General features: G+C 41.4%; 4 protein-coding genes across 4 annotated transcripts; 1 reads left to right on the forward strand and 3 right to left on the reverse strand.

Moving 5' to 3' along the window:
* The first annotated feature begins 849 nt into the window (after nucleotides 1-849).
* UBAC2 (UBA domain containing 2) lies at nucleotides 850-90,619 on the forward strand. The gene is made up of 9 exons (XM_082278188.1): nucleotides 850-979; nucleotides 10,056-10,183; nucleotides 13,339-13,458; nucleotides 13,896-14,002; nucleotides 59,787-59,910; nucleotides 61,807-61,854; nucleotides 72,513-72,758; nucleotides 85,685-85,807; nucleotides 89,115-90,619. Exons 1-9 carry the CDS (start codon nucleotides 949-951, stop codon nucleotides 89,220-89,222), a joined length of 1,035 nt encoding a protein of 344 aa, XP_082134314.1. The 5' UTR covers nucleotides 850-948; the 3' UTR covers nucleotides 89,223-90,619.
* GPR18 (G protein-coupled receptor 18) lies at nucleotides 15,624-20,047 on the reverse strand (the record flags this gene model as incomplete). Its single annotated transcript, XM_082278497.1, has 2 exons — nucleotides 20,003-20,047; nucleotides 15,624-16,633 (listed from the first exon to the last, which is right to left on the reverse strand). The coding sequence occupies exon 2, from the start codon at nucleotides 16,587-16,589 to the stop codon at nucleotides 15,624-15,626; it is 966 nt and encodes a 321-aa protein (XP_082134623.1). The 5' UTR covers nucleotides 16,590-16,633; nucleotides 20,003-20,047.
* Nucleotides 43,172-51,866, reverse strand: GPR183 (G protein-coupled receptor 183; the record flags this gene model as incomplete). Its single annotated transcript, XM_082278215.1, has 2 exons — nucleotides 43,172-44,276; nucleotides 51,826-51,866. The coding sequence occupies 2 exons, from the start codon at nucleotides 51,864-51,866 to the stop codon at nucleotides 43,172-43,174; spliced, it is 1,146 nt and encodes a 381-aa protein (XP_082134341.1).
* A 7,817-nt stretch (nucleotides 90,620-98,436) lies between the features above and the next one.
* LOC309571740 (G-protein coupled receptor 183-like) lies at nucleotides 98,437-99,495 on the reverse strand (the record flags this gene model as incomplete). Its single annotated transcript, XM_082279511.1, has 1 exon — nucleotides 98,437-99,495. The coding sequence occupies one exon, from the start codon at nucleotides 99,493-99,495 to the stop codon at nucleotides 98,437-98,439; it is 1,059 nt and encodes a 352-aa protein (XP_082135637.1).
* Between the last annotated feature and the right edge of the window lie 35,496 nt (nucleotides 99,496-134,991).

The following is a 134,991-nucleotide window of genomic DNA, read 5'->3' on the forward strand; positions in this document are numbered from 1 at the left end:
GCTGCAGAGCACGGTCACCTTTTTGAATGCCTAGCATGACTTATTCCAGTAAAGTCTGATTTCTACAAGGACTTTAAAATGTCAGTGAAATTTGGTGCCCTAATAATTTCAGCCTTATCATACCATATCTCTTCGGAAATCAGGAATTTGGCTCACTTCACATGGGGCGCCGATCATACTGGTAGAGAGCTGGTGTCTGATGTGCCATTAGAGCTCGAGGTGATCTGTTCAATGCGGTCCCTAGGTGGAGCCTAAGGAGCAATTAATTTGATTCCAAAGCAGGCACCTTCATTTGGCCACCTGAAAAGCTCTCCAGACTCCGCTGTCTCTATTGACTTTGTCTCCGTTAGCCGTAATGACGGCTTACCCACGGCTCCTAATGAGACAATTACCTCCTGGACTCCCAAATTACGGTGAGCCTCTAGGGCCAGAGTTTTCCAAAGTGTGAGGAGCCAGGCTTCGTCGAGGCACTTACAAATATAAAACTGAAATCGTGTTGAATCACGAAATCACAGAACAGTTAGGGCTGGAAGAGGTTTCTGGAGATTATTTGGTCCAATCCCCCTGCCAAGGCAAGGTCACCCGGAGCAGGTGACACAGGAATGTGCCCAGGTGGGCTTTGAATGTATACAGAGAAAGAGACCCCACTCCCTCCCTGGGCAGCCTGTTCCAGCGCTCTGCCATAGCCAGTGGAAAGAAGCTCTTTCCATTTATAAAGATCCCAGTAATTACAGATAACACACGCAGACTGAAGCGCCGCCCGCGCCCCGCCGCCCGCCCGGCGGGCCCGGCAGGGGGCGCCGCCCGGTCTCCTGGCGGCGGCGTTTGGCCCATCGCGGCCGCCTTAGCCCTCCCCAGCCCCGGCCCCGGCCCGCCGCGGCTCCTCGGGGGCTGCCCGACCTCGGGGGCTCCGCCAGCCGCGCCCGCCGCCCGGGCCGGGCCGCTGCCATGTTCACCAGCACCGGCTCCAACGGCTTCTGTGAGTACCGGCCGCGCCGCGGTCCGGGGAGGGCGGCGGCCAGGGGTGGGAGCCCGGGCGGCGCTGCCGCCGCCAGCTCCGGGGGGAGCCGCTGGCTTCGGTCCCCTCTTGGCTGGACTTTTAAAGTACGTGACGGCGGGAGGAGCCGCGGGTGTGTCTGTGTATGTGTCTGCGTGTATGTATCTGCCGTGTGTATGTGTCTGTATGTCCGTGTGTGTCTCTGTGTGTATGTATGTATGTATGTATGTATCTGCATACATCGATATAGACCTCCATGCCAAGATACGTATCAGAAAGAGCAAAACCCCTCTTTTCTTAATGTGAAATCAAACTTATTTTTTATAACCAGTTTATTGATAAGGCAAACGTAAGGACTAACGTGCTTCCAGCTCTGTTTAGCTTTATTTTTTTTTTTACACGCAGCATATGTAAATAATTTCATGTCCTGGTGCTACCTGAACTGACTTCACAGGTATCGAGGGTTGGCTCTGAGCTTGTTTACAGGACACAGAATCTGCAGCGTCTGGAAGCAGCAGTGGGGAACTGACCTGGCTGCGGTGTGGACTTGGGCGCTACAGTCCTAAGAGCAGGCGAGGACAAATGATAAGTCAAAGCTTTGCTGACTAATTGCGTGCTCCATACAAGATGGGTGGGAGTGTCCGTCTGCTGGACGGCAGGAAGGCTCTGCAGAGGTACTGAACAGGCTGGATCAACGGTCCAAGACCCAACAGTATGAGATTCAAAAAGGGCAGGTGCCGGGTGCTGCACTTGGGTCACAACTGCCCCAGGCAGCACTACAGATCTGGAGAAGAGTGGCTGGAAGACTGCCCGGAGGAAAACGACCTGGTGCTGGTTGACAGCCAGCTGAACATGAGTCAATAGTGAGCCCAGGTGGCCAAGAAGGTCAGTGTCATCCTGGCCTGTATCAACAGTAGTGTGGCCAGCAGGACCAGGGCAGTGATTGTCCCCCTGTACTCAGCACTGATGAGGCTGCACCTCGGGTACTGTGTTCAGTTCTGTGACCCTCAATTTAGGAAGGACATTGGGGTGCTATAGCATGTCCAGGGAAGGGCAGTGGAGCTGATGAAACATCTAAATGCATGTCCTATGAGGAGCGGCTGAGGGAGCTGGGGTTGTTTAGTCTGGAGAAAAGGAGGTTGAGGAGTGATCTGATCAGTCTTTACAAGTACCTGAAAGGAAGCAAAGTCAGGGTCAGCCTCCTCTCCCAGGTAACCAGCGACAGGACAAGACGAGAGGACTTGGCCTCAAGCTGCACCAGGGGAGGTTCAGGTTGGACATTGGGAGGAATTTCTTCACAGAAAGGGTGATTAGATACTGGAGTGGGCTGCCCAGGAAGGTGGTGGAATCACCATCCCTGGAGGTGTTTAAGAAAAGACTGGATGTGGCACTCAGAGCCATGGTCTAGTTGACAAGATGGTGTTTGGTCACAGGTTGGACTTGATGATCTCAGAAGTCTTTTCCAGCTTAGTTGATTCTATGTTTCTGTGAAATCCAAGTTTTGGGTGATAGCACCCTCTGACTAGGGGGGAATAATTCTGGCATTTAAGAAGGAGTGTTAGTTGTAGTTGTATTTTGTATGAGGAATCCAAAGAAGGGAAGAGTGTTTCTTCAGATGGATCTGATAATACTGTACCTTGATTCACAGCTCCTGATTTTTTTATCCCTCCCCATACCCCCCAATAGATATTGTAAAGGGACTTTTCAATGGCACGTATCTGGGTATAATTCTATGAGAAAGAATGTAGGGGGAAAAGTATCCTTGTTTGACTGAATGGGTGGAAAGTGACAGTCAGTATTTACAAGTTTTTCCAGGATAGGTCCATCAGAAGGATGAGTGGGAAATGGTTGTCATAAGAAACATATTTGTGGTAGGGAAAAAACCTAGACACTATGTCAATCTGCAAAAAGAATATCATGGAATCATAGAATATCCTGATCTGGAAAAGACCCAAAAGGATTATCAAGTCCAAATTCTGGCCCTGCACAGGACAGCCCAAGAATCACACCATGTTCCTGAGAACATTGTCCAAATGCTTCTTGAAGTCTGGCAGGCTGGTGCTGTGACCACTTCCCTGGGGAGCCTGTTCCAGTGCCTGATCACTCTCTGGGTAAAGAACCTTTCTAACCTAAACCTTCCCTGACACAGCTTCATACCAAATGTACTTTTTTTTCTTCTCAAAAACGGATACAACATCCGTTCTTACTGAACTCACCAGCTGACCTAAAATGGATTTTTACAATAAGACTTGGCTGGTACAGGTACACTGACAAACTCCAGTAGAGGCGTGGATTTAGGTGGCAGTGACATATGCTCACCTAGGGCACAGCTGTAGCAGTTTAAGGTGTCCCTGTGCCCTCAGACTTTCGTTTCTGTCTGTGTAGCAGAAGTTGCTGCAGTAGCAGCAGGTGTGTGGGATTGGATTCCATCGCTGCTGCACAGAATCTGATGGTTCAGGTAGTTAGTGAATCAGTGCCTGATGTGGCACCAGGGAACTATACGTGTGTGTTCTGCCCCTGGGCTTGGGAGCAGTAACCTCTAGCAGAAGGCAGTGTCGGTGGATAATGGGATCTGTATCAGTGACCCTGGATAAAATAAGTGGACACCTGATTCAGCAGCAATAAGAATGATCATGCCAGGTCACACTGAAGGCTCCTGCAGCCTGCTGTGCCATCTCCGACAGACTGATTAACATCTATAATGCTTGGATGAGGAGATGTAAATAAAAATAAACATACCTGGTACATGGTACAACTATGAGATAGGGAAGCCAGGAAACAAAGAACACCACCTTTTAAAAGGACATAGACAGTTTGCCCTTGCTGTGGAAACTGTTTCTGTTATCTGAAATACTGGAGGAGCTGGTGTGCTCTGGAAAAAAGAGCTGGGGACTCTGGGTACTAGTAGGAGACCCAGCACAAACACATGCAGTGGCTTAGCAGAACACTAACCGAGTTGAGCTGACTTGTCAAAGAGCATTGCAGTGTGTTCAAGGGCATCCTGCCAGCACCTGGCTTTAGGGATGCTTGAGAGGTGGGCTGTGCTGCCAGACCTAGGCTGGTTGCTTGTGTTGCAGTTTGCTGGCAGCTTTGGTCCCATGGACAATGCTGCTGAAACACTTCAGCAGTTCTGCAAAGGCTCACATGAGTGTGTGAATGGCCTGGCTGTTTGCTTTACTGTAGTGCTGCTTAGTTTGCCAAGAGGCTGCATCCCAGGAGTGAAGTATGGTACACAGGAAGGCTTTCCATTGTAAGACACAAAGGCCTTACCAACACTTTAAACCAGTTAGACCAACACCAAACCTTTCTGCATACATTGTAATATCCCCTCCCAATACTCTACATTGCTGTTCATGTACTGCACAGGAGTGAAGTAGGAAAGCCTGTTAAGAGTTAGTCTTTATTAAGGTAAAATTTGAGTCCATGTTTTAAAGCATATACACTTGTTACATCTGGAAAATCTTTGACTACTGCACACAAGCTACTTCTTGTAGTAGTAGGGAGTAGAATCCTTTGAACTTGCTCATGCAGCTTAGGCTTTTACCTCTCTGTGAACCTTGTAGTGCAGTGCTAGCAATTTGTTAAAAGTCCCCAAGGCAAGAAGGGATCTCTATGCTCCTCTGCTTGCATAACTGGCAGGACTGAATTATGTTGTGCAGAGGAAAATAATAAATCTATGTAAATTGATGCTTTGTGGTATGACTGAAGGAAAAATGAAGCATGTATTGAATACATAAGACTTCTGTGCATAACAATATTATGCAGTACAGTACTATATGGGAAAGCAAATTAGCTTGTACATCAGCATGCCACAGTGCAGCCTGGTTAGCTTGAGTCCTGGGACAGCATAGCATTGAAGGCCAGAAAACTGTGGCTATTCTGCTTCTGCAGAGCTAGCTCATTTCGTTTCAAGCTTGTGTGGGGATCTCCACATGGTCTTGCAGTGTAGCCATACCTCGTATTTCTGACAGTGTATACTAAAAGTAGTGTGGTAACATGGGTCTGGTTGGAAGGAAGAAAAGTCTGCTCAGTGGGGTGAATATTTTTGTTACTTTCAACCTGATTCAGTTTCTATTTCAAGTGTTGCTTTTAGAAACAGAGGCTTTATTTTTTTTTTCTTTTTGTATCTCCTTTGTTTTTTTAATAGTTTGTGACCTAGGCTATATCTAGCAGCTTTCTAAACAGTAAATGTGTAGGTAAGTGGTTTGATTACAGTCTTACCTGTGCCTTTAAAAATAGATTTAAAGCATGATCACAGGTTACTTTATCGACTTACTTAATTTTAAATTTAGAAGCATTTGGTGAAAAACTGTTCCTGCAGTGATACTCTTACTGTTTTCACTTGCAATCAAACATCACTGCTGATTGGTGAGCCTGCTGCAGCATCTTGGACAGGTCTTGGAATACAACAGATTAATATCTGCATGATGGTTTAATGCAGGAAAAACAACCACCCAAAATGCAGATTCCGTAAGTACATTTGCGAAGTACTGTGCATTCAGATGTGTATCAGTTATGATCTAAAAGATTCACAGATCTTGTGTATCAACATTTAAAAAATGGTTTATGGGTAGTTCGTGCCATTATAGTAGTCCCCAGCAGTTAACTGTGTTTGAAAGTGATGTGCCTGCCTTATAGCAGCTGGGTTTGGGAAAGTTGTGGATGATAGTGGAAAAAAAGAGCTGTTACACAGCATATTTTGTCTGCAGCTGTGGTGTAAGCTCAGTGGGGATCCCCACAGAAATTGCCCTGAGCTAATTTGAGCTTTTGCAGCCACTGCTCATCAGCTGGCTCATCACTTCACATCAACTGGCAATGAGAGCCTCTCCCAAGTCAACACTTGAGTCTGGAGCCTGGAATAGCAGTCCTGGGGTGAAGTCTTCCCGCAAGAGCTCTTCTGCAACAGTAGCTTGGTCTGGCTGCCTGTTTTGGCATGCCCATCTGCTGTCTCTTCACCTGTGAGTAGTGAACAGGCAGAGACAGGAAATCCTTTTGAAAACTGTAGCTGTTGCTGTAGCTTTCTCATTCTTGTCATTAGTGCAGCAGTGGCTTCTGAAGCTGCAATTCAAGCAGTTGTGCCATAAACCTCCCCCTCTGTTTGTTACAGAGGGACACTTGTATCCTTCATTCTCTGTACTTTAAAAGTGGTACTGGCCAGAAGAATAGTAAGTTGTGGAAGAAGAGGATCTGTAGGCTTTGTAATAAGTGCAGGTGTGGAATGTTCAGACTTAGAAGTGGTTTTCTCATTTATGTCATTTTAGGATCAGCTTCACATTGCACAGTTGGTAGCATGATGGTTGGGACACTTGCACATGAGATTATGAGGGCAGTTTTGGGGGGAAACTTCTTCATTGCACCAGGAAGAAGCAAAGGTCTGTAGTGGAAGCTAATTCCTTGCTCTTCATCATAGCATGGGCATATTCTGCTCATTATTAAAGAAATTTCTCTGTGTACTGAGGTGGATGCTCAGTAGATGTGTTGCAGCACCAGTACTATTACTGCCTGTTGTTTGAAAGAAATGCCACTCAAGGAGTAGTTTGGGATTGCAAATTTATTTCAAGACCTTTGAAGACAGTATTTGATATTTAACTTTCAGGGTCAAAATTAACGTGTATCCTCTTATTCTTCTTTCTGTGTGGTATAAAAACACTGCGTTTTCTCCTTCTTGTGCACATTTGCATTGGTGCTGCCAGCAGACTGGTAGGTTGGTGGTACATGTTTCCATTTCACACATGGTTGCACATTCATTGGATTAGAACTTTGCTTTCTAAATTTTACCTTTGCATTGTAAGTAAGGAACTTGACTTGAATGTCAGAATGCCCGAGTGCGAAATCTGGGATTGTTAGTCATTTTTGGTCTGACATGGTTGAGACATTCCACAACAGTGGGAAGGTTGCTCCTTCCCTGCAGCCTCGCAGCAGTCCTTGAGAAGGATCTATATCCTGTTGAGGGATAAAGCAAACTGCTACACTGTGCAGTGAAACACTTAGAAAAAGATTTTCAGAGGATGCATTATTATATTTTTCAAGTTCAGCGGACAAGAATAAATTTCTCAACTATGATGACATTATGAGAAGCTGGAGAGTGGAAGTTTCCGTTACTCACGTGATGTTCCCTGTGGGTGACTGTCAGATTCATGGGTTAGTTGCTTCTGTGGTTTTTCACTTGATCACATGTCTAGTAATAAGTACTTTTCCTCTATATCAAGGTTTAAAGTGTCTAGGCTAAAAGCAGGTCTTAATAAAAATGTGTGTTCACACTTTTGGAGAACACAGATAAGGTTCTGTTGGTTATTTTTGAATGCATTCAGATTAGGAATTAACTTGATAGGATAAAGTATTTCGAGTGTATATTACCTGTAATGTAAAAATGATCTAATAATAAAAAATGCAGTAAAATCTACATTTAAACCTGTATAGAAAAACATAGAGTGGGATATCTGGAGATTTTATTGTCATGGTTTTTTGTGGTAATGTGAACCTTATGTAAAAAGTATTATAGGATTAATGAATTCTTAAGAAAATTTCTTAAAATTAATGAAATAAAGTAAATGCATTCGATAGTAAAATAACAATTTTATCAGACTTTGTTTCAGAAATGTTTACTGTTGTGGCTACTACAATTCTGCTGAATTAGGCTGTACTTTCAAATCAAAAATCTGTATCCTGATTATAAAATTGACCTTTTCACATTAAGAAATGTTAATTTAACTAAGTTAACTGAGGGAGTATTGCTTGAGGTTTCAAATGAACGTGTGTGCACATTGTCTGCATAGTAGCTTTCAGGAAGCTCCAGCTTCTTTTTTCCCCCAGTGTTCTACAGTACTCTGATGGCTTCAGATTCTTTTGAAAAGCCCAACTGAATCAGAAGAATGAATAATTTAAAAAATGGATGTCTAAAGAATATAGACTTTATTTTTGGAGAGCAAAAAAAAAACCCAAAGAAAGATATTAGATTGAAAGGTGGACAGTTTTCTTGGATTAAAAAAGAGAATCAGCCAGACTTCTGCCTGGGTGTCTCATACAATCATTAAAGTAGAGCTTATATTCAGCAGCGTAACATCAACCTGTGTCAATCCAAGTCACTGCCTAATTTCTCTAAAAGGGTAGTTCTTTAAGGCCATACTTGCTTAAATGGAAACTGCCTGTTTAAATAATGAACTCAAAAAGTATGGGTGTGGACTGAATTAGGAGTTTTAAGTACAAGTTTTCATTATAGTCCACAAAGAAGATGTTTTCTTCACGTGGGAGCATCAGAAGACTGCAGACTTCAAGGTGGTGAACAGCTAACAGTGCCCATCAAAGTCTTTCTTGATGTCATCAGTTAATACTTGGATGAGGATCATGCCTAAACTATGTAGCAAGAACCATATTTTTGATGGCAGTGGGATTGTGCCATAATTAAAATCTTGTCTTTCATGCCTATTACCATCTGTTTTTTCTAGCAGTTTAATACTGTCCCTGCCCGGCTCTGTGGGGTCCCGCGTGCCCCCACAGCCGCACGGGTGGGTTCAGTGTTACAGTCGGTAGCAAAGAGTCCAGAAGGGCCTTTGTGCGCGTTCCAGCAGGAGCATTTATTGCTGCCACACTGGCGAAGGGTACAGAGGCAAATACGAACATGAGCCCAAAACTCACAGTTTTATGTGGGGGTGGGGAAAAGGCAGGACCAGGGAACGGGGGCCAGTGGGGAGCTCTGGGGGAGTGACGAGGGGTAGAGGCTGACAGGCAACCGGGGAATTCAAACTGAATTGACAGAACAGAACAAGCATCCTGGGAGAAGCCTTTTTGGTCACCCTGACATAAAGTGGTTCTTGTGGTACTAGGGACTTGTCTTACTGAAAACTCTCTGTCCCTTGTAATGTGTGTTCACCGGCCACCACAGCAGTTCACTGTTCTAGTGTGCTGCAGATGTTGAAAAAATCATTCATGGTAGTCACTTTAATCTGGACAGGTAGTAAATGTTTATTTTATTATGCTGTTTCATGCAGTTTTCTTCCTGCTGTGTTCCTGCTCTTTACTTCCATTAATACTTTTAAGGTAATCTCGTTGCTCCTTTTATTATATTAAGAATGACAACAGAGCTACAGATTTTGTAATACCCTGCAAAAATAGTTGGCTGAAAATGAATGGATTCTGTGCCATAGCTGAGGTGTTTGGAAAGGAAGTATATGTGATTCAGGTTGCATGTCTGAAAAGGAGAAAAGTCATAGAATAAATAATATTTCAGAGTCTCTGTATTGGCTTGAATTGCGCAAGAGTTTGTGTTTTATTGCATCAACTGCGCCGACAGGTTAGGGTGAGTTGCTGGGTACACTCCTGCTGGATGTTCTACTTGGCAATTTTTAGTAAATGTAAGATGTGTATTGCAGATTTCTCTGTTCTTTGCTTGCTTTCTTCCGAGTGTCCTTTCTGAAAGTCATGCCCCTAGAAGGAAAGAAGTTCTGATTTCACAAACATCCTGATTCTAGTAATTTCTTTATGAATAATTGTAATGATTGAATGGAAGGAAGATGAGTATCATGTAATTCTCCCTTGAATGGTGGATCTAAGTGTAGTGGAAAGATAGTCAATTTATTCAGGACATTTATTCAGCTGGTTCCTGCTTCATAGCCCCTAAGAAAAAGCTAATCTTAATCCCTAATGCAAAGGAAACAGAAGTATTTGTTTTAACTAGATGTACATGTATATTTTGCTAGAAAAAAGAGTGCTGATTTTATTTCCTGAAATGTGATTGAGACTTAGCAGGGCAGCATAGGAGGACCTGACCTCTATAGGTGCAGAGAACTTAGGTTTAATTGTAGCCAAACAATTTCATGAAACAATGTTGGAAACAAAATGTCTGGTTAATATTTAACTGTCATTAATATCTCTAAACATTTCATTTGGTTAGTGTGTTCTTCCTATCTATATGCAAGTTTTTGAAAACTTGGGAAGTTGTTGAGCTAAAAAGTCAAGATGGTGTCACTGCTATTATGTCTTCCAGTCACCTGTTTAAATATGTCACTTCTTGAATGTGAAAGACTTTTCTCTAAAATGGTTTGTTTGTTTTGTCTTTAAGATAAAGCGCCTTTGTCAAAGAGTTTGTTACTAGTCCCAAGTGCCATCTCGGTTCTATTGACTCTGCTCTTCCAGCATTATCAGAAGTTCTTTGCGTATAACCTACAAGCTGTAAAAGAGGATTTTCAGGTAAGAGTCTGTTCACTTTGTGTGAAAAGAGACTGCAAACTGTGATCTTCTATGCAATTTTCCCCCACAGTCTGTTGGTCCTCTGGTTCTTTCCCTTTGTTCTGTAAGAACAGGTAAAGAACTGCTGTAGACCAGCTTATTCTTACCCTTTTTTATGCCACCCCAGTATGCTACTTTTTGGAAAATGTGAGAAAAACTGATCTGAAACAATCAACATATCTTTCCACTTCTTTGTCTTGTCTGGGAACTTACTTGGTTTTTGTAATTTTTTTCTTTCAGGCACTGGCATTTGGAAACTTGCTATGAATGAAGTGTGATTTAACCCATTTAATAATACAAGTATTTTGATATGACTGTCAGTATCTTATTGTGCTTAACTTTCGAGGCTGAAGAGGGCTATTTTGATTAGGCACACTAATGATAAATGATTTATTTTAACAATGGAGGCTGTAACTTTCATTCTGTAACTTCTGTTGTAGTTAGTTGTGGAAAACTAAACTTTGCCTGTTGAATAGAACTGCTGCTTCTAATTTAAAAATTTCAGTTGATGGGGGAGTTTGTCATGCTCTTCAGCAATCGGCTGAATTGGTTAATTTCTTATTCATTCCTGTTTCAAACTAAGATACTCTATCTTTTAGGTATTGTATCTTGTAAGGTTTTATTTTAAGTTTAATTAACGATCCTGTAGTATCAGCTTTAAATGTTGAAATAATGCACTTAAAAGTGATTAGATAAGTTCTGTGGGTATTTGTTTTGGGATGTTTTTAATTTTTGGAAGTGGCAAACTACTGCTCAATAGAGAAGGGTCAGCAAATGCCTCTGTGTTTATCATACACCTCAGATTTTACAATTGCATCAAACAGAAGGTATGTAGTCAAATTAATGTCTTTGAGGATGTCAGTTGTAGCCTATAAGCTTTAAAAGATTATTAGACCTAACTAGTGATACTCTGTGCTATTGCACTTTCTCTAATCTTTCTTGTCAAGAACAAGAGCTTTATTGTAATAATAAATTACAACTCTGCAAGAGCACTACTCATATTTTTCAAGTGTCTTGCTGATGCTGTGCAGTGAAAATACATAAATTATGTCTGCATTTTAAAAATGTTATAGCCGTGTGTCTGGAGAGGGGAATGAAAAAGTCTGAGAAACTATTCCAGTTTTAAATGGGAATTGTGAGGGTTTGGGATTTGTTTGTTTGTTTTGCAATTTGTCTTTAGAAAAATCCTCCCTTTCCATATGCTTGATCTGCTGAAAAACAGTAGTGGCTGTGTTTTATTCAAAGAAATCATCTCTACTGTATCTTAACCATAAACACTTGCAAGTGTCAGTAAAAGCTACAACACTTTTATTGTGGTGCTTTGGAGAATTTGTGAGTTTGGATTTTTTATTTCATGAGATTGTTTCACTTACTGCCATAGCCTTTGGAGTAAGCTATATACTATATCACTGAGTACCTCTGAGATCAGAGAAAGCAGATTGTTTAACTCCTGTCTGGTGCTAATATCCAAATGAGAACTCTTAAAAGAAAATTTGTTTAGAATAATTTCACCTGCAAGGATGTGTTTAATGGAAAGAATTTTTTCAAGGGCTGAACAAACATTTTGGATGTTGGATTTTAACGCTTCTTAAAGCTGGTAGAGAGCACAGGAGTTAAAGTGAACAGTTGAAGAAGAGTACATTTGATTTGGAAGGCAAAATATGTGCTGTCCAAAACTAAAAGGTCGTTCTCCCCATACAGAGAACCCTCAAGAGCAGTGAAGATGCTGTGTGTGAAAGATCTTCATTATATCATATCTATGTATTTTTTAAGCTGGCTAAAGCAAAGAGCAGTAAGGCTAGAAGCCTTTCATAGTCTGAGGGCTGTTCAGTTAGTGTGTGTCTGGAAATACTCAGCTGCAAGGTCATAGCCCTGCCAGTCTCAACTTCAGGAGGGGTGGTACTCAGGCTAGGATTTAAAATTGGGCATGTTGAAATGGGATAGTGAGAATGGTGAGTGAAATGGATTGGGGCCAGTACTGTTTAGTGTGTTCATTCATAACTTGGACAGCAGGACATGGCATTCTCTCAGCAAGCCTGTAGGTGATGTAAAACTTGGATTTGTAGTTGTTATACCTGTTAGTTCTGCAGCCATTTAGAGGGGGAGAAAAGGGTCAATAGGAACCTTAGTTCAGCAAAGGCAAATGCAAACTCCTGCATCAGAGAGGGATAACATCATGCAGCAGTACAAGCTGTGGGCTGAGAGCTGGAAATCACTTTTACAGAAAAGGCCCTGAGGGCCCTCATGAAGGGTTAAGTCGAACATGAACCAGCAATGCAGCATTGTGACTAAGATGCCCAACAGCATCCTGGGCTGCATTAGGAAGAGCCTCACAAGGTCTGGATGGTGACCATCTTTACTCAGTCTCAGTGAGACTACATCTGTCCCTTGTGCTGGGCTCCTGAGTACAAAATTAACCTTGACATGTTGCAGAGAGTCCAGTGGAGGGCCACCAGGCTGATCAGGGGCTGGAGGATTTGGTGTATGAGGAGAGGCTGGGAGAGCTGGGGTTGTTTAGCCTGGAGAAGAGAAGATGGAGGATAGATCTTACCAGTGTGTGTAAATACCTAATGTGAGGGAGCAAAAAAGACGGAGCCAGGCGCAGTGAAAGGATAAGAGGCAATGGGCATGAATTGAAATACTAGAAATTCCATTTAAAGAAAAAGGTTTCACTGTGAGACTGATGGAACAGAGGAGCAGTTTCCATCCTTAGAGGTGTTCAAGACTTACCTTGACATGGCCCTGAGCAAGCTGGTCAGATTAGACTTTCTTAGAACAGTTACACTGTACTAGTTTGTATCTAGAGGTTGCTTCAAAAATATTTTTTATAATTCTAAATTCACTAGGGTTGTGATTTACATTTTTATTTGTAAATGTAAAAGAACATGAAAGTGCATTTGAGTTTATTTTAACAGTTAGACATCTGCCTTGAAAATATTTTAGTTTTAAAGAGACTTCTTGAACGCTCCATAACATTCTACTCTCTGTATTTCCTTCCTTAACTATGCTGCATTTCTGTTATCTGACTCCAGTATTGCATTCCCTCTGAGCACAAATTCTGTAAAGAGTTTCCTTGAAGGAAGATAGGCTTAACATGATGATCATTAACCTTCCAGATTTGGAGACTTGTATGTGGAAGAACAATATGTCTTGATTTGAAAGACACATTCTGCAGCAGTCTGCTCATTTACAACTTTAGAATATTTGAAAGAAGATATGGCAGCAGAAAATTTTCAGTAAGTTCCAGTTTCAAGGGGTTTTTTTAATAGAAACTTTTCTGTACAGTTTAGTCCTGTACTCTTAGATGAATACTGCAGTTTTATTTCTAGCATGTTGCATAGATATGTATGTTAAAGGGTTTTAAAGATAATTTGGTTTTCATAAATCTAAATTTATATTGATAATATCTTGCAGTCAGTGGATTATTCTAATTATTGTTTGCAGCTATATCAGTTGTAAGGTATCAGACCCAGGGAATTTAATTTTGGAAACAATCTTACACTTCATTCTTCAGTATTTAGACAAGTAGACCTAGAATTACATTGTGTTAAAGATTCAATTAGTCTTAATTGAACTAGTGTAGAGGTTTTCTTATTTTTTCTTATATTTAGGGGTTTATTAAAACCTTCTTTTCAAACTGTTGAATTGATTCAAATTAACCTTTTTTTTCCAGTCTTTTTTATTGGGCGCTTGGATGCTCTCAGCTTTGTTTGATCTTCTCCTTGTAGAAATCACTCAGTATATGTTTGGCATCACCATCAACAGCTTGCCTTCTGGTTTGTAAGTAGCTTCTAATGAATTGGTCATTTTAGATATAGTTTCAAGGGATTGTTTTCTGAAAATTTTATTTTAGAAAACCTTTCTTCATGTAACACTTCAAATTAAATTTAATCCTCTTTTGAACCAAAGTGTAAAGGTTCTTGGCACAACTATTATAATTTAAAACATTTATTTCTTAGCTATGACTTGTGTTTAATTTAGAATTTATCCATATAATGATTAGTTTCCAATATGTTAGTCCCATTTGCTCTATTAACATGATTGCAACATGCCCTGCAGTGCACAAATTATTGCTATATTTGTTCAGTCTAAATTCTTTGGATCCGTTCAATTTGTAAAAGCTAGAATCAGGTTGTGCTGATTTCTGTCCTAAATCAGAAAGGCAACAGAACTGCCAGTCCTATGCTTTATGTTCACTTTTAAAATGCATATGCATTTCATACTGGTATTTTGTATGTTTTTCAAAAATTGAGTGCTAGAGCTTGTTACTCCATTTTGTGCTTGCAGCTGCAGTTCTTACAGCTTTAAAGGTGTTCAGTGGTTCACTTTTGCATAACCTATGTTTGAAATTTCTGCACTTCATGAAAGATGTGCATGCTACAGTAGAACCATAGAGCTTGCAACCCTTGTGGTTAAGCTTCTGGCAGGTGAGATCATAGAGACTTGAGTTTCCATGTGTTGCGCACTCTGAGGTAATAATAAAAGCTCTTGGAGTAACATTTTTAATATTAAACACCATATTAGACATTTTTGTGTTTCTACTGTTGCAGAGCGTCTGTTGAAAGTATCTAGAGACTGATTTACAGTGGACAAAAAACATGTGTTTGATACTATAAAGATACATTTTTTTGTAGTGTGTGAGTATTCAAAAGGAGTTGAAAGCTTGAATAGCTACTGCAGTTACTCATCATGTTTGTTACCTGGAGTTTGTTGCTAGGACATAGGCTGCCAATGTGTCTGGAGAAATTAATATCTTCATATGTTTAAAAAGATACTTTGTGCAAAAGTTAGGTGTAATAAATGTGCACATCATACCCACAGGTAAGGTAATGAACTCTTTGACCATTGTACCCTTTGATGGTATTTTTTTGACTGCAGAATGTAGTCAGTTACAAAGAAATCTGCATCAAAGAAGTTTTTAATTAAGTGCAGTATGAATTTTCCCTACATATGCCTTCTCATTAAGTCATGATGACATTGATCTTGAGAGAATGAAGTTAATTTTAGAAGTGTGGGATATACAGTAGTTTCAGGAGCATTTGATTATGCAAATATAAAAAATTAATATATACGTTGCATCATAATTCTTCGGTGTTGTCTACTTTATTATATTAATAGTCACTTTCACGTCTAACAACATTCACAGTCTTTTGAGGTGATAAAAGCATTGGAAAGTTTAACACTGATGCTAGGTTTTAGTTCATTTCAGGTGAAACAATAAAAGATGTTGAGCAAGTAAAAAAGAGGTGCAATTATTATTCTGCTTCTGTCATAATTACAGTGGAACAAATACATCTGTTACTTTTGGTTATAGAAAATTCTTCTGTGTAACCAAGTGCTAGAATTTGGAAAAGAAATCACTTGTTTACGTTGTAGAAGTCCCCTGACATTTTTTCTCTTTTTATATCATTTCACTGTTCATATTATTGAGTGATCTTACACTTCCAGTTCGAAAACTTTTCCTGCGCACACTTCGAAGGTAATTGCGATAAAGGATTACACTGATGACTCTTGCCTGGAATTGTTTGGAAACAATGTAGTACAGTATAACATCCAAGCAGGTACTGAGATTCATGAGAAAGGTGGTAAAGGCTGCCCAGGGATTGTAAATTGTATTTTCATCTTGCAACATCAGGAAGGCAAAGCAAATGTGGAAGGGTACAAAGCAGATGAGTACCTGAGCAATCAAAGTAACTATAATTCTTATGGATCTCTCCTTGGCCTTAGGTTTCAATTTGGAAGTCTTGCCGTGAATAAAATTGTAAATAATGACTAGGTAACACCCCATCATGATAAACAAGGGGATCAAAAAGAAAAAAATCAAGCGACAAAAGTTCAATGCATTTACTTCCTTTAAATGGATGATATCAAGCATTTTCACGCAGGTGGTAAAATTTGAGGCTTGGTCTGGATCAGATCGTAAAAACAGCAGTGGGGACGTTGTTGAGAGGGTCATTATCCAGATTCCAGTGCAAGCCAGCACAGCTTTTTTTGTATTTTTTAGTTCTTTGACATGTTTGGGCTGGACAATAGCCATAAATCTGTCTACGCTGATAAAAGTGAGCAGCCACAGAGCAATGGCTGGATAAAATACAGTGAAAGCACTGATGATCCGACAGAATGTATCTCCAAAAGACCATGTTTCTGTCCCATGGTAGATTATCCGAAAAGGCAAGGAAAACATAAAAAATAGGTCAAGTAATGCGACATTCATCATATATACAGTTATGGTGGTTCTCTTCTTGGTAGTGCAGCTGAACACCCATAGTGCAGTGGCATTCACCAACAATCCCACTGTGAACACAAAACTGTAGAAGACCAGTGATGCAATCCTGTATTCTTCTGGGTGGGGATTTTCAGGCATCATAATTTAATTGAATTTAGGAATAGTATTTGCACTCCATAAATACCCTAAAATTAGATAAAATATGGGAAGTTATTCTCAGTCAAATAAAATTTATCTTTAAAAACAAACAAGAAGATTGTTTTACGATGGTGTTTAGTGATGAGACTGTATTGTTTAGCTCTGAAATGTGCTAGCTTTGTTGCTTTTTCTGACTGCAGATACATTATCATCCTCTGAGGGAAATATATATTGTCAGACTTGTGAAAATAGTATTCATAAGCATGTTTTAATAAAATATTGTGATTACTTAAGGCGCTTTTTTATATAAGGAATCAAAAAGTCAAGATTGACACTTCAATTGTGTGTCAGTCACTGATTATTAGATTGAAACAGTTCTATTTGAGCTGTGAGAGCTACTTTCTAAAGAAAATATTTCTTCCAAGTTGTTCCTGTTAAAAAATTCTTTACTAAAGCTAGTTATGAATAGAAACAAGTGAGCATGGCATGGAGTGATATTTGGATATGCAAAGAGTATTGATTTTGCATTTTATTTGTGTAGGAGCTACTTAATTCCCAAAAGAACAGGTGCTTACTCGTAAGACACTAAAAAACTGGTTTACTAGCTACATAGCTTCTAATACAGTGTTTAATCCCAGTGCATTAGAACCACCCACTCAACATATGAATGAAATGAATAGATTAATAGACTTCCTGTTTAAAAAAGTAAAAAGATGGGAAGCAGCACAGTCTCCAGCCAGGCCATATGGGAACAGTATTTGTTCAGGGGAGAAGTTCCTGGCTGCTAGGCAGCTGCCCCAGAGCACAGTTGTGTTCCTTCTTCCAGCTTCTTGGTCATAGGAGCTGGACATCTGAAACATCACTGTGCAGGCTGAGGTGATGAGAGCTGAAGGAGAGGATCCCTGGAGCCTGTGAGGATGGCAGACCTTACCTTGTGTTTGCATGAGTGCTTTGTTTAACCCTGACCCCTAGCACTTTCCTGGCTCTGGCTGTGGTCACAGTTTCATGACTTTATGTGGGAGGGTTCCTCTTGTCTGGCCTTTTACCCAGTCCTGGGGCAGCTTTGTGAAGAGGAGGAGGAACAAGTTAGTTGTTTGTCTGATCTTCCCACTTGTGACAAACAGCCAAGGAACTTCTGCAGTATCGGATTAGCCACCAGAACTGTTCTCAAGAGCAGAAGGGTGCATAGTTTCTGTGAGTTTTTATCTCCAGAAGTGAAGAATGCATTAAAAAAAGGTTTATTGTTACTGCCCATCTGGTTAATGCTTTCTCTGTAATGTTACCCTGTAATGTTATAGCACTTTCTCAGTGCTATAGGAATGCATAGGGGTATGAACCAGTGTTTATTAATCTGGCATCCTGGTTTGGCACTGGCAAATACCAGCTGCTTTTGAGAAGAGTGCCCATAGAATAACTAACTTAAATATGACCTGTTAAATCTTTATATACGTTAGTATCTGCCTTGAAATATGAAATTTGGGCTTCTAATTTTCTTACAATTCTCCAGTTTACAAATATATAAAAAAGTTGTGCATAGAAATATCTAACCCTTAACTTCAAGGTCGTTTTTTCAGCTGTACAAGACAAAAAAAGGTGTTTTCTGCTCAGATGAGGACATTAGAACATACAATAGAATTTATGTTTTGTATGGGAAAAGCAATGCATGTAATGCAAAAAAGAGGTTTGGAGGGCATCTGTATAAATGCCTCTAAAATTCCTCATTGTGTGAAGAACTCTAAAAATAAGAAGAACGAAAGAATTAAAGAATGCTAGCAAACCTTATTGAAAGTTAGATGGCATATGCTTAAAAATTTTGAGCACATGCTAGCAGCATAGTTCAAATGTTATCTGGCACACTGTTCCACTTTCACTACTGTTGCACAAAATTGTCCAAATGTTGCTTAATACACACCTCCCCCCTGCCCTTGCCCTTGCACATTGTAAGTGGGTTTTTTTCTCTTTAGTTCTGTTTTCTTTTTCTCTCTTGCTAGTGATTGTGTATGACATCGTACAGGACTACCAAGCTCCATATCCTGAGTGATTTAGCAGGTGAATTGAGTAGTGATGTATAAAAGAGGTAGGAGAATTCACTTGAATATTAAGAAACATCACGGATTTTAGTTTTGATTTTGCATTTCTCTCCTTTGGACTTGCAGTGACTGTAATTGTTTCTGGTCAGGTCATGTTTTCGAAATAACCAGTAGGCTGATGTTGATGGGAAGAGAGGAAGCTGAATCTGGTGTGATCTTCTTTCAGGAAAACCAGGGGTTCCATGCCTTATTTGCTGGTTATTTCAAGTTTGTGACAGTTTTGAGATATATCAGAGAATGGACCTGCTGTAACAAAAAGGCTTTGTTGGGTTTGTTTGGGTTTTTTTTCTGGTTGGTTGTTGGAGACTCTTATTTGTGTCAAAGCAACAGTGGGTTGTTTCCCAACTTTGTGAGCTTAAATGCATGCCAGTTAATTTTTAAGAACCTAAAATGTAACATTTATGTAGGTAAGAAATACTGAGATTTTAAAAAAGCATGAGTTACCTGTATGCATTTATACACAATTGGAGATATTTTGCTTTTTCATCTGTACTTGTCTGCATAGAGCTCAGGTTGGAACCTCCCAGGTCAGTCCAAGCAGATCTTTGGGTGTCTCTGGGTGGATGGTTTTTGCCCTAGTTGCCATTTTTCATAATGATAACGTTTACTTACTGGTATTGATTAAAGCACTTGCTGAAGAGCCCCTAGAGTCACTGGTTTCTGGAAGGCTTGTCTGTGTTAATTCTGAATGATTCCTCTGTGTTTGTATGTTATATCAATCTTTTAATTTTGTAATGATAACTGACATTCTGAATGTCTGATGTGAATTGGGACGGCCAGCTAGGTGTCGTGTACAAGAACAAGACTTTCACAGCAAAATCACAATTAAATCTTTTCCTCCAGATTCTTACTGCAAGTTAGGTAACAGTGGTTCCATTTAAAGGACCATGCGTGTAGCTCTGTTCCCAATCCCCCTTTTTACTTTGCCTGTCCCTTGTGTTTGCTTGCATTTCCCCAAGGAGAACATGACTTTCAGTGAAGCAGAGAGAGACCAAGCAACACTCTTCTCCTGGTTTTAGTTTCATGAAAACAAACATTTTTCTTTTAGTATTAAATGTACTTACCAATGTTTTCATTTATTGCATATTTTTAAAATCCTAAACAACAGTATTTATGGTACTATGCTTTTACAAATGCAATCATTTTTCTTTAAATGTTATGTATAGAATGATGCTGATGTTTTGAAAGTGCACTAAAGAATTAAATATCTTTTCATTAGTTCTAGAGTTAATTCCCATGTTTAGCTTCTGAACAACAAAGTCTCTTAACAACATGTATAAACATCCAAGTTACTTTGTTAGCACAACATAAGGGATTGTTACTCACCTTCTGTACACTACAGAGTTTCTTCAGAGATGCTTCTTTCATGGCCCCAAATCTGTAGAAGATTTAGACTTCCTCTTCTTTGCTCAGCTTCACTTAACTAAAATAGCTCCTCTTCACAGGCAGGAAACAATGACGTAATCTCGCTAGTTCTGAGCTATTTTATTGGTCATACTTAAAAGTTAAGGTTTCACATAGGTGCAGTGTCTGTGAACTGGTATTTCTATTACCTTCCAACAGTCAAACTTTTTAAATATTTCCAGTGTGGTCAGGCTGGGCTGTTGTACTACATATCTTTTTAAAACACACTTTTAAGTGTTTGCGGTATAATGAAAGCATGTTTTAGGTTAAGGTTTCCATAAAAAGATATCTGCAAGAATACACATCTTGGTTGTGCATAAGTTTCTAATAAGCACAATGTAAATGTATTTTCAGTAGAGCATAGTCTGGTGGACTTTTTGTGGAAATCCCCATTTTATTTATATTGCCTTGGATAGTAGTCAGTCTGAAAGTGACAGAAATTCACTGCATTTGAAATGAGAAGTTTGATTCACTTGAATACACAACTTTGTTTATGCCTGTACTTACAACATTTTATTAACACAGGAGCAATATTTCTATATATTATTTGCTGTCTAAAAAAATAACATGCTTATTCAAGAGCTTTGCTGAAAAATGCTGTATGAAGAGAGGTTTTAGCCTGTATAAAAATGGAGTAAAATCTCTCAGCTGTGTCACTGCAACAGATATCTTAGGTGGGATGGGAGCATTCACAAAGGAATATAGGTGAAGAAGACTAACTTCCTATGTTTCCTCTTTGTCGACTTGAAAAAAGATCCACCCTTTAGAAAAGCCATTCAGAGAAGGAGCTCATTCCATATTCTCTGTAGAGTACTTGCTGCTTCAGGTCTCTGACTGGCAGTCTTTGGGACGTGGAAGCAGAGAGCTCTATGTTGAGCAGGGGAGCAGTTACATTTCAGTCTCCACCTGACATGTCATCAAGAATTTGCCAGGATGTGCACTTGGTGCCAGAAGCAACAAAGTCCTGCAGTCCAGAAATAGCCAGAATGAGGTTTGTTTGTGGGAACATCTTTCTTCACTGACTGTAAAACTAATGTAGGTAGGTGATCCTCATTTAGTGCTCAAGATAACTTCGGTGAAAAAAAGCCCCTCTCTCCTGGAGTCATGTAGTTTAGCTCAGCTAAATGTGTTTGTGTTAGCGTGTAGGTGTCTGCATAGGTCAGTGTGATAGGTAAAGTAATCACAGGGAAGGACCTGGCTATGATTTTTGGTGTGTAGATTACCTTTAAATATTTGGTTTTTTCCTGTTTAGGTGAACTAATACGAAACTTGTTTTTTTGTGATCATTCCAAAGGCCTCTTAAATGCAATGAGCTGCAAATCTTACCCTGACCACCCTGTAGAAATATAAATCTATTTAAAAGTGCTTAATATTTTAGGATTAAGGATTATCTTGAAAGGACTAAGCAGTGTTGAAAACTCTTCAGTGGCTTTATCATTAGTAAAGCAACTCTAGAGCATGCTACAGCAGAACAAAGCACTGTTTTCAGCTGTTCAGTGAAATTCAGTGCCATATGTATATCTTTTGGAAGAGAAGAACTGGACTTTTGAACTCTCCTAGGCAAGAGTACTTTGTTTTGGGAAAAAATACAGAAGTGTCAGGCACCTTCCAGGCTGAACTGCACTGTGAATATACCAAAACAGGCAAGTGGATGGTCAATGCCTCCCTTAGCTAAAGAGGAAGTACAAAAGTGATTCTGGGTTTAAATGGAAAGCAGGCAGATGTTGAGCTTGGGCTCAGAGAAGCCATATGCTGTGAGTTGTCTCTTGGCTTGTTGTGTTCTTCAGGGAGGGTGGGAAGTGTGACCTTTTATAGCTGTGTCTCATTTTGTCTGGTGGGTGGCTGGTGTTCTGACCCTGCAGGGGAGGTCATGCCTTGTGAGGGCAGCTGCAATCAAGTCCCGCTGTTTAGACAGGTGGATAACAGCGGCCCAGTTGAGTATGCTGGCAGGTTAGCCACTCATCTGGTTTGCTGCAGCATAGACATGTTGGTCTGTGTTCTGCTTTCACTCAGGCTTTTCACAGCCTTCCTGGTGGAGAAGAGGCAGCCAAACCTCTCTGCTGCTTGTAGGCTGGCAGGCCTTCCCCCTAGGTGTGGAGGGATAGCTCTGTCTGGCAGCAGTAGGCTGAAAAGAGATGTTTGCTCTACCAGCAATTGCATACTCCTTGTCTAGGTGCTCAGGCTGGCTGCCGCTGCAGGGTGATAAGCATATGGAGGTGAACACCCAAATCAAAAGTTGCACTGCCTGTGGTTTGCAAGAGGCAGTGGGCTGCTCTGCTGTGTTGCATTGCCCTGTTGCTTTGGTTTCTGCTGTAGGAAGCACCTGGCTGTATTTTTCTTTCCTTTGCTATTTTATCAGCTAGAAATGAGTGCCTTGCACTGGTTTCCCTCAGATGGGTGAGTACTTCCTCTGCTCCATCTTTTACTGAATTAAATACCCACTTCCGTCCGGGGTCCTCTTTTGGTATTCTAAAGTTCGAGCAGTAGACAAGGTAATTTTAGTTGCATTCTGTTGTGCTAAAGCTGGTTTTAAGTAGTTTAAAGCTAAGCCAATGTATTTCCTGTCTGAGGATAAGGCAGAGTGCAAGTGGTCTATTATGGTGCCTTCACTAACTGGCAGTAAGCCTCAGAAGAAATGGGTTTGATCACTTGCAACAACCTCAAAGTGCAGCACTGAAGAGATTGCCTTCATGCTGTTGCTTTTGCAGAATTAATGTACTGCTGGGTCTTTCAGCGGTTTAGTCATGGTACAGAAAAGTATGTTTTGCTTGTTCACTTACTGTGTAATGTAAGCTTTGTCCAGCTGATACAGAGAAGTTCTGCACACAGTGAGACAGAAGGATTACCCTCTGCCTCAGTTTGGTAGGGAGCAGGCTTGAGCTCATGTTCTTCTCCTTTCAAACTTTCCACCTTTTGGATCTATTGAAAATAAAGCACTGAAGCTTCTTGCATGGTTCACTGCACCAGTGGTGCAGGAAGCAACTCTCCCATGTCCGTTTGTTAACTTACTGGTTTGCTGTTGTGGGTGAGTTCACATGCAGTTTTGGGTTACTGTTCTCAGCCTTGATGAAGACTGGCTTCATTTTTTATTCCCGTCTTGTGTTCACCATAGTGAATGTTTAAGAATAAACTACTGGTTAAAAGTTGTCATGGCACTAAATGCATAAAGTTATTGTGGTTGTTTCTGGTTTTTCCATGTGTGTGTTACTCAGAGGCTGTGTCATGGCATATCTGTCCCTCCTCTCCCAGTCCTCTGTCTGAGTGGGTATAAATGCAATGTGCAGCAGAGCTGAAGGAATGTGAAAGAGAGCAGCTTAAGAGAACTGCAGCCTAGTTAGCTGTACCTGACATGTCTTATTTACTATCACATTTTGCTTTCTCTTCCCTGTTTTGCTAGAACATGGTATGGTTTGAGGAAGGAGCTCCTGTATTCTCCCTTTAAAAAAAAAAATTGAATATTCCATGTTTCTCCGGGGTTCATTTGGGGTTTTTTTCCACCCCTACGCCCTTCCCCCCTCCCCCCTGCACCTTCTCTTGTACAGCCAGGACACACCCTGTCACTAAATAGCCTAAAAATAGACAGTGCATCTGGCCTGTAGTTCATCTATTTATCACTGTCAGCATTTGAAAGAAAAAATACTTCAGGAATTAATTAAAATGAAAGTGGCATCTCTGAGATGTCTATGATAATGGGGTAGTGGACTAGAGACAGTGGTCTTTTACACACCAGCAATCTCAGCATGTCCATAGTCTAATATTAGCTCATGGATTTCTTAAACTGTTGGGTCTGTTCTGCCTTCCTGTGTTACGTTTTTGTTGGGAAGCAGCTTTTTTAATTCAAGTACACATTTTTCATGACAGATATTTCATAGTTTATTAAAACCTGCATGAATACTCAAGTTTTTTATTTTCTTTTTTTAAATCTGCATTGTCAGGAACTACAAAATGAGTTAGTTGTTCTATTTTGGAAGTGTCCAGGAGAGTGTTTTCAATACTCTTTCCTTACTATGTATGTGGTATGTGATGTTCTTACTATTAAACTGCTCTTAAAGGTCTCAGGTGCATAGAAGTATTGTTCTGAAACTTGATATACCTCCCAGGAATAGAGTTAATGTTTCAAACGAAATGTCTTTATTTGGAGCTGCATGTACTCAGATTCCTTTGATGAAATAAAGTGCAGAAATTGGGAGAGTTGTTTTGACTCCTCCAGAGTTCAGGAGTTTGGACAAGCTCTCTCAGTTACTAGGCCGAGTATATGTTATCAGAAATTAAACAATTAAAGATTGCTACATAGGCTTTAGCAGACCAGTGAAGTGTTTTATCGAAAGTACCTGAAGTGAGAGTGGGCTGTGTGAATTAGAGTAAGCACTTCAAATTCAAGGGTGCCTTACTGTGTTTTGCCCAGCCCTGGGAAGTAGCTTGCTTTGCTGAAGTGACAGTCTTCTAATGCTGTTCTGCCTGTGCCACCTGTCCCTGGCACAGATGAACAAGCAGCAGTGTTTTTGGGGCTGTGAAACTTGGTGTGCTGTGGTGGAGTTGAGGTGACACGAGAGGGAGCATCAGGATGATAAAGGGGCTGGCATAATCCAGACTGGGACAAAGCAGCCCGGTGCCTGCTGCACAGCAGTGAATCTGGTTGGTTAGGAACTCTGCTGGGCAGGTTTCCTTGGTGTGTAGGCTCAGCACTGTCCTTGGAGGGAAATGAAAGAGCGGCTGAGCGTGAGCATGCTCGGTGCATCGGAGCACTGGGACAAGGCCAGCTGGTGCTCTGAGCTGGCTCAGGTGGACAGCAGAGCTGGCTGCAAGCAGGTGGTTTCAGAGTCGCTGTCTTTTCGGTATGGAGCCGGGTCCAGTCAGAGGACTCAACCAGCTGATCAACTACAAAAATTGTATCTATTCTACACACACACACACACACACACACACATATGCACTTTAAAGGGAAGGAGCTGAAAATCCTGAGCTTTATCACTACAAGAGGCCTAGGAGAGTAAGTCAGGGCATAAATTTGAAGTTCAGTAATTTAAGCAGCTGTTTTCCTTATGTAGACATTGTGTTGGTAAAGGTGGCTTTAAGATAGGATGGACCAGTGAAACTGGACAGGGACTTGTGTACTCTGTGTTCTCTGCCACTTTCATCCTTTGCCTACAAATCATACTGCCTGTCAGTGCTTTTTTATTTTTGTCCTGGAACATCTGGGACATTGCCTTCATTTGCTTGTAACAGAGCCCTGTGTTGTGTGATGATGTGGGCCACCGAATTCATATCACTTACCCAAACAGCAGAAATGAGAGGGAGTGCAAAGCTTGTTTTGAACAAGCAGCAGTGAGAGAAGAAAAGGCAGTAAAGGTGGCAGGATGTTGGACATCTCTGTATTCCTTCTACTTTCGAATTTGATGGCGTATGGAGGCAACCATAAGAACTATACCAGTGGCCAATGGCTCCCAGCACTCATTACTGTCTAGATGACATCGTTTATTTTCAAGATGATGGGGCCTAACCTGTCACAGCTGTTGAGCGAGTGATTGGCACAGTGTCTTGTAGCAGTGATCCTGGATCTGGCTTCTCTTTACTGCCAGACGGTTCCTGGCCCAATGCTTCTACTGCCTGGTGCTAAGATCTCTTACATTGGAAAATGGGGTTTGACCTCTAATAAGAAACAGTTTGGTGAAATGGTTTTGACCTCTGCTGTGGTGAGGATTAATTACTGCATCAATGCTGCCATCTGCAGATCTTTAGCAAGCATAGCAACACATTTTGGAACAGCAGAAAACAGGTATGATGGGTTCATTCCTTTATACAGCTGTGCTACTTAGCCAGGTTTTCAGGAAAACTGATTATAAAGAGTGAAAGCCACTTTGTCTCTCCTATGGAAGGAGAGGCATGGAAGCTGTGAGGCATGCCACGTAGCAGGGAAGCTGCAATTGTTCCTGTAGTTGTGGAACTGCAAATCCTGTTATTGCTCGAATAGTTACATTTCATACAGGTCTCCCCTTTGCATTTCTGTTTGTACATTAAGATACAATTCTGAGAATGAGTTGTAAGCAAAGACTTTCTTACTGTGAGTGGTCTGAATTTACCCTGAAAAACTGAAGAATTAGAAGACACCTAGTGGAGGAATAGAAGAAAGACTGGAAACAACATTTACCATTCTTTTTGCTTTTTTATGTAGCACAAGGATAGAAACTGATATTAGAAATCAAGCAACTCTGTGTTTTTTAAGCCACCCACTTCCTGATTTTGTTGTTTTATTCGTCTGATATGTCTTTATCAAAATAAGACACAACAGCAACGAGTTTCTTTGCACAGCATTCCATTTTTTGGGAGTGTTCTAAAAGTCTTATGATTAAATTATTTCACGAGAATAAAAAATGCCCTCTTTCCTATGTGGGAATAGGAGCCTCCTTTTTAGCTTAGTAGTTGACCCTTGAAAGTTATTTTCAGTCCATGTGGGCATGATCAAGTTTTCTTTTTGTCTTTACTGGCAACTTGGGGTTTTTTTTTTCCCCTCTTCTCTTCCTCTTTCCGGAGTTAGGAACACCTTGTTTGTTCCTCATGTTCAACTGTAGTAAAGAAAGACAGGGATGTGGAAGTCCCTTTGGAATTTAAAAGGAAATCCTGCATCTAATTGTAGAAGTCTGTGCCAAACAATTCTGTACAAGTTATCATTTCAGCTATTGTTTGCAAATTGGCTTACTGCAGTGCCTATGTCATTTGATCTGAAGGGAAACAAGCTTAAAGGAGTCATTGCATCCTAGAAACATCAGTTGTCTCCTATCTGTAGAAGTTCTGCTACAAGCATAGATTGCTATATTTTTGTTTTAAGGATCTGATATCCTTTCATATAAGTGATATTCTCCTTCATCACAGAATGAACTGCTTCCATTCCAGTGATGTTCTATGTATCTCTTCCCTCTCCCTGAATTGGTAGGGCAGTTAATTATTTGATTGCAGTGGAGGAAGAAGGAAGAAAAATGGATGAATAATTCTTCAGAGCAGTTGGAGACATTGTTAGTGTGCAGAGAGACTCTGCCTGTTGTAGCCTTTTGCAAAATAGAGTGGTGGTATGATTGCTCTCTTAGGACAGACAAGGAGGGTAATGAAGTAACTTCACAAAGGAGGTCTTACAGTGACTGATGCTTTAAAGAAACCCCTCTTGATTTATCAAAGTAATGAATAGAAGTTGATTCAGTAAGTTCAGTGGTATAGTCTAAGAAGGCACAGTTGTATGACTGAGACTTTAAAAAACAAATGTGCATGAAACAGAAGGCAGTGTGTACAGTTAGTAAAAAAAGTAATGCAGTTGTTTTGCTAGAGAATTAAGATATTAAAATGTCTCTTTTTCAGAGTTAAATGACCTTGAAGACTTGCTGTATAAGTAACAAGACCTTTTAAAATTTCCTCTTTGCTTTTATTTTATGCTTACTGAATACTCTCCTTTTGTTTAGTCATCACTTTTCTTCAAATACCTTGGTCTGTAGCTGAGAAAAAGGGTTATATGGTGGTCTTAATGGGGAAGTATGTTTTGCAAAGAAATCACTTCTGTGCTGTAGCTTTTCTATTTTGTTTCTGTTTTATCATGAACAAGCTAAAGGGTTTCCTGCCAGTAATTTGTGCCTTACTATACTTACTCATTGGAAAAGTTGAACTACAGCCTTGAATCACAAGGAGGTCTGAATGACCAAAAGGCCCCAAAATGGTGGGAAGCACTTTAATGTTCATATATTGTAAAATAAGCCAAACTGTGTGAATAAGATAAACATTAAAACCTCCCTTTACTAGTCTTCAGCCTTTGAAGATATGTTATGATGTCTGTTACAATATCTTCTTCATAATGTGGTTAGAAGAAATTTGATTTTTTTACCAAGAATACAAAAGTAGTTAAAAAAATGGCTCAGCCAAAAAATAATACAATTTTTACCAATAATATTTACTGTGGAAGAAGACTGAGGAGTAGTCAATAACTCAACTTTCCTACAGAATTATGCTTGAAATCTTGAACAGGGGATATATGAGTCACCTTCTGTATTTAGCTCCAACTTTTTGTCTCTACCATGAAAATAGGTCATAATAAATGAGGTAAAAATAGCTTGGGTGCTTTGCCATGCAGGTCAACGTTAATTGCCATCCTTTGGCTCCACTCTGCGCGAGCATTATGCTAAATACAGATCCTGATAAGATCATTTTAATGCTTGTATCAGCAGGGAGCTGGGAGTGAAGACCCTCTTCAGCCCATCACATATTGAGGTGTGTTCTTGGATTACTGAGGTGTGGAGTGGGTGATGTGGGCCATTTGTGGGATCAGTAGGGTAGAGAGAAGCAGGGTTTCTGTGCTGGAATGTTGGAGCCCATAGTGCAGTGGAGGATCAGATGTCAGGAGCTGGTAGGAAAGGCTGCAGCTCTCATTCATGTGTGGTGCCCACATCTCCCTCCTTAGCACAGGCAGCTGTCATGTAGCCAGACTTGTCCATGCAAAGGGTTCTGGGAGACTGATGCTACCCAGTGTGCCTCTCTGGACTTCCTTTACTCTGGAAACATTAAACAGGTGAAGTTATGGGAGCCATAAGTTCAGGTAGGATCTGCATGCTTTGAAAATATTTCTCAGGTGGAGTAAGAATGGCTGTGAAACTAATAATGTTGAAAAGCAAGTCAATGAAATCATAACACTTGAAATTTAGGTGTGTAACATGCCGAGGTCTTGGATTATTATTAATCAAATGTGTTTTCTCTAAGGCAAGAAGTTTGCAGAATTAAAAAAAAAAAAAAAATATTAGATCCAGAGTTAAAAGCTAATCTCCATTGCAAGTTGGACCATTCCCAGTATAAGGTTCCACTTTTGAGGTTATATGTGTCTGAAGGGCCTCTTGAAGTAGGTGCTTATCTTAAATGAAGTTGCCCACTCTTCTTGATTCAGTAGAGTGCCTCACAAATGGCAGCTTTCTAGAGTAAGTGTCAAGATCCTTAAGATCTGCTAGACAGTTCTCTTTAGATTCAGAAAGATTATAAAAGGCTTGGCTGCCCCCATAGAGTTTGTTTCCAGTCTATTCCTGTCCAGGCTTGGAGGGCAGGCACTTCACTCAGCTGAGTGTGTACCCTCATGTCCCTCTGTGAGTACCTTCAGTGAGCCCCGTGGCAGTGTGTCCATATGGGATGCTTTGCTCACTGCTTGCCTTGCACATGGGCACAGTTTGAGAGAGTGTACAGTAGTGGTAAAACCAGTGCCCATAGGATTATAGCCTATTGTCATCATTACCAGGTATGTAGTCACAGATTTCTATGGCCTAAATCAGGAACCTCCTCTGACATCTTTTGATGGACAGAGACCTTGGGTCTTTAGTTTCCCTATCTTTTATCAGCTAGGCAGCAGCTTCAGGCTAAGTGGTCCTTTTGTCCATGCAGATTCAGCTTAGTCAAAGTTGACAGTACCATGGTGTATTACACAGACGTTGTAGTGGTTTGGTCCAAAATACTCATCTGCTGTGAGATAAGAATTAGGAGAAATGCAAAGCAGGCACCAAACTTGAAAGAATATAAAGAAGTTTATTAACAGACCTAAAAGAAGGGAGAAAAATAATTATACCACCTTCAGAACTCTCCTCCTCCCCCCACCTTCCTCCCTTCTCCCACTGACAATGTAAAAAGACAACCCTTAAGATGTTCAGTCTGTTCACCACTTCCATAATAACCTTGTTTAGTCCATTTAGAAAGAGAAGTCTCCTCTTGCTCATGCTATGAAAACATTATCACAATGAGACAGCAGCCCACTTCCAAATATTGTTCAGTCCATTTAGGAAGAGGAGTCTCTCTGCCTGCGTGTGAGTCCCTTCCCCTGACTTGCAGCTTTTCCCGCAACTGCTTTCGAGGGTCCACTCTTGAAGTTTTTTGGGGTACAATTTTAAGGTTGAGCCATTCAGAAACAAAAACAGAGGCCCTTCTCCTTCCCTGGGAGCAAAGGGTCCTCCTCATCTTTATCTCTAGGACTATCTCTGGGAGCATCTCTAGGGACTGAGGTTTTCTCCTTTCCCGTTTGGAGCAAAAGTCCTCATCGCTTCCATCTCTCCCTGTCCAAACTTCTCATGCAATTACAGCTGCGTCAGCATCTGCCTATCTCAGTGCAGGTGCTTTTGCTTATGAGTTGGACACTCCACCCCCCATATCTTCATGAAATTACAACGGGATACTCTGATATATCATAGCTTCACAACAGAATTTCAGCTTTAAGCATCTCCTCTCTCTCTTCCCTCAGGTTTTCAGCTCTTCACAGCAGTAAAAGGGTTAATCTCACCTCGGCCTTGCAGCTTTGCAGCTGGAATGTTGAATTTTTCTTATTGCAGTGGAGAGGGGGGAGAGCCGAGCCGCTCCGGCTGCCCACGGCAAGGCAGTGGGGGGGGTTCCACGGCTGGAACAGGTCCATGGCTCCAGGATGGCCGTGGCCCAGCCCAGCCTGGCCCAAGCAGGGCCTGGCCGGGCCCGCTGGCCCCCACACGGGGCCTGCAGCCACCTGTGCCAGCGCCGGAAACGAGAGAGAGCTTGGAGGGGGAGTTTGCCTATTCTTAAATGTGGATCACAGAGGTGGTCACAACTTTAAGTGGCTTAGAGAATTGTCCATATTCAAACTGGCCAGCTGATAGGCTCTATCAGTTCCCAGAGGAAACTGTAAGCACCCCTTAGCAAGGACATCCCTTCCGGGACTATGCTTGCTAACCTATGACAGATGTGGAGGGTGGCACATCACCCTCCTGCTTTGGTTAGGAATGTCGATCATTTGGTGGAACTGACTTTATGTATTGTACAAATTATTGAGTGGGATTTTGAGTGCTTGAGTCGGATGAGTCATGAGCAGGAAATCTGAGATGGTTTCTCAGAGCTATTTTAAAAATGTTTTCCCCTGTTCTGGAACCAGTCAGACATGTGGACACCTTTTCCAGTTTTCTGACAATACAGAGAGATTGGTCAGGATGTAGATGAGTTAGTTGTGACGACAGCATTCCATCTGAGAAGGAGCTTTTGTTCAAGACTATCTCAGCTAACAGTGCAGTCACACCACATCTACTTCTTTGCTTTTGTCGTTTCTTTCTGGCCTGGGGATAGCTTTTGGGCTTGGTAAAGCATGTCCACTGAACCCTTAAGTGAGAAACAGTCAGTAAGAAGCACTTACTCCCTTGCAGTTCTTAAATGAGCTGATTTCCTGTTTCTATGAGACAAAATACCTTTCTCATTTTTAAAACTTTTGTTCAGTTTTTACATTTTTACTTGTGTGTCTTGTACACTTAAGAAAATAAAATCAGTTCCATGAAGGGATACTCAGCAGTAATCTCTGTGCTATTCTGTGGAGAGCTTTTCTGTCTCATCACCAGGGGTTTTAGCAAGGGCTTGATGGGAGGTGGTTTTGTTTGTTTTGCCTTCCTTTAGTGATCCTTTTCTGTAGTGGGATGTTCATTTGATGCAGTCTTTCCTCATACTACAGCTCTTTGAGCCTGTGGTCACCAGCTGTTCTCACCTTTTAATAGTGTTTGGGTCACTGTGTGCTCTGCCACAAGTTTGAAAGAGGATTGAAGCCTGTGTAGCTGAAACAGTAGAACATCCTGTGCTTTTTCTCTTTTCTTTTTAAGATTCTCGTCAGAATTCATCCGACATTCCCCTATCACTTGTCAGAAAATCAACCTGCTGGTGTTTCATTTAAACCCTTCTGTTTTTAGAACTGGGGCATTTCTTTACCTCCTGGACATCAAGCACTTTTTTCTTTTTATGTTTCTAAAGGTTGTTCAGGAGTGTTTCTTGCTGCTTCAGTGCAGTGGCTGTCTCCGTACAGACTGTCATAGTGAACAGCAGACTGTGAGACAACAAGGGAGCTCGGGGCAAACATGAAGCAGGAGCCCCACAATGGAATCACTACGTTCCTTCTTCAAGTAACTTTTTTCTGGGCTGTGGTGATGAGAAGTGAGTGTTTGCAATAATCCCAGTGAATGTTCCTGCAAATACTCATTCAAAGGAAAAAAAGGATTTCTTACTTTTAACTGGAGACAGGGGTGTACTATCTATATGCATATCTCCATCTTCAAATCTACTTCTGAACTCCTTCTGTGTGTCAGAAGTTTGAGATAAGCAAATGGAAAAGATAGGATGTGTTTCACTCCTTCCACAATATGTTCAACCAACAAGGGGAGTAGACAGTCAGGAGTCCACCTTTCTGGCATTAAGCTAAAATGTCTTTGCTCTTAAGTGCTTAAGTAATGCACTTCCAGACTGTGACTGATTTATTCCATCAAAAAAAAAATATCTTGTGCCAAATATGTATAGCAGGGACTCATTTAGAGTAATTTCTGCTTAATATAGGAGTGATTGTGAGAAGAGATGAAAAAGCTACGTGACAGGTTCAGAAAATGAGACCAAACGTATTTAGACTCTTGAGGGAAATAGGAAGATCTTAATATGTGGAGCAGAAGAGACAGAGCAATGGTAGACAAAAAATACCCATATCAAATGCAAAATGACACTTGATCGGTGTAAGGGAGTGTGAGGCACCTGAACTGAGGAGGGCTCTGACTCGCATTCAACTGATGGAAAGAGTGGTACTTGTTGAAACCATAAACATGGCTCCCAACGACGTTCTCCACTCCTCTGCCAGTGCCTTGCACAGGAGGCAGCAAGAACAAGCACATGTGGCTTTGTTTCACCTGCTGAAGGTGCAGTTTTGTAGCAGGGCTGAGCTGGTTGAAGTGTAGGCTGCTGTTTACAGAGTAACCAATTGGTTCCTGCCTGTACTTTCCTATCTAGCACTTGCAGCAAAAGTCATCTGACTTCTTACAGGCAGTGGTTATCAGGAGATAAAATAATGTTTAAAAATAAAACATATATACATTTATGTTTTTTCAGGGATCATTTCCCTGAAATTTTTAAATTTTTGAAGCTGCTCACTTCTGGAGTGGATGCACACCAACATCAGAGCAAGGAAAGTGATGGAAACATGTAGCTGGAAGGCAGAACAGGACTTTCTCTTTCCCTTGCTCTGTACCGAAAGATTCACAGTTGATTACATCAGCCTGGCTGCTGGTGCCTGAGATTAAGGTGTGCATTGCTGTGCAGTCAGTAACCCCTGACATGAGGATGAGGGTAGATGGGGCAGAAGACCATATCCTCTGACCTGGGGTTCTCTGTGGTGTATCACAAGCCCTGATTTTAGTAATTGTAAGAGGAGTTATTATCATCCAAAAGGTCTGCCCTATACAAAGTTGTACCATTCAAGATATCAGATATGATAACAAATGGATAATCAGGTGTTTTTAAAGTAGTGTCAAGATTTGCTGATGATTTTGAGAGTGTTCTTGAAATGTGGCAATGCTCCATTTTCACATTAGTTAGGATACTTTCCTCTTCCTTGCAGTTGGGATTTGAAGTCTATCTGTTATTGCACCTCTCAGATAGGCACACTCATGTTCAGTAACGGTATTTAGAGGATGAAAGCAGTAGGAGGTAATTTGGCAAAAAGTCAAAAAATGTTACCAGTGATTGAATGTGTCTGGAAGCAAGATGGTACATCTTTGAAGGGCTTCTCTGAAATGAGCTGTGCTTTTAAAATTCGGAGTACTGAGTGGCATTTGTAATTGCAGGCAGTCACCACTCTCACACTTACCATTTAGCTGCTTTTGTTAAGCGGAAAGTACCAGGCATGGTTAGAGATCTGTGAACTAAGTGTATCCTGATTGGAAACTGGTCTGCCCTGCTGCAGTAGTCAGTACTCTGTAAGCAGCTTATGGAGGTAAACATTACATGTGTCTCTGCCAACCTGACTAAATAATGCCAGCTGTCTTAAATCTTTCTGAAGATAAATGAGCTGTAATTGGATTTCTGCACTGGATAATTTTAAACTAGGGCTGTTAGAAGCAGTAGTTGTTATGAAGAAACTCCACAATAGGCATATTATGATGAGATGTTGCATTCTCTGAGTGATTTAGGATTTGCCTGTTAAAATCAAGGTATCAGATTAGAGAGAAACATGCTTTGGGTGAGGCAGCTTGCATTTCTTCTTGATATGTGTGAGCAAACAGAAATGGTAATGAAGTTTGGGTTGAGTTGGCCAGAGGGGGGAAGTGGTGCTACTGAGAGTTGCACAATGTCCCAACATTGTGAACTTATTAAAAAGAATTTTGAAATAAGGGGAAAGATAAATTGCTATCTTTTGTATATCAACAAAACTTTTAAAAATAAAAGCAGACATTGTTTTTTCTGCAATAATATACTTAAAAGAAAAACTTGACATTTTAGTCAGAAATTGTTTCTCCATACAGACAGCATTGTAAGAGGGAGGTGGATAGATATTAAGAGTGGAAAACATTAATTTGAATAGAATTTTAGCCACTCTTCTGGCAATCTTTGCTTATTGAAAAGTATTAAAAGCTTAAAACTGAAACCAAGTGGGGAGAGCAAACTGTGATGTTGCCCACAGTATTTCATTTATTTGATGTTGTTATCAAAGACAAGAAAGTGGGGTTTTTTGGGAAGCACACGTAAGAGTTCTCAAATACTAAAATCTAAATTTTTTAATTTAGGGAGCTTTTTGTTTCACCAGTTTGTTTTGAACAAATAAAACACAAGTTTAGTTAGCTTCTGAGGTGTTTGTGAATTTTTTGACACCAATATTTAAGAATTTATATGTGAAGCACAGGAATTGCTAAAAATTTTAGCCATTCTTTCCCAGGTTCATGTAGCATTAATTGGTGGTTTCATTTTTGTGCTATTTTTGCCATCCTTACACCATAAAAGGTGGAAGTTTTTTCAAAATCATATTATAATTCTTTGTTTTCTTACAACTACTGTTTGATTACAGTTTTTCTCAGAGGGAGCACTGCTTGCTTCTCTCTCACAGATTTTAGGATAGCTCACTGTTTGGTTTTCCATGACTACTAATTTGCTTGTGTTTTTATTCCTTTTTTATTCTCCACAAAGCCTTATCATTAGTTTTTCTCATTTTGCTCACAACAAAAATTCATTTATTTAAGTTTTTTAACTGAGTTGCTTTGGTCTTTTTGATTTGATAGAACACTTCTTGGAGAAAAAGAATTATAACTCATCCCTTATCCCGCTGGTATTCACAGTTGGAAAAGTGATAAATAAAATACCAAGGAGGTATTTTGCACCAAGGAGAGGACTGGATCCCAGTAAGAAAGGCACAAACACTTGCAAGGCAGATAACTGTTCATTAATAACCTAGAAAAGCTGATAGCAAGTTATGAAATCCTACATCTTTTCCGATGCTGGGAACAATGAGATGTTACAGCACTGATTGGACCTTGGGTCAGGAGCAGCACATGGTGCAGATCCCATCTGTGGTGAGGTTCACCAGCTCTGACATCACTGGTATTCCTCCAGGGTCTTCTCACAGTACAGATTGATCAGTCACTGACAGAACCCAGCAGGGAGTGAGGACATAGCTTTCAAGACCCCCTTGAGCAATATACCCTCATTTCATTAATAAAGCTGCAGTCACAGAACTGTTGCATGTAATAATTCTTATGAAAGAGACGTTACATTATGTACATATACTTAATTTTAAGTGTGCATTGACTACACATTGGGTAATTATGTATTGATTGTGCATATAGTGATTAATTATACTATTGATTAGGTGCATCTTGATTAAATAGCAGTCATGTAGTATGCATGATACAGAGGCCTGCACCCCAACGAATAGTTATGTGGGTCACTGCCTCTTCACAAAAAAATCATCCACTGCTGTCTGCTACAATAGATAAGTCATTATTGATAAGGTTATTCCTGCAGCTGCAGGCATTTTGGTTCAAAGTACTGCTGATTTGATGATTTCCTATCAATTAAAGAAGTACTTCTGTTCTAAGCAAAGGTCACTTAACTAAAATAAAATTTTATTTATAGTTCTTAGGTACTCTGCAATTCTTGGTGTGTCAGGCTGGTACACCCTGATGTTCTTCCCAGGCCGCTGCCATCGTCATCCTGTGTAGGGAGGAATCCTGCTGTGAGCAGTTGTGTTGTATCATCAGATGAAATGGAGTATAAGTCATGGTTCTTACTTGCTTAGACCTGTTTTTGAGATGTTTACAAAGTTGAGTAACACTGCAAAAAGAGAGTAGCAAAATCTTTTTGTACTCATGGGTCTGTGGCCAGTGAGGCATACTCGTTTCCTGTTTTTGTTTGAGACTAGAAAGTGGCACTTCATGAAACACCATTAAAATCAGATTTCTGAGAAATTTTTTTTTTTTCGTTGTGATGGCCTTATCTGGACCATATGAAAATGAAACTTCATCTGTAGTTAAAATATGTTATGGTACTACCTCTTTATTGATCTATGTTCCAAAAACCTTTTTTGTGGGCATTTTAAAATTACAAATCTGATAATTAATCATTTCATTTCAGCAGGAATTTGGAAGTTGCAGCACAAGAAGCGCTGCAAGGGAATTGTGATGGCAGTGGTGCTTAAGTGCTTGAATAGAGATGCTGACCTGTACAGTAAGTGCCCCCCCACAACCAGCAGCCACACTATTAGGAAGGCAGGCCTGTAGCCAGAGGAATTAATTTTTCCAAGTTCAGCTTTCTCATGCGGTAGAGGAAACGTAGAGAGACCTTTTGTGGAGGCGGTAAAACCAGTTCAGACATGAGGAGGCATTTCCCTGACCCTGGGCTCTCCATCTGCAGGGGTCCTCAGCTGGTTGCTCTCAGCCATGAGCTTGGCCTCTAGGTTTGCCAGGTGTGGGCAGCTCCCTGTGCTCTTGGGTATGGCCAAGGGCCTGGGATGTGGGTGCTAGCTGAATAGCTGAAGTGGTGCAGGAGAACAGCAAGGAAGAGCAGAGGTGGCTTAACCTGGAGTTATGAGCTGTTCATCTTGCAGTCACCCCTGGTGTTTGTGGTCATTTGTTTTGGTGTTGGCATCTAAATATGTTAATTTTAGAACTTCTGTTCTAGCTTGTGGATTAAAAGGAGTTAAAGTGCAAAACCCCTTTGCTTAATGAAATTAATACAATGTAATCTATTATGTCCGTAATTGCAGATGACTTGATTATCCTGGTAGCTACTCCTTGCACATTTAAAATAGTTGGTTTGCCCCCATCTTGAGTGAATGAAGAAGTAAGGTTCTGGTGGGTGTTCGGGCTGTTTTGAATAGCTGGCATTGAGAGTACACTGTATTTGTTTTTTAAAAGACAAAAAAAGAATTGACCCAGAGTTGTCTTTATAGTCTGATAACTTGTGAGGAGTCTTCAGTTGTCCCTTTTTGTCAAAAATGCCTCACACATGCAGCTGGCCAGGCAGCTTCATCTCTCCCTGTCCCACTGGGGACAGTGATCTGTCGTTGTTACTTCTAGACTGAATTGCTGTAACTTTCCATACTTTGGAGTTGTGATACTAAGATACCAAGTTCTTAGCCCCTTAGTATCAGTAGCTGCCAATTAAACTCTATCTGACTGCTCTTCAGGCTGGTGAGTTGAGAATAGTCAGTCTTCAGCATCTCTATATTTAAAGCAGGCTGCCTTGGAGTTAAACTAACCACAACTTCCCTCGAAAGTTACATGCCACAGGAAGGATGAAACTGCTAAGCTTAGCTGATTAGAGGGAGGAACATAGCTCTCCTTTTGCATGGTATAAGACAATGTATACTTTTCTGGAGGGGATAGGATAACCACAGTGTTGCTGCCTTCCAACAGGTGCAAAACCTGCTTTTTTTAGTTTAGCCCTTTGCACAACATCTGTCACAACTGAGGGAAACAAAAGAGGAAGAGGAGAAATTCATACTTTTGCAGTGACGAAAAATGAATGCAGTTTTGTGGAAAGAAATCTATGCCATGTCTTGACCTTTCTTTTATTTTAGGAGGATGCTAATGACAGCATTTTGTTACGGGCATAAGTAGAGGACAAGATTAGAAGATTTTAGTTATGTAATTTGCTAGTTTTACTGCAGGGCCATTGAGTTTCATGTTGCTTTATTGTCTAACTTGGACCAATTTGCTAGTCATAAAATAACGCAGGTTGAGAGGAGCCACTGGGGATTATGTTGCCCAGCCCTGGAAGTGTCAGTTTCTTAAGAGCTGTGTTAAATCAAGTTTGGAGTATCTCTAAGGACAGATATTTCAAAGGCTTTTTGTGCAACCTTTCCTAATGTCTGACTAACCTCATGATGAAAAAATGCTTCTTAATGTTTAAATGTCCCTTGATGCAACTTGAGCCTGTTACTGGGTGTTGCTGTCTTTTCTGTATCCCTTCCCATTAGGCTGTTGCAGATGGCAATAACATCTCTCAGTCTTCCCTTTCCAGGCTGAACCATCTCGGTTCCCTCAGCCTCTGCTCCTGTAACATCTGCTGCTAGCCCCTTCCACATTTTTGGTGGTGGTCTGCTGGGCTTGTTCCAGTATGCCAAGTATCTTTCCTGTACTGGGAAACCCAAAACTCAGTACAGAATTCCAGGCATGATTTCACAACTACTGAATGGAGGGGAAAGATTACTTATTTTTGAACACAGTCCCATACATGTTTGGCTATGAGGTCACACTATTAACTCCTCTTTACTTGTCCACCAGGAGCCCAGACTGTTTTCCAATCTGCTTTCTAACCAGGTCATGCCCAGCCTGCACTATTGTGTGGGGTTATTTTAGCTCGGATGCAGGCTTCTGCATTTGGCTTGCTGAACTTCATGAGGTTCATGTGAGTCCGTTTTTCCAATCTGTTGAGGTCCAGTTCTTCCTTATTTAGTGCATTGGAGCAAGGTTATCCAAATTGGTCAGTCATGCGGCAGGATCCTAGCTTAGAGAACTGTTATGCTGACGTGGTAGGAAAAGTAGATCTTGTGTGTATAGAGATACTCTGTTCTCTTCTGTCACACAGCTCAAACACAGCTGGATTCCCATTCTTTACTTACACTTGCCTTCTTTCCTTCCTTTGGAGTTTGAATGAAGTGGTGAACAGCTTTTATCTGACTGTTCACAGGAGAAGAGACAAGATGACTTGAAGGAAGGGGATTTGATGCAGGTCTCTAAAATCACAAGTAATGTGGGCAGGGTAAATAGGCAGTCACTGTGTTCACTCATTTCTGGTACAAGAAGCAAGGGACTTCAGATGAAACTAACAGGTGTCACAAATGAACAAGAATGGCTCCAGACACCATGGGTAGTTATTCTGTGCAACTTCTTGCTGCAAAACGCAGCAGTCACAGACATTTTATTTGAGTTCAAAAAGGGACCAGACAGGCTGATGGAAGAAAACATTGATTGAGGGCTGTCATGTGCAAAGATGAGACATCTGCCTCAGGAAGTCTGAAGTTAAACATTGCAGGAAGCCAAGGGAGTATTCTGAGGGGAGAAAAAAATTGAGGAAATATATCTTAGCATTTACTACACAAGCAGTAATTCCCGTTTTTTTTCAGAGAAGGGTTGCAGCTTGGCAAAATTTTTTGTATTTATTTTGTACCAGCTCTTAGTCTGCAGGCTGCAGGTTAGCCAATACTGTATTAGGAAATATTGCACTCAGATGAATTTGTTGTTCTTCAAGTAATTCGTTGTGTCTGTTGACACACTAGCTCTATATTGAGCCAGTGGGATACTGCTGAATACAAACCTTAGTTTATCTTCAGTTGTTCCCCTGCTCTGTGCCACAGATGTGGTGATAGAAGATAACAGGGTATGTCACTGCTTTTCAGTTCCTCCAGAACTGGTCATATAAGGCAAAGCGTTTCTTCTCTTTCTCTTCAGCTGTAGGCTGTTTATTTTTCCTATGTTGGAGATTGTCTCATCATTTTATTTGAGTCTCTTCATTCCTTGCTTACCTAAAAGCTTGCAAGTTCCAGGAATATTTATTTAAAAGAACTCAAAACCTTCCTTTTTTCTTATACTAATGAGTTTTCCAGTTTAAGAGGAGTCACTAACCACTTTCAAGAACTGTGTTATTTGTGGTAGCATGTTTACAACTTCTGACAGTTGCTGTCACTGTGTTTTGCTAGATGACCATGCTGCTTACAGGTTCCTCATCTACGTAACTGTCAGAGCTGCAGACCAAACAGTCAGACAGCAATGCCCTGGGGAATATCTGTCCTCATCTGCTGAGACTGCAAACCACAGGAGACTGCCTTCTTTATCTCCACAGTATCAGTTAGTCTTCAATACCTTTGAGTCCAAGGCAGCTGAGGGTACTTGCAGTATTACTCTTTAGTTTTGTGTTCTTGGTGAAAGAAAAGATGAAGGTACTAAATGCTCTTCTGTTCAAGTGTGTGTGTTTTGGGATTTTTCACATGGTGCACCTTTACTTCATCATGTGTTTGACAGTAAATGTCTATCCAACTTTCTTTTCTGGACTTGGACAGAGACAGCCAAAATGCACCATTTGGCTACCACCATAATTTTTGCTTCCTAAATGCTCTGTCACATTCCTAACCAGATAAGATTCGAGAGAGATGTCAGCAGTGGACATGCAGTGTTAGTATTAGGGCTAGGACTCCTTGTCCTGTGCCATCCCCATAGCACAGCTGGTACAAGGAACAAGGCAGATGCTCTCTAAATGTTTTACTTCAGTGCAGTGTCCCAAGGCAAGAGAATCTCCCACTGCTACTTCTGGCAGATGACAGAAAAGAATCTCCTCATTGACACAAGCGTGCTCGAGCTGCAAGTGCATCCTGACAAGAAGTGAGGAGGAGCAGTGGCATCAGCTGCCACAGATATGAATTGTCATTGTCCATCTATGTTTGTGCTTGTAGGACTTTTGTCAGGAAACTGAGCTTGTCTTAGCTTTTAAAGGTTTTTATTTTATTGGTTACTTCAGCATTTGAGAAACTTTTAAATAAGGAGAAAAGAGTAGCTTTTCTCAAACCCATATCTAACTGGACTCACGCTAGAGCAGTATTTTGATGTAAAGTTAGCTGTTTGGGAATGCTGATGTGATTTAGAAACAAAATCTAATATTGAAAATAACAGAATTGCTAATGTAAGAAAATGGGGATGGAGAAAGATTTTCAATAGAAATCTTCACTTTGTTTCCACTTAGAAAAGTGTAGTTACCTGCAGTATGTGGTGTTTTAATACATATTTAAGTTATATTTTACGGACAAATATTAAAAAAGACTTCTTGTCTTTAAGATTTTATAATCACAATTAGATGAAATGAATACTAAAAACCCCAAAAAGCCTAGACATTATTAGACTAAAATAAGCTTGTACTGGTGTGATGTTAATAATACATATATTTTGTTTCTACAACTTCTAGGTATTCATTTGTGGTCTGTCTGTGATTTTATCCTGTTACCATTTGCTTACTCCAATAGGAACACATTCTTAAATAATAATTTTAAATAGTTTATTAAAAAAGCTGACAAGAACAGAACTGCTAGAACATGCAGAATTAAGCAGAACTTCTGATAAAAATTATTCTTCTTACGCTCCTTTTCTGAAGCTGCATAGTGTCTTTTAGAGTTAGAAAAGAGAGAATTAGAATTTTAGAATTAGAACCTCAATTTTGGCAGTCTAAGTGGTATGAAATATAGGGGGTTTTGTGGTTTCTTTGCCATAAAAAAAAAATTGTTAATTTAATGTTTCCGTACTGCTCTTCAGATATGACTCTTCCGTGTTTGCAGGTAGGCAGAGGTCAACATGTGAGGAAGGAAGGCATTGAAAAGATGACAAATGTAATATGTCTGACTTCCAGTACCACCTCAATGTCAGAGAGATACAGCTGCAATAAATAACATTTATTCTGACATCTGGCACAGTTTTTACTAATGATTATCAGGCACTCTTTAATTTTCCATCACAACCTCCTGGTTGAGTTACCAAGTTGTGTTGGCTAGTGAAGGCATATTAATAAGATAGAACACTAAAGAAAAGATAGTGGGGCCAGAAATGAAGTAGGGAAGGAAACTGAAACGTGACGGAAGGGCACATCAGCAGGAACCCAGGGCTTACATCCTGGATTCTCAGCTGGTATGGAGCTGATTCCAGCAGGATGTGTTTAAGTCATTTGATGTATTTCCTGAGCCAATTTCAGCATGCCTAAAGGGATCCTAGATACGCTGTATGAAGGCATGATGGGAAAACTTGTTCTTTCCCAGCCAATTCTGCTGTTCTCATTTATTGATCTCTCAGGTAAACAGTGCATAAAGAGAGGTAGCCGTCTCACACTATCAGAATTAATCCATTAATTTACTTTTTAGTGGTCTCAACTATGAACATTTATTCAGGTTTCTAAAACGTTTGTCCTGTGTCCATGTCTGACTTCAGCAGAAGTTCTTCAGAACACTGTATCACCGTTCTTTTAACTGAAATGGTGCAGTTTTCATATTACAGTCTCTTGCTTCCATTTGTGTTTATAAATAATCTATATACAATAGGAGTAGAGAGAGACTTTTTACAATACACACTAGAAAGGAAAGTTTTCCTTTAGGAAAAGGAGTAAAGCAAGTAAATACACCTTGTGAAGATGAGTGATTTAACATACAGGAGATGTTCAGTGTTGGGAAGAACCAAACAGTTCGTTTGCTTTTCATGTGTTATATTTGACAATGTTTTCTATGTGACTTGTCCAATAAGGCATTTGTGCTCCAAATATTGTAAAATGCAGTTTCACCTCCAAAGGTCTGTAAACTAAGTACTTGTCATAGTCAAATGAGCACAGAAGTTGTCCATTTTATCTCAAAATTTGATTTCCTTTGTTTGTGTGACTGGACCAACAAAGCCATTGCTGTAATTGGTAATTGGAGCTCAGCTAGAGGTCTTGAAATTTTCAGATGTTCTGGTTGTAGTTGGTCTGAATTGTAAGCTCTATTTGTGTTCAATCCAAAGTGTGAATTGATTCTGCTTGAGTTAATAACATCCAGGCATATGTAAGTGCAGCATGGAATCTGAACATTCACAATGGTGCATATTTGCTGGAAAAAATAAGAGATCGGTTGAAAGGATACAGCAAGAAGATTATAATGCTGAGTTTTCCAGCTGTCCTGTGATAATTCTTTTTCAGTCCATCACTCCTTGATTCCCTGACATCCTGAGAAACTGAATTCTACTTAAGCTGCTGTACGGGGAGCTCTAAGAGTTTTTGCTATGGACCCTGGATTTTTTAGTCTCTGTCCACCGTGGTATACTACAGACTTTATTTTTCAGGTAGCTTTCCATTGGAAGATTTAGCAAGTACCGTCATTTGCGTTTCTCCCACGTCACGTGAGCTTTCTTCGTGATGTGACCTGGCAGCGCTTGAAAGTGATACACTCACTTGTCGTCTCAGTATTTTCAGTACAGTTCTCTTGTATCCTTTGCATGCAAAGAAATAGATGAAAGGATCTAGGCAGCAGTTAAAATTCATCAGAAATACAGTATAATGGAGTGACTTCTGGAAAATTTTCTTTTCAGTGCACAAGGGTTCTTGCTGAAGTTTCTTAATCATGTGTTGTATGATTGCAACATGATAAGGGGTAAAGCAGATGATGAACACTATAATTACAAATATGATTGTATTGATAGCTTTTTTATTAATCCCTGATTTTTCAGTCAGTGGATTTTCCTTGGCTGTTTGAAAAAGTTTGCAGCTGATTTGAGAGTAGCAGAATAGTATAATCCCCAGGGGAATAAGATACCCTATTAAACAGGCAGCAAGAAGTATAAATGGCAGATGTTCTATTTTCTCAAAGTTTGGATATTCCATACATGTAGTCCTTTCTTCTTCTTCCTGTGACATGGATTGTATAAGTAGCGGGAAAGTTTGACTGAATACAAGAAACCAGACAAAGACACACATGCCCTTGGCATATTTAATCCTTCTGATCTTGTATCGGAAGGGGTGAACAACAGCAAAGAACCTGTCAATGCTCAAGCATGTCATGAAGTTCACACCGGCGTAGGTGTTGATGTAGAACAAGAGCGCGGTTATTCGACACAGCGCTTCTCCAAAGGGCCAGTGAAATCCCAGGGCGTAGTAGGCTATCCTGGTTGGCAAGGCAATGCAGAACAGCAGATCGGAGAAGACGAGATTTGTTGAATAGAGGGTAGTGGAGTTGATCTTCTTTCTGTTCTTAAAAATGACAGTGAGGGCAATGGTGTTTCCAAGCACCCCAAGAATCAAGATGGAGCCATAGAAGACCGACAGTAATATCCGTGCTGTGTCTTTGTGCTCATATAAATCGCAGGTGGAAATGTTGGCCTCAGATGCTGTGAAAGGGTCCATTTCTGCAACCACTGTTGTTGCAGGAAGCTCAGTAGACCTAACATGAAGGAAAAAAAAACAACAAAAGGGAAATTTTGTAATTAATGTAGATAAACTGCTTCTACATAATGATGGACAGCCTCTGTTGCAAAATAAGACTAAAAAACTGAAATGAAACTTCATTGCTGTGAAATACTTGTCAAGACTCTGTCTGTAAACAAACAAATGCCTCCTTTTGGCTTTTCTGTTTTGATCCCAATTTCTTCTCTAATAAAGAAAATCAGCAATGTAGTAAACCAGGGATGTAATATATTTGAAAAGTGAAGTCTATAGACGTTCAGGAGGTGGGAGACTGTTTAAAGCAATCTGAAGGGGAAAAAGAGTGAAGAAACCCCATGATAAACGATCACATGAAGTCCCCAAGGATCAGACAAGCAGACAAATGTTTTAAATGTGTTTCAGTTAATTTTAATGGAATTTTTGTTTCTAACAATTCACATTGTGATTCTTTAACTTGTTTAGAGGAACTTTTTTTTCCTGCATTCTTATCACATTGACATTATAACAGAATCATAGATTCACTTAGGTTGGAAAAGACCTTTAAGATCATAGATTCCAACCATAATAACTCAACTTGTTTAATTCTAGTTTTAAGAATTGGCTTTTGGAAGCTAATTCAAATATTGTTACATACATAAATTCTTAAGACTACTGCTTTAATCACTCTTTAGTGACAGTGCTAAAGAAAGATAATGCAGGTGAACTTTTACACTTTGTAATTTAGTAGATTTTAGAAATTGTTTCATCTGTACAGTCATAAGTAGCATAGAAGAGTTGCAATGTGGCAGTGATTTGGGGGACTTGAAATAACCCCATCCTGTTGATACTGCTCTCAGTGCAAACATTTCTTAGGTCTGCTGTTCCCTGACAGTTGTATAATGTAGGCATAAATCTCAGAAAGGATGGGGCATCTCATGTTACTCCTCGAGCAGCTGTTCTACAAAAGGGTGCCTCTTAGAGGCACCATTTATGAATTTAAACATCAGTCAAAATGAGATTGATTCTGCTTTAACACAGAATACTACCTGAAGATGATGCTGTTGCAAGTGGAAATTTAAGTCTGTTTTGTACCTTTAAATAACATGTCTATGTTATTTCTGAGGATGTCTCTTTCAACACACAATATTTACAAGCAACTGTAGCCTGTTGTACTTCAAAAAATTCTTTCTGGGAAATACCTCTGTTTTAAGGCATTTAAACCACGCATTTTAGAAAGCATTCATTATCCTTTTATTAACTTGTGAAAGCATTAAAAGGTTAGTACTTTCTTCCATGATTTGAGGAGATTGTCCTCTTATTTCAGGGTGTTCACAATTAGTGGTTCTCTGTAAACAGTAAACCTGCAGATAGTGGAAGACAGGTGAGTGATGTCTGACTGATAGATGTACAATGTTCTGATTCATAGAGATTTGTGAAGTAAGTACTGTCCGTCAAGAGGTGGGAATACTGCATTCAGGGTTGTATGTCAAATCCAAAGTGGGAGTTCTGTGCCTTGAATAAAGGAACTAATCTGGTAAATAACAACTCCAGCTGTAGCACAGATTTAAGAATGTCAGTAATTTTATGTTAGTTAATTCTGCATTGTTCACGCTGTCTTCATGTTAGCGTGTTTGGTGACTGATTAATGCAGTACTTATTACCCTGAGGATAGTTCTGATATGATTTTCTCCCGTCTTTTCCCTTGTAGAAGTGTTCAGGATGGCTTTTGCTTTACCTAAGTGTAACAGGCTTCTTTTTGCCTAAAATGGTGTGGGTTTGTGTAGGCACCTGTATATGAGTCAGCGAGGTATTTTGTTTTGTTTCTCATATTTAAATGCTTCTGATTCTTGTTCACTTTCCCAGCAGCACATCTATCTTCTATGAATCTCTTTCTCAAAGTCTAGGTAAAACCATTTTGTCAACATATTTGGGAAAGGATAATCTAAGATTTATGATAAACAGTTCAATTGCCATAACTAGCTACAGCATATTAAGTGCATAATTTTATTTTTGCTTTAAAGTTGTAATAGTTTTGGTTCAAAAATAATGCACCTAATTGGCACATCCATTCATATGTCTTTCTATAAACGTTTGTAAAATGTAGAATATCTATTATACAAACATATTGAACTGTAGTTTAGGAAAAAAACTGTAAATTCAGTAAAAAATATATTTTTGTACATCAGGAGTAGAATTTCATAAATTGCATGTTACCTAATTTTGTGCTATGAAGTTGGATCTTTAATGTAATAATCTAGAACTTGTTGCTCAAAATAGGATGTTCGTCCTCACATACTGTGGCTATGTTGAGGAGTCCTAGCTGAGATAGTGTTTGTGTCTGTCCATGGTGCTAGCTTGGATATACACTGAAACATGGCAGGACAAACTGGCCACAAATGGATGAGGAGAAAGAGGGAGGAGCGCAGCTCATGGATCTTCCAGGGCACTGTGCACATCAGCTAAGCTGTGCTCCTTGGCAGGCTCTTTTGCCTGCTGTGGGAGTCAGCTCTGGGGGCAGAAAATGTTCTTTTTGATCCTCTGTTATACCCAAAATATTTTGACTCTTAATGTAGGGAACACATTTTACAATGCTCTAGATGAGTATTAGTGTTTTCTCCATCTGTAGGTATGTATGGGCATTTTTGAGAGTCACCAAGGTGTTTAGGTGCTATATTACCTGAATATATTTATTTAAAAAACAAGAGAGACAGAGAGAGAGAGAGAGATTTTATCTGGTTTGTGGTCCAAACAGATGATAAAGTTGATACCATCCACTATAATGTGCATCACCTGAGCTGTGGTAACTTCTTTGTACAATTGTTGTTGGATGAACTTGATTCACCTCAGCAGGTATTTCACATTTTCTTGGCAATTTTGTAGAGGGCATAATTTAAAAAATATTTTCTTCCTGAAAGGTGTCTAGACTATTAAGTAAGATGAGATATTTTTTTTTAAATCCTATTCCTTGTGTCAGGTTGCTGTTTATTTCTTGTCAGCAATCCTGAGTAATCCACTTATTATACATACAGCACATGTCATCCTGCACAGAATGTATCTAAAAAAAGAACATTTTGAATACTTTTTGTGAGTTTTGTATTATTGGAGAAAAAATGGAGAATGTTACATTCTTACTGCTGCAAACCTCAGACTAGCTGGACATGACTCTGTTTTAATAAGCTGTGTGCCTGAATAACCTATGAGAATATGGCCATTTACTGTCCCAAATCCAGATGCACCTATTAAGTTACCCTCCAGAATCACTACTAAAACTTTTGCTCTTCTAGATTGTTGGATTAAATACCCTTCCAGTGGCTTTCCAGGTTTATTCATGATATTACTTTTAAGTATATACTTGGAAGAAAGATAATATTAATTTCCCTTAACAGTTAAATAATTTTAGAAAGCAGTACCAGAGGTTTTTGGCTTAGAGTCACATGCAAAATTTTAAGGTATAAAGTACTGAAAATTCCTGTCTGTATATCTGTATTGTAAAGAAGGTTGTTCAGGTTTTTACATTTTCTGAGTCTATAAACACTCAGTGACACAGACCGCTTACTCACTTAATGTAATCTTCTGTATAGTCCAGGTTATTATATTATTTTAGTTATTGTGTATGGATTCCAGTAACTTTTCATTTAAAGTATATTTTCTAAGATGCTGTTTATCTTGATTTAGAGAACTGAAGAGAAAGCAAATTAACCATTTGTACTCTAGTCTTTGGTCAGTCAACCTCCCTGTTAAAAAGTGTGTGTCTCTTACTTAAATGTCCCTAAAATTAATTTACAGTTGCTGTTTTTATTGAGTCTCCTTACCTGTACACAATCTCATGGTTCGGGCAATTCAAGGTAAGCTTCTCAAATATTTCACCACAAGGGTGAAATAATCCTGTGATGTCTGTTCTAACCCCAGCTGTGTCCCACACAGGACTTGGGTTTCCAGATGGCTCTTGGCATTAGTGTGCCTGGAGGCATTCTCACCACTACATCCCTGCTTTTTCTGCTCAGTTGATTATGTATGCAAGATAGAGTTGTGTAGCATTGCACTGGGAGTTTGTGACGTTAGTTCACTGTGATCCAGGAGTATTTCTCTGATTCAGTGTGTCAGAGGATAACTTCAGTATAAGGGCATGGCCATTGCTGTCTGCTTCGACCTGGGAGAAGTTTACCATTAATTTTACTGCTAAATACTATGCCCAGGCTTGCAACCAGTGCAGATTCTTCTTTGTTGTTCTTTCACTTGCCATTTTCAAGTCTTAGCACTATGTTTGCTTTCTGACTGCCAAATTTCTTTAGCCAATTGCCTTACGAGATTTGTTAGCTAGGCAGCTGCTAGTCTATTCTCTGTGCTTCTTGGTGTTTCACAGCAATAGCATCCACCTGGGGAAAAAATTCACAGCACAATGGCAAGCTGTTTACAAAATCGAGCATGTCTGAAATCTGTGCAGGTGCCTTTCTAAACCAATATTATAATCTCATCAAAGAAGAAAAATAAATGGTGTAGGAGATTCATGTTGTGTGAAAACATTTGACTGGCATTAGTAATTTGTTTTATGTTTCTACATTTGTTTTGTGTTTAATCCCCACAACAAAAGGTGTTTGATGAACAGGATGGTGACTCCAGTCTGGAAGTACTATGTAATCCAAAGCTTCATAGACATGTTCATGTATGATGAGGTTTGTATGTACTATCATAATATTGCACACATTTAACTGTTATGAAGCATAGACTTAAGCTGTGAGCCAGCAATTGCAGTGTTGCACCTTAGACTATGTGGGCTGGGATTGTGTGCAAGCAATGGTATAAAGCTCTCTCTGTATACCAAATGAAATTTCTTCTTGTTCGCATCTCTTGCTTTTTGGCAGAACAGGGAACATGTAGAAGGGTTTTACTGTGTATTGTAATCTAAAATGTGATTTTTCTGTGTGTCTTCATCATTTTCATTCTTTGGAGTTGAATCCCTGGTCCATTTATCCCTGGTCCAGTAGCTAATTTAAGAGGGATACTAAGTAAATTCTTGAAAAGGCACAGCAGTTCATTAGAAAGATCTCTCCTGGCTCTCTATACATAGTATGGTTTAGTCACTATGAGATGGGCAATATTTCCTTAACAAAACATAATTGAGGATAATGTTGTTTATCTATGCATAAAGAGTATAAATTATTTTAAAGGAATGGTCAGGAAGGAGACTTCTCTTCCCCGCAAGCTTCACTGATCTTACAGTCCTGCATATCTATAATCTGTGTAGGTCTTACATTGTTTTAAAACAGTGGAAGATGGGAAATATGCAGTGCTGTGTTTATGTAGGTTTAATTTTTTCTTTAATCGCAATTTTTTTTTTTTCTTCTGTTGACCAGTCATATTTACTCTTTGGATTTCTATTGTACCATGTGGGTCATCTTTATTATAGAGTGTTTCCTCTGAGGAAAAGGCTTTATTCAATTAAGTTATGTGTATTAAAAAGTGTGCGTGCTATGTTGCATAGAACGCTTTGTTAGTACAGAAAAGAACATATACCTAGGGTACATAGTATCTATGTTTATGGACTGGCAGCTGGGGACTGCACGTGGTGTAATCAAAGCTGAGGCGAGAGACAGACATGTCCTAAAGCTTCCTCTTTCTTTCTAACACTTTAGCACTCATATGCATTTACTGCTTTAGGTTAATTTTTTTTCAAAAGCTGTTGAGTTTTGTGTTCTAAAGGCCGGTGAGTCAGCCTAATGACTGAGTGACCTGAGTCCTCAGGTCACAACCCACAGCTAATTTTGATGAGGGAGTTTCCAGGCTAGTGCTTTTATCCCTCTTTGGTGTAGACCCAAATTTGTTGGCATAGTAAACCCAAATTTGTAACACACACATCAGAGAATCCCAAGTATGTATTTAATTCATTAAATTGTCTTAACAATGACTGTAAAGAATTACAATATTCTTTAAGCGCTTAACAGAATATGCAAATTTACAACACTGTGGGATCTTTATGGTCCTGCTTTTGTCTATAACTATAGATTTAGCATGACAGTTGTTGTATTACAGTTATGTTTGGTACTAAAAAATAATAAAAACTACAGTAAGTGAGATCAAAATAAAAGAAGTTGAGCTGAAATGCTGTATATCTAGTTAAAGAAAAAGTGGAAGTCATTTGAAGTGTACGCCTCGGTCTTATCTGTTGGATCTCTCTTTACAAGGGTGATCTGTTCTACAAAAAGTATGAGAACTATCTAACATAAATAATCTCTGCCAAAAACACATACTAACATGAAGAGCTGTGCTGATGCTAGATGATTAACTTCCCTTCCGTTTATACTTACTTAACTATACTAAATGTAAAAAGGAGAGAGCCTAAAACTAGAGTAAATAAGCAAAATAAAAGTGTGAGCCACTGACAATTACATTCTTGCAAACAGAAGAAAAAAGTGGTCAAATGAGAATTTGTATTTTAATACTAGAAAACATGCACACCTTTTAGAGTTTGGAGTTTTTTTCTGAGTTATATGAGACCCGTACAGGTATAGTCTTTCATTTTAGGGATTACAGCTTCAGATTTCAGTTTCTATATTAAGTTTATTATTCTTTATACCTGCTTCTGAGTCTTTTGACCAGAAAGGAATGAGATTTGAGCTCTTAATGTCTAATTGCCAGGTAAATTTTCAATCCTCTTGTCTTTTCAGGAGCAGCCATGAAAATGTTAGACAAACCTCTTGTATTCTGTGCTCAAAGGCATGTACTCTGTCTTATTTTTTAAGATAAATGATAGTTGAGTTATTGTCTGCTGAACAATCTGTCCTGTTTTGCCAGTATAATAGGAAAAATTGGTCCTTTTACATTGGGAAGGTGTATAAAAATCGTACCACTTGTAATATTTCTTCAGCTTTGTGGCACAAAGATCAGTAATAAGGAGAAAGGTGTTTGGTCATTGCAATTCAGAAGAAGAATGCATTCTAAAAACCTTGAAAAAAATGTGTACTAGAAGTTAAAAGAGGAATCAGCTCATAAAACTTTGAATTCTTAAAATGCTCTGTTGCAATATTTAGAAATGAGAAGAGTGACAGAGGAGTTTTCAAGCTGATAATAAAGGCTGTTTTCATAGACAAGGAGCACACGTGATAAGAGCAAGCTATGCCTTCACAACCACAGTATGGATTTGTTTTAAGGCTCTCTCCTACTATTATTCTGTGAGATTCAGTGACTTGAGAGCTTCAGTGCTTCCCTTACTACTTCTACAGTAGCTATTTCTGCATTAGTATAGTTTAAATTAGTGTTGCTTAAAAATTGTCTAAGGTAAGGCACCATGAAATGTTTCCCTGTGATTGTCAGAAGGCTGTATTATAAGAAAGGACTTGAAATAACTTGTTGATTCTGTGGCTCAACTGATCCTTTAAATGGAAACTAACTAACAGCATATTAATATGGGAATATAAAATATCAGAGAATTTCTTCCATGGGCCTTTCGTATACAAAGATAATTTATAAAATATCCAGTATAATGCAAAAAAGGAAATATTTCCGGAATTGTTTGCTGTTACTCAGTGACAAAGGAAAAATGTAAAAAGTTAGTTCTTTTCTGTACTTACATCTCTGTAGGTTCTTGGATCCTCTGAGCAGTTAAGGGCATTAACAGGATGGCTTGACTGCGAAGATTTAGCCTTGCACATTGTTCTCAAGAGTGATTACGTGAGTCTTTTGTGGGAGGGGTAGGGTTTTTTCAAGTGCTTAGAAAAAACCAACCCTGTTTGTATGCCGGTCTTGATTTGCTGCCTACTGTTTTATGGGATGTGAAAGCATCTATTTTTGATCCTTTTACAATTAGTCTGTTCAAAGAGAGTAATTAGAAACAGCACTTGCACCTCCCCCCTGAAGTTACGCATTACTGACTTTCGCAGAAGGGACTTTACCCAGAGGTTTACTTGACGAATTGTTGACCAACTAAAATCCCTCTCATATGTGAAAAACTTTGTTTATATGCCATCTGCATTTAAGAATAACTTAATTTACAGCAAAGGGCTGTGTGATCAGTGCATGCTGTAAAACTTCTTCTTACCAATGAGATCTGATGCAGCACAAGGAAACCTCAAAACTGAGACATACCAAGATGTGGTGTTAAAGCAGATGTCTCAAACGCCCGTGGACATTCCCAGCATGGTTTTAGTATCATAATGATGAGGATTTACAGAAAGGCCTTTCAAAAATGTATGAGGGAGTTGAAGAACTCTGGGAGTTTGAGAGATTAATAAGAATGTCTGCCTTTGTAAGCAGTGATAATAATAATAATAGTAATAATAATGAAAAGTAAAAGGTAAATACATGAAAGATAAAAAACTTCTAAAACACAAATCTGATTCCCCTAAAATAATATTGATAAGAATGAGTGGCTAGGGAGTAGGAAAGGGATGGGATGTCTAGCTGTGAGTTAAGCCATTTGTACCTGAAATAACCTTGTTTCTGGGTGAAGAACTTTGATGTAAGAGTTAAATTGTGTGTTTGTGAGGAGGGTTTTGGAGATCAGAGATAGATGGAAAATCCTTTCGTTTGCTGTTAGAGACTGTGGTTGAGAGTTACTTGGGATTTTCCCCAAGAACTGATAATGATCATTCATGACTGCAAAGGACTATTTATCTTTAAAATGACCTCATTTGGTGGCCTGATTTTAAAGAAGGCACGATAAGGCTATTTTTGGCGGGTCCAACCCATGCAGAATGTAGGATGCCTCTTTGGAAATGCTAGGGCTGTGTTCACAGCACAGGTGTTGGCTGACATTGTAGTGGTGAAGGTGTGTAAAGATAGGATCTCTACTAACATGCCCATCTCATCAGAAAGCCTAAAGTGAATGCAGATCTAATGACAAAGTTAAACTTTACTAAATGTACTTCGTGTGATAGGAAATGTTTTTGCTACAGCAGAACATAGAACCTTGTGAGCTACTTTTGTACCTACTTGGAGCACTTGGTTGACACTGTACACTGATTTTCGTGGTGTTGAACTCCCAGTGTACACATGGCTTGATGCCTCGTAGATGCCAGAGAGCTGAAGGGCTCTATCGAGGGCTTTCAGCTCCTCAGTCTTAATGGAGCATTCATCTTCTAACACCACATACGCAAAGTGTTTGGGAGAACTTACCGCTCTTATTCTAGATTTTTTTCTTACTTGTTTCTGAATAATTTTTTAATTATTCAGCTTCATCAGAGAGTAAAAGCTCTTTAAATGAAGTAATGAGAATTAAGGACTGTTTAAAGGGAAATTGCACAGGGAACTTGCTTCATATGTATGCAAAGTAATACCACAGTGTGGTTCCCTGTCAAGCACCTAACATATGCTGTAGAAATGGGAAATTTTGAGATACGCAGACATGTCTTTGCTCAAGGGCTGACATTAGTACCCCAGCTTCTTATTAAAGGAAATGTTTGTTTCAGAATTGTGTTACCATTATAAAATAATGCCAGTATGTTTCCTGCTCAGATCTGATAAAATATTGCCTTCCTTTGCTTAAGATACAGTACTAGATTGCACCCTTTGAGTCACACGGATGTATTAGCTACCAATCCAGCCTAGCATGATGTAATGCTAATTGCTTGAGCTAAATGGTACAGGTTGCATTCTTTTGCCAGCTGTTTATCCTTGTAGCTGCTTGCTTTCTGTTCTGATAAAGCTGCTCTTGGTCCAATATCTGTTTGACTGTTACGGGATTTGAACATTTAAATTAAATAATGTGATATACGTTTGTGTTTACCATATATGTGCAGACACTTCATGTTTTGCTTTTGGCAGGCAAGGCAAGTATCATGGAACCCAGCAGTTTACGAAACATATTGTTGGATAGTCTTGGCATTAAAAACTAAAGCTTACTTTAGGATAGGTGTCTGACTTCTGCCTTCATGAGGGGATTGTAAAGTGTTGGTTAGATGATTAGTCTCAAATTTTGATGAACTCCAAGTTGCAGTGATTCTGCAGAGATATTCAAGGACAAGAGGAACCTTTCTTTTCACCTCCAGATGCACAACTTCAAGTTTTGTCTTGGGTTTTTACTTTTTCTCTGCCTTCTTGCTGCTTTCCTGTGAAACATTGGCATTAGTGAGTATTGAGTAACAAAGCCAAATGCTTTTGCGGCTGTTGAGAGACTTCAGGCAGTGGGGTGCCCTGCTCATGTGTAGTGAAAGGATTGGGTGCAATAGGTGGGTCCTTTGAGTCCAGGGTTCCAGCAGGGAGAGGAACACATCTATCAGGGTGGTCACATTCCACAGAGTTGCTTAATTGTCAGGAATGTTATTGTGCATATTTAGCATGTTCAGAATAAAGGCTGGCACCTTAAGTTTAATATGGCAGTGTTTGGACAGACTGTAGGAGTGCAGGTCACTGAAGTGATTTAGTAGCTTGAGTTCCAAGTGCACTGTTTACATGCTTGTATTATCTGCAGCTGTTTTATAAGTGATATTTTTAGTCCCCCGAAAAATACGTTGTTGTGAATTTGTCAGTTTAATGGCTTTTTGAAGAACTTGAATGAAGAAAAACACAGCACCGCAGTTACTAAGTGTAGTGAGTCATTCTGAATAAAATAGCATGTTATTTCTGCAAACTTAATCCCACAAAACTTCCATTGACAACAGCAAGTATTTTTGCAGAAGCTACATTTATTTAGCTTTCTAACCCTCTTTTCATGCATTTTAGAACCATTTTTCCTCTGTTTTGTGCATATATTTGGTAGTGCTAATGTTTTGTTTTAATCTGCATTTAATAGTCACTGTTTTAGACTTTAAATAGTGCATTTCTCTTATAAGATGTACTTGCCCCTGATTTTTTCTTCTCTGACAGTAATTTTTACATCTTGGATTTCTTTTTTTCAAGGCTATTGTTCCTACATGTCATGGGTTTTTTCTCTGTACAAAACCAATCTCGTCAATGCATATGATTTAGAATGTTCCCATCTGGTCATGGTTGCTGTTTCACTGCAAATGTTAAAATTTAACATGCTCTTCAAAATGACAATATAATTATTGTCAAGACGGCTACTACAGTACATCTTTGGGATAGACATGGTATCCATGTGGAGCGTTCAAACTCTAGAATTCACTTTTCAAATTTTAGAGTTTTCTGGTTTGTTTGAAAAATTTATTTTCTAACCCACATGACGGAAATTAACTTCCTAAATATGAAGTGGGCAAAACCTCCGTTCAGAGTCAGCATATGTTTGTGTCTATAGCCCTTCTTTGCACACAGACATCTCAGATTTCTAGTAGAAGTTAATCATGGCACTTGAAAGGATGTTCCTGATATTCTCATAGTGTAGTGAACAAAGGGCTGGGCTGGAGGTCTCTGCAAAAGGAGAAAAAGTACAGGACAGGAGACTAAAAGAGATGAAAGGGAAAGCAAAAACAAGAGGATAAGAAAGAAGTGAAGAAAAAGAAAAGATTTAAGTAGTCCTTCAACAGGAATATGTTTTCCACTTGTTGAATCTGATACATGCTACCAAACAACTAATTAACACGACTAAAAGAGTTAAGAACCAGTCCTTTTATTTACAGTATGTGGATGGGTGTTTGCACCTGTCTAGTGAAACAGAGGAACAGAAATTCCTCCAGTGATCATGACCTTCAGGAAAAAGGCTTTGATTATTCATGGAACAATAGGGTAGCTTAGGTTTGACAGGACCTCTGGCAGTCATCTAGTTCAACCCTGGGTTCAAAATACATCCAACAAGAATGGGTTATTTTGGGCTATGTGTCCAGGCTGTATCTCTGAGGATGGAGAGACTGTAGCTCTGGGCAGCCTGGTACAATACTGGACTGTCATTGCCCCTGTCTGGACTTGCTCCAGTATATTAATATCTTTCTTCAAGTGTGAAGCCCAGAAGTGGACACAATGATTTAGGTTCAGGCTAAGAAGTGCTGAGCAATTACTTCTCTTGGCCTGAGGATAACACATTGATAATGCTGCCCTGTATGTGATTGACCTTTCCTGCAAGGATAAACTGACACTCAAAGGCTGACTAACACTGAAAAGATTCTCCAGATCCTTGTCTGCAAATCTGTTTTCTAGCCAGTCTATGCCATTGCACAAGGTTATTCCAACCCTGATGGAAGACTCCACAGTTACTTCTGTTGAACTCCTTAAGGTTCCTAATGTCAGCCCATTTCTCGAGTCCATCAAGGAATAGCTGAATGTGGTCCTGCTCTCTGAAGTATTGGCTGCTCCCTCCAATTTAATTTCACTTGCTACCTTGTTGGGAGTGCACTCTGTCCCATTATCCAGGCTATTTAATAAAGACAATAAATAGTGTTCATCCCAGTGTGTGTCCTTGAGGGAAGCTGCTAGTGAGTGGCTGCCATTAAAGTTGGTGCTGCTGATCAGAATCCTTGGAGTCCAGTGCAGCCAGATTCCCTCAAATCTGCTTATACAGTGCATATCTTCCCTGTTTTTCCTTAAGGGCTGAAGAGGAAACCAAGTCAAAGAGCATCCTAAAGTCAGAGTGTACAACATTTGCCATCTTCCCCTTCCTTATCCACAGCACCAGAGTCACTCCTGGTAAATCCATAGGGGATATTGGCAGCTGCCTCGTCCATCATGTAGCTGGCAATGGCTTCTAGGAGCTTTGCTCTGTAACTTTCCCAGGGATAGATGTGAGGCTTGTAGCTACCTGGATCCTCTTCTTGCCCTCCATGAAGATGGGTGTGACATTTGCAATTTTCCAGTCGTCAGGAACCTGCCTTAATCACCATGATGTTTCGGTGATGTAGCATTGGCAACCTCCCTCAGAACCCTGAGGTACGGCCTCCTGTGTGATCAGTTGGGCTCAAGAGCCTCCAAAATATCTTCCTTTACAGCAGGTGTTGCTCCAGTCCCACAGGAGGCTCAGGGACCACCTGCAAACTGACCACGCCTGAAAACTGACCCAAAAAAGACATTGAGTGCCCATTTTTCTTGCCCTTTGTCAGTGGGTCCCTTTTTTCACCAGTGGATCTGCATTTCCCTTAACCATCCTTTTGTTGTCCTTTACTTTGTCAGCCATATTCCAGTATTACTACGTGGATTACTCCTCCAACAGACCTGCTGTAGATAAGCAGCATCCTCATATAGATATTCTAAAATATGGCATAAGTAAACTATAGAAAATTCTGAAGGCAACAGAAAATATTAAAGGAAACTTTTGAAGTACAGAATTATATAAAGAAAGCTGAAGGTGAAAGCTTAAAATCAATCAGAATGAATTTTCACCGAGTGTAGTTGCCTGTACAAATGAGTTTCAGACAATGTTTTGAAGGGCACCAGTTTTTGACATATTAAAAAAAGATACCTGAATGGATATATGGGTAATATCTATTTCTATTAGATGTGAACTCTGTCTAAAAAGCAAACACTGAAGCCTTTAGGAGCATACCTCTGTGGTACCTATGAACTTACTGTTTTAGGAGAAAAGGCCCATCACTAAGTTTCATCCAGCTCCTCTAGGTTGTTGGGTACTGAGCAGTGTCTGACACTGGACTTTGAATTAAGCTGATCATTACTCTGGACTGGGTGGTGCTTTCTGTGGTCTCTGTTGACATAAATGATGAATACTAACATTTAGGGAACCTTTTGGGATTCTCTAATCTCTTTTTAAAATGCACTTGCAGTCTTGGGAAATTCCTTTTTGTACTTTCCCATCTTATGATTGAGTGCACTCTTGCATGTGAAATCTCTGAGTCTGAGTCACTGTTTATCACAGGATCAATAAAACCTGAAAAGCATGCCACAAATGTGGTATTCTCTCAGTTAATTTGGTGAGAGTAGAAAGAAATAATTTAAAAATACTTTCCTAAGAAGAGAAAATACATTTTTTCTTTGTGTTTCTTCTATCTTCATGTATAAAACCTGATTTATTCAGTGACTATTGTCTACAATGGACTAACTTCAGATGAAGAATGATTTTTGTATGTTGCTTTCTTATAGCATTGTGACTCTTACAACTCAAATAATTTCAGTTTATTTCAGGAATGTGTTGTGTATGTTTATACAGGTGTGTTTTCTTTGTGTAAAAAGGATTATATGCAAAATTGAACATTTTTCATTAATTTCTGAGTTGGCATTCTGTGTACATTTAAGTGCATCTGACTGTATGTCAAATGGATGGTACTAAAAATGTTACTATAATTAAACTGTATTTAAGTCTTTGGAAGTTTTTCCCAAAGCTGAACTTGAAATATAACAAACAAAATGATAGCAAAATGCTCTTAAGCCAGAGACCATTAAATCAGTAAAAATAATATTTGAAGGGTTTTCTTTTTTTCTTTCGTAGCTGTGGGTGTTGCACTTGGCAATTATTCAGGAAATGTAAGTTTTAATATTCAGTCCATCATTTTCCATAGATTGCTGCTATCAGTAGTTTCTCTGGAAGGGAAGTGTATTTTTGACTGAACAGTTCAAGTTACTGATGTCCTGATCTGGGCTGTTTGTGGAATTCCTGTTGGGTACAGAAGGATCCCTTTCATGTAAAGTCCTGTGGGAACTCCAACTCTTGAAAGTTTTGATAATCAGTGAAAAATCACCCCATGCAGCACCCTGTGCCTGTCGGGCCCAGGACAGCACAGAGCTATGGCTCAGGATTCACCTGGGGCTGATGGCACTTTGCTGGTGGCCTCCCCTGCCTGCAGCTTTCACAGCTCCTCCAATGCAGCAAATTGTGTCTGCCTGAAGAGACCTTTGTAATTCACCTTCTCCATCCTAGGAAGTATTTTTCTCCTAGAATCTCCCATATCCATGCCTTTGGCATTGGTTCTTCTGTGACCTCCTCTGTGTTTTTTAAGACATGGTTTCGTTTTCTGTGTGCTTTATGGTGAGGAAAATGGGCTTTGTATCTGTGTGTCTGAATGAAATGCACTAGTTCATGTTCACAAGATCAGTCTAGGCATCTGCTTATTGTAAAAAGTGCTTGAAGTCTTAGATTCTATGACATTCCTTCCAATGGTGGTTTAAAAACTTAAAAAACATCTTGTGTTGTGATTAAGATGAGGACCCTAAAGGAAGTTTTATTTGTAGGGCCAGGAAGTCACTGGCAAAGGGAAATTAAATCAAACTGTCAATATTCCCATCTTAGATACTGTACTCTATTGGCAATTCTCTAACACCTTAAGTCTGGGTAAATACCAGGAGCATAGCTTCATAAGTGAAGTGGTTTCCTTAACCTTTTGGGAAAGGTAAAATCCTTAGCATTTCTCCATTTGAATCAAAGAAACTTTGTTCTGATGCAGGAAATCACTGCTGTTCTTGTTGTGTGCTGTGCTTTATAGGAGAAATCTGCTATCAGAGGAAATATGTTGCCTTCTCTTCTGCCTTCAGTCCTAAACATTTGGAAATAAAATACTTTTTGTCACTTGTTCTTATTTGCTAATTTATCTATTACCTTGAATGCCACAAGTTACCTAGTGTTGGTTCCCAAGGAAGACCTTTGTTTGCAAGGTGGTGTAACATTTTGATTGTTATGTACTTAGAATTGACTCCTTTTGATTCTTTGACACTACTGTTGCTAGTATCATTCTTATAACCATCTGTGTCTTTCTTTCTGCAGCTTGGGTCCTGTGTTTGCGCTGTTTGTTCCATTTTATTCCTCCATTCCAAGAGTGCAGGTGACACAAGTATTGGGACACTTTTCTATCACAAACAAGTCTCTGGTCTACATACTGGGTTTACAGGTATGGTATGTACTTGCTTGTTCATCTTTTAATAAACTAATAATGTAGTAGTTAGTTTTTCTGTAGTATTTCTGTATGTTTGTCTATGAATTTTGATGCACGATTCAACATACATTTAACAAGTAACTATCCCATCAGCTAAAACACAGAGAAACATGTGTTTCTAGTATGCTGAAGTGGTGAGCAACTGATGTGTTCTTACCTTGTCTTACATGGAAAAATATAATAGACAATTCTACAGTTTTTTTTTTTGATCAGTAAAATGAATCAGACAAAAAGAGATTAAAACAGAACTTGTTCCTAAAGCATATGTATCTTCCACCTTTCCAGTTTACTTATATTCTTGAATTTGTTTATTTTTTCCCTTGTCTGTTAGAGTTCAAATGAAGGTGTAGAATACAGTATTTTTTATGGTAAGACTGTTTACAAATAATCAAGGTTTTGGTGAATTTCACTTTTATATAAATTAATCTTACTTGTATATCATGCGTTACTATGTGACAGGTAATTTAAAATATTGTAACATAGAGCACAGCAACATCATGTAGTATTCTGTGAACTATCACTGGAAAAATACAGCTATTTTGTGTAGAAAGCCAGTAATTGTTCAAAAAACAATTTAAAAAAAACCCAAACTCAGCAGCCTAGAAATGAATGGACAATTGTGTTACGACCTGAATTATGAAATAGGAGACATACAAATTTGTGAGAAATTAGGCTCATTTCTATATGTTCTAGGGATTCAAAAGTAGCTCTGGCACTGGCAGTGGGGTAAGCACCATAGTTACGTGAAATGTGGTAGAGAGTATTTTAGATAAAGTATTCAGTTTCAGAATGTTGACTTGTGCTCCACATGAACATTTAAGTCATCCTCTTTCCTGTTCAGCCTTTGGTTTCCTACACTTTCTGCTTCAGCACCTTATTTTCTTGATCTTTCAGAAATCTTGTTTCCTCTCTTCTGAACCCATCAATTCTACTATTATTGCAGACTTTGGGAAAGCCATGATATTGTGTGGCCTGTTTTCCATCATGTCTTTTGTATTTTGCTTACATACACTCAGCACCTCCAGTGCAGATCAGTGCTGTCACTAACCCCCATATCTGTGTGGGATCTCTCCCTGCTGTGTGCAGAACAGTTGCTGCCATCACACAGAGGCTGAGGGAAGACTCATTTGCCTTCTCCTCATTTGTAAACTCTGCCCTTATCTCAAGTCACTCTTTCCGTAGTCAGAACTCTAGAGGGAAGGTGTTCTTATGATTCAGACAGCATCGTGCAGAAACATTTCAGTAACCAGTACTGGTCTAATTTTCAGTCCATTTGCCAGTTGGTAATAATCTTTTCCAGATGATTAGTCACATACTTTGCTAGAAACAATGGGCTGCCATGTCGGCTTATCAGGATTTTTTTTAAAATTCACTACGACTTATTTCTGTGATTTCATGTCAGCAAAATGTCACTGGGTGAGAACTCCATTCCTTTAATTTTGATGCTTGTGCTTAGTCTGTCTGACTGCATGTCTGAGAGCTTCACTTGGAGTGCCTGCCTGCTTGGAACTCTTCTCCTGTTGCTGAGTCATTTCCTTTGCTTCAGTCTGTCTTTCAGACTTGTTTTTCTGTGCAGCCTATAACTGACATCCTGTTATACTCAGTAAGCTATATGAAAATAAAATGTATTGTTCTGTAGAAGGGGAGCAATTGTTGGATCCCTGTGTTTTTTCCACTTTGCTGCTTCTGGGATACTTTTTTTTAATGTTAAACTGAATTTTAACAGAGGTAAAAGTCTGATGTCTTCCATTGTCATGATGAGTGCATAGCCTATATTATATTGCAGCTTAGTAGTTCTTATAGCAATAACTTTGTAAAATAAAAATTTAAATCCCTGCTCTTGTCTTCTAGCTCTTAACTTCTGGTTCCTACATCTGGATTTTAGCCTTAAGTGGATTGGTAAGTCTTACTGTTATAAAAACGGTGTGTTGCTTAAAACACTGTTATGTATGTGATCAGCACAGTATATTTGGACTCAAAATGAACAGAAATTACAAAGTAATATTTTGTGATGGTAAGTAGAAAGTATTCCTCTTCAAGTTACAAATGTGTAAAGCACTGACTAGCTGGTGATAAACTGACAGATGACAAAATTGGTAGTTAATATTTTCAGGGTGCCACTGCTCTCTGTTGCCATGGATATAGCTGTACACCCACAACTATAAATGACATTATTGAGGAAATGGTAGAAATGTGTGCCCTGGGTTGGGGTTTGGTTTTTTCAGTTTTCAGCAAGCCTCAAGCTTTGATTCCAAAACTCAGCTTTTAGTGGCTTTTTCATACTTTGCTGATCTCCTAGGAGATCTGTAGTATAGCTGTTTCTCACAATGACAATGGCAGTAAGGGTACAAAATCACGTTCATCACATCAGTCAGATAAAGGAGGTGTGGTCTTTTTCCTTTCTTACTCTGTTCTTGATACTAAGGCACTAAGTGCTGAAACAGATGGTGCTAAATCCTTCAGATTATTAGATACTGATGAGCTTCTCTTAAAATTTTACGAACTTAGACATTAGGAGTTCAGACTGATTTCTTGGTCCAAAAGACTGTAACCTTTTCAGACAGCAAGAGTGCCACCACTTCCAAGGGAGCTCATTACTAAGTTGATGGAGTCCGGAGAACTCAAATTATGCCCTTGCTGCATACTAATTTGAACTCGGGTTGAGTTCAGAGGGAAATGCTGCTACAACTCTGTAGTTTGGTCTCCATTTGCATTCTATTTGCATTGACTGTTGCAAAGTATTCTGTGAATTTGCAGCATAACTAAGAACAGGAGTGACAAAACAGCAAATAGTGACATGTTTTCATGATTTGATCTTGCTATAAATATCGATGATAGCAGTGCAGCTAACAAACCAGAATCTGTCTCTGCTGGAAATCAGCCCAAGCCTCTGTGCCCTCCGAAGGATCTGTGACTTCCTCCGAATGCACTACCCTTCCTGTTACTCTGCTGGCTCTTTTAATAGCCCTTCCTTTCAAACAGGTGTTCATTAGAGAGGGAAGGAAAGGAAAGAAATGGAAAGGCATTTTAACTCCCTCTTTCCTGATGACAGAAGCTGTATGTATACTTGGTTATACAGACATATAAAAAACAGCTTGATTTTTGTTTTGTAATATATTATGCAGTTCTTTTTAAATTCTCTTTTAATGTAAAGTTTTATTCTAATGTACAATGAAACTTTCTCAACTTTCTTAGTAATCTTTTTTATAAATTAGCATGGTGTTTTTCATTTCAGGTTGACAGTATGTTTTACTTAGGTGTAAATCCACAGGATTAAATTGAGCTACCTTTGTGTCACAGGAAGGCTAAAAAAAATAATTTCAAGTTTTCATATTGCTTCAGTCAGCATTAATTAAGTCATTGTCAATGATGATGTGTTTTCAGTCTCAAATTTTTTTCCGCAGCAAGCAGAGAGCTGCACTCCACTTTGTAATAAGTGCTGCAATTTCAAAAGAAATTCATGTTAGGAATTTCAGCCTTTTTTTTTGTGTAGCATATCTGCCACACTTCTGTGATTAAGAAGTCTCTTTTTCTCCTCTGTTAGAAATTATAGTTTGCCATAAATTTTGAGAAAACTTGATAAAGGAATAAAGTTTCATGATACGTTAAATAATCTGAAAAAGGATATGCAACTCTATAAAGGTGTCTTTTAGCACTACAGGTGTAGTTGGTTGATAACGTGTATGTAGAGTGCCAGAAGTTAATAGATTGTCAAATTGATGTTAAGTCCTTCTGACATCCTATGTTATGTAATTCTTACTACTGTTGACATTTTTCTAGCTTACTAGCTTAGTCTTTGTGGACTCAAATTTTCAGGTATTTGCACAAAAGAGATGAGTAAATGCACTAACACCAGGTCAGATAGCTGTGGTATTTAGTTACTAGTTTATTGCCTGTTAGACACTTCACTGTATTTTTAGCACTGAAGATCACTTAGCCACTCAAATGAGTGTATTATGATGCTGTTCTGTAATTTAACTTCTGCTTATGTGGAATATCAAAATGGATGGTGCACAATTTCTAGGATGTTGTCAGTTTCCACTTTGTCTTCACTATGTTCCTGGCTTAGGTTTATTTAAATTCTCACAATCTGTATTTGAACATGACTAAATGGGATCTGACTTTCCAGTTACATCCTTGTATCATTAGTATCATTAATCTTAGTTGTGAATTCCAGGCAGGGTATGGACATACTGAGAGTTGTACTGCCTTGAGTTCTTGTTTTCAGTGTTTTTGAGTGATGCCATCATTACAGAAACGTGTGTATCAGTCTAGGTGTGCAGGTAGGCATTCTTGTAATGTGCCTGGTGATAGGGAATTTTAGACAATTTGTAGTTTTGAAGGCGAATTGTTCTCAGTTGCAAAAATTACAGTTTTGTTATTGGAATACAGGTCTGCTGTGTCTGTCTTTGTGATGAGGTGTATCTTGCTAGATCTAATTTTGATGCTGGATCCAGCACAGGAATACACTCTTAAAGGCAGTTTCTTTACTCTCCACATGAAACTGGACAATCAGCTATTGTACTTTTGGTATGTCAGTTGTTGGTATGTTGTATAAAACATGCTGTTTAAATACATGATGCCTATTTATAAGGAAGAGAGAATTTAAGAAGTAGAGTTAAAGAAAATTGCAAATCTGATGTAATCAGTAATCTGTAATGTTCTTATGATTGATAAGACTAATTTAATTTCTTGTGATTTATTTTGCCAGGAATATATGATGTCTGGCACATGTAGACCACATTTGTTTCTTATGATAGGAGTTTTTTGGGGTTTGTGTCATAAAATTAGGAAACATATTAGAGATGCCTAAAATTCTAATTCTTTCCGTAGTTGTTTACGGAAGTGCTTCCATGCAGTGCATATCACTCAGTTTAGTGAAGGCCTGAAACAGTTTCTTCACTATTTTTTTCTTTAAAATAATCAAAACAACTTAGGAAGTGGTATTCATGTTTCACTGGATGTATACGTCTTTCCCCCCCCCCCCCCCACCCCTTTAAAATCTCTTGGATTCCCACTTTACATTTTTCCTTGCTACACTCTTGTAGGATTGAAATTTGAGAGGTGTGTCAAGGCTCAGTCATAGTTAGAGCTCGCCTGCTTAAAGAAGCTCAGGTTGGTCACCAGCAGAAGACATGTCCCACTAAGACATGCAATTCCCTCCACTTTCTAGGATGATGTCATCAGACAGATCACATGCCATGGGTTTTTCTGAGTAGCTTAGGGCTGTACTTCGTGGGGGAAGGTATCTTTCAGGCTCTTTCTTTGATTTTAGTGTTGTAGCTTTTCTTCTTATCTAGTATTGGTTTTTTACTTGTTTGCAAGATGACCTGCACTGCATAAAGTTCAAAATTTGGAACCTATCAAGTCTACTGTGAGCTGCCTTGAATTTATGTAGAGTTTAGTTCAAACCTCAGGAAACTGAAATTGAAAAGTTTCTGAAATCCTGCTTGACTTGCAGATTTCACTAAGCTGAATGCAACAGTTGTCTTCATTGTTGCTGTGCTACACTGGAATTTACTTCTCAGATTGTATGAAAAGTTGCACTTTTTATATTTAGACATTGGAAAACATAGAGCATCTGTAATTTAGAGCTTGTACTTAAATGGCTTAAGGTTAAGATAGAAAGTTCAGACAGTGTTGAAGGCATGGTTTTAATTTCAGTTCTGTTTTTTTGAGTACATTAGTTATTATTCATAATTTTGAAGTGGCTAACTTAGTTTTACATGGACTATGGATATCTGCTCTTAAATGCTCCCAAGTGTACTTGGATTGTACTTTTGGGTTCTATTTGTTAAGAACTTTATCCATTCTTTCTGTTAGTTATTCATCCAGCGGAGGTGTTTCTGTATAGTGAATTCATGTCCTTTAGAATTGGCATTTATAGGATAAAATGTGATTCAGTTGGGGAGCAAAATAATTAAACCAGACTTTCATTGTTTTAGTTCTTGTCTTAAAAATAACATTATGTAGTTAATACCTGATCAGACCTAGGAATCACTGATTTTTGTGTTGTTTTTCTTCCTCTTTCACATCTTTCTTGAGTGATTGTGAACAATTCATGCTGAATTTTTTATTGTTTTAAAAAATGTTTTAAAAGGAATGCAGAAGCATTTGTATTACCCCACAGTATGGTGTTAATATTTAAGTTATCATTCCTTCTACATAATTAAAATTAGTATTAAATATGTACTTTCTCAAAGAGAGTCTTTGGTCAGAGTCTGTTAATGTATGCAGTTACCTCCACATTCATGTCCTGCTGCGCATTGTCTTTCATCCTCCAGTTAGTCTGGATATCCTTCAGTCATCCATGTTTAGTCTCATGTAGGTCTTTGGTCAAAGTATGATATTTCTTGGACTCTTTGTAACTGTGATTATAAGTGGATTCAGGTAAATGTTAGTTAAATGTTTGATCTAGTTAACTTCTGAATATTTGACATTGGTGTTACAGTATAAATATCAGTAGTATTGCTAATATCAGTGAGACTACCCACTCACTAAAAATTCTGCCTTTGCTTAAGTACTTACCTAAGTAAAACCATGTGTTTTGTGTGTAACTGATGTGATTCCCCTTTCCTGATAGAACTACCTACCAAAGAGCAAGTACTTAGTTCACAGAATCGCTGAGGGTAACATCGGTCCAACCCTCCCTGCTCAGGCAGGGCAACCCAGAACAGCTTGCCCCGGGACCATGTTCTGATGGTTTTTGAGTATCTCCAAGGATGGAGACTGTACCACCTCGCTGGGCAACCTGTGCTAGTGTTCAATCAACCTCACAGTGAAAAAGTGTTTCCTGATCTTCAGAGGGAGCCTCCCATGTTTCAGTTTGCGCCCATTGCCTCTGTTCCTGTTGCTGGGAACCACTGAGAAAAGCCTGGTTTCATCCTCTTCATTTCCCTTCAGGCATTTCTTTACTTCAATAAAATCCCTCTGGGCCTTCTCCAGGCCAGACAGTCCCACTTCCCTCAGCCTCTCCTTGTGTGAAAGATGCTCCCAGTCCTTTGATCATCTTTGTGGCCTTGCACTGGACTTGATCCAGCAAGTCCATGTCTCCTGTGCCAGGGAATGCAGAACTGACCTAAGTACCCAGCTGCAACCTCAGCAGTGCATAGCTTGTGAAGTGCATAGCCTGAAGTAAGAAATGGAAAAGCAACAGAGGAACAAAGGTTACAGAATGAAAAAGAAGCATAGTCTGTCTGTCTGCTAACTTCATGACACACGCAGATATCCACATGTACATTAACACATGCTGAATCCTGCCCAAAACTAATGTGAAATATTTGTGTAGACAATGCTCAGTGGTCAGCTGACTGACTGTAAGTTACTTATCTGAGTGTCACTACATTCTACTGACTTTATTGTCTTAATGCCCCCTATAATGGGAGCTTTGACACCTTGCCCACGTCAAGATGTTAACACATGATAACTGACTAAGCTACCAGCACTTATTCCTGCATCAGTTAACACATCTGAGAAAAAAAGGAGTTGATTCATCTGGAGTACTGGGGATGTTGGTTTGGAAGTGAGGTTTTAATTGTCTGGGGAGGAGGGAGATGCAGATATTTCCAACTCTGGAAGGAAGTAGTGAGAAAGGAAGGGAAAAGGTAATAATGTGTCATAAGATACTTTGTCTTTTATATCTGTGGCTTCTAAGATCCTGTAGAAAAATGGCTATTGGTTTTTCAGTTTGTATTTCACTTCTAAATTTCTCTCTTTAATCTGAGAGTTTCTGTGTCCAAAATACGGTCTATTTGGTCAGCTATGCCAACTGGTTCGTTAGGAATTAGATTGTTCTATGAACATTTGCTTTTTTGGCAGCAATGTTACCCTTTTTCAGAGAGGGAATCCATGAGAGTAATTCATCTGTGTGTGTACTTCGGAGACATCTGCCAAAGGATGAGTTACATCCTGAGTGTCCATTTTTCTCTATTGACTATGAAACCAACTTTAAACAACCAGCTCATAAGTAGGCTTTTAAATTACAGATCTCTATGTTGGGTTAGATTAATCAAATCCTGATCTTTTAATTGAAGAGATCTGGTTAACAACATGATAATGATCACCTGCAGAACGCTGGCAAAGACCAAGGGAACCTATGCTTAGGACTGTGCTGAAATGGCAGTATAGTCATGCTTGCACATACACAATGATTTTTAGCTGATAATGATTCCATCTGACCAATGAAGCATTGAGGATCTCTGAAGAAAAAAGTTTCAAGGTATCTGGAAAATTTATGAGCCCAGTCAACTGGAAACAAAATTGAAGAGAAATATTTTAGTATCATTATAATCTTATTTTTCTCTCAAAGTAACTATTGCAAAAGGCTGTTTATAGTATTTGCAACAATTTCCAAAAAGGAAGCCCAAACAGAATAATCTGTTACAATTGTAACAGAAGTTGAAAATATATGTGTAGTGGGTTTATTTGTTGGGTAGTTGTTTCTTGGGTGGGTTTCACACAATCCATTTTGGTTTGATAAATGCTTTCTTTAATGAAGATAAATACAGGATTCTGACACAAACTTAAGCCCATGTTTTGATTCTAGTTGTATAGAATTTAGAACGTACTAAGGATTAAGCAGATAAAATAGGTATAAAAATGTCATTTCACCTTAAGAAAACTATTTGCTCTTCATTTGTTGGTATCTGAAAATAGCCAAGTCTTGAGTACATATGATTAATATATTTACGTTTTTCAGAACAAAATAATTGAGTATTTGCTGTCAAGTTCTGTTAGGCAAAATAATTTTCTACATCATTTTCTACACCAGTCTACTTTTTTTCTGTTTGATTTCCTTTTTTTGGTGTTAATCAAGTACAGTGAATTTAAATTTTAAATACTACTCCAGCTACTCGTGGAGCATATGTCTCTTTGCCATGTAAAATACTGGAGACCTTCCATGTTTGGTTTACCTTATGTACAGAGAAACTACAGCTACTTCCTTTTTCTTAAAAGTGTACAACTTTGGAAGGACATGAGGGAAGGGGAGGGGAAGTTAGGCTTTCTATGGGGGCAGGAGGAGGTTAGGAAACTTCATATGAAGAACCAATAGTAAGCCAAGGTGTTAAGAAACTGAAAATATATAAGCACACTTTTTTTTCTGCAGTGTGCCAGAGAGTTTCCAGCATTCTCCATTTCCTCTGCTTAGCACTATGCCACATACAATATGGTGGATGATGCTGTGACTAACAGAAAACCATATAAGGTATAAGATGAACCTTATGTTGCCAGCCACAAATTCTCCATTCTAACAGTGTGAGCATAACCACAACGTCTTTCTGTGGTGGCTTTTGGAGGCTAAAATACAGTAGAGGCTCCTCAGTTTGGGGGAAGTAGCCCTTTAATCTGATGTCTGGTGCTGAAATTGGGATATAATGAGATCGTTTTATCTTCCTTGAATAAACAGTGTTGCTTTGCTTTCTTAAACACTAGAAATTCACTCAATGTCAGTAACAAAAATGGTGTAAAAAGTTGCTTTATACTTTGTCAAAGCTTGTGTTTTTTAAAATGATATCAAGTTCTGCATATGAACCAGCTAAAGAGGAAGTTCTTTGGAAATACTTGACATTAAGATGAGAGTATGACACTGAGCCAGTCTGAATCACAAGACCTATTTTAACTACAAATATCTCCATTCTGGGTTTATTGGAAATTTAGAAATAGCTATCTCGTCCTCACTAGGTGAAACTTATTGAAAATTTGTTATAAGTGACCACAGCATTTCAAAGTTTCTTATACTTCCATATAATATCTCTTCGTTTTAGCATGTCAGTAAACTTCTAGCTATATAAAGCCTTTTCTTCCGATTAAATGCTCTGGGATGACTTGCTAAAAGGATATATATAAATATAACTGCCTAAAAGGAGGTTTTAATGAGGTGGGGGTCAATTTCTTTTTCCAAGTAAGATAAATGGAAATGTCCTTCAAGTTGAGACAGGGGCAGGTTTAGGTTGAGTATTAGGAAAAATTACTCACCAAACTTGGTGAAGCACTGGAACAGGCTGCCTAGGGCAAAAAGAGGTTAAGTCACCATCTCTATAGGTCTTTAAAAGACATGTAGATATGACACTTAAGGACATGGTGGTCTTGGCACTGCTGGGTTAACAACTGGACTTGATCTTAAAGCTCTTTTCCAACCTAAATGATTCTATGACTAGCCATCTCAGCTAAGGAAAATGCAAGAGTGCTTCTACTGATGCAGCTGCTAATTGGTGCTTGCAGTACACCTTCCCTTCTGAGACAAACAAGTTCCAAAGTACTGACACCAAAGATATGCTGCTGTTATCTCATTGCTCAATTTTCTATCATGAGTTGATAAAAGAATGATTGTGTTTGTGGTTAATATGTTCAGACACGTGTCAAGATTTGTCATATATTCAGGGAGATGCAGATTTTCCTATCACCACTTGCTTTGTTTTGTTCTTGTGACTTTTTGAACCCGTTCAAGATTTTTGTAAACAGTAGACCTTTTCAAAGGTGATCAGAGAGAGCGGAGATGAGTATCTAGGAGGGACATTTGAAAGCAGTGAGGGAATACTGGTGTGATGTTGGACAAAGTATTTTGAGTGGGACTTCTTTCCCTGTTAACACCTGTACAATTAGGTGTGCAGAATCCCTGGAATGAAAGAGGGCTCATGGCTCCACAGCATAATGATGCTCCCTACACCTACACCTAACAAAGTGGGAGGAAGGAAGATAACTTATAGGCTCTGGTGCTGCTCGAGCATTTTGCGTTGAAGAAAACATCAGATTAAATGTATCTGTAATATTTGCAGTGTGGTTCTCGCTCCCCAAAAAACTGCTTTCTCAGTTACTGTACAATCTAGGTTTTCTTGAGTGAGGAGCCTATCTACGTCACTCCCTCAGGACCAGGGCGTTAGCTTCTGAGAGACCTTGCTAGGCAGATACCTCAAGTACTACATACCAAAAGCAGGTGAATTGCAGGAGTGGTATGAATTTTCTTCCTCTTATCCTTTGGCAATTATAGCTATATCTTAGTTTCCAGTTGATGTTTACAGGTTTTAGTCATGAGTTTACAGTCATCTGGAACAGTTTCACTAGAGCTGAGGAAAGACTATCTGAGGTCATGAAAAAGCTTCTGTGACAGTGCCCTGTCCAGTTAGGACCTTCCTTTGAATATCGAAAATTTTTGTTAAAGGCAGCCTTCACTCTGATGTGATTATGGCCTTCATAGCATTTACCTCCTTTCTCAAAGCATGGCTGAAAGACTGAAGAGGGTAAGGGTAGTTTAAAGCTGTTCTTTCTCATTTTAGAATGGCCTGTGCTTGGTGTTACATTCACCCCTGCGTCATAAAATGAAAGTGTAATAAAACAAAATCATTGTTTCCCAAAGTAGAATGTGGTTTTGCTATAAGTCTCACTACCTCATTGGATATTTAACCTTTTAAATAATATGAAAAATATCCCCTCTCCCAAAGAATGCTGCTTTTTCCTATACTGTCTCCCCTGGTATACTCATCAATGCATTTAGTGTGTTTATACAAATGTCAGTGAGATACAACAAATAGCCCCAAATAAATAAATACTTCGGATGCAGAGTTTCTACATTGATTTTAGCAAAATTGCGTTTCTGGGATGTGTTTACAGATTTTTGAGGTTCAGATCTCTTCCTGTTCATTTCACTGTGCTGTCGCAGCATAATTTTTGTGGCATAACAGACAATAAAGGGTCACAAATGCTGAAATGTGGCATAAAGCAGAATGCAAATGGAACCTCTTTGGGCTCAAGTGCTGCAGCTTCACAATGACATTCAAAATAATGGCTGAGTGATGACTGTAAATCCATTTATGGGGCACATGAATTTCTCTTTCTCCTGCTAAATCTGAAATGAAATCAAGCCTCAAGGCAAGCACAAACACAGCGAATGGGATTTTTTCTAATGGGTAGGAGAAGTGCCTCACAAAAACTGGCTTTTTCAGTATCAAAGTTTTTAATGAATTGGTTTTTAAACATTTTTTTTTTTCCTCCTGTAAGGTAGATGGGCTCCTTTTGGAATAAGTCTGTGCATAGTCTTAGATTTAACTTCAATTCTGCTTGTTTACTTTTATTTTTACTAGAAGGAGAGACTCGGGTGATGGGGACAGAAGCCTTAAGGGGGTTTGGGTTTTTTTGAAGAAGTGTTTACAGTGCTTCAGCATCCTCAAGAGCAGTCTTAATCTTCTCAGGTCAGCATGCAGCATACCCTGACCAGCTCTTTTACTAGAAATTAAAATTTTATTTGAATTTTGACCAGTTTTAGAAAGGGTCACTTGGCTTGGGCTCAAATTCTGAAACAAACAAAAAACCCCATGCAACTTTATGAGTCACAGGCAATGCACCACACAGATTTTAAAAAGCAATAGTTTGTAGTTGTAGGGAAGTAAAGAAATCCCCTGTTCGTTCTCTGATTCTTGACTGAGAACTGTGAGTAAATACAGTAAAAGTGCTTTAAAAACCAGAAAGACCAACTGTTACCTGCAGCCAAATTCAAAGTAAATGTGGTGTATTTAAGTTCTTTGGTTTTCAGGGTTTTTTTAACATTTCGTTTTTGATTTCAGCTTTCTGGGATTTGCTACAATAGCAGTATCTTAAAAGTTCATCAAATTCTTTGTGTACCCAGATGGGTAGCAAAGATATTTTCTTGGACTCTTGAACCAGTCTTCTCATCTTCGGAACCAACGAATGAAGTTCGAGTGGGAATGGGAGCAACAGTTGACATCCAGAGGCAGCAGAGGATGGAGCTACTGGATCGTCAAATCATGATGTCTCAGGTTGCCCAAATGAGGCGGCAAAGACAGCAGCAGGTATTGCTATACATTCTTTAAGGATTATATTGTTGTAAGAAATATACTTCTTTGCTTCATAGATGTTCCTGTTTCTTAAAAAGAATGTATTTTAAAATCTTTCTCCATCTTTCATACACTGTTGTACTGCTGATAGCCGTTTAAGTGGTTTATATAGCTTTATATGTTAAAACTGCTTCACAAGATGTGAGCAGAATGCCAGACAGTTTCATGGGGATATCAGTACTCCTGGCATTCTGTCACCAAAAATGAGGCTGAAGGGTAAAGTGATTGCTTCTTGGTGGTCTTTAATGAAAGACATTGTGTAAAGTTAGGAAGTCGAAATGCTCCTGACTCTTCTGAGTGTCTGTCTGGTTAGCATCATTTTCAGAGAGGTTGAAAATTTTTTATGGAATTCCTGTGTTTGTAGGTGTATAGGTTGTTTCTTAAGGGCAGAAATTAAATTCTCTAACCTGCAGAGGCAAACCACAAGGGACTTGCCGTTTGCCACGTTTAATGCTCTTGGTTTATTTCCTTATTGAACAGAAGAGTCTTTATTTTCTCTGTTTTATACAAACCAACAAATGCAGATATTCTCAGACTTCGTGTTGCAGGGCAGTAAAACAAGGCAGGTGGTGTCTCAAATCCTGTATCTTAGATGCGTTACTTAGGTGTATATGTTACTAGCAGACAGCATGGGCCTTACCTTGCCATGTGAGAACTTGTATTGCTCGTAATTTATTTACAGCCTAGCAATTTCAAGTCTTCAGTGAGTTTTCTTTGCCTGAAACACAGCTCTGTACTGATACATGAGTTCTTCTTGTGTTTGGGATAGTGTAGTGTGAATAGGTATAGCTGTGTTACCCTTAACGCATTATCGGAATTAGAGGTGTGATGGCATAAAGCTTTGACCTGCAACTGGAGTATGAATCTTTGTCTCCAGTCCCTGATAACATCATTCTGGTTTTCTTGTTTCCTTAACATTTCAATATGATGAAATTGTTCCTCAAGCAGGAACTTCTAAACTACTTTTCTCTATTCCTATTAAAATGCGAATCAGTTTTAACATAAGAACTGAACTAGAAATTACTCAATTCTTGAATGTTGCCATTGTAATAGCAAATGAATTTGAAGTGTATGTTGGGCTACAAGTATCTGGGAAGAATGAAGTCAGGTTTCTTCAGATGTGAGAAAGAAGCCATTTCCAGTTATGAGGGACAGTCTTTCTAATATATCTTTAATTACAAAAAGTGGTAAATAAGTTCAGAACTGTAAATGATAAAAGAACGGTTGATAACATTTTCCTCTCATCGTGTCCTTTCCCTAGGCTATGAACAGTGAAAGTGGAAAAATGTCTTTTCATGTTTGACTTCAAATAGAATTCTTTAAAAAGGTTGGAGGGGTTTGACTAAAATGCGGGAACACTGTTTGAACATCAGTAAGATGCTTCCCTTTACAAGTTGCTGAAACACTTTCAAGTTACCTTTATGTTTAGCTTTTAACTTGAGCACAGCATTTATTTGACTAGTAGTGCTAACCTGTGAAACCAGCAATCAGAAGGCAATAGGATCAATGTATGAGTGTTTCATAGAGGCTCTTCAGAAAAGGTATGTCATGAAAGTTTTTCACCCACCTGGTGTTTTTTAATGACTCACTCACAGAATTTACTGGTCATCAACTAAATCAGAAAAAGCATCACTCGCAAATGTTGCTGTGTAGTGGTAAAAATGAAAAGCAGACTGTTTTCTATCTCAAAATAATATTTGAAAAGTTGAAAACCATTTTCTGGATTGCTATACTTGGGCAATTCTTTTGTCTTTAGAGATTTGGCAAGGTGTAATTTGAAGACAGTGGAGCGGAACGGATCATGCTACAGATGAAACGAATTTAGATGATAATTTTACCTGTGGGAGGAAAGCTGATAAAGAGTACAGATCAGTTTCTTAGACAGTTTTTTTGTGGAATTCAGATAATAAAAGTTGTGAAGTATGTCAGTCATCAGATAGGGCTTTGAATTATATTCTGGGTAAATGTGTGGATTTCTGAAGTCCCAGTATGCTGTCTGTACGTAGTGTGCCATGGGTGAGATAAATTAACACTTTCTCTCACACTTTCCACTTCGCTTGGTGAGGGAAGTGAACTTTAACTTTCCTCTATATGCCATAGTGCAACGATTTTGTTCAGCTGCCTCTTGAGAAGGTGCTCTGCTCATTCCTCCCACTCCTTTACTCTTCAGTTCATCTGTTTGAGAAATGAGACAATGCAGTTTCCCTGGATGTTGGTAGCATTATGGAAGGAGAAGATCAGTGCTTTTAATGGGGCTCCATTGTCTGTGCAATGTTGGCAAACTCTCATAAGGGAGGCCCCTCTCTTAAATAGATGCTTTTTGTAGTAAGTTTATTCTTTGAGTCTTCGCAAGAAATTCTGAAGAACGTGAGCCTGACAGGTTATGCAAACCAACATAAAAAAATTAAAATTAAAAAATAAATAAATAAACCAAAAGGGGGGGGGGGGGAACTGGGGGGAAAAGCCTTTCTCAGAAGTTGTTTATAGTGTACCTCTATGATACTGATATGTAAATAATTTTTTTTTTCCTGCTGTTCACTAAGCCTTTTTATCCAAAGCAGAGTTCACTTTGGATGCTTTCTACAAAAAACCAAAAAGCAAGGAACAGTCACCCCAGAATTTCTTTGCTGTCAATTCTTTGAGCTTTACCTTTCCCAGTCTTTTTCTAGCTGAAATGTTCTGGTCTGGAGGAACCTGAAGCATGGAACTGCATGTGTGGGTGCTGGGTTGTCAAACACCTGTGACTTCGATGAGTAGATTGAGTGTGTGGTAGAATTTGAAAATAAACCCACCAAGTTCATTACTTGATGTACCTCATTTTAGCTCTCAAATACTCAGTGGCACTGTGTCTGAATATGTTGCTAGAAACTGTTACATTGATAGTTTCTCAGGGGAGTGTGGTTAAATGGTGACTGGATTTTGTGTTGGTTTCTAGTTGCTGTGGATACAGCCCTTAAATGCGTCATAGTGTTCATCTAGAAAACTTTCTAGATCTTACTGTGTTCTTTGTTTTCTCCTGTGGATATTGCTGAGAAATTATGATCTTGTCCCAAATGAATTACTTAGCATCACCTACATTCACCTTTAAAGGCAGTGAATAAAATGTGTGCCATATGTATTCATTCTCTAAAAAAATACTAGCTTGCCATTTTGTTACTGCTTTTAAAACTTCACTTTCTTAGTTCTTTTCTTTCACACTCTTTTGTCTGTCCTACTTTGTAAATAGTTTGTCCTGTTTTTCTTTTTTTCCCATTATCTGATCTCCTGTTTCCCTTCATACTGTCACATTTTCATTCCTCACTATGCCATTTTCCTCCCACATTTTTGTCACCTCTTTACCTTCACGTCTCTTGTTTCCTATACTTTGTATTTGCTCCTATACAAAATGCTTCTTCACTTTGGGGGAAGTTCTCTCCCGCCATGTCTTACCACCAGTAATCATTTGCTATTTTTTCCTTTTGACACTGTAATATTGTTAAAAATTTTGGTTGTCCTCTCCTGATGTTTCTATTTCTAGGTCTCTTTCATTTCCCAGCATTTTTCTAAAGTTTATCTTTCTGTAACCCAAATAAAACCCTGATGGGAAAAGGGAAGCAACTGCTGCATCTGTGCACCAGTGTGGGTATCAAGGAGTCAACTTGACTTTCACTTCCCATTGAGAATCTTGGAGGGAGGCTGGCAGATACCCAAACTGCGAATAGATAGGGAAGATTCCGTGCCTAGGTGGTATTGGCTACACTGATGTCACTACAGACAGTTATGTGGAAGGTGGTGGAAGTGCCTTCTGTTGGCACTAAATACAACTTCTTTGAGCACTCCTCCCTGTGCCCATTTGGGATGGATGGTGTATCAACGTCAGTCCCTTCATCTTGAAAAAATAGGGTTTTTATCCCCAGAGCATTTTTGCTGAGCATATTAAAGACATGGTATTGCCTTCTTCTTGGCTTCTCTTAAGTGTCTTGGGTCAGGGAAGAGCTTCACCAGGTTGCTCCAGACTGCAGCAAACCTACAGCCACATATGAAAATCTTCATTTCACTAGCTCTCTTTCTACCCTATAGTCCACTTTAAGCTTATGTTGTCTTTTCCTTCCTGTCTTTTTGTTCTTCTCTTCCAGCTGCCGTTAATTTTCACTGAGGCCAGACTCTCCTTAGATTCATACCACATGGTATCTCATATGTATATCTCATCTTCATCATATAGGAGATTCTGCTGCTTGCAAAGACTTGTCTCCTATAACAAAGGGACTTCCTCTAATTGTTCATTCATTAGATGTCTTTCTCCTGGGAGACTGGAGACATGTTCTGTGGGGAGGCACACTGAGTGTCTTTATTGTTATGGGGAGCCTCATATCCTGAGCGATTTGCAAGTTTCATCTTTTATCAACTATGGACTGTGAGACTAGATTGGTAATTTACCTTCCGGTTATATCTAAGCAATAAACTCCTGACCTTGGAAAAATAATAGATTAGTGGAGCAAAGATTTTCCTGGCTCAAGAATTCTTCCTCAGGAATGTTATCCTCATTCATGATGGTAGAAAAAAAATCCCCCAGTGAATATGCTCCCAGACAGTTCAATTCTGCTTTCTCAAAGTGAAGAACCAGACCCAGGCATATTCTTTAGCTCTCCTACTGGCACTTCAATGAGGTGGCACTTCAATGAAGTCTTCTTGAATAACTTCACAAGTCTGAGTACCAACAAGAAGTCCTTCAAACAGATATTTTGAACCGTGAAGACCTTCTGCAACCTTTATACATTGCCAAGTCCATGAAAACCCTTGCTCTCACAGCCAGGACTTTGGATGGAACCAGCTATTCCATTTTGTTCCACAAATGTATGTATCATTGTCAGGAAGGAAACTACCAGACTGGCTTACCTGAATAAATGAGTGAGACTTTCAACCGAGTGTCACACAGTCTTTTTCTCTAATTATGTTTCCATTCCAATCAGTCTGTGTTACCTAAGGCTTCTTTGGGGTTTTCTGACACATTTGAATAGAAGCTGCCTTTAGCAACACTTCCATAAACCCCAAAGACAATGATACACAGGGTACCAATAGGATAAAAAAGCTTTTGTGCCCAGACTCATGGGATGTGTGTGCACAGGATTTGATATCATATTTGTAAAGAATTGTATTAAGCAGTGAGTGATTTACAGATTCATTTCAGCCCATGAATGAAGCTTGTATGCTGCAGCAATAATCACCGTGGATAAATTTAGACTCAGTATTCCATCACTCTTCCTTTCCTCTGCATGCCAATGTACACATGTTGACATATTTTGAAATAACAGACAGCTTCCATTTTTATAGAGAAAACAATATTTTCCTTCAGACCTGTGTCTTGAACTCATCCTTTGCTTTTTTTGCACTCTTCTGACATTTTCAAGCCTTGATTATTCTCTGTAATTGTTTAATACTATTTTCTTTGTGTTGAAAATAAACTTGGATTTATTTCAAACTTTTATTTGGTGTAAAAACTGCATATGCTACTGATGTTGGCATGCCCAAACTCTGGTTTTTAACTGTTTCATGTTAATAATGTATTTGCAGCAACCGATAACCCACTGCTATTTAGACATTCTGGATTATTTTGGTGTATAACTTTTTCCATGGATTCTAGGTGTGAAATTAAAAGCATTGAATTTCCAGAGTCCTGATCCAGGTAATGAGCAGTTTATGACTATTTCCTCTACAGACTACCACAGAAACTTCAGGTTTCTGTCTTTTTTATGGAAGTTGGCCATTCCACGAGCTGACAGACAGTAGAGCTAACAGATACTAGTACAAGTAGAATAAGCTGAGTGTGTCTCATTAACAGCCAGCTGTCTCAATCACAAGCTTGACTTTATCTCCTACTCATTAGTAGCACCCTGCTCATATATTGAACAATCCTTTTTTCTCTTGGACTGGAATTACGAAATTATCTTTCTTTCTGACTCAACTTTTGAGCTATAGCCTATGAATTTGGATTAATATTTGTAATCAGCTTCCCTAGAGAAGCAGTGGTTGGACAACTTTCTAGAGCAAAACACTGTTTTATTTCAAAGCAAATAAATTGTTTGAGAAATAGAGTATGTTTATTCTCCGATGAGATTGGTCTATATTGCCTTCCTCTGGGAATTTATCTTGAGGCAATTTCTTTTAAAAAAGCTCATGGCATACAAACTTCCCCAGGCATTTCCAAAATATTTAATTCACTGTTGTTGGATCAAGTTCTGTTTACAGAAGGCAGGGGTTTTTTAGGTGTACCTGTCCCTTCATTTCTAATAAACATGGGGCAAATAAGGCATCTGTTTTGGGGGCATCTGTTTCTTTGATTATTGGGTACCAGGGCTTCTTCTGTTGTCCTTGCAACGTGTACTCAGAGAGTCTTGATGGACCATTTCTTCTTCTAGAGTGTCATTTTCTGCAGTATGTAGTAAAAAAGAAGCCTGTGGTTCAGATAGTACATGGTCCTACTTAACATTCAGGTTTTCTGGTTTGAACTCTGATACTCGCACGTAACAACTGCAAGCTGGTTCCACCCCTTGTTCCTTAATGTGCTGCTGTGGTGGCTTCAGCCCAGCCAGCAACTAAGCACCAAACAGCCACTCTCACCTCCCCCTGCCACCCTGGTGGAGTGGTGAGGAGAATCAAAACTAGGTTGAGATAAGAGCAGTGTAATAATTGAAAAGAAGTAAAATATAGTAGCAGTAGTAGTAACAATAGTAATAGTAATAGTAGTAATAATAATAATAATAAAAAGAAATACAAACCAAACAAGTGATGCACAATACAGTTGCTCACCACCAGCTGACAGAGGCCAGACCCCATTCCCTAACCTGGACTGGCCTTTTGGTTAACTCCCACAGTTTAGATATTGGGCATGGTGTTCTATGGTGTGGAATGTCCTTTTGTTCAGTTCAGGTCACCTGTCCCAGCTATGCAACTTCCAGCTTTTTTTAGTTTGCATCGTCACTGGCAGAGCATGAGACACACAAAAAATAGTCCTTGACTTAAGATACATACAGCTTAGCAAACCCCAAAATGTCAGTGTGTTACCAACATTATACTGAATCCAAAACACAGCACTACCAACTACTGAGAAGAAATTAACTCTATCCCAGCTGAAATCAGGACAGATACCTTAAGAGGCACTATAGGTGCAAAGTGTTGCATATGACACCTTGTATATTGACTTTGAGATGTCAACAAATGGAAGCTACTCCTATTTGCAGCCCAAGACAACTGGAACCTTTACATCCCAAAATGGAATGCTGATCTGTTTCCCTATGTCATCACAGACTAGCCTTTTATATAGTCAGGTATGTGTTTATGTAGTATTTTGAAGAATTTGGGTTTGAGTTTCCTCTGTGCCCAGAGTTTGTTATTTCAGCTTGTGAAATCAAAACAATTTTAGAATTCTGATGTCTCACTTTGGTTTCATTCTCTCCTTATTCCTTGTTACTCTTTGAAAAGGTTTTTGCACAGGAGGTGAGTGAAGAATTATCTGTCTAATCATCATGCTTTAATACCAGTTCAGTGTCACTAGTCCACATCCAAAGAGCCATGTGATAAGAATTAGAACTGACTGTTTTGTGCAAAATGTCTAAAACAGAGCTGAAATTATTTCCTCAAGTACAGACTCCATGTTCATGCTGGTGGACCTGCCTTCAGCATTTGAAACACTGGACACCCCCAGTGTCATGCCAGTGCTGAAATCCTTCCATTGTCTCTCAGGCAGCTTCAGGAGCCAGATTAAGGTGTTCCTTCTAGATTTCAAAGGAAATAGCTGATCAAGCTTCAGAAAAGACCACATGTGGATTTCTGAACTTCTGTGACACATGAGCTCCTCAGGGACAATGCAGGCATCAAAGTTCAGGATGCAGAAAATAAGAGCTGGAGACAGAGCCTTTTGGCTGAATAGACTTGTCTGTAGGATAAATTTCCAGAGAAATTCGAATATCATTAGAAATTGCTGGAGTGCTTTACTTGGTGAAAAATTCTTTCCGTCATTAGGAACAGTGCTTAGAACACTAATACTGTTATGTTTCTACCCCCTTTCAAAAGAGGGAAGTTATTAAAGTAAAAGGAAAACAAAACAAAAAAAATTCTTCCCAAACAACCAAAAAACAGAAGAGTTTTAAACCTCACGAAAAGAGGCAGGCTTGACTTTTAGTAAGTGTACTGGAAATTTCACCATTTTAATCTCTTATGCAATGTTTAGAGCAGCAGATATCATGTCATCCAAGGGTATGCTTTTTTTTTTGTTTTGTTTATATCATCAGTATGTGAACTTTGGAGTCAATACATTGTTGAAAAATCTATACCAGAAAAGCAAGTCGATGTTTCTTGTTTCCAGTATATTTTTTAATGAAGCTTTATATGAAAAAAAGTGAGACAATATTTATGTCTTTATCAAGTAAAGGCTTCTATACAGAACGGAATGTTTTACAAATGTTACTTTCTTCACAAAGGTGAAATGCAAAGCAATTTCCTTTTTCTTTTTTTTCACTGCGGTTGTTGTGTCAAAAAAAGGTGAATAGGACATATATCAGGAGGTGCTTCCTGTTTGTGCAGATGACAAGCTGGCATTAACCATCTACAGGAGATAACATTATCAAAATATCTTAGCCACATGCATCACTTTCAAGAGGATTTTTATAAAGCATTTTCTTTCATTTCTTTTGAAATTAGTCTAATGAAAATATATACATATCTGAAAGCTACATAACTGGATATTTGTTAATTGTCCGTAATACAATACTTTTATTTGTCAAACTTTGGATAAGAAGTGCTTTTGCAAAATATGCCATGGCAGGTGTGTACGTGGGAAACAGGTTGAGCTGTTTCTCAAAACAGAGAGGGAGGAGATTATGTGAAAAGAAATGGCAATAACTAGGGGTTTAGTATGCTGTACAATCAAAGACATTTGCTAGCTCTAGATATTTCTTCCTTATGCTGTAGGAAAGGAGGATACTTCTTTCTTGTCCCAGAATTGTCCCAGGCACCATTAAAAGAAAAAAAATAACAACCCAAATTAAAAAAAAAAATCAAGGATGTGACCTAGAAAGGCACAGCTTCTGTATGTAAAGCCTTGGCAGCTATCCAAGATGAAATCATCAATATGGTATTTCCTTAAAACCTTTTCTGTAATGAAGAGCTGCTATTTTCCCATTCCTTTAGTCCAGTCCATTCTTAAATCTCATTCTTTGGTCACCTAAACTTGTGACGAATTTGTTGTCTTCCTGTAACGGAAGTTCCAACATCACCAGTGTTCTCCTAATCCACTTCCAGTAGTGATTTATGAGAGACCAGTAAAATTATTTCCTTGGTATGTTTGTTTCCTATCAGGCAGTAACGAAGAACTTAAAATCAACTGATTCACCCAGTCTGCGCTGCTAAACCGAAGGAAACTTCAGAATTTTCCTACAGTTAAAAAATTACAGCATAGGATTAAAGGAGGAAGAAGGGCTTATAGGCCTTTCTTAGGTTTGTCTTGTCACCCTTCTAGTCAAATAATTAAAGAAGCGGTGCTTTTGTCAAGTCTTTTTCCTGATGGCATTTTGAAGACGAAGTTGCGACAGAGGTAAGGGCTGGGCCCCCAATTATGCACAGTATTTTTGTGAATCATAGTCTAGAATTTTTCAGTGCTTCTCATTCTCTAGCAGTGCAGCTGCACTGGCTGCTCCCCATCACCAAAGATCAGGACCATAAAAATGTTGCCTGAGATAATCTCAGTGCAAGATATGCCAAGTCTGTCAGTTGTGAAATCTGGCTCTGGATGTAAGAGGTTTAATGCATCCTCCTTACCTTGTCCCAGGTCATGTTAAGTCCCAGCCCCCAAACCAATGTAGTGTTAAACTTAATTTTTTTTATAACAAACTGCAAACTGGAATCACAGAAGAACTGCATGGACTTCACTAAATGGATTCAACTGGCACACACTTGCCACTGAAAGTGCTGCTCAGGAAAGGAGCTTACATAGTGGACCCTTGAGCATCCCCACTGCTTATTGTTTTGGACCACTCTAGAGAGCTCTGTTATCTGAGGCAAGGCGCCTGTGGAGAGTGAGCAGATTGGTGTGAGCTCCTCTGTGCTGTTGGGTGCTGATGCTGAGAGTCAAGTATAATGTGAAATGCTTAGATATGGTTTGCTGATTCCCCAGGAGGGACTCTCAGATGGTTTAGAAGCATCACTTACATAAATTAATCAGATTGGATATCTTCCTGTGACATCTTCCTGATTTCTCACAGGCAGGTGTAGTAGCACACTGTAAAACCACTGCAGTACAGAAATGATAATAAAATTATGAAGAGGAGGTCTGCAAACTAATTTCTGTGAGGCAAGAAGGAATATTGGTCTGGAAATTTCCTTCTGTGCATTTTTATAACTGGAATATGCGATATTTACTGAATGTTAAGACATTATTTGGTGCTTGATTTGGCTCAATTTAAACCAGATCTTCATGTATTTCTGCTGTGATAGTTAAGGTTGTCTGAAGGTCTTTGTACAGTCACCATCCATACTGTAAATCCATAGCCTTGATCTCCATCTTCTGTGGATTTAAGATGTTAGCTGCACTTCCCAGTTTTTCCTTACCTTTATGAGATTGACCACATTACCAGTCCCATAGTTCCTGCTGCAGTAAACCTTCAAAACTAGATAGTTATATTTGTAAGGAAGCTGCAGTTCTTATTGAAAATAATGAATTCTGTGTATGTTAATGCAAACTGTATTGTAAGCTTAAGGCAAGGAAATAGACAAGTCTGTCTGTAGTGTTACGTGACAGAGCACAGGACAGGGAGGGTGCAAAACCAAACTGGAATAGGTAGCTCAGTATTGAAACTCAGGGCACTGCTGGAAAGGTACATTTATTTCAGTCTTCAGGCACACTGGATTAAAGGTAAATTCATGTTTATTGTAGATTTTATATTTGATATTCATTATTCTGTATGACTTACAGTGCTTCAAAGGAATGTGTCATAGTCCTGTTAGTATTTTTACCCATTCAGTGTGAATGACTTGCGGCAGCATTACTTTCTCCATCTCTAAGTAATAAAAACAGGTAAAGCAATGTTAGTGCAGTGTTCTTGCTGAACTCTAGAGCTTAGTAGACTGTGAGAAATTCAAAGTTTGTTAATTAAAACTCAACATAATTCTGAGTTACAGGAAATTATAGGTGGGGAAGTACATGATGTGATTTCCCAAGACTGCAAGGTAGTGCAGTGGTGTCAGTAGAAGATCTGAGATCCTTCTTTCTCCTTAGGCTTACTCTCCAAACCAGTTCTCCTTTTTACTACACTGTGCTGTTTGACTAACATGAGACTTACACAGAATCCTTTGATCAAAACCTCATGAATGTTAAGCAAATGTTTTATACAGTATGGGAAATGTAGACACATATTTTTTTAAATTCAAATTCATTAACAGTGGAATCTATGTCTTGAAAACAGGTGATGGCTTCTGGTTATTTCACCTCTTGACAGGGAAAAATGTACTCTAGTATAGAAGGGACTAGAACATTTCTCAAGCTGGTGTTTCAAATCTTATGATTCTTCAAATGCTTTTTTAAGTGTGCAATTGTACTGCCCCCTGTGGTGTCTGGGCTGGTCGGGTCTCCTCTGGAGAGCAAGGAAGGAAACAAAGGAAAGGGCAGGAATGCTAATTTTTTTTTTTTTTTTTTTTTTTTTTTTTTTTTTTTTTTTTTTTTGTGGTCTAGGAGCATATTTAGCTGTTGCTGATCTGATTGAGCAGAGGGGATTTAATGCTTTAAGGGTATATAAAGGCAGGAAGAGCACTCTGAGAGAAGAAAAGAAAAAACTCTTGTAAGAGGAAGGCCTGAGAAACAATGTTACAGAACTAAAATAGAGCAACTAGAGGAAGGAAGGCCATGTCCTATATATACAGAAAAGGAAGGGGGGATCTTCTCCATAGTAACGAGGGGAGCAGAGGTGGAGGAAAAGGACAACATAAACTGCAAAAGAAGTTTGAACAAACTATGGAAAAGAGAGATTGGGTTTGCTCTTACCTGCTCACAGGATCTGTGGGCTTTGTATGATACAAAATCCCTTCAAAAATGTTTTTTTAAGCTGATGAAATGAGGATTCATGATTTCTAGACAATTATAAATCTTGTACTTTAGTATTTCCTCTTTATGTTCCAAATGTCTTACTATTACAGGAGTTGAAGCTTGGTTGTTAAGAGAAAGTTTCGGTTCTGTGATTTGCACAGTACCTATGTTACTGCTGTGTATTTGCATTATTACTATGTAGTTAACAAGATGTTTTGGCACTGGAACATGGCCAGAGTTTGCAACAATATTTAATACACAGAAGTTAGGTAAATGTGGTGGGTCTGTAAGTCACACTGCTGTTACAGGAGTAGTCACTTGCATGGAAGTCACAGGTGTCCTGAAGGTTGGGTTTGTTTTAAGTTTCCTGATGTGATTTTGCTGATGCACTGAGAAGCCCCTTTTCCTTTTTCCCCTCACTTATTTCTTGCACTCTTTTTCCCTGGTTAACTCCAGTATCAATCTTGCAAAGTATTTGCAAGATCTGCTATTGCACCTCTTGCCAAGCAAACACCTGTTAGTAAAGACAGCTGTCTTTTAGCCTCAAAAACCTAGCACTGTACGAAACCAGATCTATCCCAATGGATGTGAAACATCCTTTCCTCCTTCTGTTGGCACTTTTCCTTAGTTTGCTATGATTACATCAATTAACTAATAAAGCAGTAACCAGTCCAATTTTTGCTTCATAAGAGACTATAGCAGTTTTTGTTGTTTAAAATAAAGTGCCTTACTTAAAAATCTGCCTTTGTATTATGTGGTGTGGATGATCTTTTTGTTTAAAATGCTTGTAGTTCTTTTTGCAAAGACTGACAGCAGTGTCTGCTTTCAGGGTGGAATGATTAACTGGAATAGACTGTTTCCTCCTTTACGTCATAGACATAATGCGAATTATCAAGATCATCGCCCGTCTGAACAAGGCATACCTCCACCTACTGAGGTTTCTGAAGAGCAGGTAAACACTTTGTATTTTAAAATGGCATTAAAAACGGTTGGGAATTAACTTTACTAATTTTTTATCATCTGTTTATACAGTTTCTCTAGCAGTTTCTATTGCAGCACAAATTAAAATAAAAGGTAATGGTCGCAATACAGAGACAGCGTATTGTCAGTACCATCCAAACCAGAGTGACAGAGCTACTGGGGATTTTCTGCTTTTATGTGTTACTGTTTGTAATTTATATTTAAAGATGTGATTGTTTCAGTAGTGGAAACTACTCAAATCTGATAAAAATAAATTTTCAAAGAAAGAAGAATGATAAATAGATTTCATTATTTGTCATGTAGACATCATCTTCGCTGAAGTCCTCAGCTTAAGTTTCCAATTCAGTCATTTTGGTTTTTTTGAAATAAAAATGTTATGCCAGCGGTGGACTGCAAAACACACTCAGGCTAAAACTTGGATGTTTCCCTCAATAATGTGGTCGACTGATTCCTTATACTGATGCCACAGAGGAATTCATGTCCTTTCTATCAAGTATAGATTTAGACTTCTAGACTTTTGTTGATAGTTTTATTCTCAGAAGTAACAATTATTTTCTCAGAAATTTAAGAATTTAAGATTAGTCTTATTCCTGCATGCAGGATTTATTGCATACAGTCAAATTCTCCAGGTTGTAGCCTTCCTGCAGTTAGCTGTATTGGCCATTTTATAGTTTAAGGTCTCTGCTACCCTTGAACAAGAGTAGGTTTCTTTCCCTTTTTTCTTTTTTATAAAGAGATAAGTCAACACTTGGTAGCACCACTGTCATTTTAATTTAAACTAAGCTTGTCCCAAACAGAAGTCTTTTCTATGATCTAATTTCTAGCTTTGACTCGATGTTATATTATGTTCAAAATGTTCAAAACTTTTAACTGCACTTTTACTGCAAATCTGCTGGGCTACATCTAAAAGGAAAGAAAAAACCCCAACCCTACAAAAAACTGCCCAAGAACCATCAAAACCCCAACTAACAAACAAAAAACAAAATAAAAACCCCCCACCAAAAAGCACCCTCTGAGACAAAAGCCAGAAACTTAGTTTTGGCTGTTCTGAAAGCCTACTCAGTGCCAGTATGGGATGGATCAAAAGATTTCCTTGCTAGGTTGGCTTACTTACTTGTTTTATTGAGAAATTCTGCTTATGGGGACTTTTATTTTTGGGCTGAAACGAATGAAATAGTTACTGGTCTGACTTATGCTGGATTCTTATCCAAGCCCTTTAGGCCCAGGTTTATGAAAGCAATATACACTTATATTTTCTGATGCATTGAGGATGTAGGGTTCACCTGATTGCTGTCATTTGCAAGGCTCTCTGGTTACCCTACAAAGAAAAAGTCATTAAAGCACCTTTGATTTTTCAGGACTGTACTAATAACAGCACAAGTTGTCTTAATATGGCAGAAATGCAAGGGTTTCATCTCTTCTTCACATTAAAGTTTGTGAGCATTTACAATGCTTTGGGTACAAAACTCTGCATTTCTTGTGGGGTTTTAGCACCTTGAGTTACTGTTGACAGTTATACATCTCTTTTCCCTGGAGCTGGATTCAGTTTCTGTGGTTAAAATATGCTCAGATGAAAAGAGGTTTTTGTTGTTACTATTCCCCATGATGCTTGATGAGTATTTCTGTAAACAGAAACATTACAATTCCATCCACCATTTCTTAAAGTTAGAATTCATAGCAACTGCAGTAAAAAACTTACTTTTGAAATGTGTTTCTGTGGTTAGCTTTTATTCCATTGCCTGCCCTTTTTCTCATAAAAAACACACTCTTAGATGAAAAATAAGAGTTACAGGTTACAAAATAGAGCTTGGACTTAAACTATTGTTGCAGAAGTGTCAAAAGTAACAATTCATTTCTCTCCCTACAAGAAGGTGAGAAAGTGGCACTGATTTGTAAGGCTGGTGTTCTGACAACCAAGGTAGCCATTCTCAAACAAGTTGTGATGGTGTATTTATATTAAGAAAAGGAGGGCCTGTGCCTCCAGGCAAACTTGGCAGCAGTATGCTTCTCAGTAAGTCAACAAAGCAGAGATGACTAAAAATAGTGAAAGTTCTGGAGGTGTCTTAGAGGAAAGAAAAGCAGCTTTTGGTGGCAAGTTTCTTTTAAAAGTACTTTCAGTGCTAGTGCTGCACATTGGTCTTGCACCCTGGGAAGATTCTTCTCGAGATGTGTACAGCCTCTGCTGTGTTCCTGCTCAACTTCACTCTGCTGCTGCAGGCTCACTACAGGCAGAGGAGGGGCAGCAGGATCTCTCTGACAGCTCCTGTAGCCCAGGACTTCCAGGTGGTTCAGGAGCTGTGGTGTCTGGTCATAAGGCCCTTTGAAGCAGGATGAGGAATGCTTTATGCTGCCAGTGGCCACAGTTGATTTTACATTCCCTGCCCTCTCACACCTTTTTAATTAAGATTAATTATAAAAGTGAAGGAGTTATAATAGGACTTTCAGTCATACCAAAGTGAGATTTGTAGATTTTAAATGCACTTTAAATTGGTATTTAACCATAAATTGAATTTGGTTATGCATACATTGCTTTTCTACACGTGCTTTGTATATGTTAACACAGAACACATAGGTTAGGTGTCAAGTACGTGATATTATAAAGAGGGCTGGTTAAGAGGTTATTGATTTAACAAAATCACTGTCTTAATGTGCCCTTTTCCGTGTAATTCTTCCATCAGATGTCACTGATTTTTGCTTTGCCAAAGATTTTTGCAAAAAAAGTGGTTTTTTGAGTATATGTAGAAGCCCTCCAAGAATTTTACTAAACCAATTTAAGTATTGTACTACCTGTATTTTAGGACTAGCTTTAAGGTTTATTAAAAAAACCCCAACACCTGGAACGAATAGTTTTGAGGTTTTTTAATGCCCTCTGGAGAAGTAGGTCTTTTCAAGGAAAAGAGCTGAAGATGTCTGGATAGGTTTTCTCATCTGCCCTATAATTCCATGTTTTGGTCAGTGCTGGTTTCTTGAGATCCTGATCTTGTCGAGAGCAGCAAGCCCCCAGGTCAGACTGTAGTTGTCATGTGCAGTACCACACTTTGGATTTTACTCTTCTTTCAAAACTGGACCAGCCAGGAAAACACAGGTGCGGCATTTTCTGCAATCGGCTTTGAATTAAGTGGCGAAAAGCGATCGTTTCTGTGGCAGCGTTTTGAAGCACACTGTCCCAGATAGGTCTTTGATCAGTGGAAAAGTGATTTCTGACATTACTGACTAATGTGCACACAGTGTGAATAAAACTCTAGCTTTAAAGTGGTGTTACTTTACTTCTTTTCCAGGTCGCACGACTGATGGAAATGGGATTTTCCAGAGGAGATGCTCTAGAAGCTCTGAGGGCTTCAAATAATGACTTAAATGTAGCCACTAATTTTCTACTGCAGCACTGATAGTTTCCTGTGTGAAGGAACTTCACCCGCTGGGTTTGTACATGCCTGGGAGACGATCAAAGCCACCTGCTGGGCAGACGCACCAAGGTCAGCCCTGCAAGAGCGCCGGAAGAGAGGAACGGCTCCACGTGACTGGTGACTCAGAGTGATGTTAAGAAATGATGTGAACTGTTCCCAAGCCTTCGGATCACTTGGTGGTTTCTAGTCTGGTTATCCTTTTCAAAGTAACTTTAGTTTCTACTTGTTACTGGATATCACCTAAATTTATTTTTAAATAAAATAGTTGGGTTTTTTCTTGTAAATCCTTGTTAGACACGTTATCAGACTTAATGACTAGAGAAAAAAACCTCCAACAACAACAACAACTAGATTTACGTGTCAAGAAAAATTGCATTTTCTTCATTCAAAGTCTAATTTGTCTAGATTACATGTTATTTTACAGTACTTGATTTTTTATTACAGTAATAAGAGGTTTGAAGATCATTTTATTTTCAACTCAATAGAGGGTTATGGGACTATTATGTCATTCTTTGCAAAGTTTTATTAATGCCTGTAATATTTTATTTCTCAAATTTCTTTTTGAATAAAAGTTGTCATTCAGCACATAATAGACAGATAGGGTGAGAGAAAATTCCTGTGTGTATGGCAAGCTACGGCAAGTGACCACTGTAAATTGGAATTTTTGCAAAGTGAGTGAATTGCTGTTCAAATACGGGTCATGGAGATACTCACTGGAAGCAATAAAGGTGAATCGAATGATGCAATAAGAGCAGAACTGGAATGACGTGAGTGACTTCCATGGCTGATTCCGAGAGGACTTCTGTAACAATGGATGTATGCGGTGTCCTGTGTGCTGCTTTCATTTCTTTTAAGCTGGCTACATGCTGTCTTATAAGGAAATGATAAAGTCTAACTTTTCTATATATAGTTCTAGTTTTCTAGTGTCGGAGATGAGGATTGTCCTGCATTTGTTGAATCCTCACTGTCTGAAGCAACTTAGTGTTGACCACAGGCTGGAACATTAACTTACAGTGATTGAGGCTGGCGCAGGAGGCAACAGGACGGATGTACCATGCTTGTGCCATTCTGGGTTTGAAGTTTAGATTGATTCCTGAATCAACTTGCTTGGCTTGACTCTCGGAAGTGCTCAGTATCAGCACCTTAGGAGTTGCAGGAGGTGGGGTGGAGAGAGGGGAGCATCTCTATACAACCAACCTGAAGGAATACAAGATTCCAAAGTGCAACTCCGTAAAATCAATCTACACATGTATGTTATGCATTTCAGGTGTGTTTCTGTATGTACTTGTGTGTGTACAGTGTGTGCATATGTGTCTATTTATATACACATGGGCATATTTAATACATACATACATTTAGAATAAGGTATAGGTCATAAGAAGTGTAACAGAGGCAATAACAGGTGCATAGGGGATGTTTTGGAAATCCAGATGAACACTGTGTACCACAGTACAGATCTTTGCAGTCTCATTTGGCCTGGAAAATGTACCAGGAAATTATAGGATAAGATTTAGGGGGAGAGAGAGAGATACTTCTCTTTTCCTTTTTTAATTGACTGATAAAACTGGAAAAAGTCCTTGGGGCATACAAGTCCTTATCCAGAAATTGCATCAAATATGTGCAGCTTTCAGCACATGATAAAGTCTTTAATTCAGTGTTCTGTATGTATTTCTTTGGTATTTTCCAGTGGGTGAGGTAAGGGGTTTTTTGAATGACAGTGTGTTTTCTTGGGCTTTGATCAATCTCCTTCAGGGTCTGGCTTGTTTCTATGATCATATTATTTAGGGAGGGTCTGCTTTTTAATTGAAAGGTTTTGCTTGTGTGAAGCTGAGGTTGTGTGTGTGTGTGTGTGTAGGCCACACTTCTGTACCCAGGGAACTCTGGAAACCTGCTGTCTTGGAAAGCAAAGGATACGTGTAAGAAAAAGAAGTCCTACCATAATTTGTATATGCAGACTAGTTAAATGTTTTGAAACAAGTTTTAGCTTGTTTCAAAGTTTTAACTTTGAAACATGCTGATTCTTCCTTCACAAATATTTTTCCAAAAGTAGCAATAAAGACCAGTGAATTACTTCAGAAATCACATTTTGTCTGTAGGAAATAAAAGTCCACCTATCCCAGGGTAAAAAAACATGCGCCCTTTTCAGACATGTGCCCTTTTCAGACATTGCCCTGCTCTAGGGACAAGCACAAAGAGTATTTATCCCTTGGAATTTTACATGTTGCATGGCATATGGGGTATGTAAGTGAATATTCTCCAAGTGTAAATCCTTTCTTACTGTTGCCTGTACAGGGGATATTCAAATGTCACAGTTGTGTGGGAAATCCCATTTCCCTGGGCATTCTGCTAAACATGGTCAAACATAAGGGGTAAAATGCAGGTCAGTTGGTGATGTCAGTTGAAAACTCCCCTTGACAACTGTGAGAAAAGTTTGTGCTCAAAATGCTTCCAGGGTTGTGATTTCCAAATTAAAAAAAAAAAAAAAAGAAAAAAAAAAGAAGAAGTGGTAAAAGAAGGGGTCTCAGACGCTGCTGAAAACAGTCTGTGTTTCATGCAAGAACCATAGAAGAAAGATTCACACGTTAGAGCTGGAAAACAACTCAGTTTTCACTTAATTGTGAAATTTTCATTACCTGTTTCTGGGAATTTGAGGAGCATGTTCTTCACAGCCTACGCAGGGTTTGTCTGATACAGTTTTGAATGTCTCATCACACAGTTTCTAATCTGTGTGTGACACAAGCCATATTTTTTGGGCATCATGAAGAAGGCAGAATACTTTTCTACATCTTGGATTTTAAATCCTGAGAAAATTCACTCTAGTTCTAGTGAAGCCAAGATTTGATACTTTGAAGTAAAAGCAGCTGCTGCTGTTAAAATTTCCCTACTAGACTGGGAATGTCATCTCGTGAGACAGCAATGGAGTAACTTCTTGGGGACTTTCCTAGACGGTTATGTGACACTGAAATACACCCACAGTGGGGTTGATATTTTTGGAGATCTACCTGACAAGCCACCAGGCTCAGGTTCTCAAGCCTTAATTTTTTGCCAAGATGGAGATTGATTGGTCTCAAGACCTACCAAAACCATTTTCCTCCCTGAAACAAGCGTTAAAGGCTGCCTGTTACTGAGCGAGCCCAGGGACTGTCGCAGCTGGGTCATGCACCGGCCTGTGCTGTCTAGCACTTACCAGTGCCTTTTGGAACCTGTGGTGGAGAAAAGGTCTTGTTCTTCTTGTCTGGAACACAAGAACGAGCCAGAAAAACTTACTGCAAGGTGCTGGGCAAAGGACAACGTTTCTGGCTCTCCTGTTTGTATGTATATGTATATATATGATTATATATATGCATATATGTGTGTATGCATGTGCATATATACAGAGAGTGAGTGAGAATATGTATGTATTGGTTCGCTGAATTTAAGTGGAGCTAAGAGTTTGTTAAAGAAAATTAAAAGCCTGTATTCAAAGACCCCCCTCTCTCAGATGTGTGTATTTGGAGTTGTAAAGGCACCCAGCTTTGGAAACACTCTGAACTACAACTCCCATGCTGTGGGGGGAACTGCATCTGTTTGAGGATCAATAAATGCACAGCATTCATTTGAACTAATAGAGGGATTTGATACGAAAGTGCAATTAATTTCTTGTGTGTTTTTCCACAAGAAAAACCTACATGAGATTAGCTTTCTTTAACTGGGTGGCCACAGTAATCAGTATTTTATATAAATGAGCATAAGTACTATTTTACTAGGAGAGTCACATGAACACACAAACACTGTATGTGTTTATATATATGCACATGTGCATGCATATTTATTTATATATGTATAAAATGTGTGCCTGTTTACTTAAAAAACACTGGTTTAATTTTTAGTAGAATTACATTCCTCCTGTTTCCATATATAAAGGGATTCTTTGGCCCCAGAAAGTCCACTCTGAAAGAGGGTGTGTGCTTCCAGCAGTGTTTGGTGAGATGCCAGTGGCGGGAGCAGAGGAACGATATGACCAGACAAATGGGTGTGACTGTTGAGAAGCTCAGCACATTGGTAGTTCAGCTGTCATCATTTGTTTTCCAGAGGAGAGTTTTAAGAGGAAGGAGAAGTTAGTTTGACTCACACGTGTTTGTAGGGGGCTGTTTCTAAACCTGAATGGTTGCAATGGAGAAAGCAGGAGTATACATACTTTAAAAATGGGTGAAAAATTCCAGGATCATGGCTGACCTGAAAGCAGGATCTGGCCTTTTGGCTGGGGATAGGTAAGGATCATAAGTGTCACATAAGATTGCAAAGGAAAGGACTTGAGAGAGATGAGGCAGGTGGAACTGAGCAAACCCAGAGAGTTTAGGAAAGAGGAGCAAAGTAGAACTGAGGACAGAAGGACAAGAGCTGCTCAGAGAAAGGGGACAGAGTGTCACATTGCACTTAGTTCAGTTTTAAAAGAATTCACAAGATTTCATGTGGAAAATTAAAATATGCAAGGTTGGTGGCTAATCTTGTACTGAAAAATCCACTCTTTTTTTTTTTTCAGGGGTGTCTGATAGGGGAATCCTCACATTTTATTTGGTCAGTTTTGCAGGAGGTGGTACGTGTGGCAAGTGAGAAAGCAGTGTAATCCCATCAACTGGGCAGTGCAGCAAGCCGTGGAGCCACTCGTATGTGAGAGTGCAGATGCTTCTGGCTTTCAAAGCACTGTTAGTCCTGCCAGCCTGACTTCTCCTGGCATCCCCTCCCAGCTGTGGACACCCCTCCTCCAGAAAGAACACAGCTCCTCCCAGGTCCTGCTGCTTTTCCCATGGAGGATGATTTATAACTCCCTCTTCCATGAGAGCTCACCACCAGTGTAAGGAAAGTGGATTGAGAGCTTATGCTTGCCCCTTGCTGCTTCTGGTCATTTGCTTGTGGGGGGGAGAGGCATACATGCACTTCTGAGGAGAAAAGAGTTGCCCACATTGCTTGGCCTGATCAATCACACCAGGGCTTGTTACTTGGCTGTGAGAAGCTTTTATTTTTAGTGGATATGTGCATTTTTACATTACAGTATTTTAATGGCTTACAAAGATGGCTTACAAATATTATGTATGACATGCTATAGTTTCAGTTCAGGACAATTTAAAGCGCAGACTGAAGAGGTGTGGAAGTTGGGAACCATGGCTAAGGGAAAAAAAGCTGTTCTGTTTGAGCTGTTCTGTCCAGCCCCTCTGCCATGGGCAGGGACACCTTCCACTAGACCAGGTTGCTCAAAGCAGCAGCAACCAACCCAGCCCTTGAACACTTCCAGGGATGGGTCATCCACAGCTTCTCTGGACCACCTGTTCCAGTGTCTCACCACCCTCAAAGTAAAGAACTTTGTCCTAATACCTCATCTAAATCTGCCCTCTTTCAGTTTAAGCCATTCCCCCTTATCCTGTCACTACAGGCTCTTGTCAAAACAGGACCTTGGCAAAAATCCCTCTCCAGCTTTAGGTACTAAAGCTTTAGCTTTTCAGTGCTCTAAGGCTTCCCTGGATCCTTCTCCAGGCTGAACAACCCCAAGTCTCTCATCCTGTCTTCAAAGGAGAGGTGCTCCAGAACCTGAATTATCTTGGTGGCCCTCTTCTGGACTTTCTCCAACAGGTCTATGTTGTTCCTGTGCTGGGGACCCCAGATGCAGTATTCTAGGTGGGATCTCACCAAAGTTGAATATAGGGACAAAATCATCTCCCTTGACCTGCTGGTCATGCTGCTTTTGATGCAGCCAGTATACTATATCCTATATCTGTGCATGTATTACCTATGGTTGTGTGTCCACAAAGGGTACTCTCTGCCCTTAGATAAAAGTGCAGTTTTCTCTTCTTAGAAGACAGTACAGCAGCAGTGGGCTGCAGAAAAGCAAGAATTACCTGCGTACTGTGCAGTTATGACTCTCTGCACAGAATGCCTTCGATCCCAGTGTGCTGTCGTGTGCTTCCCACACCACACGCCACAACCACCCGGCTTACGAAAGGCGCCACATTCCTACGTGGCAGCAGACGTGTGGGGGAAGCACCAGCCGCGGATGTCATCGTCTTCTTAGATTCGCGGGCGTCTTTTTAACACCGAGTAAAGGTTCCGGCTCCCTCTTTCGGCGGGAACCGGCGCTGTCCCTCTCGCCCGAAGGCACCGTCGGGGCGGGCACTGCGCCCTGCGGGCTCCCCCCGCCACGGGTACCCCCAGCCGGGGGCTTCGGGGGTCTGCACCCCGGGGGAGCCGGGGGAAAGGCAGGAGCAGCGGCCGAAGGGAGCCGGTGCAGAGGTATTTAAAAGACACACAGATGCTGCACTTGGGGACATGGTTTACGATGGCTTTGGCAGCGCTGGGTTGATGGTTGGTCTTGATAATCTCAGAGGTCTTTTCCAACCTAAATGGTCCTGTGATTCTGTGTTTCTGTGATTCCAAGTGACCGCTGGTGGGTCAAAGCGTGGCAGGGGGCGGTAGCTGCTGGGACAGCGGGGTACAGCAAGCATCATGTGAGGAGCTTGGACCGAGCGGGTGAACAGCGAAGTGTAGGAAAATGTTATTGTGCCTCTAGACAAAATGCTCTGTATGGTTTCTCTTCAATTTTAGTGAAATGCTCCATTTTCAAGCAGCCAGGGAGCACCCGCAGGTGGGCAAGCTAGTCTGGGCAATACAGAGTTCTTCAGAGTTCTCCTTTGCCCAGACTCCTCTTGACCCATTCTGCACAAGTCCCTTCCTTTTCCATCCCATGGATGTTCCCTCAGCTCCAGCTAATAACCTGCTGTCCCTGGATTGCTATTTTCAAAACTAAAGGAGCCCAGGCTGGTGTCCATCTAGAGGAGGAAGGCCGGATCCCTCCTGCATTTTGCAGCACTACACTCAACTCTTCAGCTCTTCTGGACTTGCTCCAACAGGTCTATTCCAAAGTCTCCTATTGGTGGCAAGAGGTAGAGGTACCTTTCTTAATAAAGTACTTCTGAGAAAAACAGTCCAATGAGGAGCAAACGAGGCTATGTTCATACTCCAGCTTTTCCTGAGAAGGCTTGGTCATAGACTGGCTTTTTCTCAGCTGTGGGCTGCAGCCTGGCAAAACATCTCAATGCCTTGGTCTTGAGAAGAAGGGTTGGCCACTGCTGCAGACCCCTGCTCTGGTGTTCACATGGAGACCAATAGCTACGAACCACTTCTCAACCCCCAATACAGTCCCGTGGAATTTGAGTTACAAAGATAACAGAGCCAAGATCTTCATAGCACGAGTAGGTGATGTTAGGGGCAACAGCCACCAGCTGTGGATGGGGAGGTTCACAGACAGTGGGAAAAATGTTTTTATCCAGAGGGCAATGCAGCATGGGAACTGTCACCTCAGCAAGGGGACCCTCCTTTCCTGGAGTTTCCAAGCCTTGTCTGGATGAAGCCATGTCCAGCCTGACATTGTGCCAACCACAGTCCTGCTTTGGGTAGGCTGTTGGAGGAGGTGATGCAGAGATTCCTTTCCAGCCATCACATCCCAGACACGTTAAAAGGACAATGTAACTGTACGGCAATTACCAGCCTAGCCAGACTCTTTCAAGGGTGTGCAGACCACTGATACCCTTATATTATTGCATCCCAGCTCTTTCTTGTCCATTGTAATATGCTTTTCAGGACAAAGGCTCTCTGCAGGTCAGCACTGAGGTTAGACCTGCTTTGGGGAGGGCTCAGATAGCCTCCAGAAAGGACCTACTGGAGTCTGTTTCCCACCTGAGTTATTTTAGGCATCCCTCTTAGTCAGCCTTCAGGATGCTACAGTGACCCATACCATACATAAAACCATCACCGTTCAAAAGCTCATTCATGTGCATTTAAAACAATAAAGGGCTGCATGTGACTGTTATTAACTTTCTAGGCATAAAAAAGGTTATTACCTTAAAGAATGATTTGTATTCATCGAAAGCGTCTGTTCACGAAACTTTTTCAGGTATACTTTCCAGCAAATTAAGCAGCTTTTTTTTTTTTCCTTTTCATGTCTCTGTGTGTGTCTGTCCCTTCCAACTTCAAACAAAAGGCCAGACATGCCAGGAACTGTGAAATCCTATGCGTGGGTTTTTTATCATAGTCTAGCGACTTCAGAAAAGAGCTGAGGAGGCTCCTGCCAACTTTCTCCTTGTCTGAGAGGCACAAACCTCAACGGGAACCTGATGTCCCAGGGCTCCTCTTCTTGCTCTGGCAATAGTCACAACTTCCTTAGCAAGGCTCTCTGACTCCTCAGGGCACCAGCATCAAAGTCGATCAAGGTCACATAAGGCCACCCTCTGTTCTTGTGCCTATTTCTCTACTCCCTTCAAATTAAGGACTAATGGGAAGGTTTCCCACCCCACCCTGTGCATCCAGGGCAGGTTTGTAGCCTTAGAGCTGGGCTGGGCTCCAGGTCATCCCCACCATCCCCTTCCTAGCAGAGGGTCCCAGGGTGACTGCAGTGCCATCAGCTGTGAGGAAGGGCACCCTGGGGAAGAAGCAGTCACGCATGTGGTGAATGTAGGCAGCAGCACATCCAGGAGCTCTACAAATTCACATCCTCGCCCCTCTTCCTTGGGGGAGGGCTTTTCCAGCATCTCCCACACGCTCCACATTTACTGCTTGCCCCAAGCAGAGCCCAGGTGCAGGAGTGGGATGCTGGGTGGGGAGAGAGTGGAGCTGATGTTTGTCAGTGTGGAGAAGGGGCTGTAGGCCATCTTCTGCATGAAGATAACATTCCAGCCTTCTCCTGAAATGCCCTGAGTCTGTCTGCTCCATGCTGTCTGCCCTGAGCCCTGCAGGGATGCTGCTGTAGTGGTCCAGGGGCAGTGCAGGGGAATGGGGCAGAGGAACATCCATGGTGGTTACCAGCACACCTGAGCCCCATAGGGGATGAGGGCAGGCATGGGACAGGGGTGCAGTGCAGTGCTGAGAAACCTCCAGCTGGGTTTGCCAGCCAGAGCAGCTACACAAGCTGCCTCCTCTGGGGTTCAGATGAAAAGGTGCCGCTCTGTGCTCCAGGCTGGCAGGTCCAGCAGCCCTGAGCACAGAGCCAGGCAGGCAGAGCCAGGCAGGGCTGTGTCCCTGTGAGGTTGGCTTCATGAGAACCCCTGGCTCCAGGCAGGGGAATGATGGAGCTTGTTGAAGGTGCTGGTCCTGCAGCTCGACTCTGCCTCCTGCCATCAGGGATGGTCCATAAGTCGCAGGCCAGGGCAAAAGGGAGGGGGCTGTGCTGCTAGACAGAGACGGAGCCGGGCGGCTGGCTGTTGCTGTTGCTGTCCGAGGGGGTCTTGGCAGTGGAGGAGGTGGCCAGTGAACCGCTGTTCCTGAAGATGCGGAGCAGCCTCCGCTTGTAGCCCCGGAAGGCGAAGAAGTAGATGATGGGGTCGATGCAGCAGTTGAAGTTCATGAATGCCACAGTGACTTGCAGGGACATCTTGAAGGCTTGCTGCTCACGGCAGGATGGCTGATAGAGGATCTTCCTGACCATGAACTGGACAATGTTGAGGTGGTAGGGACTGAAGCAGAGCAGGACAGCCAGCAGCACCACCAGGATGACGGTGAAGGCCCGGTGGTGGTGCCTGTTCTTCACTGTCAGCGAGTTCTCCTTGGCTGTCTGGCAGAGCTTGAGGTTGATCCTCACGTAGCAGACCAAGATGATGCCCACAGGCAGGAAGAAGCCAAGCATGCAGGCCACCAGGAGCAGGTAGGGCAGATTGGGAATCTCCTCAAAGTTGAAGTACTCCATGCATGTCAGCTTGTCTCCCATCCTTCGCGTCATGGGCCGCAGGAGCAGTGGAGCCGTCTGCAGGAACACCAAGGACCAGATGAGGACACAGATGCCCCTGGCACGGCTCATCTTCCGAATCCTGCTGGGGTGCCTGGTGCGTACCACAGCAATGTAGCGGTCCACGCTCACACAGGTCATGAAGTAGATGCTCACATAGGTGTTCATGTAGAAAATGAAAGCTGTGATCCGGCAGAACCAGTCCCCAAAGGGCCAGTCAGACTCCAGGATGTAGTAGGCAATCCTGCCTGGCAGTGCCAGGGTGAAGAGGGCATCGGAGAGGGCCAGGTTGACCAGGTAGAGGTCGGTGGAGTTGAGTTTCTTCTTCCTGTGCTGGAAGGTGATACAGAGGGCCAGGACATTCCCACAGGCACCGAACACCAGCAGGATGATGTAGAAAAGGGAGAAGGTGACTTTGGTTGACAAGTGGTGGTTGTGCACGTTGCAGCTGCTATGGTTGCTGGAGGTGAGGTTGGTGTGCAGGAACACGTCCTCCATAAGAGCCATTTCTGCAGTGCCTCACAAGCTCTTGTTCTCTCCCTTGGAATAAGAACAGACATGAAACTTGCAGCTTATTGATAACAGGAGTGGCACCCTTAGAGCTGGCCCTCACCACAAAGCAAAAGCCCTGTCCCCTGCTCCAGCCACCCCCCTGGCAGCACACAGCTCGAGTCATTTGGAAAAATGCTTCTCTTGTGATTTTGGTGAGAGCATCTCAACAGTGGCTGTGACTCATTCTCCTTTTCTTATCACGAGCTCCTCTTAATTTTGTTTTTTCCCAAGTCCAATCAATATGAGAAAGGACTGGGGGTGCTGGGAGGGGGAATTGCCTGTCACACAAGGAAGGTCCCAAACTCATCTGGTGGCAATGATGTAATTTACTCATTACTGCGAGGGGAATGGGGAGCTCCACGGAGAAAATGCCCAAAACCTGGAGGGGCCGGGGGCCGGGAGGTCTGCGGGACCGGCGGGCAGAAGTGCTGAGGAGCACCTTCGCAACCCTCGGGCGGGACCAAAGCAGGAGCAAAACTGAAGAAATTCAAAGAGAGGAAAAAAACCTAGCCTTCTCCCCAAACCCCCCCCCCCCAACCTTCCCCAAAAATCCCGTGCTCCATGCTCGTCCGATTAGGGAGCTGGGAACACTCCGGCACCGAACCCCCGCTTCCCGCACGCCCTCCCGCCGCTCGCCCCGCTTTGGGCACGGGGTCCGCGCTCCCGGCCGGGGACAGCGGTGTCCCCTGGGCCGCGGGCTGCAGCAGCTCCCGGGACGCGCCCCCCGCCCGCCGCTCACCGCCCGCTGCCGCCTCCCGCAGCCCGGCTCCGCTCCGAGCGCCGCCGCACCGGCACGGGCGGGATGGGGCAGGACGGGCGCAGCGCTGCCTCTCGCCCGCCGCGGCGCGGACCCCGAGGGGCTGAGATGCTCCAACCCACATGCACGAAAGGGAAGTCGGGGGCTCCAACCTGAGAGCAGCGGTGCCGCCGCCTTCACCTCCTCCTCCTCCTTCTCCTCCTCCTCCTCCTCTTCCTCCTCCTCCTGCCCGACTTTTGGGGGGCGGCGGGCGCGGAGCCTCCTGCCCGCGCCCGGCACTCGGGCTCCCCGGCCGTGTGAGCGCCTCCCGGGATTCGCTCACATTATAAAAGCACCGTGAGGTTTGGGGGTTTTTTGTTTGTTGGGTTGGTTTTTTTTACTTAGGGTTAGTAAAACCTTGTGTTCTTTCTGGGTGGGGTTTTTTTTTTTTCCCTTTTGCTGTGCGAGAGGCACGCTGCCGCCGCGGGGGATATTCTCAGTAGTGGCTGCCCTGGAGAAGATAAATGACTGTACCTGCGCGGCAATCGCTCCCGACATCTGAGCCAACTTCGGGTTTTACTCTGAAAACTTCTACAAGGATGCGAAATGCAACTGAACGATGAAAACAACTTCAGCTCTGGTTCACGTGCGGTCCAGAGTGCTCACCCCGGGCACACACACACGGCCACGGCAGCACGATCAGACCACGGCAGCTTTTCCATTAAAGTTGTGGTAAATCTTCAAAGGATCTTATTGTGTCTGTGGCCAGTGCAAGCCACGCAGTGCCTGTGGTGAAACTCAGATTTGCCTTTCACACACACGGAGACATCACCAGGCACAGCTCCTTAGGGCAGGGATTGAGTAGAATGAAACAATTTGCCCTTAGTGGAAAAGTATTTTTGTTATTAAGATGATACATTGCGTGGTGCAGGAGGGACAAAGCCCCTTGTCCCAGCTGGAACTCTCACGGCAGGCTCTGTCCCCACAGGGTGCTGAGCAGTGGAGGGCTGTGATTTAGCCCTCAGCCCTATATGTGGGCGTCTTACAGCACGGAGAGAGTACTTTCCTTCCTAGCACTTCCCAAAATGTTTGCAGAAGCTCAGCCTGCCCTGTGACCAGCAGGATGGCCTTCCCCATGGTGTCTGTTTTACTGGAGACCGCTGGGGTTTTCAAATCCCAAGAGGAATTTTTATGCTCTTTTTAGTGGTTCTAGGGTTTGGGGGGTTTTCGTGGTGGTGGTGATGATGATCTTGCTGGTGTCTGGTTTTATCCCTCCAAAAAATTCCTAATATATGAGGAAATTCCCATCACAGGGTGTTTGGGATGCTACTGAAAAACTGAAGCCAAGAAATACCAAGGTTAAAATTACAGTTAAGCTAAATATTTCCCTCTGGGTCAGTAAAGCTCAAATTATTATTTAATTGCCTAATATTTCTAATGTTTTAAAACAATGACATTAAACTCAGTACTAATCTGTGTACTCATGTACCGTGAGTCATCTGTATAGAAATTACACATTATTGTCATGAACTTACTAGAAGTTGAAGGCACCTAGCAAGAGTAATAGTGAAAATCGGCTAACAAGCATCTGTTAATGGAGATACTTTTGTTGCTCGAGGGTTTATATTACACGGAGGGAAAGGTCTGCTAATAACAGAATAACTGCTGAGTAAATTATTAAAAATATTCCCTAGTAAAATGGGGATTTTCTACTTGCACATCTGTCAAGAGTTAAGCTAATCAGACTTGCGTGGGGCTCAGAAGTTCGTGAGCTGTTTCATTACGATGGTGAAAACAGCCAATGGATCTAACGCTGCAGAAGTGTTACCTCTACAGAAGTCCTGAGCCCACACCGGCGAGTGGATCCAGGACCATCCTTTCATCTCCCTAAAGCACTGCATGACACACAGCCGCAGCTGAAAAAAATACTGGTCACATCAGTTCAGGCTCACTGTGGCACTGATGGTGCAAAGCTCCTGTCCACCTTCATTACAGTCTCTCACATGGGAGTTTTATCTCCACAGATTCACACACCGTTGAGGAAATAAATGTGGATGAAGCTCAGCAAAATGCCATTGGCTTCCATTCCCAGGTCCCCACAACACCTCGGATCCGTCGGAATCCCCAGTGCTTGTCAGGGACGGATGGGGAGGTTTGTGATGCAAATTTATGCCCGGGACTTTTCCGAGCAGTCAAACACCCCCTTTGTATAATCCCTCCGGTCCCCTGGGCTCTGCGCTCACACAGGCACTGAAAAGCGAGCTGCAGATCCCAGAAGGGGAATCACGTGCTGATGACCCATGACCTGCCACCCGCCTGGGGATGGAGGACCTCTGGTGGGAGCCGTGGGAGTGGGAAATGCCATCGCTGTGTCAAAAGGGGGCCTGGATACAGCAGGGTCGGAGGGGTCTCGGCCCCTGCGCAGAGGAGGGAGATGACCCAAGTGGCATCACCAGCCTCGAAAACAGGTGGAGGAGCCCAAAGTTCTGGGTGACAGCCGTGTCCAGGGTGACAATTGTGCCCAGGGCCTTGGGAATAAGACAGAGGGAAAGCAATGCTCTCTGCCTGATTTTATTTTTCTTTTTGCAATGTAAAAGAAAGGAAGTGGGTTCTTTTGTGCAAAACACGCTCCTGCCCTGTGTGCAGCAGGTGCTGTGCTACAGGAGTGCAGCCCAGCTCCACCCGTTTGCACGGCTCCAGCAAGCCCAGCGGGGCTGCACCACTCTGTGCTGCACAGCAGGCAAGGCCCTTTTGGATGGGGAGAGGGACTGAGGGGATCCCCTTCCCAGCTGTGGGGACCCACTCCCTGCCTCTGCAACACTGGATGAGCTGAAAGGGGATCCCCCCCTCAGACAGGGTAGAGAAGACCTTTCCACCCCAGTTTGCAGCCCTCTCATTTAAGACATACTGCCCTTTACTGAACCCAGTGGAATGTTGTGTGGGATTTGAGGAGTGAGGTTCAACTTCGAAGTTCATCCAGGCTTTCTTCTGTTGTGTCCATGTTTGCATAAACTTCCTTGGGCCTGGCAGGGAGCAAGCAGAGTCCCACAGCCCAGGTATCCATCCCAGCGTGAGCAGGACCTGCTGTCCCAGGGTGCCAGAGACCCAGCCAGGACACAGGGGACACCTTCTGGGGGAGCGCTGTGCAAACATTCAGCATGGAGGGTCTCTTTCCTGAAATGTGCATCATGGTCCTTAACCATGGCATGACTCCAGCCAGGCCCCTGCCTGGTGGCCAGCACATGCTGCTTCCCAGAGCCAGATGTTGGGTATTTCAGGATAGATGTGCACCTCAGAGTCACATCATCATCACAGCTCACCACTCTCTGCCATCCCATGAAGGCTGCCTGCAGCCTCCTTTTGCTGCTGGAGACCTTGCCATGGATGTTGCTTCACAGCCCAGCAGGAAAGCCAGGCTGCAGCTCCATTGGGATCAGGTTCTTGAGGCCAGCAGCTGAGCCCAGCCATGGTGGTGGCTGTGGCTGGTGAGGAAGCTCACGAATTGCTGCGCCTGCAGGCAGGCACCTGCACACGTGCGGGGAGATCCATCACTGCGCTTCATCCACGGCTTCTTCTTCGGGTGCAAAGCCACTCTCAGGTAGTTGTTTACATCTGGTGGGATTTCCCAGAGTTGAGAGATGATTTGGAGTTGGACTTTCTGAGGGCAAGGCAGCATAACAAATGAGGTAACAGCCCTTTCACAGAGACACAGCAGGAAGTTTGTGCCTCCTCTTTCCATTGTATCATCATCGCCTCTCCCTTTTTGCTTTCCCCATCGACTTTGGTTACCTTTTCTCTCTTCTAGTGCAAAACATTCTCAGGAAGCTTTGGGTGTAGACACAGAAATCTCCAGCTGCTTTCAGTTTTGATGCAACAGGCAGGGATTTTCCACAGCTCAGACCCTGCATCCCAGGTCACCATTACTCATCTGGCTATAGAGCAGAAATTAGGAGAATCCCTGATTTTGACATTCTTCTGTCCATTCAATAACAGCAGTTACATGGGAGGACAATGTTTTGGAGGCTTTAACTTGATTTGGTGGGAACTGTAGAGGAATAAAAATATGAAGATTCCAACCAATTTGTGATAAAAATCGGAAGAAAACAATTACTGGAGATTTGATATGTTTGAAATCTGATCTGGCCCTAAATCTAAGTGGGAAATACTGAATAACAAAGCAGCTGAAATCTGCTTCTGCATGGCATGACTGACTTTGTTCTGCACATGCAGCACCAACTCTGGAAATGATGTCGCAGCCCCAAGTCATGACAGTCAGAGGGGTGGCACAGCTCATTTCAACATCCCGAGCAGTGGAGCACAACATGGCAGCACCTTTGGGAGCTTCCCTCCACATTCCCTTGATTTTAGTCCCAAAATGTGGGCCTGAAGCCCTGTGTGTGGGCCACACAACCACCACTGTTCCCATGTGCCCGTGGCTTCGCTAAGCCTAGCTGCCGAGAGGGGCTAGCTGTGCTAACAGGGGCAACTCTCAGTCAGGAGGGTCAGGGCACCTGGCACCTTAGTAGGAGAAATACCAATGAAATTCACAGTCTGAAATAACTTCCTCCAGTGAGCATGAAAGGCACTTTCTCCCACGCTGTGCTATGACTTAGAAGCTCCATTTTGATTTTGCAGGAATAAGATTAAAGTTTTCTTGGTATCTGATTTCTGTGGTTAAAAACAATGTTTAAATGCTTGTTTGAAAAAACACAATCATACAGCAAGTTTGGAGAAGTGAGGTCCTATTTTTATCTGTTTTTTTCTTATGCTAGGGCCACAAATGCTGTATGTGCACATACAAATTTGTAACGTACATCTACAACATGAGCAAAAACAACTGGTGTAGAAGATGATCACAAAATACAGAAATGAGTGTTTGTGATAGAGAAAGTGCTAAAAACACATCTTAATTCCATCTGGATCTCTAGGATCCTATACAACAATTTCTTTTGGCAGGTCACCCTCATATTTTGTGACTTGTGAGTCTTTTCCATTTATTCTTTGTGGTCAATGTTTAGGCCATGTTATGACCAGGTTTTGGCCATGTTTAACACATACCAGGTAAATCCTATGGCAAGTGGAAAAATTAGCATCCTCGTGAGTGTCTCCATGGGGTGCTCTGTTCAGAGAATCACAGAGCGGAAGGTTGGACGGGACCTCTTAGGGGCAGCTGTTCTGACCACACTGCTAAAGCAGAGCCACCCTGGTTGCCCAGGACTGTGTCGAGATAGCTTGTGAATATCTTCAAGGATGGAGACTCCACAACCTGTCTGGGCAACCTGTGCCAGTGCTCAGTTGCCCTCACTGTGAAAAAGTGTTTCTTGATGTTCAGAGGGATCCTCCTGTGTTTCAGGTTGTGCCTGTTGCTCTGGTCCTTTCATTGGACACCATTACACAGAGCCTGGCTCTGTCCTGCTTGCACCCTTCCTGCAGGCATTTATACACATCACTGATATCCTCCTGAGCCTTCTCCAGGCTGGAGTCACAACTGTCAGTGTTTCCTCTTAGGAGCAATGCTCCAGTCTTTTCATCATCTTTGTGTCTCTCCAGTATGTCTGTGTCTCTGTGTACAAAGGAGCCCAGAACTGAAACCAGGACTCCATCTGCAACCTCACCAGGGTTGAGCAGAGAGCAAGGATTATCCCCCCTAACCTGCTGGCAACACTTTGCCTAAGGGACCCCAGGATGCCATTGTCCTTCTTTGCCACAAGGGCACATTGGTGCCTCGTGTTCAGCTTGGTGTCCTTTCCTCGGCAGAGCTGCTTTCCAGCTGGTTGGCCCCCAGCCTGAACTGGTGCCTGGGGTTGTTCTTCTGTAGGTGCAGGATTTTGCACTTCCCCTTGCTGGACTTGATGAGATTCCTGCCAGCTCATTTCTCCAGCCTGTGAAGGTCCCTCTGGACAGCAGCACGACTTTCTGGCATATCAGCCACTCCTCCCAGTTTGGTGTCATCAGCAAGCGTGCTGGGGGTGCCCTCTGCTCCATCATCCACATCATTAATGAGGATGTCGAACAGGACTGGACCCAGTATTGACCCCTGGGGCACACAATGAGTTACTGGTCTCCAACCAGCACCCGTCCTGCCAATCATCACCTTCTGGGCCTGGCTATGCAGTTTTCAACCCACCTCAATGCCTCAGCTTCATCTGCTGATTTATCTACCCAGCACTTGCATGTGAGAGAGTGGGGTGCTCTGTGCTTTATTGTGGGAAAGGAAACCTCAGAGAAGTCACGGTGAGAAGTGAATAGCTGGAGACCTCGACACATGATTTTTTTTCAGAGCGGTTTGCTCTTGCTTGCTCAAAGGGTGCCTGTAACAGGTGTAGTGCCAACCCCAAGCGCTCAGCACTCCTGTGTACTTCCATCTCCTCAAGCCCTAATCCTGCAGAATCCTGTGGCTTTTGGGAGAGGGTGGGACCAGCTAACTGCAGAATAAAAACATTTGTTAAGGAAAACCTTTCTTAACAAAGGCCTCCCTTTGCAGTGCTGGTCAGAGTGAAGTCTGGCTTTCGTGGCTATTTCTGCTTAGACTCGGTGTGGGCAGAGCAGAGAGACAAATCTGTTTGCACCACAACAATGATTCACCTGCAAAGAGACCCACGCGGCGCCGAGCACGAGCACGGCACAGTCCCGGGAGGAAGCAGTCGGCCAAAGGTGTCACACACCCCTGCACGTGCTGCATGTCTGCACGGGACCTGGGCTGGCTTGGCACAGACAGTCCTAACGCAAGAAGGTCTTAATTTATAGGGCCAGAACTTCTATGGGGCTCTTTGGTGTTGCTTTTGCTGCAGGTCCTTTGTAGGGCCTGGATTTACCTTTCTCTGTAGCTCCCTTCCCTAGCAGATCTCTTCCCCTGAAGTCCACTTGGAGTGGGCAAGGGGCTGCAGCTGTCAAATTTTACCTTTTAGGGTTTACTTGTAAGACCAGACAGATCCTTTCCACCTTAAATTGTAGTTTCCAAGGTTTGTTGGCTAAATACTGTTTTAAAATGTTTTTTATGCTTTTGCTTCTCCCATCTTGTCTCCTGAGTCGAAGTTGAGGTTGATCTCCTCCCTTATATGCCTGGGAATATATTTTCGAAATTATTTCTTCATAGAGGAACTTTTGCTTCTTGGGGTTTCACTCACTTGTAATGTATTCATGAAGACTGCAACATTTTAGCTGCTAATGCTTATTGAAAACACTTCAGTCTCTGGGCTGTACTGTAGCTACATTTGATGCTTAATGCTTTAAATGATTTGTGGTCATGAGGAGTTTGGCCTGTCAGCATAATGATAAGTGGAGAGGCTTCTGAGCGCTCCATAAAAACTAGAAAGAAAATGGTACAAGCTTTTTGCATCTTTTTCATGTACATGGGAGATATAGAAAATTGACCTCTAAATAAAGCTTTTTTTAGGAAAAAACAGAATCAGATCTTAGCTTAAGGGAAGATGGTTTCAAGAAACAAACCCCCCCCCCCCCTTTACACATAGAAGTAGAGCCTGCTCAGCATCACATTCAGCCACCCCACAAAGCCATGAGCCATCGCTCAACCAGGCCAAAAAAGGCCCCTGCCTAACCTCAGCACAGAGAGAAAAAAAATTGTCTTTTAACGCCCCATGGCTCTAAGCCCCTTCCTATTGGGAAGGTTTTGCACAAGTGGGAAGTCCCAGCACTTCCATTGCAATGACTTGCAGTGATGCCTTGAGAGGCCTCCTAGAAACAGAGACTAGACAGGAGTAAGGGAATAAAGGTAGATATTTATTTGAAAGGTATTTCAAAGGTACACCCTGGGGAGCCAGAGGCTATTGCCAAGATGGACCCCAAGATGGACGACAGGTCATGAGTTCTTCACACTTTTATAGGTTTGGTTCATTTGCATAGCAGGGTTAATTCTCCAATTAAAGCTTCAGTTTAATGATGTAATTCCCCTCTGCTTGCCCCCCTTTAGAGGCTTTTTGTTTCATACTTTTTGGGCGTAGGACGGTCTGAGTGTCCTTGGAGAGCAGGCCCGGAGAGGCTTTGTTATGTCTATCTAGCACGAGAGAGCAGAAGTGAACAAGCTACAAGAAACCTCAGAGTTACACACTAGGCAGTACAGGATTTGAAAAATATAAAAGTTAAAACCTAGGGCATCAGCAGAGACAGGGATAATTCCTCTCCATCAGGGGCCAAACATTCCCCCTGCTCACCACTCTAGCATTTCACAGATTTTACCTCTGCCATGAGACACAGAGGAATGATTTGCATCTCATGGACAGGGATCTGAGGCAGGGAATTAAGTGGTATAGATTGCTTTCCTTACAAATTGCAATTGTATGGTTTAGCATCATGAAGCCAGAAATCCCAAAGAGGGACCTTGCCTGTGAGCCATGCTGGAAACATTTAGGGGCTGTTAAAATCACGCATTTGTTATTCTGCTGGTATTTTGCTTGTGACATTTGCATGTTGTGGAAACAAGTTTCTGATTATTATTTTTAAATTTGTTGTTACTGTTGTTGTTGTTTGATTCTCCATTAGCATTAACTGTCTGCAGCAGTCCAGGCACTTTGGAGCTGTTAAAATGTGTAATCTTGAGATGTGCAGTCAGAGAAAAGTGTTTTGTTCTTCACATCCACAATCAAAGTCTGAGCTCAAAGTCTAAAATCCTGCTACTTTGAAATAATTTTCAAGTGCAGGAACAGGTCTCCTTCCTCACCCAGGTCTTACAGCAGTGCTGCTGGTTCTGTAGTACCATCACACGTAGCACACATGGTATCATGTCATCTACTGCTGGCTACCCTCAGGCGAGAGGGAATTCAGCTCTCTTCCTTAATGTGTCTTCAATCACTGACTCCCTATAACATGTGAATGTCCCTGCTTAGAGGGGGGAAGTGACCACTGTGGCTGCAAATGGTTGGTGTCAGAATGAGTTAAAGCTTGGCTGATAGAAAATGGGAATAAGGAAGAGTATTTCTAAAAGGGCAAGAAACAAAGGGGATTTTTTTTCAAGAGCTGGGGGAAATTTGAGGGAGACTAGTAATTTCCCATCTCTCTAGTGTGATAGTCATCTGATGACTTCAGCTAGCTTTGACCATTAATTACACAATTCACAGGAACAAACACAGCAAAGGCACCTCTTTGCAGTGGTCTTATTAGTGGGGTTTTCTGTTTGGTTGGTTTTTGGTTGGGTCTTCTTTTTGGTTGGGTTTTTTTCTGGTTGTCTTTTTTTAATGCATTCAAGTACTCTGGGACAACAGAGTGATAATTCTAATATGATTTAAATGCCAGTCCCTATGAAGAGTACAATTAGTTATTCACTAGAAATGGAGACAGTGTAGTTTCAGTAGCTTGACTTCGATACTCCTCAGAAGGTGTAGATAAGGATATGCACAGTCTCCCCACCCACACTTGGTTCATGAATTAATAGCCTGGCTGTGGCTGGCAGATGGAATGCCTCGAGGTGAAAAAGCAGTTTCTGCCTTCAGCTCTTTCTTGTAACAGCGAACAAAAGGTCTGATCACAGCCATGCCACCCTGGCTGCCAGAGGGAGGCCTGTTGGAGGCCAGTCCTATCACCCTCCCAAAGGCAGACAGGGCTCCCACAGCTTCCCGACACCCAGGTCCCACTGCCTCACCACGTGTCGCCGGCCAAAGCTGTGCTTCACTTCCAGGCTCCGTACTCACAGGTACCCACCAAACCCTCAGCAGTCAGATTTAAAGCCAGATCCACCAACACACGTCATCATTTGCCCACTGGCTTCGTGCCGCTGGGTCACCCAGCATCCAAATCATTCTCAATTTCACTGCTTGCATGCTTTTTATTTTGCAGACAGTTTTTCCCAATATTTGATTTGTATGGCTGACCTGTCACTCAAAAACCACAAACACTTTTTCTGGTGTGATAGGTATTGACAATGTGATTGATGTTTGCAATGCTTGTAGTGGCTGACTGGAGTGACGATGAGGGGGAAGGTGGTTTTATGCTCAGGACCACATTTTCTTCTGGAGACGTGAATGTCTTCATCCTGTTCTTTGAGGTGGAGCATATCTGTGGGTGGATTCCCCATGGCTGGCTGGGCCAAGGGCTTGTGCACCCTCATACGGAGTTCTTGTGAAAGAAGGTCTTGTAAAATGTACTAAGCTTACTGAAAAATGTGCTTACCACTTGGATAACCCAGTTTTTATCAGAAACCAGTCTGAGATAAAAGAAAGGTACCACACTGTAGCCCTTGAGTAAGGTCCACGAAGCAAATGCTAATTAAATGAAAATTTATGCATGGAGTGTGGGCTTCTGTGAAAGAAATAACCTTGAACAGACAGATCATGCTCTCTGCAGGACCACCGGAGACTGGGTCCACAGGGTAAATGGGTATCTGCTGAGCCACCCAGCTCAAGAGGCAGCAAACCATGTCCTTCAACCAATCTAGACATTTACTTAAGGATTGTTTCCTCCAAGGAAACCTTCTCTAACATGCCTCTGTGCTGCTTGGTGAGATGTGCTGCCCTGTCTGCCAGTGAGGAGCCAGGTGGCATGGGACAATGCCACAGTGGGATGGGACAGCCCTACTGAAGGAAAGGAGCTTGCAAAGGTGCAAATCTCCCTTTCTCAGGTGGTGTTGAACTTTCTCTGCTCTCCTGAGGGTGCAGGGTGCCTGCAGGGCCTAGGCACTCAGCCAGGAGCAGGGTGATGCTGAGGGAACCACAACCTACCAAAGCCACAGTGATGCTGCTGCTTCCACTATAAGATGCTCCAGAGACCACGGGGGAAAAGTCACTTCGCCAACACTCCTGTGTGTGCATGGTACAGCAGAGAAGAAGTGTTGAGTGACTTTTGAGTTTCTGACGGCGGACATTTCTCCAGGCTTGAGTTGAGGAGGGTGTGCAGAACTGTCTGCAGGTCCTGGTGTGGATTCACAGAGGAGGTGGAGGGAGGAAGTGGTTGCTCTCATATCTGCATGATTGCTGCTGCACACCAATTGCAAAGCCTTGTAGGAGGCCCATGATTGAGCTTGCCCTGCACAGGCAAGGAGGGAGGAGAGTTGGTGAAAAAAAACCACGTTTAAGGCAAGAAAAGTGATTTTTGTAAGGCGGGTAAATGTGTCATCCCACATCACCTGCGGGTTTGAGACAAGCTGGCACAGCCCTGCTTGGAGCAGCTGGAGCGTGGGGAGGGCCAGCTCAGGCATTTCTCCATGCAGCAGCCATTGGCCCTGGGACCACAGGGGCTGCTGAGGTCTGTGTGGCAGGAAGACTCCTTGCCCTGTGTGGAAGATGTTGATGGAACAGGGGGACTGGTTTCTCACCCCAGGATGCCCAGATGAGAGATGAGGCTGAGTACTTCAGCCCATTTTGGCCCAGGGACTTGGATTTGCTGAGGGATCTGGTCTTGTGTGAAAGTGCCAGCGGGGTGCTGGAAAGAAGTGGGAAGAAGCTCAGGAGAAGGAGGTGACTTCTTTCTCGTTCTGGGTCTATCTGGAGCAGGGAGGGGACATGGAGGGAAACTGCATTGCTGAGCCCCAAACCACATCCTCTCCATAGTCACAGATGCCAAAGAAACGTTGATTCACAACAAGAAATTAGGAAAAAGAAAGACAGCAAAACCAGATTTTAATCCTCAGATGCTACTTTTTAGAATACCTAGAGGTGAAATGTGCTGCCCTCTGTCCTGGGAAGCAGGCTTAATAGCAGGGAAATATACTCACTAAACACCTACCACAAATTACAGGGACCGGGTGTCTGCGCACCTAGATGCGGAACGTCGAGACCCAGAGCCCATCCTGCTTCCACCCTCATTTCCTCAGCTGCAGAGGTGAATGGTGGCAGCTCTGGGAGTCGGTGCCCGGAGAAGGAGCGGCCCGGAGCCAGAGGCGGATCCCGGTGCCACTAGAGGTCACCGTCACAACGAGGGACCGGCCCCGAGCCGCGGGCGGGGGACCCCGGCCGCCCATCCCGTGCCAACGCGGGGCTTCCCGGCTGTACGGGGCAAGCACCTGGGCCGGCCTTTGCGAGCGCTCCGGGAAAGGCGTGTGGGAGGGGACGGAGTTAGAACAGCCGAGCAACGTAAAGGAGGGCGGGAGAAATCAAAGGTTTGTGCTTTGACAGCAAGGGCTTCTCGCAAAGACTCACTTTGCTATACCTGATAGAATATTAGTCATTCGAATAATAATTAAATATTTTAATACTAACTAATTCTACTTATTAGAGAACTTAAAAACATTCAGAGGGAAAATGCCTTTTTTTTCCTTCGTTTTTTAATTTTTGAAACTCCAGACAGCTTTTTAAGCCTGCAGTGTCCTATGCAAAACCTTCCCTACCACAGCACTTGGAAGCTGATTTTTTCCAAAAGCTTCAGTGCCAAGTGTCTCCCACACTGGCACCTCCATCAAACACGTCTTCACATTTCCTCACCTCCACAAACAGCAAGGATGTGGGCAGAAATGGGGTCCCAGCCACGGCCAGGCTTTTATGGGAGCTGCTGCACCAAAATCTTTGGTTTTGAATATTTTCTTCTTAGTGCTTATGAATTAAAGACATTTAAGAAAATGAGGTGTTAAACTTGCCCAAGGGAAATACCTACGATTCCCCTAGAGCTTCCCCCATGTCCTTCCTTGGATGTTTTCTCTCCTGCCTGAAGTGAACTTCAGCCTCTTTGGGCAGAGAGAGTTCCCACTTACATGCCTCAAACGTTCTTGGGTAGGGTAAAATTTAAAAGTAAGTAACCCTCATGGTTTTAGCCAGGTTTTGCTTTGAATCACCAACTTACCTCAAAGCAAAACTGAGAAAAAGCTCTGGGCTAACTCTCGTGTTCTCAAACCTCGGACTGTCGCATGTCTTTACTTAGAGTGAAATTATTCAGAGCTGATGTGAGCAGCTATTGCTCCTGTTAGAAACCAGACAAAACCCCCTCAATTTCAGCGGTTTCAGGATTTGTCTTTAGTGGCTACCCCCATATTTAGCTGGCGGAAATGCTGGTAGCAATCACCACCGCTGTTGCAAACTCACTCTCACTTTCCACCCTTTGCCAAGCTGCTACTCTTGTTACACTGCTTTTGGGAAGGACCTGGACCTAAAGTCCCACACTGGACTGTGAAATGCCACTCGATAAGGAAGACTGAGGGTTTCTTCACCAGTGGAAGGTGATGGGCAGACGGTGTCAGGGAGCAAAACCTGGTCAGTATGGCGCAGCCACATAAAACACCTGTCCTCATGAAAGCAGGGCTGTGAGGGGGGTGCCCTCGGGAGCTCTTCCAATGAAATTTTTCATACAAAGATGTGTTTTCTTTGTGCTGTAAGTGTTCGACAGAAATGTTTTGCCTCGATGTTGCCACTGTATACAGATGCCATAATGCTGGTGGGCACCTTGGGTAGAGACAAATCCTTTCCCTTTGCAGCTTGTGAAACAGCACCGAATGAACCACAATGGTTTGGGTTGATCCTTAAAGGTCATCTCATTTCAACCTCCCTGACATGGGAAGGGACTCCTTCTGCTACACCAGGTTGCTCAGAGCCCCATCCAACCTGGCCTTGAACACTTCCAGGGATGGGGCATTCACAGTTTCTCTGGGGGCTGTTCTAGTGTCCCACCACCCCCACAGTGAAGAATTTCTTCCTGATAGTTAAACTAAACCTGCCCTCTCTCATTTTAAAGCCATTGCTCCTTGTCCTATCACTACATATCCTTGTAAAAAGGTCATCAAGCTCCTATTTACCAAACACTTTCTCAGCTGTCAGGGCTTGCAGGAGGAGAGGGAGAAAGAGGTTCAGGGCCCTGCAGTGTGAAAGGCTTGGCTGGGAGGATGCTGCTGAAGAGTATTTTGGACCCTTATGTCCCTCTGTTCTTCTTGTCTGAGCCCCAGGGGCCAGCAGTCATTTCCACGTTCCCAAAGCATATTCACGAGTTTTTGCAGGCACATCATAACAATCTGTGTTTGTACAGGCAGTCCCAAGGACTTCTGCAGCCTTTGAGCTTCCCTGCAGCTCCTTGGCACATGTCAGGGGAGTGACTAGTGCTTCCTGGCAAAAATAAGGGCACTGGTGTACGTGCTCCAGTTTAATTTGTTTTCAGAGATAGTCCTCCTGACACAAGGCTGCGTGTGGGGAGGAGGGAGGAAAGAAGCCAATGGGAGGAAGCACAACAGCCAGAGAGCAGTGAGGCCCTGGTTTCTGGAGGACACCTAAGGGTATACTGGCTTTTAAAGGTGTCATCTGGCATTAGAGCCCACGTGGTGTGAGAGAGCCCCAGATGTCACACCCAGAGTCAATGCTAATGCATTTCCTAAGGTGTGGAGGAGGTCTTGGTACACAGGGCACACAAAGCCAAGGCAGGTGAAGGTTCCCACCAGTCTCAGCTGGAGCATGTGCCACCTCAAGCTCAGGACAGTTTCTCTCATCTTCTAAGGGAATCTCCTACAGAGAATGTAGACAGCCAATAAGAAAACCTCAGTAATAAATCCTGTGGTTCACTGGACTGAAATTGCCAAAAGCCAGTGCAGCTTTACTGGGGTTTATGTCCATTTAATAAAATGTGCTTTCCATCTCACTCTGGAAGCACATGACCCCAGAGATTGAAAGCAGGCCAGGAGAAGACCAAAGGAAAACCCCACTGTAGGTATGGGACAAACTCCAGTACAGGCAAGTTAGGTGCTGATTAGAGACCATAAACGCTTGAATAGAAAACAGAGGGTGAGCCAAGGTGCTGGAAAATCCATTCCCCATAGGAACCATAGGAAAAGGTGAACTGCAGCTGATAGAAGCCTCTGTCTGGCAGCAGATGGCCATGGAAGGCTCCTTCATGTACCATTTGATGTAGAGGGGGATCTGAGGACTAATTCTTAAGCCAGCACTTAGGCAGAGCAAGGATCTTGGTGCATTTCAGCCTTCTGTAACTTCTGGCTGCTTTATTGACAAACGGCATGGTGAGGTCAAAGCACAGCAGAGACAAAGACAACTCAGATACTCTTTTTTGTTATTCAGGCATTAAGTGAAAATTGGGAAGACATACATGTACCCAGAAAGCAGGTACTGTGGAAAAAGTTTTAAATTACAAGCTAGTTAAAGGAAAAAATGTACAGTAAGACGGTTTTGGACATCTAAGTTAAAAATGGTTCCCACCAGTGCTGTCTTTATATGTTACCTACCAAACCCAAGAAATAAAAGCAACAGATCCATGCTATTTTTTAATTTGGTGATCAAATAGTCTTTACTAATATTATCAACTGCAGCTTGGAAAAGGCTGCTAGTAAGAACTGTTCCAGCCTTGCATAGCTTTCGATGAGAGTTTGTAAACAACATTGATTGACAGAATTCAATTAATTAGAGGCAGGTTTTAAAGATCATGGGCTTGCTTTCAACAAGGAAGTTAATTCTAGTTAATTCCTTAATCAATCACAAAAATAAACAGAAAAAATTGAAAACTCCTCCCAGCAATCACCCAAACAATTTGAATTATTCTTCTTGGAGCAATGTCAATGACTTCAATGTTTACGGCTTTTGAATCTACCTAGGAAAATTAAATTTATGGCCTTTTGACAAATTAGAGAATTTTGAAATAACTGACATTTTTGTGGTCTACAACTTCCTCACGAGGGGAAGCAGAGGGTCAGGCATTGATCCCTTCCCACCGATGACCAGTGACAGAACTTGAGGGAATGGAATGAAGCTGTGTCAGGGCAGGTTTGGGTTGGGTTTTAGGAAGATTTTTCACCCAGAGCGTGGTTGAACACTGGAATGGGCTCCTCAGGGAAGTGGTCACAGCACCAGCCTGACAGAGTTCAAGAAGCATTTGGACACTGCTCTCATACACATGGTGTGATTCTTGGGCTTGTCCTGTGAAGGGTCAGGAGTGGGACTCAATGATCCTTGTGCGTCCTGTCCAACTCAGGATATTCTATAATTCTATGAAAAGCATGACACAATTATTTATTGAATGAAATCACTGTGTTTGTGTGCATCAGATTCAGGATCTCTGGACTCACCCACTTTCACTGAGATGTCTGCAAAGCATGTGAAAAAAAGTCAGCTCTAATATTCATACACAGCCAGTGGAGCTGAGGAAAGACAAACCTTCTGGAACTTCAAGTGGATAAAAAATAGGGAAAAGTTACAAACTGGTAGCCTGGACAGTGAATTTAAAAACTGCACAGGTCTGGTTACTGTTATTTCTTAGATTTGGGACATAATCCTGCTCTGATTTGAGTCAATGGGACTTTTGCTATTGAATTCAGAGGGACCAGAATCAGGCACTTTGTCTTCTCCAGACCTGACCACTTTATTTGGAAATATAACTTTTAAAACACACAGTTCTCTCTTAAAATGCTACAAAGTAAAGCAAGTAATTACATTAGGCTCTACCTGAAGCTCCAGAGAATTAATACAAAGGCTGCTTGAGTCTTGCCAACTTTCACTATTACAATTTTACTAGCACCATATGCAGCACTACCGTACCTGCTTGTTTCACTTAGTAAAATCGTTGGGGTTTATTTTGGTTTGTTTTGGTTTGTTTTTTTTTCCTAAGGAACATGCAATATCCACAAACAAAAGCTCCAGGGAGTGGGGACCAGCTCAGAGGCCCATATGGTCTTAGTATCAAAGTAATCAGAGAGGGAACAGGTCTGTTTGCTCAGCAACCCCACCCTTTTTGCAAACATGTGAGAGTTGGCTCAGGAAAAAGGTGCTCTTTTGGGTGGTTTCTGTTGCTTGCTGTCATGCAAGAAACTGAAGTGAGATTTCCAGTGTTATTTTCAGTGCCCTTGTACCCTAAAAGTAAAGAAGCTGTGAGGTAGGGAGAGAACTGGCTGTGTCAGCTTTGAGACCATGGAAAAGTCGGGGACGCTTTCCTAAGGACAGCCAGGAAAGGGTTCTGCAGAGGAGAGTTTTAACCAGAAAAAGCTTAGCATGGGATTCTCAATTGACTAATTCCAATGCAGGAGAACAACTGAATGCAAATGACACGTACAAGGTTTCATATAAAGGCCAAAGTGTCTCCTAAGGCAGGGTAAAAGTTGATGAGGGATTTTTCATCACTGGACTTGAAAATATAGTGACTTCTTGCTGAAAGATGAGTTTTGAAGACCAAAGACTCTGCCAGTGTGCTACTTTGACATGCACAAGTACATCGAGCTGTGATTACTGCAAGGCACAACTGTGTGGAACTCTGATATCAATGACTTTAAGACACTGGCTAGATAAGGCTGACAAGTTAGTTTGCAAACTTGTTTCTGAACCCCAGCATAGACTAATGCACGCTTGTAGATGCTAGGCTGAGACCAGTCCGTGGGAGACAGCATCTGGCAGAGCTGCCCTCTCCTTCTGACCACGTGAACTGGCTGATGGTTTGGGACAGGATTCTCTGTTGCTCTGGGAAAAAGAACCACAGAATCACAGAAATGTTTGTTGCATGGGACTGCTGGAGCTCACCTAGCCTAACCCAAAAAGGGTTTGGGTTTGTCATTTTTGTAGCTGCTCTTCAAGCAGACTTACTCTTCAGGGCTGCTGTTCCATCACCCTTTGGGCTTCCTTTCACTGGGAAAAACAAGCCTAGGTCTTTCCATCTCTCTCTCACTGTATCTGCACTCTAGACACTGGACCATAGTGGCAGCTCTTAGCTGGACCTTTCCAGTTTTTTCACATTCCCATTGAGGGAGAAGTCTCAGAACTCCAGCTGTGGATGCACCAGTGCTGGTGTACCTGTGTGGCCAAATTTAGAAATGTATCCTCTGAGAGAAGGCACAACCATCCCTCCTCCACACCAGGTTTGGGAAAAATAAATTTTCCTCAAAGGAAAGTGAAGGAGATAAAACTATTTCTTTAACAAACACACAGGAAAGGAAAATAATGCTAAATAATAAAATCTCTCACTGTGGAGAAAAAACCTGGGAAAGTGTCAGAGTCCTCCCTTTGGTCGCCTCGGAGCTGGGGCTTGGCCCAGGGCCAGGCCCTCTGTGCCCGGTGGAAAGTCCTCCTGATGTGTTCTGATATTGAAGCAGTCCAGCAGAAAAGGGAGAAAATCCAAAATTCCAGGGAAGGAAAAAAAGTTCAACTCTCAGTCTCTCTCCAGAGAAAAAGCAGCTGAACCACTGGCCAAAAGCTGACTGGGCAGCTGCAAGCCGGGTGCTTCCTCACTCCCCTGCCGCAGCTGGGGAAAGTCGCCATCTCTGTGTGACCTTGAACAAGCTGCAAACTGCTTTGAAAAAGTTTTGCTCAGTTTTCCTTCCCCCTCTCAGGCTCAGTTTAAAGGCATAGAAAGGCACAAGAATTAATTTCTGGGCGTTGAGCAGCGGTATGGGATACACATCACAAAGTCACCCACCCCAAGACAGCTTGGAAGGGGAAGTGCATGGTGCCAGATCTTTGAGCCACAGCCTCATGTTGTAGGCCAATGCATGGTGCAGACACCACTGTACCTCCATCCATATTCCCACTGCTGACTGTCAAAGGGGTCTAAACAGTTGATATAAACTAGGAGAAACAGAGTGATTTCGGTTACAGCTACAACTTTCCCTGCTTACTCAGCAAATCAGAGCAGAGCCCAACCTACATCCTCTTTTTCCTCAAGTTCGTCTTTCAGTCTAAGACTTACCAAAACATAGTTTTATATGTTAATTTCCTCATAGTAAACCCCTTAGTGTATGTCATTCATCGATACCAAGCGGTGTACATGTAAGAGTAGGCTAATATTCTGTGTATATTACCGACTTTATGAGTTAAAGAATTACAATGTGCTTGCTTTATTTAGGTGGTAAACGTTTTTAATGAGTCTGGAGGGTCCTTTACATAAAAGTAGTGACTCTAGCTTGGAATCTCTTTCCATGTTTATTAGAAATGTGTTTTACTTTACTGTGAAAAAAGCCAAGGAAACATGCAGCCCTAAAGTCTAATGAAGTAGTTACTTGTGCAGTCAAAGTTCATAAATTTTAAACACATTTAATTTATAAATTGAAAACATAGCTTGCACTGGCTTTTTCAATATTATTGCTTGCCACAGGGGTTTTAGGATAGTTGCCGGGCCATGCATGTTACCTCTTTTCTTTCTAGGCCAACACTGGATGTTCATGATTTTCTCACATTTGTGTTTGTTTGTTGGGTTTTTTAATAAAAATCTTTTCAGAAAGGTATCTCTTTAGAATATTAAAAATCATAACCCATCCAGCAGTCTCAGCAGTCTCTTTGTTCTCAACTTCGATAGGATTTGCTTTTGAGCTGACACTTTGAGAGCTCTTTCTCCTGGTGAGAAGCCCTCTGTCCCTCTGGAGACCTGTCTCCTGAGCTAATTGGGAAGAGCAGTCCCTGCAGTGGCAGTCTGAGCTAGATTCCAGTCTCACACCAATAAAACCTCAGTGCCAGCCTGGGTGAGGAGCCCAGCTCCCAGGAAAAGGGAATTTGGAGAAGTGGGGAAATGAAGATGCCAATTCCCTACTTTTGCCCTGTGCATTTCACAGGTTGCTCATCCATCCCTTGTGAGCAACTCTGGCTGCACAAGCTCCACCATGATTTGTCCTATTTGCAAAGCAGTCTCAGGTACAAAATATGCCATAGGGATGTCTGGCACACAGCAGTGCTCTACCTGTTTCAGGAGGAGATGAGAGGGGGGTTCCAGCCTAATGCCAGCTGGAATTTCCACCAGCCATCCTCACTGGGCATACTGCTTCGTGTTGGTGCCACTGTGAAGTGAGCCAGCAGATAGCTGATGACTGCAGGATCACCGTTTGTTGACACAGAGTCACAGAAGGTCAGTTCTGAAGCTTCAGGTCACTTTACATGGATGTCATAGAAATGGGAATGTACCTACGATAAGGGAAAACATCAAACCCACAACACCTAGAATAGCAGTGTTGGTATTTAACTGTTGTATCTTTAGATTTATATGGACAATTCCCCCAAGCTTCTTGCAGCAATATGGCAATGCAGGTAAAGAAAAAAGGGAAGCAGGGCTCACTGGCTCTGTTTCCATGCCCCCCAAAATGGTCAGTTATACCCAAGCCATTTCAGAAAGATATTTGTGTGTCACCTGGCCTCAGCATCCACATGCCACAACATTCCTTGCCTGGATACCGAGTCCCTGTCCCAACAGTTACAAGGGCCACTTCTGCATGGCTCATCCTGATGACTCCATCCTCAGTCGAGCAGGCACCTCAAAGGGCTTCTGCAAAAGGCAGCTGTGAGATGATGCCCTCCCAGTGACTGATGCAAGTCCCTGCTCTGGCTCACCGTTTCTCCCACCTCTTTCCACCGTAAGCCCCACAGTCCCTGTGTCGCTGCCAGGCTGTCGGCACACACCAGGCCCAGCCAGCGCTGGGAGCAGGGCCAGTAATTGGAAAGGGGAATTGCAAAGCAGCAAAGCTTATCAACAGGCAGTGAGGGAGTGTTCAGCAGCCACTTCAGGGGCCAGCCCAAGGTCCGGAGCGGGTTGGCAGCCTTTTGTTTGGTAGCATGGGGTGGACACGCACGGCTGCTCCGCTTTGAGCAGGCACCACTGAGGTTAAAGCAGGGTGGTGGCTCACTGGCTGGTGTAGCCTTCTCCTCCTGCTGGGGCTGCCGAGGCTGTGGAGGAGAGCAGCGCTGGAGCAGGGAGCAGGCATGGCACAGTGATCAAGGAGCTCACTGAGGGTTTTCAGGATAGCCTCAGGCACAGCTTCTTGGCCTCAGGAGTGCCACCAAGCACCATTACTATGCACAGAAGTACCAGCTATTTTCTCATATATCTTTTACTCATTAACCAAAGCTTCTAAATATAGCCCCTACTAGCACTAGCAAGAGATGGTGGGTGCCCTCTGTGGTCAGGTCTTTGCTGTCTACCTACCTGCAGCACTGCCACCTGATCTTCACTTTGACAGTGCCCTGTCAGGTGCCCTCTGCTCTCAGCCCTGGGACACATGGATAATTTACATCACAGGTTTCCTGCAACACACAGGAAAAGCATGCAGCCCTGGGAATGGAACCAGCTTCTTCCGTGCTCCTGCCAGCCCTCAGTGCCTCATGCAGTCCTCCCCTTCATCCCTGAATCAACTCCTAACCAAAACATATTGCTTCCTTCTGGGAGAAAGCAGGCTCCTGGTGCAGCCAACATGGGTAAAACCCATGAGTTCAAAGCCGGATTCCTTTCGCAGGAGCTCTCACTCATACCTAGGAAGGGTCTATCAGGAGCTCTCCATTGTTGGCAGGGGAGGATTGAATCTTATGAGGCAGGTAAAATGGAAACTATTGCCTTTGCTGGGAAACTTTCAGGACATATCAGGAATATCTGATATACTTGTATGATTAGGTTCCTGGCTTCAGCCTTGGCTTGATGGCAGGTTGTAGAATCTCCATACCTGCCAATCACTCACTGCCAGCCAACACTTACTCCTTCACTCAACAATTTATTCAAAAAAGTGGGCAGCTGGGGAAGAGGGAAGACATCTCATGTTCCTGTGTGGATTTTGGACTTCATCCTACCTGTAGCTTCTGCAGGAGTTATATGTGTCCATTCCTTCTCCCAGTTCTGCAAGAATTGAAAAAGACGGTCAAGGGGGAAACACTAAATGACTGTTTGCACTTTGTCTGACAAAGAGAGAAGTTATGGATGTTTAAAGGTTTGTTGCTATATTCTAGGTAAAGGAACACGATTATGACATCTTGCACATTGAAATATGATGTTACTTGATACTTACTGTTAATTTGATTTTTTGTCCATTCCTAACAAAATAGGTTTTCATGCAGTAAAAATTCTAGGTAGTCCCCAAAAATCCTCAGAGCAGCCTACCATGAAACTTCATAATCGCTCTATGTGAATTCCTCAACTCATCTAGCTCAACCTGGTTTCCTTGGAGTAAATGGAAGACCATGCTTCTCTACATCTTGAATTCCTTCTGTTAGAATATTTGAGGCAGGATAGTATTTTATATAGAGAAAAAATAGCTTGTAATTGGCACAATATGCTCATCAGAAGTAACCCACCTTTTAGTGAATGGCCTCTCATCCATCCTCCCTTGCCCACAGATAATTTTTCACAGTAGCTGGAAATCCAGCTACCCATTTCTTCTCTCAGGAAGACTGTGAGAATAAAAATATGTCAGTGAGCAAATATTTGGTGGCAAAGCCAAAGAAATCATGTTCTTTTGAGACAGAACTCTCTTTACTTACAGCTGAGTAGACAGAAATTAAGTTATAAGGAATCTGGGCTTCTTGCCAATTCATCCCCATCTGCTTGTCAAGAACAAATGCTTTGTTATTTGGCTTGGTGAGGGAGCAAAGAGCAAGAGAGAGGGCAGTGGGCCATGGCCATGACCTCCCACAGGCACTCCCCCACCCACAGGAGCTGCTCTTGCTTGGGACCTTCAGTACTAATGCTCCATGCTAGTGACAGAGAGAGGGCCAGGACTGGCTTGCCAGCAGAAGTAGGCACCATTCAGGAAAAAAAAACATCTGGATAAGAAAGAAATGAATGATGATGAATGTGTGAGGCTTAAGAAAAACAAAGGTGGGTGTGGGAAATCAAGAAAGTAGAGAGATTTTCAGTGTCCCTGTGAGACCAAGGTATGTCACATCACTGATAGGAGCTAAGAGACTTCTGGGGGACTATGAGCAACTGAAAGAGTTGGTAGTGCCTGAAGCTATGTTGTTATGTCACCAGTATTCTCTAAAATGTGAAGAATTAGAAGAAGAGCAAGTGCAAAAACCATGTACCTCTACCACAGCAGCAATCCTACGAAGTTCAACATGGAGACATTAAAAAGTTCTGCATGTGGGACAGAATAACCTCAAGCTGTGAAGCAACAGCTCTGCTGAAAAGGACCTGGGGGCTATGGTGGGTGACAAGAGGACTATGAGACTAGAATATGATCTTACTGCAAATAGCTAACTGCAGACTGCATGATCAGAGTGCTGGGAGGAGGGTGGCCAACAGATTGAACTGGGTATCTGCATGGCACTGGTAAGTCTGTAGGTGGAGTACAACATCCAGTTTTGGGACTCTTGCCTCAAGGGGGATGTGAAATACACTGGAAAGGTCCAGCTAAGGGGTGCCACTATGGTTCAGTGTCTGGGGTGCATATGCAGCATGAGAGAGGTGGAAGGAGTTGGGCTTGTTTCTCCCAGTGAAGGGGAGCCCAAATGTTGATGAAACAGCAGTCTAAATCTGCCTGAAAAGAAGGTACAAAGATGCCAGATCCAAACCCTTCTTGGTGGTTTCAGGGAACATAACAATGGACAACAAGCACACATGGCAGATGTGGAGCGTCAGGCTTGCTATTAGGAAAGCTTTCTTTACCAGGTGCTCCAGGGAAGTGGTGGCAGTTCCTGCCTTGGAGGGTTTTCACAATTTGGCCGGATAAGGGCACAGCTGACCTAACAGTGGTGCTAGTCCTGCTTCAAGAGGGGTGATCTCCAGGATGCCATCTAACCAACATTTCTGCAATCTCATTTCTTGATGTAAAGTTATCAGTGTAGGTACTGCCTACTTCACCAGCACGGATGGCATTTTAGGAGAAGTTGTAAACAATCAATGCAGCACGACACAGACAACTTGCTGCAATCCAAACATGTCACCCAGCCTGAATTAATAAATGCACAGGCTGCATATTCAGCTGCATGTATTTTCCATTCAGCCAGATCACACAAATACAATTGTGTCCCTTACAAAGCTTTTCCCACCACACCCGAGGTGCTGAGGCACTAGCAGACTCAGCTGTTGATTTTCTGTAATTGCTTCCAGATTCACCATTTTTGGCAGGCCAAGTCACCACAGATTGCTTTCTTTTTTTTTTCCTTGAGTTGAAAAACTCCTGAAGCACTCAACATGCTTCAGACACAAATACAGTACTAAGAGGTCTTACAGCCCATATGAATCCATAGATTGCTGTGTCAGATGCACTGTCAGCCTGCCAGACTACCACTCTGCACTTACTCATTTAGATGAAGGAGGATCAGTATAGGAGTTGATCCTTGCTGAAACAGCATTGTCAGGCATCCAACAGACAATATACTGGCCAGTGCAGCCAGTTTCAGTATCTGTGAACACAAATGCAGCACCATGTAATGTCAGAATCGTAATTACCCTTTCCACACTTAAATTTTCTATTATTTTAATTTAGGAGTATAACTGTTCTACACGTTGCAAAGTCATGCTATTTAGGAGACCACCAAAACTGAAAAAGAAAGCTGACTTGCAAAATTCTTGGTGTTGACAGATTTTGGGTTGTGTCACTTCAATTTTCTCTACAGCACTGCACTGTGTTCCTGCTCATCCAAAGCCAAGAATGGCAAACAAACACCTCTTTCTGAGCAGTGCCACGCAACCTTTTCAGACCTACCCACCATGTAGGAGTTTAGAGATGATTTTCATTATAGGTATAGTGAGATTTGCATTGTTACCAAATTCACATCAGGTCTGATCCTTCTCATTACAGCCTCTATTTTCAGTTCCTGCCTATTTGCAGTGATCCATACATAGCATGGCAAGTAAACTTCCCAGGGAACATACTGTAATTTCCAGAGAGAAAAGGTCACTGAGCGAGCCATCTTCATTTCACCAGAACTTCCCGACTTTCTGTCACTTTCCTATGTAAATAATATGCATGGATTTTTTCACATCTGATCAACCTTCTTCCCACCAATCATAAACTGAAGAGGCAGTTTTGCATTTATCTGTATTCTACACCACCTTATTATCTTTGGTGAGATATAGAAGACAGAGATCAGCATGTAATTCGAAATTTCCAGCATTCCTCTAGTCTACAATGAATTCTTAATACAGAATAGCAGAGATAATAATTCCCCTACTTGGTGTTTTACATCAACTTTTGACATCCTAATCCCATTGACTGCTAATTTAATTAAGTTTTACACTAACCTCCATCCTGTTATCGACTGGGACATATTTACAAAAAAATTTTAAAGCATGTGATACTTTAAAAATGATCTCAGCAGAGAACTTACACAAAAATCAACAGGAGGACCTACTGCTCCTGGTGCTCTCTTTCTCCTGAAATACCTAAGCACTCCTAACATGTCACTTTGAAAAGGGCAATGAGGGCACCTAAGAAAGAAATTTACTTGCAAATGAAGCCACATAACCTTATTAAACCACTTTGTGTGGGGGAGCTGGGAAAACTACCTCTTGCAGTCTACCCAGTAGAAAAATACACCTCTTGGTTGTTTCTAGTTATTCAAATTTGAGTGCTTAGAGACCCCACCCTCCAAAACATAAAAGGGAATTCATTATAGGAGGAGTTGCAGTAGGTTTGCTTGGTTTTCTCCCTCACTTGAGAAAACAAAAAGCTTCATGCCAAGGATCTTAATATTTTTGTTGGCATAGGGCAGTGTCTTGGTTTGAGACAAATTTAGGAAGAAAATGCTCTGGAATGAACGTCTCCCCCAAATACAGGTTTTTGGCATTTCCTCCCCCACTGATACGAAAGGAATTTATTGGAGGAAAGTGAAAAAAACTATTTCTTTAACAAAGTGCCAGCAGGGCATAGGAAAAATTAATAACTGTTAAAATATTAAACCTTCTCAATGCAGAGAAAGCTGGTGGGTTTAGAGCTTCCTCTGTAGCTGGCTCAGCCCCTCCCAAGGGGCTGGGGTGCAGCATCCCTGCAGCCTCCCTGCCAGTCCACAGGGTCTGATGATCTGGTTCTCAGATCACAGCTAGGCCCAACAGTTCCAAAAAAAGTTACCGGAGGATTTTGGTACGCTGGTATGCAGTCCTGGGAAAAAACCTCTTGCCTCAGCTCACAAGCCAGCTAGCAGCAGGAAAAAACTCTCTGCCACTGCAAGCAAAGCCAAGCAATACGGGGGAGTGCATGTGTCCTTGGACACAAACCACACTGAAGAATTCATCTGGCTTCTCTCCCCCCCTTTTCTGGACCCAGCTTAAAGCTATGGGACCCATTTCTGGGCAGAAAGCAGATGATAGGGAAATACAGTATTATCATAAAATCAGCCCAAGACAGGCAGGTTTGTATTGACTGACCCAGCAAATCCGGGTCTGTTTACAGTGACACACCACTGCTAAGCAGGCAACAGCATTTCTATGAAACTGCAACACTAGATGTGTAATATTGAACAAAGTTTTTAGTCTGGACATCATTTTGTTATTCTTAGAGGAAACAAAGTTACCCCATTTTGTGCCACCTTCTCTCTCCACACCTTTCTTCCTCTTCTGTCTTCCACATACTTGGCTGATCCCTTGCCTCCTTTTTGCCCCACTCCGCAGTAGTTTAATGAAGACCACATGTCCCTAGTTTACTTATGAAAGAGTTATATGGGACAGTGTCAGAAGCCTCCCTTGTACTGCCTGCCTGCAAGCCACCTTTTATACCATCTTTTTGACTGTCAGGTCATCTTCCTAGGTGATCACACTGGCCTCTCCCCATTCCTGCTGGGAGTCTTCTGCTTCAGAGTGGTTTCTCATCCCATCTTCAGCACTTCTTTTAGGAGCCAAGAGTTCTCCAGGGCTCCCTTTTCCATTAAAATTCCTTTCCACAAGACTGCATTTACCAATTCTTTCAGTGTGTTGAAGTTTTCTGGTTTAACTTCATTAGTCCACTGCTTTTGCTCCCTCCTCTCCTGAAACTCGAGAGCTCTGCTGATTTGTGATCTTTTCCACTCAGATCACCCTCCTCCAGCAGCAGCTGCCTTTCATCCGGTTTTCCCACATTAACCAGCAGCAAACCACAAGCCACCAGGTACAGCTGCACACGCCTCATGTCACTGGAGCAAAAAGCTGCTCTTTATCCACAAAACTTCAGGGATGGGCTACACATTGTAATTGCCTCATGAACACATATCTAGGACAGAGTTTCAGGTGCTGTGGGGTGTACCCTACAGGAGGTATAGCCATCACTTCTGCACATTCCCTGCTGCATGCAGGGACCTGGTTCAAGGTATAAGCTCACTGCAGTTAAAGAAGGATGTTTGTGACTCTGCAATCAGACTCCTAGTCTCCATGCAAGCAATTCCACTAGGAGCCAAGAACCAGCTCAAATGCTTTGGCTCTGTGCTGTCCCCCACTCCCAGTAAGCCCTAGGCTGTAACTGACTGGAAAGAGAAGTCTGGGAACCTCAAAATTGTGTTGACATCCCTGTCCCTGAACCAATGCACTTCTTTCCCCAGTGACAGGCAGTCAGATGTTCAGATGCAGATACTGATTTTGCACAGTTCCCATCTTGGCTGCTGAATTTCTCTCTGAGGTCAAGGGAAGTGGCATCAGGAAACCAGCAACACTGACTGTCTTAAGAAAGGGCAACAAAAAATTGCCAACAAAACCCACAAAAAACAAGGTATATAAATCTAAAATGCAGAATTCAGAAAAACAGGAAAAAAGAATTTTTGCCTGGATTTCTCCCAGAAACAGCCACAAAAATTCTCTTTTAGGCTGATGATCAAGAAAATTATCTTTTAGTTCTACCCACATCATCTTACGTGGTATTTTAAACATAATATTATTCACTATAATTTTTCACTTCTAATTGCAATGTCCTTTCACTTTTTTTACTTCTTAGTGCCAAGCTTAAAAGAGCTAAGTAAAACTCTTTTCAGTGTCAAATCCTCCCCAATTTAAAGGGCTGGGTGCATTGAATTACTACTACCATTTAACACACATCCTGCTTTTTGTGGTTCTCTGTCTTGCTTTTGCTTTCCTCCACTTATTATTTTCTTTCCTTTCTCCATTTTCTATTTCAGGCTGTCAAGGAGAAAGCAGAGTCTGACTCCCGCAATGAAATGCTTCACCTGCAGAGCCTGCTGAGAGTGAAATTGATAAAGGACAGCACCAGCCCAGGCAATTTCACTCACAGCGGGCACTTGCAGGTGAAGCACTAGAATAAAATGGAGCAAGGTTACTCACCTGCTGCCTCCCAGCACAAATCACCAGTTGATAGCTGCTTGTTTCATGATCTTTTCACTCATCTGCCATGCACCACTTGCACTGACCCCAGTGCAAGAGGCAGGAACCAGGCATGTAGACCAGTGTTTGCAGGCAGGGGCTGAGCCCAGTGCTCTAAATGTTGAGCACCTGGCTGAAGGCTGGCCTGGCCATGGGACTGCTCAGGCCACCTTCCCACCAGTGGGATCTTTTGGAGGATGCTTGCAGTCCCACACCTCTTCATGTAGGACAACAGTCCCACAGAGCTGTGACCACTACAACCGCCTGACAGGACAAAGGCAACTTGTAGATGTTTCTGTAAAATCTCTATAGGGTACCAGCCTGATGTAATTTAAGATAACCTATACTTATTTTAGCTGGTGATTCCCATGGATCTATTTCAACACAGATTTGATCCCAGGGGGTATCACTCTCACTGTCACTCCAGCATTGCTTTGCCTCAGTCCTACTTTCTTCACTATGTGAAAATCTTGTGTATGAAAGAACAATTTTAGTCAGCTCAGGATTTTTTTATTTTGATAGGAATATTCCTCAAAGCCTGACTGATACCAGAGCTGATGTTTTTCCCTAAGACAGGTTAGTATAAAGAATAGTCATAAGAGAATTGTGGTGATGCAAGGTAGGGAAGCTGGGCTCTGCTATCTACCCTTTTTTTCAATACTAGGAGTTGGGGATGAAACTCAGCATTTCCAGATTTGGAAAAAGCAAGTAAACAAACAATCTTTTCTTTCATAATTCACCATGTATTTAACAAGGTAATTACACTAATTCATACCCAAGACCAAAATATTGTGAAATCTAAAAACGCTTAAGTCTTTCAGGGGAACAATCATAGTTGCGCTTAGATCACATGGATAAAGCAGGCTTAAAAGTTACAACAGATAACCTTTCTCGTACTTCAGGGCATAAAATTCCAGGAATGGAAGGGATTATTGAGAAACTCCCCTTCTAAACAGCGCTTCTTATGAAGTGCTATACAGTTCTTGTTAGAGACTTGAATACCAGGCAGTGCCAGACATATGACAAAGCAATTCCTGTAGCACTGGTGGGGGAAATCATTGCTACAAATATTCTTTCTATAAATACCTGTCATACCATTTACAAAATTCAAGGACTGAAATTAAGACCTAAGGAGCACAGTGAAAACTCAACGTACTTGAATACCCTGCTCCTAATTTGGAACATAATTCTCAACTGAAATTAGTGGAAAAATACGAGTCTCAAAAGGATTTAACTGCCTCAATGCCTTCATGTCTATATTGCCAGCAGATGCATCCCAAATCAGCTTTGCAGCCTTTACTGTGCTGTTCCAGAAGGCTTCTCACAATCTGAAGTGCAAAATTCACCACCAGGAACTGGCCTTGGGTAAAGACCTTTATCAATGAATGTGGCTGATTACAAGTGTGATTATTATCATGCCATGGGAGGATATAGGGCAAGGAGAGAACACTTCAGAAATGGGACCACAGATTAACTACTAATAAGCAGATGATCTCTGTGTGTCCCCATTTATAAGATAGATTATAATACTTTTTAAAAGTTATTTTTTCCCAAAAGATCTAGTTTAACTCTTGTCAAAGATTCTGTACAGCCTCTTCTTGGAGGAAAAGAAATCCACAACAGAGTCTTCTTTTCCTAGTTGATAGAAATCAGTGACCATTAAGAGTGATATTTAAACTTGAAAACTTAAATTAGCCTGTACATTTAAGATGACAGTAAAACTATTACTTGATCATGCTTACTGCTGAACAGGTAATTAGCTTAACTCATTTGGGGGTCATAGAGCTATAAAAAGAAAGCATTTCCGTTTGTTTTATCCACAGACATATTACAGTATAAGGGTTTGTTCCTTTGCAGTCTCTGTAATTCATACTGATGTTAACAGCATTATATTCTTACACACTAATTGGTGCAGCCTGAACCAGACCCACTCCAAACATGGGAGATGTGAGCCAGGCAGGCAGCAATCTTCCCACACTTCCTTTTGCGCCAGTTTAAAACTCACCAGGGACCTCAGAGAAACCTTACCTATAGCAACAGCTGAAACAAGTCATAAATGTATCTGCTCCCAGGGCCCGGAGTGCTCAGGCTGCTCTGGCTGGTGCCACATGCCCCCTCTCCCTCCTGGAGGAGTCTGGCTTCTGGAAGGGTGTTGGCTGCAAGGCATCCCCACATCCCTCTCAGCACACTCATTTCTCTGAAGGCTCTATGCCATTGTTCAGGCAAAGGCATCAGCTGAGCTGAATTTAGCGTTAAATATACTGTAATTGTCTCAGCATTTTCTTTTTAGATGTAATTCATTAGCCATTTTTACCTGACAGAGCTCTTTTTTGCCTATTTTATTCAGTCAGTCCTTTCTCTTTTTAATTTAGGGAGTCAGCATTGGACTGATGGCATATTTCCAGTGTCCTATGAAACACAGGGAAAAAGAACATAGGCCTCCACAGCATACTAAAAGCCTGAAAGAATTTGTGTTAAATATTAATTTGAAGTTGGTCATAAAATCACAGGAAGTTCTGAATCTAATGCCTGAACAAAGATTAAAAAAAAAAAAAAGTGACACAATATCAGACTTGCAAGTCATAAAACCCAAACAAAATCAGCAATGGCACAACCAGATGAGTTTCTACACACCTTGTGACTACTCAGAACACTGCCTTGTTTACATAGGTAATGATGTGGCTTCTGTATGAGAGGACATGTTTTTGCTGAGAGACTGCAGCTCTACTTGGACCTGAAGGAGAAGCACACCTCACATTCCACTAAGCTCTGCAGAGTAGTCACAGGTTGCAGCACAGCAGTGGTCCTGAGCTGCAGGCGGCCAACACCTACCCACAGGAGGACTGTGCCTTCAGAAAGGCAAACCAGCAGGATCTCTGCCCTGGCACCTCACAGATGATGCTGCCATCCATCTGCATGGGCCAAGGGCTGCTCACATGATGCCTCTGCTCCCCCATGTAACATGGCCAGTGCCATGTTGCAATTGCCATGGAAACTTTGGAGCCACAAAGGACTAGAGCACTCAAGGTGCTTGACTCCCACTTCAGGCACAGAGCCATAGCTCTTCTGTAACCCTGCTCTACTGTCATCCCATTGAGGAGGAGCACAGCCCCCTGCATTTTCAGGCTCAAAGCTCCCTGAAGTTGTCTTTCAGTCGCTCAGGGAAGTACCTTATGCTTAGCAGGATTGGCATTGTTCGAATTTCCTCAGGTCAAAGTGATGCCATGATGATTTTTTGCCTTTTCTTTTATACCCCTGTTATACCTTTTTACAGCTTCTGTATTCTTAGTGCTTTTTGCCTACATTCTTGGACTTGTTTGTTCAGCTAGGAGACTGAACATTTTAGAAGCTTCGTAGGTAGAGGATAGCGTGCCCCAGACTCCAAGGTCCTCTCCAGAACACATTCTGTAAACTAAGATAGAACCATCCAGGGGAAGGTTCCTTGGGGAGGGGGGCTCACTCAAGCCTCTCACTGGAGAATTTTTGATAGATGTGCTAATTAGTAAGACTTATAATGTTATACCAGATCTTTTGAGAGTGGGCATTGTGGTGTGCATTTCAGTGCATTCAACCTACACGTAGTGCACCTAAGGATCCTTAAAATAAATACCAAGGTAAAATCCCTTTTTCCCTTCTAACCGTGTTTGACTCTTAATTTTAAGACCAGGAAAAGGCATCAAAAGTAGCATTAATCCTCATGAACTATAATCCTTCACCTGTTTCATCTCTGAGACATTCTAAGGCATATTTGATGCAGCTGGTGGGGGCGGGGGACGGTTGGAAATTGCTACCAGCAGTGGTAGTTAGCACAGCCATCTGGGACTTTAATTCAGCTTCCACCTCCACCTGATGAAGTCTTCACCCTTACTTCTCATTTTATAGAAAAATGGCCAATCTACCAGTGCAGGGGCTACTTAACAGCAGGGGATTTCCCCCCAAATATGAAAGACGAATATGAAATTTGTCATTGTTAGTGCTAATTGCCTCAGGAGAGAAGAAGAATGCACTTATTTACTAAACTCTGTATTTTAGTTGCTAGGGGAGTTTCAGGTTCCAGGCTGCAAACAGATAGTTTATATTAAAAAAAAAAAAAAAAGTTGAAATGATAATTAGCAGCAAAGCGGACATTAGCTATATCCAGTTAACACCCTAAACATGGTGCAACAGAGCGTTATTTTGTTCTTTGGTACTAAAACTGGAACTGAATTGTAACCTGTAGCGGGGAAAACAACTGTGTGCTTGCACCTGCTGCAGCAAGGATTATTTGTCTGTTCCACAGCAAGTGGAACAGGCCCACAGCTTGGCTGCTAAGGCACTATAGTGAGAAAAGCAGACTGCAGTGCCCTCAGTCAAAGGAGGGAATATGCTAGAAGAAGGCATTAGACACTAAGCTATAGGATATGAGGGACATTTAGGACTTTGTTTCTGAAATGAAGAGCTAAACTGTGGGAACTGTGAATATTTGGAAGAGGAAGGCACCCCTTGAAGGCCAAACATGAGCAGCAAAATGTGAGAACCACCATAAGAATAGCAAAAGTTATTCACAACGCTTTCTGATAAAAGGAAGGGATAGGAGTGACACTTACTTCCTCAGAAGTTTCCAACTTCTCTATATTCTTATCTTTGTATTTTCTTATGACAATAATTTATCAGGAAAAAACAGAAGGTCCTTTTGCGTTGGCTTCTGTTTGTTCATTAGTCTCTGAAACAGTATTTTTTTCCTGCATTTTATTTCACAGTCTTGCATAGCCTTGAAATTTCTGATGATAAAACCTGTGATACTTGTTCTTCCAGTACTAAAACTACACCCCCTGAACTTTAACCTATGGCCATAAAACTTGTAGCAGGCAAATTCAAGAAGAGAAAATATCAAGTAGGTTGCCACTGAATTTCTCATTAAATTAGAGAAGATGTGTTTTGCCCAGCTTAAAATTTGATCTCAAGGACCATGGCCATTCCTGCGATTATAAACCGTGGTTATAGTTGCTCCAAAATGACACGGCCCACAAACTGTTTTTCTATATCACCTTTGCAGAGCAGTGAGGAGGGAGCATTATAGCATATGGCACCACATCCACAGAAATGCTGTTTGGACCAACTGGTAGAGCACTCCTTAAAATAGGTCTGATTCAGCAGGTTTTGCAGTCACGAAGGCAGAGCTAAGAGGAGGGATTTAAGCAGATCACAAAGCATTTAAGCACACACCGCAACTCCTACTCATGGCGCAGCTTTTGGAGTGTTCTCAAGGAAGAGGAGGATTAGATGGGCAAAGGCTTTTAAATATTCTCTCATGTGAAGGAATGGAATTAGGCCCACAAAAGTAATTTGCTTGGAATATTAACCTGGGAAATGGGAGATACATTTGAACTCCCTGGTGGTAGAAAAGAAACTGAACTCGGGTCATTTACAACCTGATTATCCTAACCATGAGTAATTTTAAATAAAAAGAGGGAACTGGGATTTCTTCTCCAGCTGTGCTTGTCATAAGGCTTGATCTTATAATTGTGCTCTTAGGATATCTACAGGATGAGACAAGTAGGAATTGGAATGAGAAAGGTAGATGAACATCTTATATTTTAAATATATGGAGAGTTCAAAAATATCTAATGTATATGCTATAAATTAATGCATTTATCTCAAACTTCAAGAATGGCTTGGGTAATGTCAAAAATTCACAAAAATTTATTAAAATAACCTTACCTAAGGACTATGTTATGTGGTCTACGTGCTTAGATGCTCAACCCTGTATCTGGTGAATTGACCCACCCAAAGCTTCACCCTGCCCTAGACAGGTTGGCTACTGTAGGATTGTGTGATCAACAAGTGTGCCCCTGAAGCCCTGTAGTAAACAGAAAAATAAAATAAAATAAAAGATGTTGTGAGAACAAAGGCAATTAGTGGAAATGCTGCAGCATTTACAGAAATAGTTTTTCATGAGAGGGTGTTGTTTGGAGTTTCTGAAGCTGCACAAGCCCAAACTGATGGAACATGTTAGGAAGTAGGGAAAAGTAAAATGATAATCTGAGTAATGTCCTCTCCTACATCAAAACAGAGGTTTTATGTCTGCCTCTCTTATAGGGTGGGGTTTTTTTGTTGGGGATTTTTTCAGTAGATTTTTGTCAGTGCTATACAACAGCAGCTGCCAATGACATGGAGGGAACAGGGACATGGGTTGTTCTGAACGCTCAGCTGCAATGGACAGCCACCACAGCCAACATCTGTCTGTCTGTCTGTCTGCCTGCCTCCTCCCCAGCTCCACTCAGCCAGCAGTATGTCTCACCCCAAGACTTCAGTCTGAAAACTGTGATGAGTTGTCTACCCAGAAGAATTTAAAAAACCAAAAACCCATGGGAATTAAAAAGACCAAAACCAGACAGGGATGTTGGTTGCTCTGGGTCTGGTATGGGCAATATCACACCATGGTCACATGACACCTGGGTCTGGAGGCCATCCTGGCTCCTTGACTACCCAGCCTTCAGGGGTGATTGCTCCCTGCCTACCTGTGTCCATCATTATTTCCCCACAAGAGTCCATGGGAAGAGAAGTGAGGAATAAAGACTGGATTATCTATTTTAAAGAGACTATATTTTGCATGAAGTATTCCATATTTTGTAAAAAAAAAAAGTCTCACTCCCTTTCCCCTCTTTTCCGATGGCAACCATATTCTGCTGCATCCGGAGGAAGCTCCTGTTTTGTTTCAGTACTCTGAAACTAACTTTATATTCTAATAACCACTTCATCATTTAGGAACTCTTGAAATGAAAACTATTGGGAATTCAAGGGCATTGGTAAGAGGGACTGGGCATGGTGGTTCCCTCCTCCCGGTGAAACCCTTGAGAATTAAAAAAAAACACACAAAAAAAAACTCAGACAAAATTTATTTTAAAAAAATA

The sequence above is a fragment of the Coloeus monedula genome, assembly GCF_965178545.1.
Source record: "Coloeus monedula genome assembly, chromosome: 3".
NCBI lineage: Eukaryota > Metazoa > Chordata > Aves > Passeriformes > Corvidae > Coloeus > Coloeus monedula.

Excerpts from the sequence above, each read along its gene's own strand:
- UBAC2 (XM_082278188.1), top strand. The coding sequence starts at position 949 with ATGTTCACCAGCACCGGCTCCAACGGCTTCT. Across the intron at positions 59,911-61,806 it reads TCTACATACTGGGTTTACAG|CTCTTAACTTCTGGTTCCTA; the intron begins GTATGGTATGTA and ends CTTGTCTTCTAG. Across the intron at positions 72,759-85,684 it reads GGCGGCAAAGACAGCAGCAG|GGTGGAATGATTAACTGGAA; the intron begins GTATTGCTATAC and ends GTCTGCTTTCAG.